The 144,179-nt window shown below is 46.8% G+C and overlaps 1 protein-coding gene across 6 annotated transcripts; it reads right to left on the minus strand.

Annotated features, from left to right (window-relative positions):
* Nucleotides 1–43,742: 43,742 nt before the first annotated feature.
* Nucleotides 43,743–111,304, minus strand: FOXA2 (forkhead box A2). Of its 6 annotated transcripts, XR_009740308.1 has the most exons (6): nucleotides 110,923–111,003; nucleotides 105,058–105,295; nucleotides 74,937–75,091; nucleotides 60,443–60,516; nucleotides 57,840–57,962; nucleotides 43,743–46,256 (listed from the first exon to the last, which is right to left on the minus strand). XR_009740308.1 is itself a non-coding variant. In XM_061436398.1 (2 exons), the coding sequence occupies exons 1-2, from the start codon at nucleotides 111,007–111,009 to the stop codon at nucleotides 108,498–108,500; spliced, it is 1,404 nt and encodes a 467-aa protein (XP_061292382.1). In that variant the 5' UTR covers nucleotides 111,010–111,304; the 3' UTR covers nucleotides 107,811–108,497. The 6 variants fall into 6 exon arrangements, 1 of the variants encoding a protein (XP_061292382.1); XR_009740311.1 differs by lacking the exons at nucleotides 43,743–46,256; nucleotides 57,840–57,962 and adding an exon at nucleotides 49,798–51,638; XR_009740309.1 differs by lacking the exon at nucleotides 43,743–46,256 and having other exon boundaries at nucleotides 49,798–59,905.
* Between the last annotated feature and the right edge of the window lie 32,875 nt (nucleotides 111,305–144,179).

A 144,179-nucleotide genomic window follows, 5' to 3' on the forward strand; every position in this document is an offset into this window, starting at 1 on the left:
TCAAGCCTTTGATTAAGCAGGAGGGGTACCACACTGCTCTTAGCCCTCATGAGTCCACCCAGAAAGATGTTTTAGGGAAACAAGAATAACAGTTACCAATATTACCTCTTACCTTCCTGTAAGCAAAGGTAAAGTCAATATAGCCCACGCTGTGGGAGAGCTTCCTTTTGTAAACATTTGGGCAGTGTGCAGTGGGGCCACATCATGGCACCTGGAGCTGGGTGGCCGGAAGCATTCCAAACTCCTTTACTAACAGAAGAGGATGGAGGATGATATCCTGGCTCCCTACCCACCAGAGAAGGAGTCCCCCATCTCTACCTCTAGCCTGGTGAAATAGCAAAGACTCAACCAGAAAACTCACTTCTTGAGAAAAAATACCCCACATTTACAGCACAATAGATACACATGCCTCAAGATGCTTTACGGAAACATTAAAAGACAGCGTGTGGATGGCACCAGAGAGAAATCCCCAACTCCCTGGCGCTCACCTATCCCTCAAAACTCTGCCTCCTTCTGGCTCAGCCCTAATATCCCCTGCCAAAGACAGACTCTGAGGGCCTTAGATTAGAGAATCCATGTGATGCTTCAACTCCAGGCAGCACAAAAGCAGATACATTGGAAGAAAATGTTAAAACATATACTCTTGGCAGTCTAGTGGCTAGGATTCTGGGCATTGTACCAGGTAAATATATTCATTTTACACATGTTAGGTTACTTGTTCTTCTGGTAGTTTGTGGGATACTTGGCCAAAAACCATTCGAACATCTCCACACAGAAGACCTCCTCCCAGACACAAATATCCATCACTTGCTCATGCATAAATTCAGTGGTTTTTAAATTTGAACTCTGGAAAGAGGCAAATAGCGCTGCTGCTTGGCAAAGTGTAAGGCTAATCTTAACTTGCCTGCCTGATATAATCAGAGCTGACTTTCACTTGACTCTGTGTGCATTCAGGTTTCTCTCCATCTCCGCTCTGCCTGCACAAATAGCATCCATCTGGATGAGCCATGGGTTTGGTGTTGAGGTTGAGAAGGACCACATTTTGCTTTTAGCCAATGTCCTGATTCTAGAGTGTATGTCAGGCTCTGAGCTTCAGCAACTGCACAGCCGAAGGTCAGGTGGTATCTTCCAGACTCACGAACACAAGTCAAATCACATCCAGTCTCCATCTCACACTCTGGGGGAGTCTAAGCCCTCCTGCTATTTCCTCCTCACATTCCTGATGGCTCATGTCCTCAGGGGGACTCTGCCTCCAGTCACCAGTTCTGATTCCTGGTGTCAGGAATCTCATCCAAGTCTCATCCAAATAGGATGATATTTATGTCCCCTTTGTCCGTGTCCACTTTCTAAAACCCGTTGATGCAAAGCACCTGATGATGAATCAGATTTCAGTGAAGGTTTGGGCACCTGCGGGGGAAGGGTCGCCAGAGCACAGTGGTATTTTAGCCCTCCCCCTTCCAATGTCACCGACCTCTCAAGGTCCTGTGTTACATGTGGTGGCCAGCTTTTTGACATCTTGTTTGTTCCTTCTGCTTTTGTCTGTTGGCCTGCAAGTTCATATTCTCCTCATCTATTGTAGAAAGAAATTCAATATTCTCCAGCCTGAACTTACATGCATTATCACAGTTGGCAGAACAGAACCAGTAGAATCTCCGTTTAGTCCAAAGAATTTAACAGACAGTGGTTGTGGGATAAAAGGCAGTTTTTCCTATTATGTGGGGATGTGATGTAGACAATCACAGCACCTGACTAAAAGGCCCTTCCTGCCCAGAAATCTACCCTTTCCTACCTCAGCCCCAAACTGAGTTAGCTAGCACGCAAATTCCGTGTATGCTTAGGCCCTAGCAATGGATGAAACTGACATTTTAAAAGCAATTTGATATTGCTAGTTTAAAAGTGCCTGTGGTCACTCTCTGGCCCCAGGGTTGCAGTTGGTCACTTCTGTGCTGTTACACAAGGGGCCCTTTGGATCTGCAAACACTCCCTGCTGCATGCTCAGGGCCAAAGGAAGCCCAGCGGTGTCCACAGTGACAGAATGCCCATGAGCAGGCCAGGCAGGTTGGCCTCCAGCAGCCCCCTTCTGCCCAATGACACCTGCCTGTCCATGCCCTGTCCCAGCCCCATCCACACATGGGGCTCCCTCACCTGCTCTCTCTCTGTACTTCTCTATTTAAAAATAATTTTATTTATTTTTATTCTTTTTGGCTATGCTGTGTCTTCGTTGCTGTGCAGTCTTTCCCTAGGTTGCAGAGAGTGGGGGCTACTCTCTAGTTGCAACGCACGGGATTCTCATTGCCGTGGCTTCTTTAGTTGCAGAGCATGGGATCTAGGACACATAGGCTTCAGTAGCTGCAGCACGTGGGCTCAGTAGTTGTGGTTCCCGGGCTCTAGAGCACAAACTCAGTAGCTGTGGTGCCTGGGCTTAGCTGATCTGTGGCATGTGGGATCTTCCTGGCCCAGGGATTGAACGCACGTCATCTACTTTGGCAGGTGGACTCTTTGCTTACCAGTGAGCTCCCTTCTGAAGGCTGCCTCCTTCTGTTCCCCCTCAACTCTTCCATCCCCTCTCCACATAGCCTCTTCTGAGATGCATGAAAGGAAATTGTGCCTCTGTGCCCAGTAGATGCTTTCTACGGGCGCCTAGCAAGGATACTCAAAGGGAGGGCATCTCGACACATCAGTGGAAGATGGCAGCCTGTGACCGTGAGATGTCTACAGTGGCTCTCCCCTAAGGGGAGTAGTTTAAATTCTATTCTTGTCTCTTTGTATTCTCTATGAGACCAGTTTTCTACAGGAACACATCCTTTTCTTGGTGAAAAAGAGAGTGAAACAATCCGTTATATTTAATGCGAGATGAACCTGACAGGTCACAGGCAGGCTCTCCATGGTCAGAGCTGGAGGCCTGCTGCCCCATCTTTCAGACTGTGGTTGATTTTTAGAAACTGAATTGGTTGTCAGTGCTGAGCCATCAAGATGTTTTGCACGTGCAGCTGACACGCCTGCTTCTTTAGAAAACTCCTGCAAGGTCTCTCTACACAGCCCAGGGATCTAAACCTCTCGTCACTGTCCGAGGTCATTTAATAAAGGTGGTAGGTGTCAATTCGGTCATATAACTCCTTAGAAGAGGGGAGTGTGTCTCCCCTGCAGCCTGCCCCCGACGGTGGGAAGCAGTTGGTGGCCCTGGCAGGAGGCTGTTTGCAGGAAGAGGTCGCTAGGCCATCGGGAGGTGAACAGATGCTAAAGGAGTTTCACCAGATTGCCTAAAAGAGAAAGCCGCCGCCAGGTGGGTGGGCCCAGCCGCTTCAGTAAGAATCCAAGATCTCAGTACCTATCCAAAGCAAATCAAGCCTCAGGGCTGGGCGGGGGGCTCCAGCCTGCATCCTGGACCTTCCCTTGGGATTAAATGAAATTTAAACCTGCTAACTAAACACCAGCACAAAAACATCAGCAGGAGCCATTCACCTGGCATCAATCATGACTGACAGTCCACTGCAGGGAGGGAGCTCCAAGCGCTGGGGAACAAAGGCCAGGAGAGAATGAAGGGAAAATTGTGAGAGGAAAGAAAATCTTCACCTCACAGGCTCAGGGAAGACCCAAAATGAAGGGAAACAGTTCCCGACAGGAAGGTGAACCCCCAAATTAGGCTGAGGTTTTGTTACAGACCTTGCACAGACCACCTTTGAATCTAATGCCAAGAAAGGCTCGACCCACAGGGCCCTCCTGGCAGCAGGTTCTGGGCTCAATATCCCATTCATTCACTTGTTCCTTCCCGACTTAGTCCATTCATTCATTCCACAGTGCATCCCAAGCGGAGCATACAGTGTGGCCAAGGCCACACCCCTGCTAAGAGAGGAGGCAGAAGATGAGTGGGTGAGTGAGCACATGGATACAGTGTTGAACATGGAGAGATGCTGTAGGAGAAACAGAACCCAGCAAGGGGCCGAAGGCATGTCCAGCTCAGCAGATCTGAGGAGCCTCCCAAACAGCAGGTCCTGCAGCTAAGACCAGGAAGCAGGAGCATTGTCAAATAACCAGGAACAACAGGGACTTGACTGTGTTTGATTTGAAGCAAAACAGCACTCTAGTTCCAGGTAAGGGCTGGCATCCTGACCACTATGTGCCCCCACCCACTGAGTTTCCATGGGGAGAATCCCTGTGCAGGTTGGCCCACTGGCCCCCTACCTGCCCCTCAAATGCACCAGGTGGAGGTCTACCACAGGGCCTTTGCACCTGTCATTCCTGGTTCAGTATCTGCCTTCAGGAAAACTGATCCCAGTCACCGAGTATAGTGCTAACCAACTTTCACCTTTTGGGACTCAACCTAGAGGTTCCATCTTTCCAGAATCTTTCCTTGGTTTCCTGGGTCCTCAGCCCTTCCTTCAAGATGCAGGTTTGGGTCAGGAATCTTAAGTAGTCTCTCTTAACACATAGAAGATGCTCAGTGGGGCTCCTTAAATTAAAATAGGGTCAGGAATCTTAAATAGTCTCTCTTAACACATAGAAGATGCTCAATGGGGCTCCTTAAATTAAAATACTACATCTCTAGATAACCAGTAAATGCAAGAAGTGAAACCCAAGACCAACCCACATGCTCCCAAGGGCTCCTGCAGATACCCTTCTCCAGCCCCCATCTGTCCCAGCCTCACCTCCTGTGGGGGACTGTCCCCTACCTTTGGAGGACGTATTGATTAGTGCCCTCTGAGGGCAGTCCTATTGACAATTTGGCTCTTCTCAGAAAAGCACAGCAAAAACAGTTTTTCGAATTTAGACTAGCCTCCGTTGCTCAATAATAGCTGTTTTTCCTGGAAATATCTTTTGGGGAGGGGTGTTAATTATCAATAGGGATCTTTTCCCAAACACAGGGGTACATAGGCCCGAGCACACACTGACCCGTGAACTCCAACCTTTAAGGCTCGGGCCTTGAGTTTCAGTGTCTGGTCCTTTCCCTTGGGAATATCTGCTGGCAAAATGGCCTCCTCAAGTTCAAAAAGTACCCAAGCAAAGAACATTAAGTCACATCTCCACATTTCAAAGACAAAAGGACTTAAAATAGACCTTTATTGGTCTAAACTTGAAGTTATTTTACCTGCAAATAAGTCAGATTAATTTCTTGGCCTGAACCCAAAGTAAACGGACTTGTGTTCACTGCGTTTTAAGGTAAACGTGTCTCTCACAAATCTGCACAAGTTCAGGGGTAGCAAAGAGCTGATAAGCCATTCAGGGCTGCATTAGTCATTTTCAGAAGGCATCTCTAGCAGGAGGGTCATCTACCAAGCTGTGCAAGCACATCCCCCAGGAACTAAAACCGTACAAATGGAGAGATCTACTTCCTGGAAACAAATCAGAGCGAGGTGAAAATACTCTGCATGAAAAAAAGATTCTGCGATCTTTGGAGAAAGAAAGATGGCGTGATTGGTATATAGTTCAAGACTGCTGGAAAGAGGGCTTTGCTGAATGTTGAAGGAAATTCTGACCTCCAGGTGGGGAAGACAGCTGGAAAAGCCATTTGCCAAATCCTCTCAATGAGCAGTGACTTTATATAGGCTTTGCTTGTTGATGAAGAAGTGAGGCCAAGTCAACAGGAGCCTGAGAGTGACCAAGTTTGCTATCTCCTGTGGCACAAGGCAGGAGACAAAAGAGATCCAGGTTCAATCCCTGGATCAGGAAGATCCCCTGGAGGAGGGCACGGCAACCCACTCCAAGATTCTTGCCTGGAGAATCTGCATGGACAGAGGAACCTGGTGGGCCACAGTCCATGGGGTCACCAAGAGTCAGACACGACTGAAGCAACTTAGCATGCACACACACACGTGACACAAGGAGGCATGAAATGTTCTGAGATGGGATGGATGGCCGCTCATAAATTTCTTTCCCTTGGGCTTCATGATGCTGCTTTGACACGTCTCAAAGGCAGGGTTGGAAATGGACCTCACAGCCCCATTATCACACGTGTCTGCATGCAGTCACCAAGGTAGTCTAAAGATAGGAGTGGGAGGGGATGGGGAGGAGGGGAACAGAGCACAGTCCGCACCTCCGTCGTGTGCAGCCAGGTCCAGGCAGAGGCTGGAGGATGCAGTATATGCAAGTCCCAGGCAGGTGCTCGAGAACAGCTGTCTCCCACACAAAGAGCACACGTGAAGGCCATGGCTCATTGTACAATTATATTTACCTTCATTGTCCTCTGGGCATCACTCACATGCTCCATTACTGCCCAGAGAACATTTCAGTTCATGTAAAAAAAAGGGGGGGGAGGTTGGTTTTTCGTGTTCTCCTCATGGAACAGCGATAAGCTCTTTCAGAATTAAGGAAACCAGCAGTTTCCAGGTAAAGTTCTGAATGGCTCTGCCCCTAAAGTAGTTGCAATTTATAAACTATTGGGGAAATGAAATGAGAGGCTGATGAAATGGACTCTTCCCAACTGATTTCACATCTCAATTCGATCAATAAAGCATTTAACAAAATTTGAGTTTGGCATGGCAAAGGGAGATACTGAGCAAAGCAGCAACAGAGAAGATCTTCATGATACATACCTCCAGACCCCCAGCCTCACACCTTTAGCATAATCAAAATGAAATGGCTCCCACTTTTATTTAATAGGGAAATTTCATGAACATAAAAATATACCAAGTTTCCTGGAAGTCACATTGCAACTTACCTCTGCTGCTGCTGCTACTAAGTTGCTTCAGCCATGTCTGACTCTGTGCGACCCCATAGACGGCAGCCCACCCGGCTCCCCCATCCCTGGGATTCTCCAGGCAAGAACACTGGAGTGAGTTGCCATTTCCTTCTCCAATGCGTGAAAGTGAAAAGTGAAAGTGAAGTCACTCAGTCATGTCCGACTCTCAGCGACCCCATGGACTGCAGCCTACTAGGCTCCCCCATCCATGGGACTTTCCAGGCAAGAGTACTGGAGTGGGGTACCATTGCCTTCTCCGAACTTACCTCTAAGAAACTACATTTTATTGGGCTTTGTCATGACGTCAAAAAAGAATATCCATAAAGATCTGTAAATGCTCTTAAAACACTCCTTCCTTTCCCAACAATGATCTGTATAAGAACAGCTTTTCTTCACATACTGCCACAGAAATAACATAACACAACAGAATGAATGCAGAAACAGAAGTTAGAAACCGTGTGTCTTCATTAAGCCAGATGTTAAGGGGATATGCAAAAATGCAAAAAAAAAAAAAAAAGCCACTCTTATCCTTAAATGTTTCTGTTTAGGAAAATATAGTCATTTTTGGTTAAAAAAATAGGTTTTTGTGTCAACATTTCATGGATTTATCATTATTTTGAGATGATTAATACACATTTTTATAGCTTGTATTTCAAGCTCTAATAAAGCTCTAATATGCTAAATATCACTATCAATAAATGTTGCCCATATAAACAAAAGCGCTTTGGGGTGTTCAGGAATTTTTAAGAATGTAAAGCGGCTCCAAGAGCAAAGTTTGAGAACAGTCGATGTCTAAGTTCTTGTCCAACTTTTTATAATGAGAGTTGGCAATGCTGGTCTACAAAGATCTTTTTGTCAGTTTCAATTACAGAAAAGTCAAGATCTTTAAGGAATCTTTGAGGAGTCCTGGAAGAGTTTCCACACCAGCTTGTTAGTCAAGTTCCAAGTTTAGTCCCTTGACTGAAAGCTCTTCCATGGTCTCAGCCAAGTCTGTCCAGTGGGGCAAAGGCTTAGTCTTACTAACCCTTCTCCCAAGCAGCCCCTTTTCCTTTTAAGGAAGGAATCTCTATGCCTAGGTGACTGCATCAGGGAGGGGCACACACACTTCAGGTCCCAAGGACACACTTCCCATGAGGTCCATCTTTTCATACAGGTTTTCTCTAATACCGCTTCAGATAAGGGCTATTCCAAGAGCAGACACAAAGCAAGTCCCAGCCCCCAGCCCTATTCTGCAGGAACTAGTGACGAAATGAAACTATGGAAGGATTCCCCTCTGAGAAACACTCTCCATCTCTGTGGATTCCTTGAGGTGATGAGCTGGAGCTGGAGGACGTGCTAGCAGGAGGCCCCATGCACCCTATCGTCAGATCCTGCAGAGTCCACCCCATCTGTTTGCTCTTATATACCTGTATATGATACATATATCCCTATATTTGAAAATATGTTCCCAAGAGGGATGTTTAATGAATATTAGTTTCTTTTCAGATCCTGATCATCTTCCACCAAATTTTTCTTTTTCTTCTTATGTCCTGGATAGTCATGTAGACTTGAAGACCCATTGGCTGACATGGTCACAGAGAAAAAAAAACAATGAAAGCTCCTGCCTCTGAGTGAGGGCAGGTGACAGATGAATGGAGCTCCTGGGGATTGTGTGTAAAGGGATACACCTGCCGAAGGTGGTTAACAAGAGATGTATTTCTATACAGGGAACTGCCATAAATCAGAAAGAGATAAAAGCATTTAAAAACAACAAAGCAGGCCATATTTTTTGAGTAATTGAGCCCAGTTTTAGAAAACAAGAAATGTCTGTGTCTGTCCTTGTCTTTCAACCATTACTCTCTGTTTGGTTAAGCTATACAAACATCAGGACTCTGATGTAAAAGACTTTTCTTTTGTGCATTGCACATAAATGTCTTTAATCTTTTGAATTAGGAATTTATTGGTTGGGTCTTCTAGGGTAAATTCAGTGAAGTTCTGAAATGTTTTCCTCCGAAAAGAAAGAGAGGGAGGAGGCAGAGCAGGGTCAGGGAGGCTCATACCTTAACCCTCACCCCCAAGAAAAATGTTTTACTGGCACAAGAGAGTAGGGGAGAGTCCAGCTGGTCTTTAGCCAGCTGAAATCTGGGACCCAGAGGCATGTGCCTTGGGTCAGGCCGGGGTAAAGGGACTGCGGTGCAGGTGACCAGTTGCAAATGAAGGTCTTTCCTTGGGATTTCAACAGCAATAAGCAAACAAGCTCATGAGACAAGGGTTAAGCCTCACGGCTATGCTCTGCCCATTGGCTTTGGTCCTTCTTTCTTCTGACCCTTTCTGCGATGTCTCGGTCAAGGTCACATCACAGTCTGGCAGTTCCCCATGGTTGGCCCATGACTTGGGGTTCAGCCAACTCCCCTCCCTTCCATGGGCTCCTAAGGACAGATAGGAGGAGCCCCATGAGCAGCTGGGAGACAGAGTGAGCAGAGGCTGCTGTTTCTGTGTTCTTTTCTGTCCCCCTCCTGCCCACTCTCTGCCCCATCCCAACATCGGCCTTTCTAGCCCCACAAAAAGATTTCACGTGGAATTAAGGTCTCTAGAAGGCAGTTGGACCCATTACAGGTTTGCTTGGCTGTTTTCACATGAGGGGTAAAGTTATAATGAAATTTAACTGAATTAAATTGAGTGAAATTTTAATACCTGAAAAGGTCTTTATCTTAATACTCAAGACTCTCAGAACTTGCATTTTTTTCCCCCCTGGGAGTTTTCAAAACATAACTCTCTGTGAGATGTCACCTAAAGGACTGCTGGGAACTGGGTGTATGGGTTTGCCAGAGCTGCTGTAACAAACACCACAGACTGGGCAGCTTAAACAATAGAAATAGGAGGTCTCTCATTTTTGGTGGGCAAAACTGAGAAGTCTGAGGTCAAGGTGTGGGCACAATTACTTCTTTCCAAGTCTGTGAATCTGTTTGTCCTCCCTCCCAGCAGCTAGTGGTTTGCTGGCCTACAGGAGTTCCTTGGCTTGTCGACATATCAACCCCATCTCCGCCTTCCTGTTCACATGGCATTTCCCCTCCTGCCGTGATGGATTGGGGGCCCATCTACTCCAATGTGACCTCATCTTAAACTCAATGTACCTGCAATTACCCTATTTCCATCAAAAAATCACATTCTGAGGTTCTGCTGCTGCTGCTAAGTCGCTTCAGTCATGTCTGACTCTGTGCGACCCCATAGACGACAGCCCACGAGGCTACCCCGTCCCTGGGATTCTTCAGGCAAGAACACTCAGGGTGTTGTAAATTCAAAGCATAAATGAGGTGGGAACCCTGTTCAATCCTTCAACCCAAAACATGTAGTGGGGAGTCAGTGTGTGTGTGCTCAAACTCCCTCCCCACACAACTACAGACACAGATTGATCATCTAGTATGTTGTGATGGTGGACAGCGTGTTGGTGGGAAGTGGGGTGACCAGCTATCCTGGTTTGCCAAGACTAAGAGGGTTCCTGGGAGGTGGAACTTTTGGTCCTAAAAACCACAAAAGTCCAGAACAAACAAGGACGAGTTGATCACCCAAGGGAAATTGTAACATAAACACCCACAGAAAAGCATCAGTTCATGCCAAGTTCAAAAATTCTATCAAACTGAGACTTTCGACTGAAGAAAGATTCATAGGTTGTTAGGATTTGGAGTCGTCTTAGGGATCTGTCTGCGGGGCTTGGAGGGGTGGAATGCCTGTCTGTGACCCCACCCCACATACACAGAACACTGCCCAGGCCTGACATTCAGCAGCTTCTTAAGGAAACCAGTGGATGGATATATTCTTTATAGAGAAGTTGAAGAAAGAGTGACAAACAGCTTTTTTCAAACACAAGATTCATAATTTAGAAAAAAATGGATTATATTGAAAGACAGTTAAAGATATAAATATAAATATAGATATAGATATAAAGAGGGATAAAGTGAAAGTGAAGTCTCTCAGTCGTGTCCAACTCTTTGTGACCCCATGGACTGTAGCCTACCAGGCTCCTTCACCCATGGAATTTTCCAGGCAAGAGTACTGGAATGGATTGCCATTTCCTTCTCCAGGGGATCTTCCTGACCCAGGGATTGAACCTGGACCTCCTGCATTGCAGGTAGACATTTTACCATCTGAGCCACCTGGGAAGCCCGATAAAGCTATAAAAAATATTGTGGGGAGCACATACAGATACTGTTGTTGTTTAAGCACTAAGTCATGTCCAATTCTTTGTGACCCCATAGACTGTAGCCCACTAGACTCCTCTGTCCATGGGATTTCTGAGGCAAGCATACTGGAGCGGGTTTCTGTTTCCTTCTTCAGGGGGTCTTCCTGAACCAGGGATCGAACCCTTATCTTCTGTGTCTCTTGGACTGGCAGGCAGATTCTTTACCACTGAGCCACCTGGGAAGCCCTCATATAGACAGAGACTCATTTAAAGTTATTTCAGGTTATATATCAAGTTAGAGAATCATATAGGACTTGAAAGAGTTGTATGAAAAGAAACAGGCTTCCCAGCTGGTGCTAGTGGTAAAGAACCCGCCTGCCAACACAGGAGACCTAAGAGATGAGGGCTTGATTCCTGGAACGGGAAGATCCTGTGGAGAAGAGCGGTAACCCACTCCAGTATTCTTGCCTGGAGAATCCCATGGACAGAGGAGCCTGGTGGGCTACAGTCCATAGGGTTGCAAAGAGTCGGACATGACTAAAGTGACTTAGCATGCATGTACATGCATGTAAAGAAAACCTTTTTTAGTTATATGGAGAGGGACATAAAAATCTATATAGCAACATTTAGAAAATTGTATCAAAAATGTTACAAATTGAATGTAGACAGTTATGGAAAGAGCTGTGTAGGGACCAGCATGCCTCAAAGCTAAAGGGATTCCCAGGGGAAAACTATAGAAGATGGTATAAATGTTGCATCAGAGGAGAAAAGGAAAGAGTGAGTTTATTCCAAGCTTGTTCAGAACACTGGATCTCATATACCCTAGCTTGAACCCTACAGCCAGAAAATCTAGGTTTGAACCATCTGCAGCGACCTCCCTCCCCTGAGGCTCAGACCCCAGACCCCTCCAGTACTGAGGATGGATGAGTGTGGACCCCCCCCGACACTGGCCTTGAACCACTCCCCACCCAAGTGTAATTGTCACCTCCCACTTCCATCCAGGCTGTGCCTTCAGGGGTGACCAGAAGTTTCCCAAAAGCTGAGCCTGTAACTCTAAGTCTTATAGCTTTGAATTATTTGGCAGGTGCTCCCTGGAAGCTGGAGTGCAGGGTGAGGACAGTTCAGTTCAGCTACTCAGTCATGTCTGACTTTTTATGACTCCATGGACTGCAGCAGACCAGGCTTCCCTGTCCATCACCAATTCCCGGAGCTTGCTCTAACTCATGTCCATCAGGTCAGTGATGCCACCCAACATCTCATTCTCTGTCATCCCCTTCTCCTGCCTTCCACATTTCCCAGCAAAAGGGTCTTTTCTAAGGAGTCAGTTCTTCGCATCAGGTGGCCAAAGTATTGGAGTTTCAGCTTCAGCATCAGTCCTTCCAATGAATATTCAGGACTGATTTCCTTTAGGATGGACTGGTTCGATCTCCTTGCTGTCCAATGGACTCTCAAGACTCTTCTCCAACACCACAATTCAAAAGCACCAGTTCTTTGGCACTCAGCTTTCTTTATGGTCCAACTCTCACATCCATACATGACTACTGGAAAAACCGTAGCTTTGACTAGATGGACCTTTGTTGGCTAAGTAATGTGTCTGCTTTTTAATATGCTGTCTAGGTTGGTCATAGCTTTCCTTCCAAGGAGCAAGCATCTTTTAATTTCATGGCTACAGTTACCACCTGCAGTGATTTTGGAAACCAAGAAAATAAAGTCTGTCACTGTTTCCATTGTTTCTCCATCTATTTGTCATGAAGTGACGGGACCGTATACCATGATCTTAGTGTTGGAAAAGGAGACAGAGGAGTAGGTGTCACTAGGCAGTGGCTGCTGGGGGCCACCAGGACCCTGGAGAGGAACCTGGGGTCTGTGCCTCACATCTCCCCTCCCAAAGCCTCACCCCTAGACCCTCTTCACTGTCAGGGGGCAGTCTCAGGGGCTTCCCAGCCAACAGATGAGGGAGAAAAGCCCAGGGTGGAGGTGCGGGGAACAGCAAACTACATAGCCCTGGGGAGACGAGGCCATTCTGGGTGCCCCTCCCCATGCCTGCAGCCCCCAGACTTAAGGATCTGGGGCCACCTTCTCATCCTTCCAGCTCCCCTCACCCCCTCCTCCCCTATACCCAGCATCACCCTCACCCCCACCACCCACAGCCTGAGCCCTCAACTCCTGCCTGTCAGCTGGAGTTCTCCCCATGTGGGGCCCCTCACCTCCTGGCTCCCCTCTTGCCCCAGGCTCCTGGGTGCTGCATGTGGTATCCACCCTTCTCTGAGAAATCCTAGTGCTTCTCAGATACCACCTCCTCCACGAAGCCTTCTGTGATCCCCGTCCTACCCCACGAACACACACACTCCCCCACCATCACCACCACAAACAACTTGTGCACACATGTACCAGGCCACACACCTCACACATCCCACACACACACACCTCATACCACCCTCTATCACACAGACACATGTACCCATTACATACCCTCACATACATATCCCACACATACAGTACACACACCACCCACCACACACACCCCACCAGCCACCTCCTGTTTCTTGTGGTATTTTGCTTAGAGGTCTGTCATTGGGCACCACACGTAACTTTGTAACAGTTACTTCTTTGCCCTCCCAACTTTGCCTTACTCGGGCCTTGAGCAAGTTCTTTGCCACATTAAATTTTCTTCCCCCAAAACAAATCAGGGTCACATGCATGGTGGCCTCAGTGAACACGAGGTAAATTCAACCTGATACAATAACACTGGAGTTAATCTAACAGGTTGGAGAAATGCAGGGTGGTGGGAACCCCAGGCCGCAGGGAAGGCAAGCTGGGCATGAGCTCCACCTGAAGGACAGGGCACCCATGGGCCCACACCCTAACTTCAGGACCGCCACACAGGAAGTCCATGTGGGTCTGTGGACACTAAGGCCCCTCTGATGGCCGCCCCCCTGGATCTGAGGATGCGGGGCCCAGACATCAGACCAGGGCTGGGCCTGGAGTTGAGGGGCTTTGTGCTTCAGCCTGCAAGTTAATAACGGATGATCAGGTGTGTTTATGTGGAAAAACCGTCACATTCTGCAAATGAGCCAGGTACGTGGTGTCTCCCTCATCGGGAATTCCGCACACAGCTAGATGCACTCACAAATTCACAATTCAGAATTAATTGGTTTTTAGGCCATGCATTTAGGTCAGATCAACCAGACACTCCATTTCCTGTGGTGAAAAGAAATTAAGTCAATTCCCACCCCCCACCCCCCAGCAGCCAGACCCCTGGCACTCATCTCGCAGGCCTGGCGAGCCGGCCCTCTGAAAGCAGGGAGGAAGCCAACCTTTAAAGGCATTCTCATTATCTCTCCGGGAGATGTCATTAAGTACTGTAAACATGTCCTGAATGAGTCCATGTCACAAAGACTGCAAAGTGTTTAGAGAATAAAAACCTATAAGCGCCCAAGTGAGATAAAACAAGGAGGGGGAGAAAAGGGGAGAGGAGATACTCAAAAAAAAAAAAAGAAAAGAAAAGTAAAGTAAAGGAAAAGGACTTCTTGACCAACCAGTTGAGGGAAATATGGGGATGAAAAGGTAAATTTGTTCTGAGGAGCTTTTACCTGGGGGTTGAGCCGGAGAAGCAGGGACAGAACCCACCTGGTCTAAGGGCTTCCTGTCCCTGGTCCCAGGCTCCTTGCAGACATCACCAATCTATCACATCGATGTTGCCCACTGAACCCACACCTGGCAGACATTGCTAATCAATCACATCCGTCTTCCATTCAAAATCCACCCTGGCGGACATTGCTACTCAATCACACCTATTTGCCCTCTGAATCCAGACCTGGTGGATATCACTAAATGACCACACCCATCTTTTTTTTTTCTTTTTTCCCCCTCAGCTTTCATGAGCTATATTTGATGGATGACCTAGTATAAGCTTAAGGTGTACAAAGTGTACAATTTGATTCATTTACAAATTGCAAAACAAGTCCTACTATAGGATTAGTTACCACCTCTATCCCATCACACAGTTACCACTTCTTTATCGTGATAAGAACATTTCAGGGGGGACTTCCCTGGCAGTCCAGTGGTTAAGAATCTGCCTTGTAATGCAGGGAAGGTGGGTTTGATCCCTAGAAGGGTAACTAAGATCCCTCATGCTGCAAACCAACTAAGCCCACCTCCCACAACTACTGAGCCCTCATGCTCCCTGGAGCTCTAGCCACAATTAGAGAGTCCAGAGTCCATGTGCCATGAAACAAGATCCCACATAATGCAACGAAGACTGACACAATCAAATAAAATAAATAATTTTTAAAAATTTCAGATCTACTCTCTTAGCAACAGTCAAGTGATCACACCCATCTTGCCCTCTGAATTCCCATCTGGCCTCAGCATTCTTGAAAAGAAAGGATTCTAATCAAACAGTCTGACCTTTCTGATATTTCTGTCTTTGAGGATCTGGGCTGTCTGTCTTTCCAGTCTATGAGTCTGTACTGTAAGGAGGAGCATGATTAACTGAGATGAAATGAGCACATCTCTTTATTTGTTACTTCACTTAGCTTATAGTTTACAATCAAGTTAGGGAAATAAGACACTTGAAGGTCTGCACTGATTTTCATACCTGGGAGGGAATACTATGGGCTCACACAGGCCTGAAGATAGGGTTCAGAGTACATACTGCGTGGAATCAGAGGGTCAGGGTTTCCAGGGAGAAATGACAAAACCAAGTTTCTCCTTTGGACTCTGCCCTCTGTCACCAGAAATGCTTCCCCCACCACTACAGACAGCAGGAAGTCCTGGAAGTTTACCACCACCACCATCCCCCACCAGGCAGGCCTCAGCCACCAGCAGGCTGTGTTAAAGCACAGCCACCTAGCTTGGGTTGGGGAACTTCTGAGGTGCACATTATGTCCCAGGGTCCTGGGAGGGAGGTGGGGGGCTCAGGCTGAAGCCACCTTCTGTGCAGCTTTGAGGTCATAGCCCTGCTTGGCTTCCTCCCTTCTTGCCTCACTTCTTCCCTTCCTCAGCATCCTTGGGGATATGTTCTTAACACTTCATTATTTGACATGAATTCTCATCTTGGGCATATAAAACACAGCAGATGATGAGCTCAACATTCAGAAAACGAAGATCATGATATCTGGTCCCATCACTTCATGGGAAATCGATGGGGAAACTGTGGAAACAATGTCAGACTTTATTTTGGGGGGCTCCAAAATCACTGCAGATGGTGACTGCAGCCATGAACTTAAAAAGATGCTTACTCCTTGGAAGGAAAGCTATGACCAACCTAGATAGTATATTGAAAAGCAGAGACATTACTTTGCCAACAAAGGTCTGTCTAGTCAAGGCTTTGGTTTTTCCAGTGGTCATGTATGGATGTGAGAGTTGGACTGTGAAGAAAGCTGAGTACCGAAGAATTGATGCTTTTGAATTGTGGTGTTGGAGAAGACTCTTGAGAGTCCCTTGGACTGCAAGGAGATCAGCCCTGGGTGTTCTTTGAAAGGAATGATGCTAAAGCTGAAACTCCGGTACTTTGGCCCCCTCATGCGAAGAGTTGACTCACTGGAAAAGACTCTGATGCTGGGAGGGATTAGGGGCAAGAGGAGAAGGGGACGACAGAGGATGAGATGGCTGGATGGCATCACTGACTCGATGGACGTGAGTTTGAGTGAACTCTGGGAGTTGGTGATGGACAGGGAGGCCTTGTGTGCTGCGATTCATGGGGTTGCAAAGAGTCGGACACGAATGAGCGACAGAACTGAACTGATGAGCTCTTAGAGGGCATAGCACAGCCCTCACCTGTTCTCTGTCACCCTCAGGTGGACCACACCGCTCCTACTCAAGTGGGCTTGACCTCTGCTCCCAGGGCATGTCTGGCCAGGTCTATACTGTGCAGAGTCAGGGGCTGAAATGGCTGGAACAGACCTGACAGGCTGCACACGTAACCTCCCTTGGTGAGGATGGACATGGTCTGCCCCACAGGCAAAGAGCCAAGTGGAGACTTCCTATGGGGGGCCCCTAGAACACTGTTGTGGCCACACTGGCTGCCATGAAACCACTAAAGGCTATGCAAAACCTACCCAGGAGGAAGTATGAGAAGAAACCACACAGGGTCACCTATCTCTGGCTGGACGCTGTGCCTATGATGCCCCGGGATCCTATCTAAGCCTTCTCAGGACACTCAAGTCTGATTTGACCTCTGCCTGCCTGGTCTTCTGCTTTTGAAATGTGGTGTTGGAGAAGACGTGAGAGTCCCTTGGACAGCAAGGAGATCAAACCAGTCCATCCTAAAGGAAATCAGTCCTGAATATTCATTGGAAGGCCTGATGCTGAAGCTAAAACTCCAATGCTTTGGCCACCTGATGTGAAGAACTGACTTATTTGAAAAGACCCTGATGCTGGGAAAGATTGAAGGCAGGAAGAGAAGGGGATGACAGAGGATGAGATGGTTGGATGGCATCACCGACTCAATGGACATGAGTTTGAGCAAGCTCCGGGAGTTGGTGACGGACAGGGAGGCCTGGCGTGCTGCAGTCCATGGGGTCACAGAGTCAGACATGACTGAGTGACTGAACTGAATTGAACTGCCTGATCTGGTCATACCACAGTGCTTCTGCCCTTCGGTCACCATCACAGCCAATGGAGCATTGCAAGAAAACCCTGTCTTTTCCATCTTTGCCGGTCATCTGGTGCCCAGTGTGGTATTTTTCTCAGAGTTGAAATCTGGATTCTGAGTTGAAAGGTCCTGTGTATGAAGGAAAGAGGAGCTTGATTAGCTGGTCCCTTCCCACTGGCCAGTCCTCAGATGTTGGACCAGGGCATCTCAGTACTGCAAGATGGCCATGACCATTATCCCATCTCTGCTTTGTAACACTGCAGGTTACGTGCAGTGATAGAGTATTCTAAGGCCAGGGAGGTGAATCTTGTTTTCCACCTGAAACAGAGCTGTCAGATTCTGAGCTGGCATCCTCTACCTGTACTCCGTGGTCTGGAACTCCAAAAACTGATTGCTCTTTTTTTTTTTCTTCCTTTGCAGGAAGTGTGTGTGACTCTGGCCAGATTCTGAAAAGAGTGTGGATTCATTTTCACAGCTGCTGTGACAAATGACCATCCACTAAGTGACTTAAAGGACAAACTTCTTTTTTGATGTGTCTGTAGGTGAATGGTCCAACCAACGTTGGTCACAGGGGGCCAAAGTCAAGAAGTGGACAGAGTTGTCGTCCCTTCTGGAGGCTAGGCAGGGGTGGGGGTGGGATGGGGGCTATTTCCTCAGCAGACTCACTCTCCTCAACTGTTCCACTGTGGCTGGCGGCCTCTTTGTCCATCATCAAAGCCACAGTGGAGGGGTGGGGGTCTTGAGGCCTTCCTCTGTGCCCGTCTTCTTCTTTCACATCCACATCTGAGCACTCCTTGTCTGTCTCCTGCTTCCACTTTTAAGACTCCAGTGATTATATTGGGGGGGGGGTCCCACAATACTATGTTCCATAAAACTATCCAAAAAGCATGTCATGAGATGTCATGGATGTTCACTGGTCAATACTTCATCAATACTCACTCATTACGTGTTAGTGAGCATCTCTGCTCTGCTGGTCAATGTGCTGAGATGGTAAGTACGTGCTAAGTCACTTTAGTCATGTCAGACTGTTTGGGACTCCATGGACTGTAGCCCACCAGGCTCCTCTGTCCATGGGATTCTCCAGGCAGGAATACTGGAGTGGGTTGCCATTTGAGACCCAATCATAAAAAAGAAGTGAGAGTGACAACCATCCTGATTTGCTCAAGACAGGGGTTTCCCAAGACACAGGACTTCCATTGTTGAGGCTGGAACAGTCCCAGGCAAACTGGGATCCTTGGTCACCCCAGGTGTGATCTCTGCCATGAGGACATTATAATCCGAGAGGGCCATGAACAAAGGGCAGCAAAGTTGACTTTGCTGGTTGCTGTACGTACTTTGAGACAAAGAGGAAAGGAACTGAAACAGAGATGGACAAAAAAGTAGTCCCCCTTCTCTTGGGAGACCCCCTTTTGGGTAACACTGACCACACTCAAATTCAGGCTCAGCCCTACACATGCTGCTTTTTTTAATTTATTTTTAATTGAAGGATAATTGCTTTACAATATTGTATTGGTTTCTGCCATACACCAGCATGAATCAGCCATAAGTATACATATGTCCCCTCCCTCTTGAACCTCCCTCCCACCTCCCATCCCTTCCTATCCCTCTAGGTTGTTACAGAGCCCTGGTTTGAGATCCCTGAATCATAGAGCAAATTCCCATTGGCAATCTATTTTACATATGGTAGTGTGTATGTTTCCATGCTACTGTTCACACCTCACAACAGCCACACGAAATGAGGACAGTTATTGCCTGCAGTTTACAGGGGAGGAGACAGAAAAAGAACTCACTGGCTTAACATCACACAACCACTGTTTTAGGTCAAGTTCCCCAGAAACCGGTGTCCACTTCAGCTTTTAAGTGATAAAGAGGAAGGTGGAGCCAACCTTGCAAGTCCCAAAGCAGGGTTACTAAATCTCTCTTCCGTTCTGTCTGCTTTCATATTCTTACAAATTTTCCTAAAACACAAGATTTATCTTTGATTTTTAAGAATTTTTCTTCTGCAAGAATACTCTTTATTCACCGGGACTGGGGTCACACAAATATTTAAGCTCAATGTGTGCTGCCATTAGAATGGACAGACAGGTGCGCATTGAGGCATGTTGGTCATTTGCTCTTTTTTCCTTCTGACACTCACTAATAACAGAGACCTACTTAGTATGTCACTGATAAGATGATGAAGATTCAGTGAAACTCTCTGGATCTCAGCAGTTTTTCTAATGGCTTTTAGGTGTCATAACCCATCATGGAATTTACACATACATGCACACACACGCACACACAGGTCGTAATTACACCAGTGCCTTTGTGTGAATGGGAAACTAGGAGGCAGTGTTGTGTCTTTTCAGAATTATCCCAGGAGTGGTAACTCCTAATTTCAAACATCAAAAGGCCTCCTTATTCACTGCAAATGTGATGTTTTAGTGTGACCTTGGCTCCTTACTATCTCAGAGAACAGATTCTTTATGGGCTCCAGATGGAAAGTGGAAAGTTAATAACCCCTTGTAGACAAAACCCATATGTTTTCCATGCACTACAGGGATGCACTTTGTTCACAGTGTCATTTATGTAAAGTGAAATTAACACATAAATGATGATAGATTGCTGTTTTCAAACTGTATTCTAGATGTAGCAAAAAAAAAAAGTATTTAGTAATGCAGAAAACCTGGGTTCCATCCCTGGATTGGGAAGATCCCTTGGAGAAGAGAATGGTTACCCCCTCCAGTATTCTTGCCCAGAGAATTCCATGGACAAAAGAGGCTGGTAGGCTACAGTCTGTGGAGTCACAAAGAGTCGGACACGACTGAGCAACTAACACTTTTACTTTCATAGACATTTAAAAGTCTGAAAGAAGAAATAGGTCTTCCAAATGATAAATAGGAATCACCAATTTCTCTTGTAATTGTGTGTGTGTGTGCACATGTGGTCTATGTATGTTTGGGGGGAAGCCATTCTCATGCCCCCAAATAAACACAAAGAATCTTTATTCAAAAATTATTTATATATTTGTATTACTTAGATAACGTTTGACTACAAGTAACAGGGATAGAAACAAGAAACATTCATTTCTCTCAGATGTAAAATCTAGATTCTACTCCATAAATTCCTTGGAGCCCTTTGCAGCTTAAGTTTACTGTGTCTAAGCTTCAGCCTTGGTCTTCAGAGCAACACTACATCCATTTTCAGGCAGGAAGAGTCCACACAACAAGGCTTATTGGTCTGACCTTGGTCACATGGCAACACCCAGCCCCAGGGGAAACTGGGAAATGTAGTCTTTTACTTGAGTAGCCAAGCACCTTGCTAAAAACTGGAGTATGTGACTGTGAACAACAGGTGAATGGACGTCAAGGAATAAGAACAACCCTGACAAAAGCATCTAGGATAATGTCTAAAGATGTCAATATGGCTAATTTCAATAAGGATTACTCATGTTTCTTCTTAAGTCAGAGGGAAATTCTTCTAACCCTTGGCTTGCCAATTCCTGGGCAAACTAAAACCTGAGACCAACTCTAATTGTAATGTTTCATGAAGATTTTTTTGGAACATGAAAAATCAGTCTGGCAGCACCAGTTCCCTTTATCAGGACCAGATTCTATAATACATCTTTCTTTAATTAAAAAATTCTTTATCAGAATGTATCCTTACTTTCTCTTCTTCGGCATCCCACATCCAGTGACTTATCCATGTGGGGACATAAAGACCTTGTCTCCTTACTTACTCAAGGTCAGCACTGAAGGGTCATCCACCTTCAGAGTTCCCAGGGGTCAGATGAGGCTTTCTGGAGCCTTCATTTCAGCTCAGGACTATGCTGACCATGCCTTATCCTCTTCCTCCTCCAAGAGCACTTTGCAATAAACCTGCACATAGACCTCTATCTCTGAGGCCACTTCCCAGGGAGAAGAACCAGCCAAGTGGCCATACTGGGTCACTCTCTTGTCACATCCCTTACATTAGTCAACTGTCTCCATATAGTGTCTCCACACACCATGCCAGTCAGTGAGCATCTCTGCTTTCTGCTGAAGGCTGGCTCCACTCAGCTGTCCTCTCTCATGCTAAGGATCCCTCCAGATCCTTCATTATTTGTCAGAATAGACACCTTTTGGAGGATCATAATAATTAGGGACATTATGCCATCACAAAGTATGGAGGAGAGGGGGAATCTGGCTCCCTGAGTTCCCTCTCTGCTCTGCCATATCCATGCAGGGTGAAGCTGGCTGAGTAGATTTCCTCCTCTCTAATTTGAGGACAACAACCTTGCCTTAGAGGGCTATGGATTAAATAAGCTAATATGGTTTCAACAAAAAGCTCTTTTTTAAAATTTTGGTCACTTTGTGCAGCTTGAGGGATCTTAGTTCCCTGACCAGGGACTGAACCTGTGGCCAAGGCAGTGGAAACGCCAAGTCCTAACCATTGGACTGCCAGGGAATTTCCTGACTTTTCAATGCTGTCCTACTCACTTCTTGTATACCCTAGGCCAAGGTAGAATTTACTTGCTGGAATGGCCAAGGGCATGCATCGGCTTTCTTATTGAACCTTGCAAAATCCAAAAGCTCCTCAAAAGGGATATTCATTTTTCTGGTGGTGCCAGCCTTCCCCTGTGTCGATAGTCACTCTACTTCCAGTTTCTGTCTGTGCTCATTTTGTTTTTGACCTTGTGTGGCTGCCATGTGCTGGATCTTCCCCCCACCCACCTGCCCAATCTTTCCCTCTGGTTGTAGAAATTCTTAGCTCAGTAAAACACAGAAATTTCATGTGCTCACTCTCAGAATATGAGACCCAACCATTGATACAAAGTCTGCTCTTCCTGATAACCTGAAAACTGAGTCGAAGCAGTGGTTCTCAAAGTATGGGTCCCTTAACCAGCAGCATCATCAGCCACAAACTTGTCCAAAATGTGAATTCTTGGCCCCAAAACAGAGACTGAATCAGATTCTCTGAGGGCAGAACTAAGCAATCTGTACTATAACCAGCTGTCTAGAGGGGTCCTATAAAGTTTGAGAGTCATGGTTAAGAGGGGCCCCAAAATATATAGACAGGTGAGCTTTCCTGGAGAAACCTACACTAGCCTTCAATCCTTCCCCTCAAATGCATATGAGTGTTGGGTACTTACCTTAACCCAAACAGGTTTCCCAAGGTCTTAACAACCTTTGGGAAAACAAATTCATTCATGAAATTTTTAGAGCAAATGAATACTAGGTCTGGCAAATCTTTTCCTACCTGTCCTCAGCACTCCAGCAGCAAAAAAAAAAAAAAAAAAAGAAAGAAAGAAAAGAAAGAAAGAAAATGGTTGTTAAACTTTCAAGCCACCTGACCTGGAAAAGACTCCAGCTGCTGACGGTGGATCTGACCACACTGCAGGCAATAAACGGCTGGCTAACCTGTCTTTATTTGCTTTCTGCTCAAGATAAACATTTATCACTGGGCGTATTGACTAACACCATATCACTTTCCACCTTACACTTTCACAAAGGGAGCAGGCTCCCCTTGGGAACTCAAACCTTTGTGGGGCTCAAGAGACCCCCAAGTGCTGCTGTGGTTATGAGACACCATGGGATTCAGCGGGGTGTGGGGTCCCCTCTGCTGAGGAGAGGTTATAGTCGCTGTGCTCCAGAGCAGGGTTGATGAGGAGCAGATGCTCTGCCCATGGGAACCGATCAGGGAGCAAGATGGTTGCTACCCAGTGAGATGTGGGGGCCACAGGAGGCCGGCTGAGGTTCTAGGAAGTGGCATTGCCCAAGTGCAGGGCTCTACTCCAAATGCCTGCATTATTCTTGCCCTGGGAAACAAGTTGCAAATAAACCTTCCGTTTATTGAAATTTTGCTTTTTTTTTTTTTTCAATTTTTGCCAATGATGGGAAGTCAGGGCTAGAGAAAAACCAGCCATATTGGCTTCATTTGGAATTTACACAAAGCATATGAAAGATTCATTATTGTCTGTGAAAGTTTTCATCTTTGAAGCTGCCTCTTTTCTGATCTAGACGTCAAGGAAGGGTATAAATGAAAAATAATGGGTAAATAGGTATTTATTCACAACCAGCTCCTTCTCTGATTTTTTGTTTGGTTGGTAACCATTCCTTATAGCTATGAATGTGATTTTTGAGTTTATACAATTGGGGGATTATATTTTTAAACCATGCATCTTGAGAGAAGTAGTTTTTAAATTAAACATAGTTTAAAGGGCTCCATACATAAAGACTAACCCAACCTACTATTTTCCAAACAAACTGTTGTGACATTAAATTTAACGTTTTCCTATTTGCCATCTATTTTCATTCTGGAGAGAACCTTGATTGTCTGTGCTTCAGGGGAACTGATGTGGAATGATGGCTTTGAGGCTACCCCTCTGAGTCCAGGGACAGCCCATGGTGATGCTGAGATCACTGGCTGCAGTTGTTTCTTCATGTTTTTCTGTATATATTTTCTGGCTTAAAAAATTTAAAGTCATCCTTTAAAAAAAAACTGATCAAAAGCAATCTTTTCCAGTCTTTGATTTTGAGATATTATAAATTCATGTACAGTTGTAAGAAATAATACAAAGAGAGTCCATGTATATTTCAGCCAAAGGTAATGCTGAAGGCAAATTTTTGGGGTATCTCCCAAAGAAGAGAGGGCTTTCCTGGTGGCTCAGTGGTAAAAGAATGCAAGAGAGGCAAGTTGCAGCCCTGGGTCAGAAAGATCCCCTGGGAGAAGGAAATGACAACCCACTCCAATAGTCTTGCCTGGAAAATTCCATGGACAGAGGACCCTGGGCTACAGTCCATGGATTCACAAGAATTGGACACAACTTAGTGACTAAACCATTACCAATATCCTGTAAAATTATAAGCTATTGCAACAGGATATTGACATGATGGAGTCAGGATGTAAAACATTTTCATCACCATGAGGATTCCTCAAGTTGTACTTTTTCAAACCTTCATCTTTCCCATCCTAGCCTCTCCACCCCTGGGAACCACAAATCTACTCTTCACCTCTATAATTTTTTCATGTCAAGAATGTTATGTAGGGCTTCCCTGCTGGCATAGTGGTAAAGAATCTGCCTGCCAATGCAGGGGACACAGGTTTGATCCCTGATCCAGGAAGATCCCGTGTGCCACAAGGGAACTAAGCCCATGCACCGCAAGTACCGAGCCGGTGCTCTATAGCCTGGGAGCCGCAACTACTAAAGCCTGCAAGCTCTAGAGCCCGAGATCCACAACAAGAGAAGCCGCTGCAGTGAGAAGGCTGTGCACCACAGCTAAAGAGTAGCCCCTGCTCTCTGCGACTAGAGAAAAGCCCGAGCAGCAGCGAAGACCCGGCACAGCCAAAAATAAGTAAATAAAACTTAAAAAAGAAGAATATTATATAATTGGTATCACACAGTATGCAATCTTTGGAGATTGAATTTTTCCCCTTCAGCATACTTCTCTACAATGTATGCAGAGCATTGCATGTATCCATATTTTCCTCCTTTTTATTGCTGTGTAGTCTGTCATGGTACAAATGTACCTTCTTTTATTTAACACTTCACTTATTGAAGGACATCTGAGTTGGTTTTAGGCTGTTGTAAATGAAACTGCCATAGAAATTTGTGCAGATTTTTGTGAGAGCATGTCTTCATTCCTCTGAGATAGATGTACAGGAATACTATTTCTGAGTCACATGACAATAGCATACTCAGCTTTCAGAGAAACTGCGGAATGGTTTTCCAGAGTGACTGTAGCTTACTATCTTCACACCAGAAATCTAAAAGTGATTCAGGTTCTCTACCCTTGTCATTATTTGGTATCATCACTATTTCACATTGTGGTTTTAATTTGCATTTCTCTAATGACTGCTGATTTCCCTAATCCCTAATTGATTTCCATGTGCTTATTTGCAATCTATGTAACTTCTTCTGTCTTCTGTGAAATGTCTCTTCATGCCCATTTTTAATGGGATTGTTTGTTTTTTTACTGTTGAGAGTTGAGAGTGCTTTACATACTCTATAATACTAGTCCTCTTTGGGCAAGTGGCTTGCAAGTGTTTTCTCCAGGCTATAGTCTTGTATCATCCTTTTAAAGGAAACTTTCACACAGTTTTGAATTCTGGCAAAGTCCTATTTATAAATTTTTTTCTTTTACGGATCATACTTTTGATGTCAAGTCTCAGAAGTCATTGCCTCATGCTAAATCCCTAAGATTTTATCTTATGTTTTCTTCTAAAAGTTTTATGTTTTACATGTACATTTAAGCCCATAATCCATTTTGAGTTAATTTTTCTCTAAGGTTTGAGACTCAGGTCAAGGTTCATATGTTGCCTATGGATGTTCAGTTACTTTAGTATCATTTGTTGAAATGGTTCTCTTTCCTCTATTGGATGACTTTGTAGCTTTGTCCAAACTCTTTGGGGCATATTTCTGTGGGTTCACGTCACATTCTTTATTCTGTTCTATTGATCTTTGTATCTATCCTTCTGCTAATTCCTCAGTGTCTGGATTATTGTAGCTACAAATAAATCTTGACATATGATAAACTGATGTCTCTGTCTTTTTTCAAAGTCATTTAAACTATTTCAACTGCTTTGCCTTTTCATATACATTTTAAAATAATCTTGCTTATAGATATAAAAATCCTTACTGAAATTTTGGTAAGAATTTCATTAAACCTCTAAGTGAATTTGGGGAGAATTAATATTTTCACCATTTTTGGTCTTCTAATTCATGAACACAATATGTATTCTCCATTTATTTATATCTTATTGGCTTTTCAAATCAGTATTATGCAGTTGCCAACATAGGAGTCCTGTATATATTTTGTTAGATTTATGTCTAAGAATTTCTCTATTTTTGGATAATTATGAGTGGTATTATATTTTAATTTTGGTATTCAGATGTTCATTGCTGTTATATAGAAATACAATTAACTTTTCTGCATTTATCTTCATCCTGCAACTTGCTGAATTGACTTGTAAGTTCTAGGAGAATTTCTGTAAATTCCTTGGGATTTTCTATGTACCAATAGATAAATCATGTTGTCTGCGAGACAGTTTTATTTCTTCCTTTCTGATCCATATGCCTTTTGTTTACTTTTCTTGACTTATTGCACATGCTAGAAGTTTCAGCACTAGGTTGAATAAGAGCAGTTAAAGTGAGCATTCTTATCTTATTCTCAATCTTAGGGGAAGGTTTTCAGTTTTAATATTAAGTATAGTGATTGGAGAAGGCAATGGCATCCCACTCCAGTACTTTTGCCTGGAAAATCCCATGGATGGAGGAGCCTGGTAGGCTGCAGTCCACGGGGTCGCTAAGAGTCGGACACGACTGAGTGACTTCCCTTTTGCTTTTCACTTTCATGCATTGGAGAAGGAAATGGCAACCCACTCCAGTGTTCTTGCCTGGAGAGTCCCAGGGACGGGGGAGCCTGGTGGGCTGCCATCTCTGGGGTCATACAGAGTCGGACACGACTGAAGTGACTTAGCAGTATAATGATAGGTATAGATTTCTGTAAATGGTCTTTATCAAGCTGAAGACATGCTATCTATGCCTATTTTTACATGAATGAGTACTAAATTTTGTTAAGAACATTTTCTGTGTATATTTATATGATTATGTGATTTTTCTTCAATGACCTGCTATTCTGGTAAATTACATTGATTTTCAAACCTTGAACCAGCCTTGCATTTCTAGAATAAATCCCATTTGTTTATGGTGTACAATTCTTTCTGTGTTTCACTATATCCTATTTGCTAATATTTTGTTAAGAATTTTTGGTCTATATTCATTAAGGATACTGGCTTGTAGTTTTCTTTCTGAAATGTCTTTGTCTGGTTTTGGTATCATAAAATGAATAAGGGAATATGTTTCTTCTCTTCTGTTTTCCAGATGAGATTAAGTAGAATTGATATTAATTTTTCTTTATATATTTGGTAGCATTCTCCAGTGAAACTATCTTGGACTGGAGACTTTTTTGAATAGGAGAGTTATTAAATTACAAATTCAATTTCCTTCATAGTTATAGGGCTTTTCAAATTATTTTACATTGAATGAATTGTGATAGTTTGTGTTTTTCAAGAAATTTGTTCATTTTGTTTAATCTGTCAAATTCATGTATTGTTTTTAGCATTTCCTTATTGTTCTTTTGTTGCCTGCATGATCTATAGTGATATTGCCTGTTTCATTCCTGATATTAGTGATTTATGTTCTTTTTCCTTTATCAGTATTGCTAGAATTTATCAGTTTTATTAATCTTTTCAAAGAACACACTTTTTTCATTGGTTTTCTCTATTTTCTGCTTTCAATTTCATTGATTTATCTTCATTATGTCTTTCTTTTGTTTGCACTGAATTTATTTTCTCTAAGTCCTTGAGGTAAAAGCTTATTTCATTGATTTGAGACTAACTCTTTTCTAATGCGCATACTAGTGCTATAAATTTCCCTCTCAGAACTGCATTAGCTGTGTACCATGCATATTGATATGTTGTATTTCCTTTTTTATTCAATTCACTCTTTATGACTTGAGAATTCTTCTTTCAATAAATTTCTGTTTGTATGAAAGTGAAAGTGAAGTCGCTCAGTTGTGTCTGACTCTTTAGTGATCCCATAGACTGTAGTCTGCCAGGCTCCTCCGGCCATGGGACTATCCAGGCAAGAACACTGGAGTGGGTTGACATTTCCTTCTCCATAGGATCTTCCCAACCCAGGGGTTGAATCTAGGTCTCTTGCATTGCAGGCAGACTCTTTGCCATCTGAACTACCAGGAAATCCCTCTGTTTGTAGAAGATATCAATTTTTATACAATTTTTGAGATTTGTTTTGTGGCACAGAATGTTGTTAAAATTAGCATATGTCTCATGAAAGCTGAAAATAATGTGTATCCTGCTGTTACTTGGTAGAGGGTTCTCTAAAGGTTGAAGATGTCCCATGGATTGATAGTGCTGTTCAGTCTCTCTTTTCTTCTTGATCAGTCTAGCTGAAGGTTTGTTGATCATTACATAGCACCAACTTTGGATTTTGTTTCTTTCCTCTACTGTTTCTCTATTTCATTTATCTCCACTGTAACAATAATAGCTGTCTTCTTTCTGATTGCTTTTGACCTAGTTTCCTATCCTGTAAGTTACTGATTTGAGATCTTTCTCCTTTTATAATATAGAAAAACACTGACAATTTTCAATTTTTACAAATATTTTAAGGGGAAAAAAAGGGATTATGTACAGATAGATTTCAGCCTTTGACCAGAGATTTCATATCTCCCTTATAGCCTGGTTTCTCTAAATATGCTGGTCAAGAGTTCATTTTAACTGCTGAAGTAAGAAATAAATCATGTCCCTGCTTTTTAAAATGAATTATAAGTTTGAATAAAATTAGAGCAGTGAGAAGGGAAAGTTCCATTTCTGTTGAACACTCTTGAATTTGGCCCTCTGAACGTGGCCTCCCTCAAGGAGGGAAATTTTCCTGAGTGTAGGTGCCATCCCACCCAGTCTAGGATTTCTGTTCTGTTCCACATCGCCCATGTTTCTCTTGTCCTTTTCTTCCCTTACTGGTCCTCCGTCATTTACTTGTTCACAGGAACATTCATTCATTCCTAAGTTCACTCACTTATTCACTGAACCAAACTTACAAAGTGCCTCTGCGAGCAGGTCCTGGGGATTGAGGACACATGAAACAACCTGAATCTTGACCTTGAGAAGCTCACAGTCCATGAGGGTCCCACATGTTCCCTTGTCAGGAACCACCCCAGGAGCAGAAACATCCCACTCTTGACAGTCTACTTATTCCTCAGCCACAGGTTCATACGCTTAAGGTTGCTGGACTACAGGACATAACAATAAGGGTCTTTTATTTATTTTATATATATATATATATATATAATTTATTTTTCTTGCCACACCATGCAGCATGGGGAACTTCTGCAACCAGGGGTTGAATCCTTACCCTCCACAGTGGAAGCATGGAATCTTAGTCACTGAACTAAGAGGGAAGTCCTAAGAGTCATTTATTTAAAAAAAAAAAAAAGAACCAAAGGATGTCTATTGAAGTGAATATAGAATTCTTCAGAACAGTCACTTGGAAAGGCTAAACTCTGTCGGTGTTTACAATGGTTTAGGAATTTGTAGCACACCCATCAGTACCTTGGCTCTCTCCCAGGGGTCACCTGCCAAAGGATCTAAGCATGCAGGAGGCTTCACCCTTCCTCTACCTGAAGGAATTCTCTGGTGCACTTGGGGCAGGCTGGACACGTGGAGGTGCCAACACCGTAGAAGCTGCCACTAGCTGAACAGAGCAGGGCAGGGTGGGTCTACACCCAGCTTCTCCCCCTTGGAAGGAGAAGGGGGAGGCATGTTCTACACAATCTCAGGAACTCTCCAGTTGATCTGAACCCTAAATTTGCAAATATTTGAAAACACAACTGCTTTGTATTTTAGAATATTTATATATTTATCCATGCCTATATTATGAACTAGAAGGATATCCTGGTGAGCCCTCAGGGAATGGGTCACTGAGGTGGCAGGAAGAATAACTTTATCTTTCCGGGGCAACTTGATTGTCTGGATTTCACTCTCAGTTCTGCAACTAGCTGTGTGATCTTGAACAAATTATTTAGTTTCTCTGTAAAGTGGGGATAATGACAGAACATACTGTAGGGTTTATTGGGAGCAAACACATGACAAGTGCTTAAAATAGTGTTTGAGACACAGTAGCGCATTCTAGAGGTGTTGTCATTATTATCATTGTTCCTATGCCTTTTTTTTTGTCATTTTGAAATTTGTGCCATATTTATGTATGAAATTTTTCAAAAAGATATGTAACTTGAAAACTTCAGTAGACATCAAAGTAGTTTTCTGACAAAAATCAATCAGAAATTTTTGTTTGCATTTGATCTGTGCATGCTAGAGGAAACCTTATCTGTATCTTTAACTCCATAAAGAATTTAAAAATGCAATGATCATTAAATAACATAAAGAGAGGAAAAGCCTTTGGGAATAGGCCAATAGCTGGTTTTTCCATTCGGCTCCCATAAGAATCTGCCTCTGTGCCAGTTTTACAAAGTGCTCCTTATAGTCATTTATTTCTGGTTTGACAACTGGAGGGTTTTTGTTTGACTATGATTCCTGGGTCCTGAGTAATTCAGGCAACGGTGATATCAACTGCGTGCAAGCCTTTGCAAGGGAAAACCAATTATTTATCAGCTGAAAAAAAGGTGAATCATTTCCTAAAATTGTTTGCTGACTTTGAAACCCACACTGGGTGCTTGCACCGAGTGGGGACCTGCAACCCTATCGTTCTCTGAAAAAAAAAAAAAATCAAGTTTAGGAACAATGGGGAAGTATACAAAATAAACACCACCCTGCCTCCCAACAAACACCACCAACAAATGGCAGTAGCCTGGTGGGGCCATGCGGGGACTATAGGCTGCTCCCATTCATTCCGTGGAAAGTAGCGCCCCACACCCCACCCCACCCCACCCCACACCCTAGCGCGGCAGCTGTGTTTGAGCTGGCATTCACCAACTCCGAACAGCATTCAAGTAGAAAAACCTCACATGGCTTTTTTTTTCCTCCCCTTAACTGGGAATCCGGCAGAGTGCTATATTGAAATATCAAACACTGGTAATCATTTTAGCGGTACTGTTAGTTTGGATAAAATGTCTTTCCTATGGTAGCTAATTGCTTAAATATCTGCAAACTGATATCCTCTTTGTAGACATTTATGCTGTCCTCTTTTTATAACTTTATTTCATTTTCTGTTCATTTCTGATGTTGACTCAAAGGGCCTTTATCACCTCGTGCTGATAATCTGTGCTTTATGGCCGCTAGTGTGATTGCGAGCAGTTGAAGCCGCGTGCAAAAATACACACATATAAATATTTGAACAGGAAAAAGAAAGTCTGATGTAGGCCAAGGAAGAAATGCATGCATTTCAACAAATAATGCCACTAGAGGGAACTTGACTCTAAACCAGGACCAGGCAAGGTCACCCTGTCCTTGTACCACCTGTCCAGTGGTTATAAGTGCCAGGGTCGATTCCAAAGAGCCGGGTCACTCCAGGTCCCGCAACCCAGGGTGCCCAGCCAGGGGCCACGCTGGCAGCCCTAGGACATCACTGTGGTGCCCTCTCTTGGGTCAGGATCACTCACGTCATTCCCTCTGCACAGAGCAAGTTCACTCTTACAGGGAGTTAAAGACCTGGGAGGTTGGAACGAGTTTCTCGGGCCGTGCATCTGGCGCCAAACCTTACGGGGGTTCAAAGGACGTGTTGCAGTGTGGCTGCCTTGCCCATTTTTGCGAGGGGAACTTCCCTGGTTTTTCATGCCTCTGAGCTGAAAATGAGTGCAAAGTGGCATTCGACTTGGAGAGGAAGAGCACCCAGGAAGCAAACGTGCAAGCAAACAGAGCAGCTCGCTGGGCAGCATAGCTGCCGCTGGCCGCCGTTGTCCCTGACAGCCGGGCGACACGCCACCACCTGTGTTTGCACACCAGCTTTCCCCGATCTGCGAGAAAATGGCCCGGCCGGTCACATGGCGGCCAGATCGGCCGGCACCATGGGAATACAAAAGCGGAGCTTTTAGCAGAGTTAATCATTAATGCGCCTCTCTTTGTCCAGCCCGGAGTGCTGACAGCGCTTTGATAGCCGTGTTTGCCATGGGGGAGGCTGGGTCGCAGTCAGGTACTAAAGAGCCCAGCTCCCCTTGCAGTGCCCGCAGGCTTGAGACCAACCTGCACGCTGCCCTCCACCCCAACCCCCCAGTGCACCCCTTGGGCTGGTTCCTGGACACCCACCTCGAGGCCCATGGGAGCCCCAGGGTTGGGAGAGGCATGATTAGAAAAGACCATGATCCTCCCCACCCCACAAGTCATCTCTCCCCGCAACCAGAAAAACACACACGCATAAAACTAAACTGAGGATGTTTTTCGTTTGCTTTAATGTGGGTCAGGGGTGGCCTATTTTGGTATAACAGCAAGGGGCAAGATAGTCCCAAAACTTAGCTTAGAGACTCACCTGTATAAGTGTATTCTGGTATTTCCGTCACAGCAACTAAAATACAAGTGTCCTTGACAATTTTTTTTAAATGGAAAATCCCATCTTAACAACTGTGAAAGAAAGTAGCTTGTATGCCAAAGGACTGGACTGGAGTTAGGGTAAATGCAAACCAGGTTAAGATCCCCTGGCTACCTGCTTTTTTCTGACTCTGTGAGGCTGCCCCTTCCCAGGTATAGAAATATCCAAACCTCCCCAGATTCCTGCTTTTGCCTTCAGCTTGCCGAGAATGTCCTTTGGATTCATGCAGTCAAGTCACTTTGCCAACCCCCTTGAAAACATGATATAAACCATGAATGTCCCATTGTCCCTTAGGAACAATTGAAAACAAGCAAATCAAAAGTCCATCTTTGAAGTCTGGCTTACAAAGGAGCAGAAATTTTTAAGGTTGGGGCCATTGAAAAGCAGAACTTTTTTCAAGGAATTTGAGCACATGAAAATCTTGCTGATGGCAATTGATCGCACATGAAAACATGCTCAGTGAAGAAATTAACCTCAAAAAGTGGTCCTCCTGTGTGTGTTTGTGTCTCCTTTGGGAAGAGTCAAAATACCTTTAAAGATTTTATCCAATTGATCTTTACAACATCTAGGGCATACTGGAGAATGACAAGTTTTATTGCCATCTTTTTTTTTTTTTTTTAATAGATGAGGAAGTGAAAGTCGACTGGCTTTTGCTTCGTCACCTTGGAACTGTAACTACAGATGAATGATTGGGATGATTCAAATCCCAGAAGGATTAGATTGTGCAACCCATGTCTTAGGATAGACTAAGTCCTTGTTTTTGTTGTTGTTTATTTGTTTGTTTGTTTTGCTTTTGCACTTTGCACTCTGCATTTTCAGCCTGGCTTTACTCAAGGAAATTGTTTAACCCTGCTCAAGCTTCTTGGTCACCTACTATGTACTACAAAGTTCTTGGCTCTGGAGGTAATACAAGTGGAGACAATATGGTTCCAGCTGTGAAGAACCAACTCAGGAGGAGAGTCACACAGCACAAATAAATCCAGCACCAGAGAAAAAGTGGGCAGCACTTAACTGCCGCAGGATGAAACGCCCAAGTCCTGACATAGTGGAGTTTTGCCCCAGATCTGAGAACCCTCTACAGCGTGGAAAAGCAGGTGATTTCAGAACATGTGGATGTTAGAATGTGGAGAGCATCCAATTCAAATAGTGTTATCAGTTTTAACATAATGAGCAGGGACTGTGGTATTATTTAATCAGCCTTCCCTTTTTAAAATGCTCTTTGTCCAGCGAACACAACCAAGCTTCACATCCTACCTTGATCATTTCATCCCAGGCTCATCAGCCACCGTTTTGTGGGTAAAGTTAGAGTTGATGTTATTATAAAAATCCATCTTTTTTCTTCTACTATATACATGTGTGCATTCTAAGTTGCTTCAGTTGTGTCTGACTCTTTGTGACCCCATGGACTGTAACCTGCCAGGCTCCTCTGTCCATTGAATTCTCCAAGCAAAAATATTGGTGTGGGTTGCTGTGCTCTGCTCCAGAGATCTCCCCGACCCAGGGATTGAACCCACGTCTCCTGCATTCCAGGCAGATTCTTTACCGCTGAGGCACAGGAGAAGCCCCTACTATATACAGTTGGTCTAGAATATAAACTTTGGTTTTGCAAGAGGCAAAGCTGTTATCTAGGCATGCATTCATTCAAATATATTTCAATGCATGCAAGGGGCATAAGAGAAAAATATGGTGTTATTTTAGAGGCTTAAGATGTTATCAGAAATTAAATGGTCATTTGGGGAAGATGGTGGAGGTCAAATGATGCCTTGATGTTGATATATTGATATTAACTGACACTGACATTTTCCTGTCATTGCTGAAGTGGATTCAATCCAGAGAGAAAGATGGATCTGTAGTGTGTGTTGTTTTATCTCCTGTGGGGGTGGAGACAGAAATCTTAGTTCACCCTAAATGCGATGCAAGAGTACAGATAGTGTATTTGGAATGTGATTCCAGGAAACGGTGAGAAAAGAAGTGAAAGATAAGGGAGCATGTGTTAGTGGTCAGGCCACCACCGTGAAGCCTGCATCTTAACCAAGAGGGTACGTGGTTATCTGCCCACCAACTCCTGCCTTCCATTGAATCCTGGGGGTACAAACAATCTCTGAGAGGCCAAGGGATGAGAGGCAGGAGTCTACAGCCAGGACAGACTTCGCTGAAGCTGAAGTAGAGAGAAGAGAAGGGAGGCTGACACTTGGAGCTGACTGAGGTCAACGCAGCTTATCAGCAGAACCCTAGGCATGAACACCATTAAACGTGGGGTAGACAGATGCCACTTCTTAGAGCAGCTGCAGTTCTCTATGGTGCCTTTTGTTTGTTATGCAAGCATACTTGAGTAGGGAGAGAGAGTCTCCCAAAGACCCAGATGTCCAGTCTTACAAGTCTTATCACTGAAATTCACTCAGTTGTGTCCAAGCTTTTGTGATCCCGTGGACTGTAGCCTGCCAGGCTCCTCTGTCCATGGCATTCTCTAGACTGGAGAAATAACACTGGAGTGGGCAGCCATTCCTGACCCAGGGATTGAACCCATGTCTCCTGCGACTCCTGCATCATAGGCAGATTCTTTACCATTTAAGCCCCCAGGAAAGCCATGGTCAGCTCTGGGAGGGTCCACTGCCAAGGGTTTGCATGTGTCCATGTGGGTGGTGTGCTTCTCCAGTAGAGTGATTTGCCCAGAATTTGGGGAGCTCTCCTGGCTTGGCTGCGCTGTTTTGGAATGAAGATTCAGGAAGTGGAGTAAACGCATTTATTTATTTGTGTTTGTAGCATGTTTAGAGTCCTGATGCTTCTCTTTGCAAGGTCACTTTTCTATGCTCTGCTCAGTGAATCCAAGCCCCTTGCAGCAACTCAAGCCTGCTCCCTGTTCTGCCCAACAGAGTTGGGGGATTTTGGGGTCATCATGGGGAGAGGTTGGTGCAGCCAGGAGGGCTGAGTGTGTGAGGTAGAGTCTCAGAGCGTGGTCCCTGCACAGGCAGCAGCAGCAGCATCGCCTAAGACTTCTCAGGAATACAGGTTCCCAAAGTCCACCCAAGACCTACTCACTCAGAAACTCTTGCAGGGGCCCAGGCATCTGCGTCTCAGCCCACCCACCAGGAGACCCTGAGAGTAAGAGAAGAACCATAGGTGGGGCTGCTCTGGGGGCTCCACTTTGATGACTTCAGTTCCTCCTCCCACCCCCACTATTCTCAGTTTTATATACTCTTCCCTGTGTATTCCTGTTTTCAGTGATATTCAAAGTTACAATTGTTCAATCACTCAGTCGTATCTGACTCTTTATGATCCCCACGGACTGCAGCACGCCATGTTTCCTCATCCTTCACTATCTCCTGGCGTTTGCTCAAACTCATGTCCATTGAGTCGGTGATACCACCCAACCATCTCACCTTCTATTGTCCCCTTTTCCTCCTGCCTTCAATCTGTCCCAGAATCAGAGTCTTTGCCAATAAGTTGGCTCTTCTCATCAGGTGGCCAAAGGATTGGAGTTTCTGCATCAATATCACATTACTAACAGCTTTGCAGAATGAGAAATTATCCTGGTCCTATACACATTCCCATTAAAAACTGAGTGAATCAAAACCCACGGGAAACATGAAATCCTAGGAAACAGGTGTTTGGGTTGCCCCACATCAGAATCTAACAGCCTGAAGGTGTTTGAAAGGCTGGCAGTCTGTTCCAGGAGAATATTTTCTTCCCTGTGTCCTCTCTGGACTGATCTTGAGCACAAGAGAAGGAAAGTAAAAAAAAAGTCCTTCTGCTCCTGGAGCAGCGTGGAATTAAGCAGATTCAGGTGTGTAATTAGGGCAGTGAGGAGGGAGACGAGGTCAAGACTGCAGCACTGCCCCCCCCTTCTACCCCCAAGATCGCACTCTCTGCAAGTTGGGGGGGAACCTGCATTTTCCTGCCCCCACCCCCAAGTCTGTGTACCTTTGGGATGTACTTATCTTACACTGGGTTTTGGAAAGCCATCCTGAATACACAGTGGCCTCGAAAGGCAAACCGATGTATCTCCCTGTGCTCCAGGTCAGCTGAAGACCCCTTATCTATCCCAAAGCCTGGCCCCTTGCAACCACTGAAAGGAACAATGTCAGTCTGCAGGGAGACCTCTTCTGATGGGATTGTCAGGGATAAATTTGGCTACAAAGACATCGCAGGTTGGGTTCCTTGGGAAGCAGACACTGAGCTGAAAACTAGCAGGATGTTTATTAGGGAGCGAGCGCCACACTTGGGCAAAGAGATCACCTCAAAACCTTAGCTGTCCCCAAGGGTAGGCCTTACAGATAGTTCCTACTGGGTACAAGGAGTGGCCTGCCCCTCCATGCTGAGACACTGAGTGGGAGATGCTTGGGCAGGGACACAAGCTGCAGATAAGGTCTGCCCTGGAAGGACTCCCTGTGATGCCTCCCCTGATCTAGCACAGTGGAGTCTGCCTTGTCTGTGGACTTAAGTATGGACCCCCATAGCAGAGGGACCTGGCAGCGTTCAGATCTCCACTCATGATTTTGGAAAATCATCTGATATTTTATTCTTATTGCCAAAAAAAAAAAAAAAATCAGCTAAGCCTTCCCTGGTGGCTCAGTGATAAAGAATCTAACCTGCCTGCCAATGCAGGAAACACAAGTTCAATCCCTGGTCTAGGAAGATCCCACATGCAGTGGAGCAACTAAGCCAGTGGACTGCAAATATTATGCCCATGCTCTAGAACCCATGCTCTGAAGAGAAGTCACTGCAATGAGAAGCCCATGCACCGCAAATGGAGTAGCCTCTGCTCTCCCCAACTAGAGAAAAGCCCACGTAGAAATGAAGAGTCAGTATAGCAAAAAACAAATTAATAAAATTATTCAAGAAATCGGGTAACAAGTAAGACTTCATTTTCCCTAATTATTAAAAATAAAAGCACAAAGGAAGCATACTTTTGTGCCTTTTTTTTGCAGGACTTCTTAGGGGCACTCATTTTTTCCCTCAATAGTCAAGTGGAGGATAATTTCTTATTCCTGATCTCACTTCATCCCCAGAGCAATGTTTCAAACACAAAACATACATTTTGAATCATTTCATGCCACAACAAGAATTGAAAGTGTAAACTGTGGTGGGGTTTGGTGGGTGTTTATCAACCATTAGGATGCTTATGTTGTTGTTCAGTCGCTAAGTTGTGTCTGGCTGTTTGCAACCCCAAGGACTACAGCATGCCAAGCCCCTCTGTCCCTCACCATCTCCCAGAGTTTGCCCAAGTTCCTGTCCATTGAATCAGTGATCCCATTCAGCCACCTCATCTTCTGTCATCTCCTTCTCCTCCTGCCTTCAATTTTCCCCATAATCAGGGTCTTTTCCAATGAGCTGGCTCTTCACATCAGGTGGCCAAAATATTGGAACTTCATCTTCAGTGTCAGTCCTTCTGATGAATATTCAGCGTTGATTTCCTTTAGGATTGGTTTGATCTCCTTGCTATCCAAGGGACTCTCAAGTCTTCTCCAGAGTCTTCTCTTAGGAACATTAAGATAAACCTAAAACCACTAACCTGTTCATAACAGCAGACTGGGATAGCCTATGTTGTCCACCAGCAAATGAAGCAATAAACATGGTAAATCTAAGCCATGGGATACTATACAGCAATGAGGAAGAAGGGACCGTTGACACATGTAGGAATATGAATGACCCACAGACATTAAACTGCATGAAAGAAATCTGGCTTGAAAGACTACATATTGTGTGATTCCAACTACATAAAGTTCTAAAGCAGAAAAAAACTAAGCTCTGGTCAAAACTTAATAGTGATGGCCTTGGGGAATGAGGCACAACAAGGTAGACTGGGATGAGGCAGGAGAGAACTCTCTGGGTTGCTAGAACTGTTCCATCTTGTCAGGGACTTGGCTCACACAGATGTCTGCATTTAGCCAAATTCAGCGTATGGTAAATGCAAGGTTAGTGCCTCCCACCACAGGTTAAACTTTTATCTTAAAAAACTTCAAAAGAATAGTGAACTCTCGTCACAATAAAATGCGTGCTAATGTGTATAGGGGTGAAATGTATGGATGTGTACAACTTACTTTGAAATGCATCAAGAACAATGGTGGGTAAGGAGGGCATGTAGGAGGAGAAAAGGGAAAGTCAATGGTTGTGGGATCTGGGTGGTGGGCATGTGGGTATTCACAGAAAAGCTCATTCCAACTCTTTGCATTTGAATTTTTTTTTTTTCTTGGCTACATAGGGTGGCACATGGGATCTTAGTTCCCTGACGAGGGATCAAACCCATGCTCCCTGCAGTGGAAGCACGGAGCCTTAACCCTTCTTTGCATTTGAAGACATTCATTATATAATCCTAGGGTGGTGGGGGGGAAGTCATTAAAAATAAGTCTACACCTCTGCTATACAGATGGTGATTGCAGCCATGAAATTAAAAGACGCTTATTCCTTAGAAGGGAAGTTATGACCAACCTAGACAGCATATTAAAAAGCAGAGACATTACTTTGTCAACAAAGGTCTGTCTAGTCAAGGCTATGGTTTTTCCAGTGGTCATGTATGGATGTGAGAGTTGGACTATAAAGAAAGCTGAGGGCTGAAGAATTGATGGTTTTGAACTATGGTGTTGGAGAAGACTCTTGAGAGTCCCTTGGACTGCAAGGAGATCCAACCAGTCCATCCTAAAGGAGACCAGTCCTGGGTGTTTATTGGAAGGACTGATGTTGAAGCTGAAACTCCAATACTTTGGCCACCTGATACGAAGAGTTGACTCATTTGAAAAGACCCTGATGTTGGGAAAGATTGAGGGCAGGAGGAGAAGAGGATGACAGAGGATGAGATGGTTGAATGGCATCACCAACTCAATGGACATGGGTTTGGGTGGACTCCAGGAGTTGGTGATGGACAGAGAGGCCTGGCGTGCTGCGGTTTATGGGGTCGCAAAGAATCGGACATGACTAAGCGACTGAACTCAACTGATTACTGAACCTACCCACCTGCTTGGTCATCACAATCCCCAAGCCATGATGGAAAAACCCTTTGCTTCTGCATGAGACTCTTGAAGGCTTTTACACGAGTGAGGGGAGAATGTCATGAACACTTCAGAAGTATGTGATTACAGTTATTGCTTGGTGCGGACCAGAACCAAATGATGCATCTGTTTAGAAGATGTTGAGTCACTCCCTCCAGCTAGGTCATTGAGAGCCCAGCATGAACAAGGAGGGTCTTCTGTCATCTCTACACTCGGCCAGAGTGTGTTTTTCCATCTCCAGTGATAAGAACACCTCATGGAGCAAACGCATGGGCTATGTTCTGTGTTTTAGATGAAGATAATTCTTACTTATGAACTGAGTATTCATGCTCTCCTAAAACTCACCAGTTGGTGCCCTAATCCCCAAGATGATGGTATTTAGAAGGAGGATTTTCCTGGTGGTTCAGACAGTAAAGAATCTGCCTGCAATGCGGAAGACCTGGGTTTGATCCCTGGCTTGGGAAGATCCTCTGGCGAAGGGAATGGCTACCCACTCCAGTATTCTGGCCTGGATAATTTCATGGAAGGAGGAGCCTGGTGGGCTACAGTTCATGGGGTCACAAGGAGTCAGGCAAACTGAGCGACTTTCACTTGGGGAAATAATTAGGTTTAGATGAGGTCATGAGGATGGGGTCCCCATGATGGGATTAGTGTCTGTGTAAGAAGAGATGAGAAACCTTGCTTTCTCTCTCTCCTTCTCTCTCTGCTTCTCTCCCACATGAGAATACTGAAAGCCAGGAAGATAGCATTCAGACACAGAACCTGCCAACACCTTGATCTTGCACTTTCGAGCCTCCAGAACTGTGAGAAATACCTGTCTGATGTCCAAACTACCAAGTCTCTGGCATTTTGTTATGGCAGCTCAAGCAAAGACATCATTGCTCTGAAACCTATTGCAAGATTCAGGCTTATTCTATAGACTAGGCTTTAGTAAATGGCCTTAAGATGTCTCGTTGTTTTACCCACAAGGCGTTGGTGGAAACACATGTCCCTAAGTGCATTCACTATGGACAAGGGAGGATCCAGGAGAACAGGGGTGGGAGGCACAAAGTTTCTAGGTCTAGTGTCATGAAGGAGATGCTGTTGGTTGTGGAAACCTCCAAACGCTGCAGCATATGAAGCAGAGCTGCTATTGCCTTAGACATAGGTTTACAAAGGTGAGTAGGGTTGGTGGGTTCACAGTGGAGACCTTTGGAAAGCTTGACAGAGAAGGGTGAAAGGGACATGGACAGTAAAAACCGTTAATATTTACTGGGCTCTTACTGGTGCTAAGAACAACTCTACAAGCTTTACAATTAATTCTTAGAGCTCACAAAAATTCTATGAAGTAGGTGATTATCACCTCCACCAGACAGCCCAGGAGATGGGGACTCACAGAGCTGAATAGGGCTCAGAGTCCCGTAGACAGCACACTGGAGGATGGGAGTCTGCCAGGGGCCAGACCTCCTGGGCTCTCTCATGAGTTCACTGTACAGCTCTGACCCTCAACTTCTCCCATGGTCAGTGGGGCTAATGACAGCTGCCCAAGAGGGGGGCTGGGGGACTCCGTGGAATGGAGTGAAAGCATGAACGTGTTTTGGAAAATGAAAATCTCCCCAAACATCAGAAACTGTGATAGTTGTCCTTCCGATCTCTTCTGCAGAAGAGAGGTCCCTCTTTGATCAGTTGAGGGAGCATCCCAGGCACCAAGTGATGGAAGTTTCTCTATATCAAAGGGGACAAGCAGCCGCCAGGCACACGAGTGGAGTTGAAGCCTCAGATCCTTGCTGGCAAGAGTCATGGTTTTGCAGGCAGGTGGCCTTGGCAGTGAAATGCTGGGAGTTTCTAGAGAACACCTGCCTGCCGGGGAGGCCCCGGCCACTCATCTTCCACAGGGGCCCTCAGCGGCCGGAAGGCCCAGGTGATGCTTGGGAGCCTCATTCATCTTCAGCAAGAGGGCCTGGTGCTGCACTGGCTCATTGATGGGCCTCTCGCCCTCTTGATGGTGGCAGCTGCCTTTCCCATGTGGCCTCTGTCCTCACTTGGAACGTGGGTGGTGAGGAGGGACCCCAAGTTTCCAGGCTGCCTGGGGCCACCTGCTCCATCCTTGTTTGCAGACCTACTTGTTCCCCACCCTGCGGGCCCTCTGCATGCTCAGCAGATGTTTTGCTCATGCTGTTTTCACAGGCAAAGCTTTTTTCTTTCCCTTTTTTAGTATCAAGGACCCAGAAACAGCTGTCCAGTTGACCATGTGTTACTATGGACATAAATTATGAACTATGAACACCTTTCCTCTGCAAATAACTGCTTCATTTAGAGCTGTCCTCAGACGCCATCATCCCCTCCTGGGCGCCCCATCTCTGGCCTCTTCACTTGTCAAAAGTTTCCCCAGGAGGATGCCAGAGAAAGTCAAGCTGAAGATGCATCTTTGGACCAAGTTCTGCAGCCTCCTGCAGCTCAACAGGGACTTGGTGAAGCCCCAGCTCACCCAGCTTGGGGTGGCCTCTGCCTTCCCCACCTCACCATGGCCCTGGTGCCTGGAAGAGTCATTCTTGCCATTGAAGAAACCAGAGGGAAATTTGAGGAAACTTGAATCACCTGAATGTAACCTCTCTGTCCTATATAACAGATATATGTCCTATAACCTCTATACCTACAGCTATCTTTTCTAAGCACCCAAATTCTGCCTGTCTCTATGACCTTGGTGTGAAAGTGTTTCCTCTGTGATCAGAGACGTCAGTAAAGCAAGAGGGCCCAGGATACCCAGACAGGGAAAATTTCAGGGAAGGAGGAGTGTAAAGAGGCCAGGGAGGTGTGTGAAGATGATGTTGAGACGCCCAAAGCCATAGTTTTTACGTCAACTTTGAAATGGCCGCCATTTTTGCCTGCACTGTGGACAAGCTCTGGAGTAGTGACCTGGGCCTTGACCCTCTCTTCTTAGGCTCAGTCAGCCCTGGAGGCTGAGCTATAGGCTTGGACTTGACATCTCATTCAGCCCAAGGAAGCTTTCTTTTTCTCACCGGGATACTGTCATTGGCCTATTTGCAAAGTGCATGAAAAGAAAAATATGGATAAAATCGAGTAATACATTCTCAACACCAGAAAACCAGTTTTAAACCCTGCTGGAAAACTGGAGTGACTCTTCTGTTGCTTAGGGAAGCAGCAGACAGAACGTGACAATTTCTGTCACACTTGGACCTGGTGAAATGGACAGAGCCTTGGACTTTGAATAAGGACCTGTGGGTTTGAGTTCCAGCTTTGTCAGTGGACAGTGTCTTGGGAAAGTTGTAGATCTGTCTCTTTAAGTGCCTCCAAAATAAGAGGTATAATTATGACCAAAACCACTAACACCACCTCTGCATCTTGATTAATCTTCCCAAGTTGGGAGGCAGGTGCTTAGGGTTCAGGTGTGAAAACCAAGGGCACAGAGTGGGGCAAGTGGGGATGGGATACTTAGGGGATCTGACATTCCCAGGGGGTCCTCCTGGAGTCACCGCCCCCCCCCCCCAAGGATCTATTTCTATTGATCTGTCTCACAATAGAAACTACTAGCAGTCAACACACGACACTTGCCTTCCAGCTGTCAGTCTGAACCATAGCCCTCCATGAGCTCCACTCACCAAAGGGGGAGACATGTCATGTCAAGACCCATGGTCTTGGCTTTGCTCCACTGCCTCAGACCAGCAAACCCCCATCTCCATACTAACTTGTTGGTGCCCTTCTCCACGCTCTTGACTTCTCCACTGGCTCCTGTCAGCAAAGGCCCTCTTCTCTGCCTGGGCTCGGTTTACCTGATAATTATCTCCAGAATGCCTTCCCCTACATTGTTCTGGGTTAGAGTTGGCCCAAACGGACATGCGCACAAGGTTAGAGCTGCAGAAGCAAAGCAATGGCCGTCACCAAGGGGTTGGATAAAACAGGCATGACAACAGACAGAACTACCTGACGAGGCTCAGCTTGTCTTGGTTCTGTGCCTTTGTCCAGGGCATCTTCCAGATGCTCAAGCCCTGCTGACCAAGAACCAGATTGGATGTCCAGAGCAGAGGTGACACAGAGAAACATCTTCCCCTAGATCTCTTCTGGAACTCCTCCATCACAATCACTCTTCAGTGATAGGTTGTGCTTGTCTTTTCAGATTGACTGGTTAAAGCATCTCTGATTATCCAAGCTCCCTTCCAAATCTTCACTTCTCCAGCTGCTCCCAGAAGCATGAGAAGTCCAATCTTCTCCTTTAACATCCACTGTAGCCTTGCTTCCTGTCCACACAACATCCCCAAGGCTTCCCAGAACCACAAGACAGGACGAGTAAAGAAAATCATGAGATACCCTGAGTGAAAAAGAAAATTTATTCCACTGCAGCATTTTTATAACAGAAAGCTCTGTCATGAGTGATTCATCACTGCATTTTACAAAATACAGGAATCCCCTCACAAGACCAGCAGACACATTTTTCAGCACCTTACTTTCTGAAACCTTTGGGGTGATCCATCAGAACAAAATAGAACTGAGGGCTAAAGCCTAAATCAGGAACATTCCCAGAAGAGAGTAATGATTCCTGACACCTGCGGGGCTCCATAAATATCCAACGATGTGGCAAAATTCTGAAATGAGAATTACCTAAATTCACTCCTAACATAAAGGGCTGGGAAAAGAGAAGGCCGATGGGAAATGAAGAAAGAGAAATTACAAAATCAAATGAGCCAGAGGACACCTCCCTCTAAGACAAGGAGGCGGGTTGTGAGACGAGACAGTGGACCCTCTTGAAGTGTTCCAGAAGTAATGCCCATGGCCTGGTGGCCAGTGCCCAGCCTGTAGTGGCTATAAAGAGAGTGTGTCAGGTGACAGATGGACTCCAGCACTCCTGGGTGACCTTACCTGGGGCACGGGGTGGGGCCTGAGCTGAGGGGCCTTGAGGAGAAAGATCAGCAAACAGGAAGGAATTAAAATGTCTCCTACCAGCCCTGGAGATAAGCCTTTTATAGGGGCAGGCTGAGCAAGATTTTTTTTTTAAAAAAAGTTTGTCCCAGAAGAACAAAGAAGTCATTCTATTCCTTTGTTACATGGTGGATGGGGGTGGGGCTGAGTGAGGAAATCTACTCAGAGCTTTCAGGAAACTAAGGCAGCCTTTGAAATTTCCATTTTGAATTTAACCATTGACATTTTTATCTGCTAGGTGTGATGCAGGGGACACAAAGAAACCCAAAAAGTGGCTGATGGGACCGGGCTGCAAGCTACCCCACATGACACGTGTGAGCGATGCTGAGGCCAGGTGAGGCTCAAACAGGGCTCTGAACCAGGGAAGGGGGCCCTGGCCTGGGGGTGACACCAGAGGAGGCACAGAAATGAAGAGGGATGTCTTGAGGCAACAAGAGTTTGCCTTCCCCTTCGCATTCAGAAGAGTGAAAGGAGATGAGATGGATTTAGAAGACGGGGGTCACTTGGTGAGAGGCTCACAGGTCCAATGAGGATGGCAGGCTTGGTCCTGGGAATGCGAGGCTCTGGACACCGACCATGGGCATCTTTTATGTGATTAGGCCTGCTTTGGGAGGCCAAATTTCTTCAAATGTAATACCATCACTACTTCATCCTTGAGTTTTTAAAGCATTAAATTGAGATACCTGAAAATCTTGAGGCTCCAAGTGTCATTCCTCTTTGGAACTAGCTAGTTGGTAGAGGTCCAGTCCTCACAAATTGATGGAGCTTCTCTCCCTGTGGGGGTCTGGCAGAGCAGAGGGGCTAGGTGCCCCGGCTACAGAGAGAGGTTGCAGAGGTGAGGCAACACAGGAACGTTGGCCTGAGTCAGGGTCCTGAGGGGCCAGGGATGGTCCAGAACTCAGCTTGGATGAAGAGGGAAGAAATCTGAGTAATCGACAGTATAAAAGCCCACTGCCAGGTCTCCGGAAGCCCAGCTCCCTTGGCCGCTCAGGACAAATGCAAATCATCTTTGCCAAGACAGGAGGGCCTACGGGACAAACTGGCCCTTTTTGCTAACTTCTCACAGAATCACAAACGATAGGAAACAAATGTTTGATATCACCTCCCCACACCCCACATAGCCTGTCGTTTTTAATTAAATAGGGAATTCTAGAAACATCCTGGTGCCTGGGGAGCCTCTTCTGATTGGCTGGTCTGATGTCTAGGAGTCCAGTGTCCTCTTCTTACCTTGTTCATATCGGTGTGTTCACGGTCTATACATGTCTTCTGTGTGCATGTCTACGTGTGTGTGCTCACCCAGTAGAGCAGGGGTCACTTGCATGCTACATTCTAGGCAGAACTAAACCACATCCTTTAAACAGGCTGAAAAATTTCTCATAATTTCCAGTGAGGAGGTTGAACTTGCTCACTGCCCAGGCAACACTTAGTGTTGAATACCCTGGCAATTCTTCTGGGGCTTCTGGTGAGGACACTGACTCCCACTTGCTGGCCAAGATTCCGGATCTGTGGGCTCTGAGCCTGCAGGATGCCTGACCCCACAGTGGCTCATGGGTACTGTAGAGGCCTGGCCACTTATCTACAAGCCATTTGAAAGACTGGTATCTCAGTTAGCCACCAGTCAGAATCCAGACCTTGTCTCATTTCTGTTCTGAACACAGTAGAGCTGCAGCTTGGGAATTCTTAAAGCAGGGATTTGCAGATCACAGGTAGGGCTCAAAGTAACCCCTGGAAAATCTCTGAAATGACCCCAGAAGATAATGCTACATCAAGTCTGGCTATGTATACCCTCTCCTGTCCCTCTGCCAGCGCCAGAAAATAGCTCTTCACAAAGCAGCTGGGAAAGGATGGGCTAAAGTCCAGGATCCATTTGTCCAAAGCTCCTTGATGGTTGGTGAAGCAGCTCCTGCCTGGAGAAACAGGTGGGGATCAGAACCAAGGGAGCAGTAGGCCTGCAGGCCAGCAGCCAAGGCCGGGGGAGATCTCAGCCTAGAGGCGCTGGACTCAGGGAGGCTGAGGACACACAGGGTGGTGCGTCACCTGTTGCTGCCCTACCAGCTGCCCAAGCAGAGCACAGTCACCTCTGCGTCACACTCCCCACCTCTCAAAACCAAACTCCGGCCAGGCCATTGGGCTGGATCTCCAGAGTCTGGGTCGCCCGGTGTCCACATGGGTATCTTTGGCCCCACAGAGGTAACAAGCAGGCTAAGTCACTGCAGTCATGTCCAACCCTTTACAACCCCATAGACTGTAGCCCACCAGGCTCCTCTCTCCATGGGGATTCTCCAGGCAAGAATACTGGAGTCAGTTGCCATTTCCTTCTCCAGGGAATCTTCCCGACCAAGGGATTGAATCCAGGTCTCTTGCATCTCCTGCATTGGCAGGCAGATTCTTTACTACTTGCACCACCTGGGAAACCCAATAAGACTTTTGTTTGAACTGACTGCTTCTCACCCCTAAGAAGCTCAGAAATAAGCTGGGTTTTCAAATTCACTTCTGAAATAAAAGTACACGGTGTACTTTTCTGTAGCAGGCTAACCAAAAATATATAATATCGTAACACAAAATAAAATAATTTTTTCAAGTGGTAAAGGCTAACTGAGATACCAACCTTTCAAATGGCTTGTAGATAAGTGGCCAGGCAGTACCCATACAGTACCCATGAGCCATTGTGGGGTCAGGCACCCTGCAGGCTCAGAGCACATAGATGAGGAATCTTGGCCAACAAGTGGGAGTCAGTGTCCTCACCTGCTTGTCACCTACCTAAGGTCACCCAAACACATTTTGACCTGGATAAAAAAAGTAAAAGAAAAGAAAGGAAAGGAAGACAAGAAAGGAGGAAGGAAGGAAAGCAGAAGAAAGAAAAAAAAAAAGAAATGAAGGAAGTTTGGAGGGAAGGAGTAAAGAAGGAGAGAGAGTCGGAGGGAGGGCGGAAAGGAAGGAAGGAGAAAAAGGATTTTCTCTTTGAACAGGAGGGGAGGTTGCCTGGGACTGACAGAGGGAAATAAGAGGAGGAATTAAAATGGCGCAGTGACTAACAAAGCTGCAGGTGTAAATGGCTGTCTGAGATCCTTGTACATGTCTAGTACCTACAGTCTACTGGCAGCTGCCTGCTTCCCACAGCTTGTGAGAGGCAGCAGAGGGTTGGGACCACAGCCCAGACAAAGTCAGTACACCTGGCCTGTGGGCTGCTCTGTGACTGAGGGTCCTTCGGCCTCCCAGCCCTTTACGTGATGGAAGCGGAAAACACCTAAGGATGAAAAGGTGCCTTTAGGTCAGTAATTCAATGCTCCTGAATTTTGTCCAACCATCAGGCAAGAGAAGCAGGACAGAACCTGCTGTCTGTGTTGCAGGTCAAAGATATGGAACATTACTAAAGTTGCACAGGGTGTTGACAATCAAACGAGACAAGCCCCCAGCTCTCCCCTGTCCTGTTCTCTCCATCATGATGACCAGAAGAAGAAGCTCTAAGTGACAAAGAGCTTGTGGCTGATCAACTTAATGTATGTGGAGGCTGGAGAGCTTGGGAAACTTATGTCAAACAAGCAAAGACTCAAGCCATCATCAGAATAACTTCATATCTGAGAGGCAGGGTTTTCTCCACTCTTTTTGGCTTTTCTGTGACCACCCACGTGGGCTCTGGGTTTCACTGGCAACCTGTCTCCTCAGTTTTTGCTCTGCTCCTGTTTACCTGTTTTATCAAGAAGGGGGGCAATGTGTCTGTTTGTGCTTTGCCGGGCATTAATAAAGATAAGAGAGGCCGTAGCTACCAAACAGAGTTTTCAAAAACCCTCCCTGGTTTCCCTGGCTGCCAGGCTGCATGCACAGACATACAGAGCCACTGATGCAGGAACTATTATCACCATCCGATTATTGTCATTGTAATGCCTATTCAACGGCCCCTTTGTAAGTTCCTAGAGGGCAGGGACCGTGTCTTGGGCTGCTTTTCATGAATTCATGCCTTCCTGCTCCCATTCACTGATTCTACAAACGTTTATTGAGTGCAGACCTCACCATGCCTGCCACAGTGCTGGGGACACAGAGAATATATCATATGCTGGGTGTTCTCAGTGGCACAGCCCTGCCCTGGAAGCCAGCCCTCCTTCTGTCCACCCTCTCAGGAAAGAAGCCCCCCATCAGGCATGGGTTGGGCTGTCTACAGCTGCCTTCAGGCCACAAGACCTCTCGATATCTTTATTCCATCTGAACTTCTACAGTGTGACCGTATTTCTTTAACAATAAAAACAAAAAAATATAATGAAGTCTAGTTTTTAAACCTATCATTTTAAAACTAAACTTCTACTTCTCTCATCCTTGACCGCCCACTTGAATCTCCTTGGGGATGTTCAAAGACGGATGCTGGGTCCCACGTACAGCATGTGCGATCTCGTTGGCCAGTGCCCCAGGGATCTTCAGAACTCCTAGATGATTTGAACACGTGGCCAAGTTGAAAAATACCCTTCAAAGAAGGGACAGAGGAAAGAAAGCCTCAGGCTCGCAGGTGGGGGCTGCTTTCTCTCAGATTTGTTTTTTGTGCCACTGCCTGTGTGTTGAGGTGAGGAGAGGATTCTGACTCTCCCCGTCCTGAGCCACTTGCTCCCCGTACCCGAGACGTCCGTGCCTTCCTAGCTGCCCTTGCCTCAGGATACCCTCCTCTGCCTGGGACATGCTACTGTCACCTCTGGGTCAGGTAAGGCTCTGGACTCTGGCCCAACAGGGAGTCGTCCATCTCTTTCAATTCTGGCTTCCATACCCTGGACTCCAGGATCTCACCCTCCTGTTTTCTATGACTCACACTGTCGGATACAAGCTGCTCTCTTTCCTGGTGGCAATGATGTCCTTTAGGAAGGGGTACCTCTTAGAGGCATCAATCCTTACACCAATATGGGGGCTTTGGGAGATGCTAGGAGAGAAGGGCCCCAGAGCCTTCCTGACACACGGTGGAGGAGCTCACCCACACCTGTGTCCTTGAAGTTCATCCCCAAGGAAGTGCAGACCAAGAAGACTCCTGGAATTGCGAATGGGCAGTCCCACTTCCTGCCCACTCAGAGGGTGAGCTTTGTTTAGAAAAAGGAAACTGAGTTTTGGCAAGGATGTGGAGGAACGGGAACTCTGGTACCTGTGTGGCTGGTGGGAAAGTAAAATTGTGTAGTTTCTGTGGGGGTGAGTTCCTCAAAAAATTTCTGTAGAATTGTCCTGTAACTCTGAAATTTCACTGCAAGGTATGTGCCCAAGGAACTGAAAGCAGGGACTTAGACACATGTACACACGTGTCATAGCAACATCATTCACCATGAGCAAAAGGTGGAAATAGCCTGGATATCAGATAAATGGATGCATTTATGATTAAGTTATATATATATATATATACACACACACACACATGTATGTGCATGTATAAATGATTATCTAATGAGTAAATATATATTTATTCAATGAACAATACACATATTAGGAGACAACATGTTAATACAATAGGCATTAAATATTAGATAATGTTACAAAACACATAATGTAATCAAAATTGAAACTGAAGGATGAAATTAAGAATGCAAAGAAGAGGACTTCTCGTAGTTCTGAGAATCCGCCTGCAATGCAGGAGACCCCAGTTCAATTCCTGGATCAGAAAGATTTCCTGGAGAAGGGATAGGCTACCCACTCCAATATTCTTGGGCTTCCCTCGTGACTAGCTGGTAAAGAATCTGCCTGCAATGTGGGAGACCTGGATTCAGTCTCTGGATTGGGAAGGTCCCCTGGAGAAGGGAAAGGCTACCCACTCCAGTACTCTGGCCTGGAGAATACCATGGACTGTATAGTCCGTGGGGTCGCAAAGAGTTGAACACGACTGAGTGAATTCCACTTCACTGGTAGTCCAGTGGTTAAGAATCCACCTTCCATTGCAAGGGGCGTGGGTTTGATCCCTGGTCAGGAAACTAAGATCCTGCATGCCACAAGGCACAGTCTTAAAAAAAAAAAAAAAACACGAAGGAATTCTTACTCAAGCTCCCAGTGGTGACCACCCACCTCTGAAAACTGCCCCCTATTGTTTCCCTTTGCCTTTAAATTCTGAGAGGTCAAGTCTGAAGAGGTTCCTCACCCTCTATCCTGCTCTTCTTCTTGGATCCCATGAAAATTTAGATTTAAGGATAAAGTTCTTTGTGCAGCCATTTTTAAGGTGTCTGTTTTGTTGCTCTGGAAGGACACTGTGGGTATCTAAATTCCTTCCAGTGGGTCTGTCTGCCCTGAAGACAGGATTTGTTTGGGGTGACCCCATGAGGATGACATGAGGCTGGACGGTCACCCAGAGGCTCTGGTGCCTGGGCACCAGTGTGGACACATATATGTGAGAGTCTCCAAACACAGAGTGTTTTCCACTTTATACTTGATGCTCTTGGGAGTCCTTGCACGCATCTAACTTCCTGTTTGCCTCTAATCAAATCCAGTCCCTTGGATAGATAAGAGTCTAAGTGAGACCCAAAGATAACACAGCTGGGTGGTGACGGGGTCAAAGCCTCAGGTCTCTGAGGTTGCCAACATGAAGACATGCCCGAGACAACCATCATTCCAGCAACATCATGATGCCTATAAGACAAAGATGAGGACATGTTACTTCTGAGCAAGGAAGGCAGAGCAGGAGAAATCAATGTGAATTTTGAATTCACATTGAAATTTTGAAATCAGAGAATTTTGATAAAGCACACTTTTTTTTTAACAAAACGAAATCCGTGAATTGATTTTGTTATTGTCTCATATCTCTACCCCAACGTGGGCAGTTGTGCAAGGAAATCGATCTATTGAGTCACGTGACAATGCCTAGATGTGACTATTACAGACCTCAGAAAACATCAAGTTCAAGTGGTTGAACCCAAGTCTTCAATAACATAACCTGCAAACTCCTGAAACTGTGATATTTAAGCAGAAGATCTTTTCCATACATATAAAAAAATATATCTGAGGGGAGGGGGCTTCTAATTTCAAGGACAAGAATGAAAAGAAAATCAGCAGTTAGTGACATTGAAGTGAATATTGGAATTCCCCTAAAAGAAGAAAAATTGGGGGAAAAAAATCAAATAAATGAGTAAAGTAATTATACACATGGAGCCATGCAAAATGATCGATGGACAAATACAAAACCCATATGCCCCTTTCAAATGTCCTCGGGCAGCAACCACAGTACATCACGGAGCGAGGTGTGAAATTCACATGAGAGAGGAAAGAGCCGAGGGTCCCCGTCCAGTGAGCAGCCAGTGGACATGTTGGATGGGGCCAGGGTTCCAACAAAGGCTGCTGCTCTGTGGAACAGGTACAAGACAGATGGCTCGTTAAACATTGCCAGCATACTTGAGTGGTGCCATTCCGCGGTCAGAGCCTGGATAATGGTCACAAGGACATTGTGTAGCAGCAAGTTGGCTAATTTCAACCGGGCTAAAGCTCTTGCTTATCTTTGTTGGTTTTGCAAAGATTAAGGCCCTTTCTCTGCTTTGAATGCACCACAGCTGCCCAGCAAAGCATTCCTGAAGTTTTGTCTGAATTCCCGCTGTTAAGAGGGGGCCCTGCAGAACTTGGCACATGCAAAGACTTGTTTGGTTCGTCCTTGGAGTTGCTTCTCCCCAGAAGATCTGGGCCACTCTTTCCCCTGACTTCTGAGTGAACGATCTGGAGTCATGGGGGTCTTTGCAGGAAAATCTCCCCCGTGGGGCTTCAAAATGCATCTGCTGTGGATTTTTATTTCAGATTAAGACTGATCCATTCACTACTTTTGTGGAAAAGGGTAAACACTGTCGTAAATTCCATCCGGTGAATCATGGGAGGTGGTGGTTCAAATTCAACGTGTTTGCTTTTGAAAGGGGGCCCTTGGCTTCTTATCTTTATGTACAAGAGAAAATCGGACTCAGCCTGGTCCTGCAGCCAATGGACGCACACCTGGCCTGCTCAGCTGCTGTGAGGCCTCCAACCTGAAGCTCCTCTCCCCTGTTTGCAGACAAAGGCAGAGGGCGAGAGGCTGATGCAGAGGGGGCTGGGCCAGGGTCTGTGCTCACAGGCCCAGAGCAGAGCCAGTTGTGGGCATTATCTGGGTACGTTATGAAAAGTGATGCCTTGACTGATTAGGTGTTTCTGGCAGCTCAGATGGCGTCTTCTCTTGTAGATGGCGTGTGGCTATCCTACCTTGCTAAGTGCTATATTTACCTGAGGCAGCTTCCTCTACCCAAACTGATCATTTCCAGCTATATACAATTGAGAATTTGTGCCCAGTAGATAAGCTTTAAAATTAATCTTTTTGACTACATCTATAGAAGCAAAGAAGGAACCAAGAAAGTTGATTTTACCTTCTTCCCTCTCTCTCCCTCTCTCTCTCTCTGTCTTCACACACACACACACACACACACACACACACACACACGTACCCTAGATCCCAGTGTCTCTCTGTAGTGTCAGGTGTTGTCAGGATTAAGCAGTAGCTTCTGGTGAGCAACCAAGTTCTGAGGATGCACTTGAGGAAATGAAAGATATTTCATTCTAAAGAACTTTCCATTTAGAAACTTCAAATGGGAGAAACCAGTGAGAAGTGGGGTGTTACATTTTGTGTTATTGTATGTTTGGAATTCAAGAAAAGAGAAAAGCATCAGCTTGGGAGGTCATCCCAAATTTTTTATAACACTTAAAATAACCTTCTATATCTCTTTAAATGCAAAAAATTAGAATTTTCTTGGGCTCAAAAATCACTGCAGTTGGTGACTGCAGCCATGAAATTAAAGGACACTTGCTCCTTGGAAGGAAAGCTATGACACACCTAAACAGTGTATTAAAAAGCAGAGACATCATTTTGCTGACAAAGGTCTGTATAGTCAAAACTATTGTTTTTTCAATAGTCATGTATAGATGTGAGAGTTGGACCATAAAGAAGGCTGAGCACCAAAGAACTGATGCTTTCCTACTGTGGTGCCAGAGGAGACTCTCGAGAGTCCCTTGAACAGAAAGGAGATTAATCCACTCAATCCTAAAGGAAATCAGTCCTGAATATTCATTGGTAGGACTGATGCTGAAGCTGAAGCTCCAATAATTTGGCCACCTGATGTGAAGAGCCAACCCATTGGAAAAGACCCTGATGCTGGGAAACATTGAACGCAGGAAGGGAAAGGAGTGACAAAGGATAAGATGGTTGGGATGGCATCATTGACTCAATGGAAGTGAATTTGAGCAAGCTTGGGGAGATGGTGAAGGACAGGGGAGCCTAGTGTGCTGCAGTTCATGGGGTCGCAGAGTCGAACACGACTTAGTAACCAAACAACAACAACATGGCGTGGCATGTCCACCCAGGGCTCTTCTCTTGATTTATTCTGTTATTTTCCCACCATCTCCCATCCGCATTCTGGCTCCACAGCACACACTGGTGTTCCCCCTGCACCGTGGGGTGTGGGCAGGTCCTCCAGATAGGAGGGGCTACCTGTGCTATAGTTATCTACTTAGAAAACGGTCCCTTCTTTGATTCTAGGTCAGCCTTCTTTGATTCCTCTAGTCAAGAATCACTAATTTCCCTTATGACATGGTCCATTTACCCTGGTTCAAATATGTATTTATATATAGAATGTCATTCCCACCTTTGTTCACTCACTTTTCAAAGAATCCGATTGCAGTGGAGATCTGGGCTGTTTCATTGATTTCTCTTCTTATCTTTTTTATATTCTTCTTTATTACTACTCTGGTTTTATTCTAATTCTCTTTTTTCCCCTAGTATGTTTCATTTTGCCTTTGGGTCTTTGGTTTTCAATGTGTCTTGCTTATGATAATGTACTCAAAATGACACAAAACACGAAATGCCACTTAAGTATTGGCCATAGAGTTTGACATTTTCATCCTTGTTCATTTATAAAAATTTTGCAATATCTTTTAATTTTGTCCCTTGAATACTATTGCTTATGTGTTATATAATTTGTGAGCCCAAGAGATATTTGACACTTTCTTCTTCTTATTTTGTTATGATCAGAGAGCGTAATCTGTGTATACTGATAATTTGGCAATTGTTCTTTTGTTCTGGGAGAACTTATAAATGAATATTCTGTTTGCAGGTATATGTTTATGTATACCTATTAGATCAGCACTGTCTAATAGAAATGATGCAAGTCATATATGTGTGTGTGTGTGTCTGTGTGTGTGTATATAATTTTGTATATTTTTTAGCAGCCATAGTAGCAAAGTAAAAATACACCTGAGTGTCAGTGACTCAATCATGTCCAGCTCTTTGTGACCTGCATAGACTATAGTCCCCAGGCTCCTCGGTCCACAGGATTTCCCAGACACAGTTACTGAAATGGGATGACATTTCCTTCTCCAGGGGATCTTCCTGACCCAGGGATCAAACCCAAGTCTCGTGTATTATAGGCAGATTCTTTACTGCTGAGCCACCAGGCAAGCCAGAGAATACAAATACCAAATTCCAATGAGAAGTCCAACAGAAGACAGTGGTTTGGAGACTCCAACATATTTGGCTAATATTAGCACACCACTTTTCAAAGTGGTTTCTTTTCCAGATACCCCATGCCCTGAAGACACCTCCACTTGTAAGTGTTATGGGAGTGTGCCCAGCTGGCCTGTCCCCAGCAGCAGTGACCTGGGTGAGGTTGCATTGATCTTGGGCATCAGCTCTCCTTCCTCAATAAAAATCTATTAGACCAGAAGCCAAGGGCTTTGTTTCCTACATCCTCTGACAGGGATGTTTTTCTAGGATTTTGCTTCTTAAAGGCGAGTTCACTTTCTTGGACAAGTGGGTGTCCCAGTGATAGAGCCCAGCTTTCCATGAGTGGACAACAAACTGCATCCTGGGCCTGTGTTACCAGCATTTCTGAATTTGAGTTGGAATTTTAGTGTTAGAAGCAAAGCTACAGAATTGATTATAGAGAGAAAGAGTAAAGGAACTTGGGAAATTCCCATGTCCTTCCTGCTGAGGATCAGCAGGACAGGAGGTTGGGAAGAGGACTGAGTGGAGGTGAGCTCTCCTGCAGGCATCTCCATCCAGCCCCACCTGTCAGCTGCTGCCCCGGAACTGGAAGCTTTCAAAGTATCTTAAGCAACCACATTAAATCCCCAGTCTGTCTTCTGTATCCATATGATCCCTTTTATCTGAGAAGGTGAAAGTGAAGTCAATCAGTCGTGTCCAACTCTTTGTGACCCTGTGGACTGTAGCCCACCAGGCTCCTCCATCCATGGGATTCTCCAGGCAAGAATACTGGAGTGGGTTGCCATTTCCTTCTCCAGGGGAATCTTCCCGACCCAGGGATCGAACCCAGGTCTCCTGCATTGCAGGCAGACGCTTTAACCTCCGAGCCACCAGGGAAGCCCGCTGAGAACTATCTTCTAAAGATTACGAACAGAGCCTCAGAACTATCTTAGATTCTGGGGTGACTGAGGCCATGAAATTAAAAGATGTTTGCTCCTTGGAAGAAAAGCTATAACAAACCTAGGCAGTGTATTAAAAAGCAGAGACATCACTTTGCCAACAAAAGTCCCTCTAGTCAAAGCTAAGGTTTTTCCAGTAGTCATATATGGATGTGAGAGTTGGACTATAAAGAAAGCTGAGTGCCAAAGGGTTGATGCTTTTGAACTGTGGTGCTGGAGGAGACTCTTGAGGTCCCTTGGACAGCAAGGAGATATAACCAGTCAATCCTAGAGGAAATCAGTCCTGAATATTCACTGAAAGGACTGGTGCTGAAGCTGAAACTCCAAAACTTTGGCCACCTCATGCAAAGAGCCAATTCATTGGAAAAGACCCTGATGCTGGGAAAGATTGAAGGCAGGAGGAGAAGGGGACAACAGAGGATGAGATGGTTAGATGGCATCACTGACTCAGTGGACATGAGTTTGAGCAAACTCCAGGAGATAGTAAAGGACAGGGAAGCCTGGCATGCTGCAGTCCATGGGGGTCACAAAGAATCTGATAAGACTTAGCAACTGAGCAAGAAAAACAACAATGTTCAAACTCCATCCTTGTCCAGTTAACAATGGGCTTTTGGATGGTTCATTTGGCCTTTCAAAGTTTCAACTTCTTCCTCTGTGTAGCAGTGATAAGACCCACCTCACAAATTTTTCAGAACTGGAAGATACAGGGACTGAAAAACTGCCATGGACAGCTCTTGATAGCATTAAAGATTTGCTCTAGAATGGCTGCCACCATTATTGCTGCTCTGGATCACTCTTAACCTTCCTGTGAGTCCAGTTGTTAAGTAAAAACTATGGCCCAAAGGCCTGCAGTGTGAAAGGCAGACATCTACCACTGGGGTCCCAGGGCAGGGGCTCAGAGTGACTCATGCCAGAGGCTCCACTGGCTTCTTTCAAGAAAAGCGCTGGACCATCAAGAGACTTCTAGATCCAGGTAACGCTCTCCCAACCCTGTGACCCTAGATGGGTGTGCAGGAAAAAAATGAATTAGACGGGTCCATCCAGCCCCTCCAGCTCAGTACTCTTGTGGTCCTAAACCTAAGATTCTGGCCTTGATTGACTAAGAGAAGAGTAATGGAAGGTTCATGCACCATTATCTTCCTAAAGAATGCTAAGCATGCCACCCCAGAAGAAATCCAGTTTTCTCAAACCCTGAGCAGCCCACTCCAAGACTTCTACCTCCAACATTGCCCTTTTGGCTCGCCTGCTTAGGAGGCTCTGAAGAGGTCAGAGGAAACAGGATGCAGCCTCCCCATCTCAAGAGGACATCTTTTGGGGAATTTCCCTGGTGGTCCAGTGGTTAACAATCTGCCTAGCAATAGAGGGGATGCAGGTTCAATCCCTGGTTGGGGAAACGAAGAATCCTGCTCGCTGGGGAGCAGCTAAGTCCAAGAGCTACAACTACTGAAGCCCGGACACTCTGGAGCCCATGAGCCACAACTCTGGAGCCCGTACACCACAAAGAAGATGTCACATGATGTAACAAAGATCCTGCGTGCCACACCTAAGACCCAACACAGACAAATGAATAAATATTTTTTTTAAAAAAGAGAAGACATCTTTCAACTGAACTAGGGTCAGCTTCATTTTCAACTTGGGGTAACATTCCAGACTGATATAAAGAAAATGGATTAGGCTGGCAATTCCTTGATTCCATTCACAGACACTGAGAGCCTGTGGTGGTAAGTGCTGTGCTGGCCCCTGGCTGAAGCTGAATGCTGTCTAGAAAAACAAAGCAGGTTTTAAAGAATAATAAACGTCATTTAGGATGTGACTAACCGATGCCCACTCCCTATGTGTGTCTTTATGTCTATAATCTTTCTGCCTGTAACTTTCAGGCAGCTTTCCTCTGACCCACCTTCCACCTGGGCCCAAGAAGGCATATGCTGGGAGAACGACGGTGATTCCGGCCAACACGGTGAGTCAGGGACATATGGTGTCCCGAGCTCTCTGTTTACTCTTGTTCCTGGGAGATTAGTCAGCCAGAGGTGCAGAATCAGCCTGAATGCCATCTGCTGTTCTTCAGTGCAGGCTGAAGGGGACAGGTCAGCCCTACATACCTTGATAGCTAGGGGAGGGCCTGGACCATCCAGAATGCAAAAGCTGCAACCTGATGAAAGCAAGGCTTCTGTTCTTCCTACTGGCAGGCTGTCCTTTCTCACCAAACAAGGGAAGAGCTGCATCTGGGGAAGGAAGATGGACCTTGAGCTACTGTGGTTCTGGTTTGTCCCAGGCTCCTTGGTGGACTCTTCACAGCCCCAAGACACCAGGCAGCTGCCCTCACTCCACTTGGACTGGTCTGCAGCCTTGGGAGTTGGTCTAAGAGCTCAAGGTATTCTGCACAGAAAGTTGCTGATTTGTCAGTGGAAAGATTCTAGTCTTTGGCCCCTGCTTCCGCCTGCTTTTAAGGTCAGGTCTTGAGGTCTTGGGTAACTTTTTCAACCTCCCTAAGTCTCCCTTTCTTTGTCTATTGAATGGCGATCTTCACAAGGCTGTTGCCTAGGATGAACTGATCTGAGATAATCTATGTAAAGCACCTGGATTTAGGAGGAGTGCAATAAAAGTGAGTGCCCTTCCCCCTCCCCTGGATTATGTGCCTTTTACCCCCGCTTCATGGAGATTCCTTAGTGAACAGAAAGCTGTTACATCATTTGCTTGTAATCCTCATGATAAAATAAAATTCCCATCAAAATAATGTTAACGGCCCATTGGCATGTCTGGGTCACAGAAATAATGATGTGGTGAAAATAAAATTGAGGCTATTGGCTCAAGGAAAGAGGTTAGCAAGTCACAGTGTGCAGAGAGAGAGATAAAGAGCAACTGGCCTTGGGGGAGCCTGAATCATTCTCCATCAAGAGCAAAATTGCACATACAGCACAGGACTCCTGTGAGCTCTCAAGACACATGCTTTGGACAAAATGCTCCCTAGTCTCCAGCGTTATAAGTTCACTTCTTAGGGGTCTTCTATTTCATCAACACTGACTCCAGTTCCCAGCCCACCAGCCCCAGGAGGAGGCTGATGTGGCTATGGGTTTCACAACCTCCTTTCTATCATTTGGGAGACAAGGTATAAAGTTGCAAGTCACAAAACTCCAAATGATGAAGGCATCTTCATCAGATTTCTGGGCTTCCCAGTGGCTCAGTGGTAAAGAGTCTGCCTGCAATGCAAGAGATGCAGGAGACGAAGTTTGAGTTCCTGGGTCAGGAAGATCCCCTCTAGGAGGAAACGACAACCCATTCCAGTATTCTTGCCTGTAGAATCTCATGGACGGAGGAGCCTGGTGGGCTACAAGGTTGCAAGAGTTGGATAGAACTGAGTACACACCACCAGATTTCTACTAGTGCCATGAGTTTTGTTATAAGAATTGTCCCATTTGCAGCCACCAGCTCCCAGGTGCAATTTTCAGCACAGAAATCCCCTGGAGCCAGTTATAGGGAAACTGTGACAACATCCGGCCAACTTCAGAGAAATTGATTTGGGCTGGGAGGGTGGACTTTGTTCACCCATGGTGTTCCAATGAATATTTTCAGGCTTAAGGAACAGACCGTCCAAAAATAAAATTCATTGATTTTTCCAAAGGGCAAGGACAAGCAGATGGCCTTAGTAAAGGAGGTCTCTGCCATGGCTTTCCTGAACTCACACTGTATTCATGTTGAACAGATGCTCTTCTGGAGGATGAAGAGAAATCAAGACAATCAAATGAGACGAAATTACAGTTGGCTACCATGAAATATGCAGTGGGCATTTTTCTGTAGGGAAACTGAAGAATCCCCACACTCCATGCCCTAAGCACATTCATCTCCAGCTCCAGGGACTGTTGGACCTCTGGTTCTGACTTCTGGTCCCCATACCAGCAAAAGATGTCTAGGACCAGGACAGCTCTGTTCATGCAAAATAAGACGGTCAGCAGAGTCCAGACAGCACAGGCAGGAGGGGAGCCAACTGCACAAGCTTCTCCTTGTTGATATAAAATGGTCCCCATGGCCCGGGTGAAAAATAAAGGCCTTCAGGATCCATGAGAACGTGCTCTGGCTCCAGCGAGGTCACTTCTGAGATTATCTGGTCTCTTCCAAGATGGTCATGCTCTCAATTCTTCCCAGGCTCTCATAAATGGAATAACAACACCTGTGTTGAAATGGGTTCTCAGTGTACATTAAATATGTTTTTAGGGCAAATGTGGAGACAGTTGACTTGCGCTAATGGAGGAATTTAAAAAAGGAAGCTGGAGAAAGGTAGGCTGAAGAGCCAATGAGGATCCCTCCTGCCCCAGACCCCATGGGCACTTTGGCTGGTGGTGAGGCCCAGGTCCCACCTTGGTGTCTTCTTTGAGCATTGAAGGCTGCTTTCCAGGTGGGACATGGACACCAGAGTATGGGCCATTCTGGAGAAGCCACTGTTTCTGGTGATAATCCACATTTGAGCCGTGAACAGGGCCTGCCTTTGCTAGTGTCAGACGGGAGACGTGGAGAGGGTGGTGTTAGTGGTTACTTTTCAGAATCATCCAGAATCTTTCTGAATTCTTCTCCAATGGAGACAACCTAGCTCATGTACACAATTGCTTTTGGGGTCTAACTGTTGTCTAAATTAGCCTTGCTTCCACAGACAAAGATAAATGGTATCTTGAGAAAAGTGTAGGGATTCGATGGATTTGAAATCACTTACCAGCTGGTCTTTACTCCTCACATTGACATTTATGGTGGCTAGACTCCAGTGACACATGCCCCTGCCTTCCATTCCTGAAAAGATCCAAAGTCACAGACAAGCAAAATCGGGGAGCTGAAAGCATTATAGAAAACCTGCCATTGGTTACTACGTTGATAAATTAAGGGGAGACATTTCTGTAGGAGCATGGCTCAGCTGAGAGCTCAGCACTGGTATTGCAATGGCACCTGTCTTGCTGTGTGGCCCTAGGCAGTCTCCTTAAGCTCTCTGATCATGCATTTCCTCATTTGTAAATGGAGAGAAGACACCTGATAACACCTGCCTCAACTATACCTTATGGATGTCCAGGATCCAGTAAGAAAATTGGCCTGAAGGCCTTTTGAAAAATCGGAAAGGCTATAAAATCTTATAACAGTACACTATCATGGTTATTATGTCCAAGGAACACCAGCTGGAAGACGACAGATCGTCCTCTATCTACTGGTTATTGCTGCTCAGCATCTTCAAAGATGTATGTTTGTGTTCAAAGGTCACCCTGACTCAGTCTGTGGGTGTCAATTATAAAATTCTTCCAACTTTTTTGTGCATTTGAAAAATGTTCTAATAAAAATGTTGGGATATGAAAAGGATCACCTTATCTGAACACAGTAGTCTTGCACAGGTCTAGAGGCAATGAGTTTGGAGTCTCCATTTTGAACAAAAAGAAAAAAAAATGGCAGCATTATCAAAATGGGAAATAAAACAAGTCATAAATTGTGGCACAATGAAATGTGTCATAGTCTATGATATTCACCAGTCTTATGTATAGTAGAACATCATTCTCTGAAAAAGAAAAATGTTGAGTCTGCCATGGCACATGACTTTGAGCAAATGCCCTTTACCTGTTAAAACTATGTGTAAAAAGATGGTACAGCAACTCTGTACCTGTAATGATGTTCAGTAAAAGAAGCAGCCAAGAGGCAGATTTTTATATACTTATGGCAATTGTGTTCAATAAAAAAGAAAACAGAATGACTAGAGGTAGAGGTACCCAAAAGATCACAGTGGTTTAGAGTGAGAGGGTTAGGATCACAGGAGGAGTTCTTCTTTTGTGTAAAATTTTCCTTTGATGTAGTTTTACTCCATTTATTATAGAAAAGAAGAAATATGATTTTCATTTAGTGTAATTCTTTGATATTGAAAAAATACGTAAATGGCAATTTGTGTACATAGGTCCTCTGCCTGGCACAGCTGGCAAGAGCAACTTTGCTTTGAAAGAGGACCTCATGGGCTGCCAGCAGCATTGTTCATCTGTGGCTGCCCCGTGACTTTGGACACAATAGTTGCCAGGTTAAGGAGCGCCCGCTGGGAGCCCGACCTGGTTCAAGCCCATTGTTACTTTAAATGCTCCTTGGAGGAGCCCACATCGCCAAGCTTTGAAGTTGTGTTCCCAGAGCCTGCTTATATCGGAAAGGCACAGACTTGGTGTCGGAGGTGGGGAGATGTTCAAGATGATCCCAAAGATCATGATGGTCCCCACATGTGGCCAGGGAGCACTGAAGACCTCCTGCAAAAGGCCAGGATGTTACCAGTTAGAAAGCTGGACACAGTTGGGGCATGTCTTTTAAAAATCTAGCCAGTGATCTGCCCAGCCTTTAGGGAAACAGCTCTCAGGCAACACTAAGCTGCCTCTCACAAAGGAACCCAAATTGTTCCTTGTTCTCAGGCAGCAAGAGGCAAGGTCACTTCTCAGAAGATCACATGGAAAGACCTTGGTTTCCCCACCAGGGCCAGCCAAGGCCAAGAGGCTGCAGGGCACCAGGTCAAGACTGTGGAGTCCTACCTCTGCCCTGCTCCCAGTCTCCAGTGACCTCTATCTCCGGAGTCTCTGCTCCAGCCCCCACTGCCCTGGGGAGAGGTCCTCAGGGCCTTCTTTTGCTTTGGAAAACCTAAGATTCTTCCCAAGGCACTAAGCTCAACAAGTTAGCCGCAGTATTTTCTGAAGACCATCTATGTGTAAAGAGCTAAAATGATAAATATAAATGCACCGTGACCTTCACAGAGGCATCCACTGTGCAGTATTAACCACTAATAGTTCTTCCCTGATGGTCCAGTAAAGATGCAGGGGACACAGGTTTGACCCCTGGTCCTGGAAGATCCCACATATCTCCGGGTGACTAAGCCCGTGCACCACAGCTACTGAAGCCTGAGCACCCTGGAGCCTGTGCTACACAACTAGAGAAGCCACTGAAGCGAGAAGCCCAAGAACCATAACTAGAGAGTAGCCCCTGATCGCTGCAACTACAGAAAGCCTGCATGCAGCAATGAAAATCCCGCCCTGCCCAAAGTAAATAAATAAATAAAATTTTAAAACAGGTATCAAGGAAGATAAGGTTCTATAAGTAATAGAAAAATGCTACAAGTCGAATGCATTCAATTGCTTTAGTCGTGTCCAGCTCTTTGCAACCCCCATGGACTATAGCCCACCAGCCTCCTCTGTCCATGGGATTCTCCAGGCAAGAATACTGGAGTGGGTTGCCATGCCCGTCTCCAGGGGCTCTTCCTGACACAGCTATTGAATCCATGTCTCCTGTGGAAAAAATCACTGATATCTTCCAACCTCACCACTTGCAAAGCTGTTTTCTATGGACTTTCCCTGAATAAGCTCATTTAAGCCCCACCACAGCTCTTTGACATGGATATTATTTTTATATGCATTTTACAGAGAAGGAAACTGAGGCGCAGAGAAACAAAGGCACTCTGGCTCCAGCGCCTGGGGTCCTGATCACCTGCTGTAGCGTGCCCCAGCCATCTCCCACGCAGTGACAGCTGTTGTGAGCTCTTAGCCGGGCACTGGGGTAGGGAGGCAAGAGCACTTGTCCAGGTGTTATGGAAGTTTTCTACTCCAATTTGGGCTTTTTGACACTGTCAGAGAATAAAATTCTTCATTCATTTATTTCAAACTCTCAGAGTGACACTAAATAAAAATATTTGGTGTCCATGATAAAAACAATATAAACAAACTACAAAGAACTTTTCTTAACTGAAGACAGGACCAGAACATGTTCCTATAACCTCAGTGCTTGCCCTACCCCAATCGCAGTAACGGTCGGGTGCTTTTTCTTCACCGTTTCCCCACATGTTTTCCCCACCATAAGGCTGGATGCTTTGTCAATGCTTGATCCCTGGCACACAAAACTTAGAGAATGGGTTAAGGATGTGAGGACAAGCATATAGAAGAATCCAAGCAGAAGGAAGGGAGTTTTATTTTTATTATTAAAGACTTTTTGATGTGGACCATTTTTAAAGTCTTTATTGAATTTGTTCCAATATCACTTTTATGTTTCAATATTCTGGCCCCAGGGCATGTGAGACCTTAGTACCCTGGCCCAAGTTCGAACCTATGCCCCCTACATTGGAAGGCAAAGTCTTAACCAATGGATCGCCAGAGAAGTCCCTGAAGGAAGGGAGATTTTGAGCAAGGTCCCTGGAGCCCCGGGAGATGGACCGCTGAGAGGAGGTAGGGGAGGAAGTGGGAGTGGAAGCGCATCTCGCAGTCATGCTGCAGGACTAGAACTCAGCTGTGGAGGCAGGGGGGCCCAGTGGGGTTGCAGTAGAGCCTGCGGGGTCTGACTTTCTCTTATGAAGGGTCCCCATGGAGGAAGCATAGGAGAGGAAGGGCCAGAGGTGGTGACGAGAAGGCAGCGCTCCCAGGAAGCAGACAGAAGAGTTGGGGGGGGGGGGTGATCTCCTGAGGACGAGGCCTAGGTGATGGTCTGGTTGTGAGGGAGGAGTTCACGTGCCTCCCAGGTTCCTTGTATGATGTCACCCAGCGTACAAAAGGCACATGAAAGAAGGGCATGGAAGGGATCCTCTCTGTGACTCTTCTGGACTTTACTGGACTCACATGCATAGTGAACTACCAAGAGAGGCCAAGGTGCTGCCCAAATATTCTGGCCATTGGACACTTGCCACAGAGCACTTTGAAGGGTCAGTGCTTGCAAAGCCCACTTTGGGGAAGCCCACATTAGGTACCACAGCATCTGCACTGGATACAACAGCGTCCTTGTAACCAAGCTGGGGGTACCAGGTAAGACCATGGGTGCAGAGTCCCTGGCACAGCTGGGAGTCAGTGAGCATTGGTTCTTTCCTCACATCAGATGATAAAAATGGAAGTCATTCTAAAAACCAAAGAAGCTCAAATGCATACAGAAGATCTCAGGAGGCAACCTGGGACCCTACATCCTGCAACCTCTTCTGAGAAATAGCTGGGATGTGGGCTCAAGTACCAGATTTACAATGTCCTGGCTGTGTGATCTGGCAGGGGTTACTTAACCTTTCTGAGAAACGATACAGGGCACAGAGTCAGGTAATCTAGTGTGTAATACCAGTTATACCAGTAATGGGCTACCCCAAACTCAGTGGCTTAGTCAACTCATTCCTTATCAACTTATTTATTGTCTCTCACTTATTATCTCCTACCTATTGGTAGGAAACCAGGCAGGTTTAGCTGGAACCTTGGCTTCAGTCACAGCATTGGCCAGGATGGGGTCTCATGTGAAAGCTTGACTGGAAGAAGATGGCTTCTCAGCTCAGTGTGGTTGTTTGTAGAATCGGGTTTCCTGAGGCTCAGTTCTTTACTGGCTATTGACTCACCCTCGTTCCTTCCCCTGGGGACCTCCCCAACACAACTGGTGGCTTGCTCCATCAGAGCAGCGAAACACAGAGATTGCCAGGGAGATGAAGGTCACAGTCTTTTGTAATCTAATCATGGAAGAGATGCCCCCTCACTGTGTTCATATATTTATCTATTTGTCAGAAGCAAGTTACTCAAGGGGCGGAGATGACATGAAGCCATGGATCCAAGAGGTGGGAGCGCTGAGGATGGTCTTGGAGACTGCATGCCACACAGATGCATTGTCGTATGGGACCCACTTGTTTATACTTGTGTTGTTCCTGTACTGCTGCTGCTACAGTTAAGTCACATCAGTCGTGTCTGACTCTGTGCGACCCCATAGACGGTAGCCCACCAGACTCCCCCGTCCCTGGGATTCTCCAGGCAAGAACACTGGAGTGGGTTGCCATTTCCTTCTCCAATGCATAAAAGTGAAAAGTGAAAGTGAAGTCACTCAGTCGTGTCCGACTCTTAGCGACCCCATGGACTGCATCCCACCAGGGTCCTCCGTCCATGGGATTTTCCAGGCAAGAGTACTGGAGTGGGGTTCTCAGTCTGTTTAAAACTTCCTGTGAAAATTGATCAGTCAGTCATATTAGCTGATCATCACCTTAGAGACAGCCAAAATATCTCAAAGAATGCAGGTGGGAGAAGGAAAAAAGAAACTCAAAATCAGAACAGTGGCTATGGTACTTAGCACCTTGAAATGATCTTAGACCAGGAAGGATCCAGAAAGCCACTGTCCATATTTTTCACTCTCAGATACCAACAGTCTTAGAATTATGCCATTAGCTATCTCTTTTTCAGAAAGCAAAAATAATGATAATTCATTGTTTTTAGGACTTTATATATAGGAACTTATTTAATCCTCAGAACAGGATTAGGTTCTATTATCCCATTTACAGGTGAGAAAATGAGTAATAGAAAAATCACAGGACAGAGCTGATTCCCTTGTCCCTAGTGAGTGGCAAGCAGGATCCTGACCCTTTTTGTGACTCCACTCTTTCATCTCAACCACTTCTTGGTGTAACCTGTTAAGGGTGGGGGTGCATGATCTCTGGTCACTGTTAATAAGGAGAAACCAGAGACCAGGCTCCAGAAAAACTCTAGAGATGTGAGGCAGGGAGAATGGGGTTGGGGGTGGGGACACCAGGAAGATTCACTCCCATGTCAATTTGCCAAGGTCCTTACCCCCATTCTGCATCTCTCTGGATGCCTGTTGGTCAAGGCTAGCTGAGTTCCTGATGAAAGTTCTAAAGGACTGGGGTCCTAGCTACCCTCCTGGGAGCTTAGATGAATTTCTCGGACTTTCTAAACTCTGAGGTAAAGAAGATACTTTAAAACAACAACAACAACAACAACAACAAAAAAAAAGCTCTAAAAATTGCCTTTCCTATGATCAAGAGCCCACAAACAAGCAGGCCTGGGTGAACTTCAGAGGCAAATTTGGGCCCCAACCTATAAAGACCACAATGGCCCTCTTCACAGATGGATGGTCTATGTAAGTGCAAAACAAAGCTTGGAAGTCTGACAGCACGTGTGCATGTTCTGAGCTTGGGCAAGCCAGGGTCATGGCATGCCACCTTCAGGGGATGTTCTGGGGAAAAAAAATGTTACCACGGGGTGTCAGAGTGGTCCCCTCACCTTCTTCTCCCTTACAGAGCAGAGCAGCAGTTTACCTCCAAGGATAAAAGAAAAAAACTCCAACTTTCTCACAATTGGGTCCTGGTGGTGACAGGGATAACCATGGACATTCTAAAGATGCCACAGAGTTAACAGTTGAGTTTAGAAAGAGACAGAACTCACCATATCATGTGACCATGGGAACAGATTGGAAGTGGGGCTGAGAAAGCAGGATTGTCTACCTCCCTTCCTCACCTCCTAAATAACTGAGAAGCCAGTTGAGAAGTCCAGGATTTTGCCATTGTTCTGCTCACCTCTGGGACTAATTAGCACCCCTCCTCCCCCAGGACTAAATTAGCGCCACCAGAAATAAAGACGATGGGGGTAGAGGGTGGAGAACAAAGCACTTCCCAGGGACTAGAGGTTATGCTCTGGGCCTGAGGCTGGGAAAGCGAACCAAGGGGCCATGTGACCTGCAGAACTGGGGTCCAGCTCTGGGAATCCTGCCCTGGGGAGCCTCGATGGGAGGCTCCTCACAGCATCCTCTGAGAAGAGCACTATGAGCCCACACCCGCATGCGCACAAGCACCCTGCCTTCACACCGCGCTGTGGGGGTGGACCTTGTTCCCCTCGAGGACTCCACACACCCAGAGCCAGGTAGGGGAGCCCTCATCCAGAAAAGAGGAACATGATCTGACAGATCAAATCTTTCGTTGCCTCCACAAGTCCCCCAGCTCTAAAAAGCCTGCCTTAATTCTAAATCAACGTCTTATTATATCTGGGCTTGATACCTTTGAGGAGAAAAGAATGCTTTTGAGAAGTCTGGGGACCTGAGAAGCTCTCTCCTCTTTTCCTAACCATGGGAGTCTGGGCTTCCCTCCAAGTTCCCCATTTCCTAGCTATGTGGCCTAATCCAGGTGCTCGCCCTCTCTGGGCTTCAGTAGCATCCCATGAAGGTCAGAAGCATCACAAACAAGGTAGCTTAGCATTGAGTGCTGAGTCGTATAAAGTCCATGATGACGTGCCTCTTGGTTGGCCCCTCACTTCTGAAGCATCTCTACAAAGATTCTGAAAGGCACTCATGTCTCAACTCACACAGTCAGACATGGACAGGCTCAGGCCTCCCAAGGCTGCCCTTTTCGCATCCTTCTTAGCATCCCCTGATGACCGACACTCAGGCTCACTCCAGACTCATGGGAGAACTGCCCACATGGTCCAGCCTCTTGGAGTGCAAGCTACTGGCCAACTCAGCCCATGGAGCAGGGCCTTAGGATTTGACTGGCAACACGAGAGAAGACAGGGTGGATGAGTTTAGAGGGAGAGGAAGTGAGTTCACATTGCACCCTAGGTGGCCGTGGGCTGGGGAGGGCAGGGGTCCTGTGCACAGGTTACATTTACACCTGGAGTTTCAAGGAAGGGTTGTCCTTGGAGATGCTGACTGGGCAGATGTCTGCAAGTAGCTTGAGGAACCTTCAGTGGGGACGTTAGGAGTCACCAGACAGCTCATGTATATAGGCCTTTCCTGCTGCCTGAGGTTGGTCACGTTGCTCAACCACTTGAGCCCCACTCAGTTTGCTCATCTGTTGAGGGAGAGTCAGGGCCCTTGTGACCTTATTCAGGAATGAAATGAGTACAAACAGGCCTAAAGGCTCATAGTAGGCAGGACAAGCACTCCAGAACCTTCTCTGCCACTAGGAAAGGAGAAGGGGGGAGTGGTGCTGAGGGGAGGGGCCAGGAACAGCCCCTGGTGAGGGAAGGGCTGAGGAAGGGTCTTCAGAAAGGAGGGAATCTCTGGAACACAGTGGGGAGCCAAGTGAGGGGCCTCTGAAGCATGACCCTGGACCATTTCACAAGATCCAGGGAGGAATCAAGGAGGGATCCACAGGTGAGACAACCCAGAGGCCACTGGCATCACTGGTAGGTGGGTGGCTGCAGTGGGGAGAGAGAGACCAGAGGGGCCGAGGGAGATGACGGCTCAGCTGGAAAAGAGAGGAAGCAGGCCGTCCTGAGAACAGTTAAAGCAGCTGTGCCAGTGAAACCAGTCAGTTCGTGTGATACAATGCATCCAGGGGAGTCTTGTGCTTGTGGTACAGCTGGGCAAACCGAGGCTCAGAGAGGCTAGGAGACTCACTCAAGATCTGCCCCTCCTCTCTGTCCCCTGCACCATCGCTCAGTTCTGCAGCCCTCACTTCCTGCCTGGATTTGCCACGTCTCCTAACCACTCTCCCTGCCCCATCGGACCTCCTGCGATTTGTCTTCCGGCCAGATGTCCAGGTGCTTTTTCTAAAATTCTGCACTCCTCGCTTAAGCCCCTGCCCTGGTTAACCATTACCTTTGAGATAACATCCACATTCCTCACCACCCAATCCTGGCCCCTTTCTCATCCATCCCCCCTGCCTCTCAAGTCTCCTCCTCCACCCTCTGCCCCAGACTAACTGGATTGCTCGAGTCATCAAGGTAATTACAAAAACAGCGTAGACTCCTGGGCTCTCACTAGGGACTGCACAAGTGTCTCTCTCCTTCCTTGCATCCACCTGAGATGGACAAATTATTCATCCCTCATAAGTGAGGCAGCTGACGTTAAAGAGGCTGAGTCACTTGCCCAGAAACTGGTTTGTCAAACCCAGGTCTCAGTAGCTCTAAGACCCATGCTCTTCACCATCAGGCTCCAGGAAACCGGCTGACTGCACCGTGTGGACCACCTTCCGTGTCCTTCCCCAGCCCCACCCAGGCAGATGCCTTCTGGTCTGAATGCAAGGCTCAGCCCTCTGGAAAGCCAGGTGGAGCTCTGGCTCCCAGGATGGCTCCAGTGGCTCAGAAGACTTCCCTTTATCATACTCCTTTCAAGTGATGATCCCATCTTCTGTAGGATGCATCCTGGGCTTAATATTATCTCTTCAGGAAGAGAGAACTCCCACCATGGGAAATGGACACATCCTCAAGCCTGTCTCACACTACACACACACACACACACACACACACACCAACTCCCATGCAAACAGCTAAGTCATTTTCTGGGAGCCTGTCTGCTTTGGTCCAATTCCTGATGCTACTAGGCTGGGCCTATGGAGGGATTTTTATTCCATTTTGATACCCTTGATACATGGTAGAAGCTCCATGGATGAAACTTGAGGGAGTAAATAACGAAGAACAAGAAAAACAGCTAGTCTTTTTTTTTTTTTTTTTTTTTGAGAACTTACAAAACACCAGGCATCAAGCTAGGCATTTGGCATGGATTATCTTATTTTGATTGCTGACAATAAAAACTATGAGATAGGGAGTTTTCTTATCTACAGTTTTTTGACATGGAAACAAAAAATCAGAGAGGTTAAGCATGTCACTTGAAGTCCCACAGCTACAGTGATAAAGGATTGAGATTTTTAAACCAGTTTGGCTGATGTCAGAGTTTGAGGTCTTAACCTTGGGCTGCCTTTCCAAAGCATAAAAACTTTTTACTGCTCCTAGGAAATGCCATTCAGTCCCCCACCTCCCTCTTTCCTGTCCCCACCCCTAGGTCAAACCCACCAAGATCATGTCATACTGTTTTCTTTTCTCAGTGTTTCTCTTAAAAAAAAAAAAAATCACATACAACTATGACAGTAATTTAAGCATGGGGCTTCCCTGGTGGCTCAACAGTAAAGAATCTGCCTGCAACACAGGAGATGTGGTTCGATCCCCGGGTTGGGAAGACTCCCTGGAGAAGGGCATGGCAATCTAACTCCAATATTCTTGCCTGGAGAGTCCCATGGACAGAGGAGCCTGGAGGGCCACAGTCCATGGGGTAGCAAAAGAGTCGGACACAACTGAGCAACCAAACAATAGCAACACATACATAACTTGTCCAGTTTGAAAAACAGTAAAATTAGTACGTCCTTTGACCTGGATGCCATGATTTCAACCTATTCAATAACTGAGGCACGCTGTTATGTCTTATGCATATGTCTTATGCTTCTTTCAACTGAAGATTCTATTATATGTGAAATGTAACCTTGACGTAATAATAGTGTCTTTGCAGGAAGACAAAAACCTCACATGGTAAATGCACACAACACTAACCCCTCCCTCACGACATGTATAAAAATAAACTCAAAGTGGATGACAGAACTAAACATAAGATTATAACACTTTCAGGAAAAAAGCAAGTCAGAAAGCATTTGGGATCTTGAATTAGACAAGTATTTCTTAAACATGACATCAAAAATACACAGGAAAAAACACATGAAAAAAACTATAAATTGGACTTCACCAAAATTAAAAAGCAAAACTATTCTTAAAAAAACACTGTTCAGAATTCTTGGGTAGTCCAGTGGTTAGGACTCAGCTTTTTCACTGCTATGGCCTGGTTCAATCCCTACTCAGGGAACTAAGATTTCACAAGCTGTGAGGCTCAGCTAAAAAAAAGGCACTGATAGAAAAATGGAAAGACAAGACCCAGACTTGGAGACAAACCCAACGTTTGCAAAACATGTATCAGATAAAGGACTTGTCCAGAATATGTTAAAAAAAAAAAAAAAAAAAAAAACACTTTAAATTCAAGAAAAAGAAAATAATCCAATAAAAAAAAATTTGACCAGACACTTCACCAAAGAAGCTGTATGGACAAATCATCATATGAAGAAATGTTGTTCATCATCATTTGTCATTAGGGAAATGCAAATTTAAACCACCATGAGATACTAATATACCCATATTAGAATTTCTATAGAATACTGACCTTCATGTATTGCTGGTAGGAGTGAAAACTGGTATAACAACTTTGGAAAACAGTTGGGGAGCTCCCTAAAAAGTTAAACATATGCTTACTATATGACCCAGAAATCTTCCTCCTAACTATTTACCAAGGAGAAATGAACACCTATGTCCACACAGAAACCTGGACATGAATGTTTATAATGGCTTTATTCATAATAGTCCTAAACTGAAAACAACACAAATGTCCTTTAAATGAAGACTAGGTAAACATCCTGTGGAGCATCCCTGTCATGGGTACCACTCAGCAGAAGGGACTGATGACTAATACACGTGAGAAAGGGGATTCATTTCAAAGGCATGCACAGCGCAGAAGCCAGGCACAGAAAGGCTACACGATCTAATTCCATCTCTGTGACATTCTGAAAAAGGACAGAGGATTCTGAAAAACTCTAAGGATAGAAAACAGATCCTTTATTGCCAGTGACCGGGAGGGAAGGTTTGACTACAGAGAAGCACAAGGGCACTTTTTGTGGAACGTTCTGTATCTTGATTTTGAGGTTTTTATATGACAGTATGTGTGTGTGTGGTCAGTCACTTAGTCATGTCCGACTCTTTGCAACTCTATGGACTGTAGCCCACCAGGCTCCTCTGTCCATGAGATTTTCCAGGCAGCAATACTGGAGTGGGTTGCCATTTCCTCCTCCAGGGTATCTTCCCGATTCAGGGGTCAAACCTGCATCTCCTGCCTTGGCAGGCAGATTCTTTACCACTGAGCCATCTGGGAAGCCCACATGACAGTATGCATGTGTCAAAACTCTGGGAACAGTACAATAAGAAGGATGCACTTAAGAGTATGTGAATACCTCAATAAAAAAGGAATTCCTGTTCAGAGAAATCAGTGGTGGAGGAAAAACCAGGTGACAATGAGTTGAATATCTGCACTGAGGTAGATTTTCTATCAGGAGCTACTCTACCTGTGAAACAATTAGTTGCCTTTGACACAGACTTTAGGAGGCATCTGAAGTTCAGAAGCAATAGAAGGTAGAGAGTAGCCTCTTAAAACGAAGGAAATACAGTATGTCATCTTGTGATTATTTAATGGAGAAATAAATGGCAACTCACTTCAGTATACTTGCCTGGGAAATCCCATGGACAGAGGAGTCAAGTGGGCTATAGTCCATGGGGTAACAAAAGAGTTGGACACAACTTAGCAACTAAACAATAACAACAACAATGTATAATTTATGTTTAACCTCGTGAAGGCCAGCTTATCCAGACCTTTTCTGACCCTGAGGGTATGTGTTAGCCGCCCACCTCCAGGGTCCCTGAAAGTGCGGCGAGCATCCCTCCTATTTCTCTCCCCAGGGTGAATGTGGAAACAGGACAGTAGCCATGGTGAAAGCAGGGACGTCCATCTATGTGGACAGCTTCCAGCCAGCCTCCTCTTTCAGGCATTTCTCAATTGACGGAGAATAGATGCAGGGTCTGTATTTCCATTTCCCAAAGCTTAGCGCTGGATGGAGGGTCCACCTTGAGATCTGAGACCTCCCCTTCAGCGGACATTGCCTGTGCAGGTGTCCTGGCCCCGTCTCTGTCCCTGCCATAGGCGTGGAGACCCAGCCACGCCTGCTAATCCAGCTGCACAAAAGCACAGTAGCTGCTAGGATACATCTGCCTGGCTTTCTTCCACCAAGAAAACATTCACACCCCAGGCTTCATTCTTAGAAAGTCCACAGACTTTTTTACTGAGAAAATAGATTCCAGGAAATTATACCTTCAAAAGCCTTTTCCTTTAGAAGAATAAGTCATTTGTGATCAAAATCAATACCAGCAATGCGGGAAGGTGGACCACTGTGTTCCTGAAGAGATGCTCTGGGCAGGATTTGATATCACCTGTGGGTACCTGGCAGATGAGCACAACCTGAATCTCATTATGAGGGAACAGGGAAAAATGAAAATAAGGATCTGTATTCTTCAAAACTGTCGATATAATGAAGCATAGAAAAGGTTCTAAAACTATTTCAGAGAAAGGAAATCACAGATGCATAGTATCATGTGCTGGGGATGGAGAATACCAAACAGTACGTTCTTGAGTCAAAATTACTGATTAAATCAGAACACTAATGGTAAATTAGGAAAAAACACTGTCAACGTTAAATTTATGTAGATGGTCAACTGTGCTATGGTTATGCAAAAAATACTCCATTTCATAGAAAATAACACACAGAAATACTTAGGAGTAAATAGGAGACATTTGGTAGGGGAAAGTCATGCTGTGTGCAACTTACTCTCAAATGGTTTGGAAAAAAATAGTTCTTGAAATTATTTGCATTATTATTGCTGCTACCATTGGGATGATTATTATTGTCAAAATTATTAATAAAAAACTTTTAGGGACAGGGTCAGCCAGGCCAAAAAAAATAAAAGTTTTGAAAACGTTAACACAATGACTTGTCCTTAACGCAAGTCATTCTGAATATACGTTAAACGCCATGAGCTTGGTTAATTGCAGAAGGTGGGAGGAGGAAGGATGAGAAATGTGGTTTTTCTGGGCCCTACAAAAACCCCCCGTAGACCAGATCCTTATGAAAATGTCAATTCTAAATATCACTTGACAGATGCTTTTCCCAGGTTTTTTATTGGGACAGGCGTCAGGCGCACTATCTCCTTCAGACAATGTCTTGGACCGTGTGGGGAGGCCCCTGCAGACACCCGCCTGCCAATCATTTCCAGCACCACCATTTCCATTTTCCCCCTAAATCCTCCAAAGAAGGACTGAATATTTACAGCCGTCATGTTAACATTTTCCCTTTTCCACTGTTTGGCTTGGCCGAGACATTTTTGGCTGCATCGATGACTGTGCTGGTCAGTGACCCAGGCAGTCCCACGAGGTCCTTCTTCTTCTCGTGGTCATCGTATTGCTCCTTCTTAGGGTGGGGGCGGGGGTGCATAGATTATAAGGAGGAAAAAGAAATGAACACCAGTCCCTTACTTTCATCATACATTGTGGTCTTGATAACATGTGTTATTAACAGAAGAGGGAGGAGACCTTGGCTTCGAGTTTGGAGGTATAGATAAAAAGCCTTATAGCAATCGCCAACTCTTAGAAGATTAACACACTAAAAGTGCAATTATTACACCCACAAAATCATTAGGGACTGGATGGATCTCCTCCATGTGGTGACTCAAGGACCCAGGCTCCCTGATGCTGATGTCATCAGCATCTCCACATATCCTGCACCAGTGCCCTGCTGGGGAAGAAGGGAGGTGCAAGAGGAGATTTATGAAGAAGTCCAGTGGCTCACATCACTTTAGTCCACTTCACACAATCAATAATCTATCATCGATATCTGCACTCCTCTCCTGAGACACAGGATCTCCTTCCCTCCCCTAGAACCTGGGTGGGCTTTTATAACTAACACGGCAGACATGATGGTAACAAGTGACTGTGCATGACTTCTAAGACTAGATGATAAAGGCAGCACACCTTTAGCTTGCCTCACTCTCTGTGTCTCTTGGGCTCACCTCAGACACCAGCAGCCATGCTGGGAGGAAGTCCCGGCCGCATGGAGATGCCCTGTGTGTGCATTCCAGCTGAACAGTTCCCCAGCCACCAGCTGGGATCAGCTGCTAGACCAGTCAGCAAATGAGCCATCCATTGTCCTTTGCAGAATTTTGACCTGTGAAAAAAAATGAGACATAAAATCTTTTTGTTATTGCTTAAAGCCACTAATTTTGGGCGTTACTTGTCACACAACTGTAGATAACTAACACAATGAGCATGTTGCCAGTCTCTGCCATGATTCTCAAGCCTCTCTGCATGGTTACTCATCAGGACTCCATGACTACCAGCCAAGGGAAAAATTACTGCAACCATGGTAACCTCCACCACCATCACTATTGTGTCCATAGGGCCTTAGTAAGAAGTGTAGATGTCCGACCGGAAAGAGGAAATTGTGGAAAATTTTGCCAAGGCCATTCAGGCAAGACTGAGAGAACTTACTGGTGACACACCCTGCGACTGGCAACCACAGAATGGAGGTGGTATTACCATCCTAGTCCTGAAGGGACAATGTGGGGACTGGTTAGTGGAATCTGATATAACCTCTAAGTATAGAGAACAGATCAGCTGAGAGGGATTGAGACTTTCAGAATGCAACCACCGTCAAATGGAGGCCCAGCAAAGACAGAGAGAGCTAGGGGAACAAACACCCAAATTCTCTCTCCTCTCATGCTCTGATTTTTCATTGATATTTCCTATTGGATGAACTCAACAGAAAAAGAACAAGCAACCTGGCTGAACAGTCAATAGGGTCAGCTTCCCAGGGGATGGAGCAGGATGAGAAGGTTAGGGAGTAGATCTGGAGGGGGGAATGCAAATGTCATGTACATGAACCATCAGCCCCACCGTCTTCCTCCCATCAGCCCCACCATTATCACCCCCAGCATCACTACCATTACCACCATCACCCCCATCATCACCACCACCATCTTCATCATCATCTTTCAGTTCAGTTCAGTTCAGTCACTCAGTCATGTCCGACTCTTTGCGACCCCATGAATCCAGCGCGCCAGGCCTCCCTGTCCATCACCAACTCCCAGAGTTCACTCAGACTCACGTCCATCGAGTCAGTGATGCCATCCAGTCATCTCATCCTCTGTCGTCCCCTTCTCCTCCTGCCCCCAATCCCTCCCAGCATCAGAGTCTTTTCCAATGAGTCAACTCTTCACATGAGGTGGCCAAAGTACTGGAGTTTCAGCTTCAGCATCATTCCCTCCAAAGAAATCCCAGGGCTGATCTCCTTCAGAATGGACTGGTTGGATCTCCTTGCAGTCCAAGGGACTCTCAAGAGTCTTCTCCAACACCACAGTTCAAAAGCATCAATTCTTTGGCGCTCAGCCTTCTTCACAGTCCAACTCTCACATCCATACATGACCACAGGAAAGACCATAGCCTTGACTAGACGGACCTTTGTTGGCAATGTCTCTGCTTTTGAATATGCTATCTAGGTTGGTCATAACTTTCCTTCCAAGGAGTAAGCATCTTTTAATTTTGTGGCTGCAGTCACCATATGCAGTGATTTTGGAGCCCAAAAAAATAAAGTCTGACACTGTTCCCACTGTTTCCCCATCTATTTCCCATGAAGTGATGGGACCAGATGCCATGATCTTCGTTTTCTGAATGTTGAGCTTTAAGCCAACTTTTTCACTCTCCACTTTCACCTTCATCAAGAGGCTTTTGAGTTCCTCTTCATTTTCTGCCATAAGGGTGATGTCATCTGCATATCTGAGGTTATTGATATTTCTCCCGGCAATCTGGATTCCAGCTTGTGTTTCTTCCAGTCCAGTGTTTCTCATGATGTACTCTGCATAGAAGTTAAATAAGCAGGGTGATAATATACAGCCTTGGCATACTCCTTTTCCTATTTGGAACCAGTGTGTTTTTCCATGTCCAATTCTAACTGTTGCTTCCTGACCTGCATACAGATTTCTCAAGAGGCAGGTCAGGTGGTCTGGTATTCCCATCTCTTTCACAATTTTCCACAGTTTATTGTGATCCACACAGTCAAAGGCTTTGGCATAGTCAATAAAGCAGAAATAGATGTTTTTCTGAAACTCTCTTGCTTTTTCCATGATCCAGCGGATGTTGGCAATTTGATCTCTGGTTCCTCTGCCTTTTCTAAAACCAGCTTGAACATCAGGAAGTTCACGGTTCACGTATTGCTGAAGCCTGGCTTGGAGAATTTTCAGCATTACTTTACTAGCGTGTGAGATGAGTGCAATTGTGCGGTAGTTTGAGCCTTCTTTGGCATTAGTACCTCAAATGTGCATACTACTTCCGGATTTACAAAATAATTCCTCATACTTTCTCTTGTTCGTTCCCAGAAGGTCACCCTTGTGGGATCCCCTGCATCTAGCAGAGGGTTTGGTCCATAACTGGTGTTTAGTTCAATACTGCAAATACCAGCATATCCGGTCTACTGAAGGATTGCAGAATCACAGGCACAGAGAGTAACATCCCAAGACAAATATGTCAAGTATCACAAGAAAGACACAAAGTGTTAGGAAGGTTTGATTAAGAAAGACTCATGGGGGTGGTAATGCCCGAGACTGGTCCTCGGTGTGAAGCAGATCTCATCAGGAAGAGAGAGAGCTTCCATGTCCTGACAGCCACATGAAGGAAAGATTTAAAGGTGAGGAAATAGAAATCATGTTCTGGGAAGAGGAAATACTTCCATTTTGCTGGATCATGGAATCTACAGAGGTAAGACCTAAGTTACAAAATTGAAAAAAAGTGAAGTGATCATATTGGGATAAGTCACAAAAGCCAAGAAACACTTACATTGAGTACATCAGGTGCTGGGGAATCAGGGATGGTTTTTGAGCAGAGAAAGAAGCAATCTAACTGCCCTTTGGAGAATTCGGTTTACAGTGGTAGGAGGATAAGTGGAGCGAGTGCATAAATGAGGTGGGGAGATGACCCACGGGGCTGCCCTCACTTCAGAAGCAAGCCTCTTGCTAAGGGAACAAGAGCAGAAACAGAAGAAAGGGTGCGGCCACACACTGACAGGCTGAGACGGAGAGGGTGAACAGTGCTCTTCTACATCAGGCACAAGGGACTCCATAGTTCAACGTCATGCTTTTTAATTGAGTGACTGCTGTGTGCCAGGCACTGCCCTTGACTCTGTGGACACAGCAGGAAGCCAGATACATTAGGCATCTCCCTTCTCCCCTGGATTCAGTAAGAGAAAAATAATGCCCTCAGATCAAGCAGGAAATTCAGGACTAAGAGATGGCATATGTGCTCTCCTTTACCTGGAATAGCCTTCATCTCTTCTCCTTTGCCTAGAAAACTCCTATACATCCTTCAAAACCACCTGGAACTCCCCAACAATTGAAACACTTGTCTCTGATTCTTTCCACTATACTTTTCTCAGTCTTTTGACATCTTCCTTCTCAGATAACTAGGATTTCAAAGGTTTCAGAAAAGCTTTTATAATTACAATAGATTGTGAAAGGTCTCTTGGAAGTTGTGTTAAAACTCTAGTAAGTTTTAATGTGTAAGACATATAAAAAGCGAGTTTGGGATTATCTTTCAGAGCATATTTGCAAAGGGAAAAGGCAGCTTCAGTGAGCTGTGTTGGGGAAGGAGGGGTAATGTGATAACTCACTCATCTTCCTATACCACCTACCCAGTCCTCTCTACAACCCCTCACACTCCATCCCAAGGTCCTTAAGCCAGCAAGAGGCACCATCGGCAGAGTTCTAGTCTAGGTAAACCACAAATGTGCTCTAGTCAGTGGTATTTTTAAAACCAAGAAATACAAGTGCATTTATTGGGGAGGGGGGGAAAGGCAGAGCATTTGAAAGTGGGCATCTCCCAGGAATCTGCCAATGGGCACACAGCTACTTGGGCATCTCTACCCGTACATGACAGGACAGGATGGGCTGGACTTAGGGTTGGGTAGGGGAGGTGGTCACAGGCGTTTACTTTGCAATTGCTATTGGACACTTTCTGTCCTCAACTCTAGGCTGAGGGCTGCAAGGCATAAGGTGAGGGAGACAGCCCCAATTCTAAAATGCTCATGTTCTCATGCAAGAGAGAAAACTCCTGTAAATGAAGTTAACTCGTAGTTGTTACATGCCAACTGCCCGGTACAGCAGGAGAGGTGAGCCCTCACACCTGGCGGACTCAGAGTCGTGTTTCCACCAGGTGCCCAGTGAAGGGTGGGTAAACCATGTTGATGATGCCAGGTGAAGCAGTCTGCGTCTGTGGCTGTAAGTAAGCTGGGTCCTGGCTTGCAACAGGAAGAACCAGCCTCATCCCCCAGGAGAAAGAACCGGGAAGATACAGAACTCAAAGGAAGGATGATGTCAATAAGAAGGTTAGTGTAGAGTCTTCATGCTGGGAAATGAGGCTGAAAGAGTCATTTGAGATCAGATGGAGGCTGGTGGAGAAATAGTTCAGAATTTTGTCCTGTAAGAAGCAGGATGGCTGAGCTCAGGAGTGGGGAGGCTCAGTGATACTTTCTGGATGCCAGTCCACAAAGCAAAAGATGCTGGGGATGCCAGCCCAGAGGTGAGACAGGAGAGCCTGGATGTATGTGTGGTGAGAATGGAGTAGCATATCAACGAGAGATGAGGCTTCATGAAAGAAGAGCAGGCAAGAAATACTGTGCCTCAGGAAACATGGAAACAGTGCACGTGAGGTGATGGTGGAGCCTCCAAGTGAGGCTGTCTGGTAGCTGAAGAGGTGAGACTACAGAGGTCAGGAGGGAGGCAAGCTGGATCCTGAGAGGAGGGTCGTCTATGGGGAGGGGATGGTTGGGATGAAGAGGAGAATGAGCGGATAGTTATGGATGTGGCTTCAAAACCAGAAGACAGTCAGTAGCTGCATCACCATGGGAGCCAGAGGGAGAGAGAGTGTCAAAAAGTGAATGGTGTTCACTGCTGTCACAGACAGCATCCCAAGGGGGACAACCATCAGACTGGTGTTCGGGGGTCACCCCCTGAGGGTACTCTGTTAGTAAACAGAACCGCAGGGAATGAGGAAAAGCATGAGAAGCAGGGCCGTTGCTGCATCACCTACTGAGGACTTGAGCCAGATCAGCAGTCACCCTAAGGAGGGAAGAGGACGAGAATCCAGGAGAGTGTGGGGCCCAAATGGACAGGAAGATGACCAACCTAGAACCAGTCTACCTCTGACATTAAACTTCCAGGAGATTTGGGGCAAATGTCATAATGAATGTGAGCCCCAATTTTTCCATTTTTTATTAATATTTTGGAAATGTTCAAACACCTTAAAAAGAATAGTATATTCCATCACTCTGTTCCTACAATCACTGACCCACAACCAATCCCAATTTACCCTTACTTCATCCACCTTCTTTCCCAATTGGTTCATCTGGAAGTTAGGTCTAGATCTAACTCCTTCTAAATCACTCCCTTCCTTGATTAATTCTTTGAATGCCACTTGAAAAGATAAAGGCTGTTGTTCAGTTGTGTTTGACTCTTTGCGACCCTATGGAAACCATTGCTACATCTAAACAGTTAGCAGTAATTCCTGAACAGCCCAAACATGTTTGAATTTCCCCACTTATCTCATAGCATTGGAGGAGGAAGAAGTGCTTTATCCCAGTGAAAATCCAAACAATGTCCACCCATGGCATTTTGCTAACGTATGTTTTCAGTTTCTTTTAAGTTCACTCTTTTACTTTTTTTCTCTTTTTGATGGTTATTTTTTGCAGAAACAGGTAATATGTCCTCTTTCCTGACACAGGGCTTCACTGACTGCACCCGCATGGTGCCATGTTAGGGGCTTTTCTGACCCCTGCTGTGTCTCCTGCCAGCTAGAAGTTAGACCCAGAGGCTCGATATGGCTCACATTAGACTTGTTTCTCTTGCATCACATTGATGTGGATCCAACGTCCTGTGACCTCTCTCTCCATCCTGCTCTGATTGGTGTGTGGATTAAGGCAGTCCACCCCATCTGTCCATTGTAAACCCCTGGTACTTTTTGCCACATTAGCAGAAAAATACAAGTTCTTTCTTTCCTACAGAACATCTAATTCTATTTTGATCAGCAGAAAAAATTAAAGACTCCAGATACAGTAGATCAGCACATATAAAACATCAATATTTCCTAAGTATAAAAATTGTGTTCATGACAAATTCGATTTTTCCAAAATGAAAGCAATATTTAGAATGTGGCCTGTCACAGACATTGATGCACTAGGTGTGAAATGCTTCATGAAAAGTATGATGTGGTACTTCCCTGGGGGTCTAGTGTTAAGACTATGTGCTTCCAAGCCAGGGGGTGCAGTTTCCATCCCTGGCCAGAAAACTGAGGTCCTGTATTCTGCAGGATGCAACCAAAAAAAACACAAAAAAGTACAATGGTAACGAGGCGGAAAGCATCTGGTGCAAAACGCCCCCCGCCACTATGCACTGACACAAATTCTAGGGACCAACTGCTGGTAACAACATAGGTGGTGCCGGAAGCTGGTTTTCTTCTCCATCAAGATTTTCCTTGTCATACAGGACCTAGACTACGGTGCTGGCAGAGAGAATGGAAAAGTCATGAAAAATGTGACCTTAGGAAAGAAGAGCTAACAGGATTTGGTAAATAATTAAAAAGGGGGAGAGACGAGATACTGCTCATACCTTGATCAGTGAAATCTTAAGTAACAAAAGAATGTAAATTGGAAATTTCACAAGGACATGGAAACTGCTCCCTGGTTTAAGCCAATGGATGTCCCCAGCTGGTGAGACTCTGACTTTGCAGATAACAGATCCTCAGATTGCCCCCAGAAATGTCCCTGGGCTATCAGAATCCACCTTTTCATCCCTGGATTCATCTTAGAAAACTGCTAATACATAACAAGGAGTTCCATCAGCTAGGGGATATTCTAAAGCACTGGGCCATGTGCCAGACAGCATTTTAGGGGAGTTAAGTATTTACCTATTTATCTGAAAAGTACCCAAATGCTTCAGATCCTGAATAATGAATGGTTAAGGAAATATATGGGGGTTGGAAGAGATGCTGACACCCTTGCACATATAAAGAGTTCTGTAGAGTAAGTAAAAACTGTAGGTCCTTCTATGTAATCAATGCTATCAGTGGTTTAGCAATGGCAGAGCCTGCAGGGCAGAAGCTTGAGGACAGACAGTGTGGAGGGCACACCCAGGAGCCCACATTTGGGTCCCCAAAATGAGGAAGAAATAACAGAGAAGAGATGTTGAAATGTAGAAAATAAAAGTGTGAGGGACTGCCCTGGCAGCCCAGTGGCTAAGACTCCGTGCTTCCACTGCAGGGGGTGCGGGATCGATCCCTGGATGGGAAGCTATTAATAAGATCCCACAATCCCACGTGCCTCACAGTGCAGCCAAAAAAGTGAAATGAAATAAAACATCACACTGAGAAACCACTCAGCACTGCATCTGGCCCCAGGACTTATTAGAAGCAACACGTCAAAATAAAGCATGTAGAAGTCAGCAGATTAGTGACAGTACCCCCCCCCCCAAGCCTGTCATTAAACCTATTTATCAGTGGACATTCCCAGACCACAAAACAACCATCAGCCAACCATTTCTCACCCATCAAGGTGCAAAATGACCCTTGATCCAGGGCAAGGGTCTCACCCCTCCCAGCCATCTCCCTAAGATGAGACCTAACCACAGATGCTGGCATCGACAAGGGACGGCCCTTGTGGGCACACGGAAGAAAGTGTCCACCACAACAGCAGTGCAGGCAGGAGGCTGATGCCTGAGAAGAGCCAGCCCCAGATGACCTGGCCCTCTCAGGGGCCAGCCTGCTGTTGAGAGGCCCGAGCTCAGTCCAGAGGGTTCCTGGGCTCTGGCCCAGAAGGAGTCAGTAGTTCCTGTGAACATTCTGCAGAGGTGATGAGGAAAACCTAGACGCCTCTTCTCTGTTTAGGAGGAAGCAGTGGAGGCCTCTGGGCCCAGAGCTGGTGGCTGAAGATCATGGTCACTGTGGGAAAAGCAACTGTGTAGGGTGTGGGGGGGATGGTGATCCTGGGAGACTTGTTGGCCAATGGGACTTGAGCGCTTGCCCCTCCTGGTCCTTGAACCTCACTTGAGACAAATTCTTAAGATAATCATAAAAACCATAGCAACCTGACGCTGGGAGAGATTGAGGGCAGAGGAGAAGGGGGAGATAGAGGATGAGATGGTTGGATGGCATCACCAACTCCATGGACACGAGTTTGAGCAAGCTCCAGGAGACAGTGAAGGCCAGGGAAGCCTGGCGTGCTGTAGTCCATGGGGTCCCAGAGAGTCCGACATGACTGAGTGACTGAACAGCAACAAAAAACAGCCTTGTTGGTGTTGGGATTTGCACGAGGGGTAGGGCAGGAAAAACAGCTTCAGTGTCTTTCCCAGAGCAGGCGAGAGGACAGGAGGGCTGCCTAGTGACTCTCCAGTGCTAACTGCTCCATCCTCTCCTGCCCTGTGTTTCTAGAACAAGAAAGAGACCTGAAACATCAACATCACTCATTTCAAGGAAATTTGTCGTTTAAACATCTGACTGTAAAATCGTTTTTGTTTTATTCTCTGACAGAGAGAGAGAAGCCGAGGCCAAAAGAGAGGAGTTGGCATTTCCAATCTTTTCAGGGCAGCGAGGCTGGATCTGGGAGCAGCTGGAGTCAGTCCTGCATCACGCGGCAGTGCAGAGATCGCTGTTTGGAGAGCACGTGACAGGACACTTCCAAGGCAGGAAGACTCTGGGCTTGTGATGGAAGGGTGAAATGAAGGGAATGGTGAACGGTCTCCTGTGTTGTCCCTTGAACCCAAACCAACTGGAGGGCACGAGCGAGCCTGGGGAGGGGCGTGAGGATCACGCTGTCTGCTGGAAGCAGGAGGCATGTGTATGTGTGTATCTGTGTGTGTGTGTGTGTGTGTGTGTGTGGAGATCCCAAGAAGCGGGCAGAGTGAGGACCAGGAAGATGAGGCAGGGAGAAGGAACGGCCCTGGGCTGGTCATGGCCTCAGGCAGCAGGGGCTCTGTCTGCTGGAACCCTGCTTAGAGCAGAGTGGGGGCCTAAAGGGTTGTGCCCAGAGTAGCAGCAGGAGTCCCTGTCCCTCAGGGCCTGGGAAACAGCCGTGGGTAGAGATGGGGCCACCCTCTGACTTGCCGCTGGCCGGGCTAGGTCAGGTGGGCTTCCCAAGGTCAGAAATGCTATATCAATGGCAGCTGTAGAGTGACCCTTGTGGACGGACCTCCCCGGTCACAGTAGGGGTCAGTGGGGTGGTAAAGAGACTGTGAAACAGGCCCCAGAGAAGCCCCATGCCTCCCAGACCTGACAAAAAGTTCCCCTTTCTCACTAGACATGGAAGCCACTGATGGCCCACGTTGGCCTGTGGCCCTGTCTCCTGCTACCCTGCCCTTGTCCACCAGGAAGGAGAGCCTGGAAGCCGTGTCCAGGGCAGAGCCTCTGCCCAGGAAGCCTGTGGCACCTCCCCGCCTGCCTGCCCCGATGTGAGGAGCCCAAGAGTCTATCCTTCTTAGATACAGAGCGTAGTGCGGACCCAGGGTTTTCAGAATTGACTCACACAGGCACATTTTCAAGTTGTTCTCTCTGACTCTGAGGGGTAAGGGTCATTGCTTCTCCCTTCCCCTCTCAGACAGATTCCTTGGAAGGGAGTTTGAGCCTTCGGTTTCCCTCCAGAAATACTCCCAAAGGAGAGTCCCCACCCGCCCTGCCCCAGATCAGTGCCCAGGGCCCCTGAGCCCCAAAAAGGAAGGGTGTGGGGCGGGGAGAGGGCGTTCCTCTAGGCAGAGGGAGAGGGATTCGGGTCCTGCCCTCACTGTCCACCGCGCATGGGGGACGTAATGGGGCCGCCGAGTTTCCGTTTCTTTGTTTGCGGGCCTGTGACCACGAAGGTGGGAGCCAGGACCCAAAAAGTATAGAAGCCTCCAATTTCCTTCTCAGCTCCCCAGGTGTGGCGAGTGAGACCGTCACCGCCTGGCTCGTCTTTACTGCCTTGGACACTTCTTTTTCAAATAACTGTTGGCCCTTTCTTCGGGATCTGTATGATAACACGTCATTGTACAAAGTTCTTTCCCCAGAAGACACGTCATTGACGTGATCTGGAACGGTCAGATCACAATTCAGAGATTTTAGTGTTCCCCCACCTCTGGCTCCCTTGCGGAGAGTCGAGTCAGGAGACCCTAAAGGACGTGGCCAGATCTTCCCCTGTTTTTCCTTCCCAAAGCAATTACAGAATGAGTTGTTTTATTTTGTTCTGTTTCTCATATACAGGCTTTCCAAGCCTTGGACCTTGGGCTGCTGGCATTTTAATTAACCTGACCGCCTGCCTGACCCCCCCATCCCCACCCCTTTCCCCAGTGATTTCAGGAAGGGAAATAAAACAGCAACACTGCCTCCCCCGAACACAAGGCTGGGGTGATTGTCTTATCTGTTACAAAGGGAACACCAGCCCTCAGGATGGCGCTCCCAGCTCCCTAACTGGCCTACCCCCTCCCAGCACCTCCAGTCAATTTTGAAGTTTCCACTTCAGATAGAAATCTGTTGAGTTGGGGGAGGAATATTTCTTCTTTTAATAAGTAAAATAAAAATTTCCTCTGGATCAGCTTAGAGGCTCTCTTTTCTCATTCCAAGGTCGCTTTTATTCTGAGGTCAATACTACCTGTAAACCTTCATTTCCCAACAAGAATGCAAGACAAATACCTTCAGATTCCCAGAATCTGGCCTTGAAACCAACCTGATGTTTAAATCAGCATGGATATCCCTCTGTTGTGTCAAATCATAGTTTCCCCAGAGATATTGTGTTTCTTGTTTCTTTTCTAGTAAATTTTTATTTTTCACCCCAATATTCACAGCTTAAGCATTTTTATCCAGTTTAAACGATGGGGATTTAAATTGCTATTTTAGTGGAAGAGGCTTGATTAAAACCTGTGTCCTCATCAAATTATTGGACAGTGGTTCTTGGGCTCTGTTTACATTAGTGTCAACCTTAATTTAAATTCTGCATAACTATATTTGCTTCGCTAAATGCATTCACCAGGAACACACCACAAATTACTTTGCATTATGAGCAGACTGTCTTTGTCTATTGCAAAGTGTTTTGAAATTAGCACCATAAGTAACTAGCTGTAAGTGTCACTCGATCTCCTTAATGCCTCATTAATCAAACCCTGTGGCAGCTGGTGTGATGTCCAAGCCCATCTCATAGAAGATCGGTATCACTTGCTTCTTGCTCCTGACCACAGTCTTTTAAACCTGATTCATGACTTGTGCATCCTCCCACCCTCTCTGTGGCATTCTCCACCCTCAGAGGTCCTCCAGCGAGGGCGGCTTTGCAAGGCAGACCAGTTCCCGAGTATTCTTTGCAGAAATCGGCAATAAAAAACCACTTCTCCTCTCGTGGAAACCCATGATCTCAAAAGGAAGAAGGTCATTTCCCTGTGTTGAATCTTTGTGGAACAAAGATTCAACATAATTTTCAGATCACTCTTAACATGCCATTCTGGAAAAAAATTCCCTGGACTAGTTTTTCTTTATAGCAAGAGTTAGAGAAACAAAACATATTCTCCCAGGAGACTGCCGTTTCCACCCTGGCCTCAGTTTTCAGAAAGATGGTATACATTTAGTCTAAGCACTTAACCAGGAGAGAACAATATATTTGTTCCTTTAAACATGGGGTGTGATTTCTGTCCTAAATACAAAATTTTAAAATTTGTACTTGCAAAAGAAATAAAAAACAACTCAGATTTGATATTTTTATTATAGTCCTTAAACAAAAAAGACTGTCATTCACACATACATGTTTATACAAAGTCATACCAAAAACGACATATGTTACAAGATTATTTTTTTTCGTCTATTGCTGGGGCCATCAAACATGCAAATACCTAAAAGAACACATGCCTGTTGTCCATCCCCTTTCCCTGCATTGCACACAGGCTGGAACACACACACACACACATCTACACACAAACCCTTTTCACTAAATTTGATCTCCTTGGTGTTAAAACTACTTCGCAGCTCTACTGGACAAAGGCCTCCCACAGCAAATCCTGAGTAAAGTGGGCAGTCGCTGAGTATGTGGGTGGGCAGGGTCACTCTATCCCGCGTGGCCCTGGCCATGGCCGTGGGGCTGAAGCGAGGGACCCCGGCTAGACACAGGTGCTCTGTTTCCTGCGGGGCCACCTGTGAGGTCGGTCTTTGGGAGCTGCGTCTCGATGGACAGCCTTTGGTTTCATGGCCTTCCCTTCTGACAATCCAGCAGGAAAAATCCACAGCAGGGTTTTTTCCTACCGGTTTTGTCAGTGTGAAACACACACACACACACACAGGATTGAAACTTCATATTTCCTGCAAGTGGCTTTCTGGTCTGGCATTTTGTGCAATTTTAGTAAACTATTAATTTTCTTTGGGGTTACACTTTTTGCCTTTTCACCTTACAAAGCCTTTCAAGCTAAATAAACCTTATTAGAATAGAATGCAGCCTTGTCGCCCAGTTCCCAAACCAGCGTTTGTGGCAAAACCCACTGAGTTTGAACACACTGATGGGGCAGATCTTAACTTTAAAACCAACCTAATGTAAGTCATACTTTATGTTTATTTTTATATTATTATCACGTCTACTTTCTCTTATGGTATTTAAAATAGGCTCTGACTTTAAAAGAGCAAATGGGAAAGAACATTTCAATCATATCTTAGGAGACATTTACTTGGATTAAAGGAGTAATTTACAGAAATTGCAAACATGTTTTATGTCCCATCACCAGCTCATCCTGTTCTCTTTCTGCTTATGGCAACCTCTATTCACTAGGACTCTGAAAAGATTAAGTGTGGAAAGGAGGAGTCCAAAATGATTTTCAGAAGTGACGAAATCATCATTGAACAATTTCAAAATGGCTAATTCAAAACTTCCCCTTCTTTTCAGCAGCTGTAAGAATGTGAGTGTTTAAATCAAAAATTTTACCCCCCTCCCCTTCCCTGTTTTACACACTCACCTCCTCCCCTTTCGTTCCCCCAAAGGCAACATTTTGGCTTGGCAACCAATACAAGTCACTGAACCCTTCCATTGAAATACTCCACAAAGATCCTGCCTGATCACAGCTTGGATTTCAGAAAGAAAGAAAAAACTCAGGAATTCGGACACTGGGCATGTCACAGTCCCCCGCTCCATTCTGCCCTTCCCTCCCTCACTGTCCTCTGTGAAAGAAAAGACAGCCACGCCTCACCCGTTACAGTAAAGACACCCCGAGATTTAGGGGGATGAGTGCAGCCTTACTTAGCTGCAAGGCTGCAGCTGTGCTCTTATCTGGCCAAAGGAGCCAAGAGACAACAAAAGACTGCAAAGAAGGGATGGTGGCTGCATGGGAAAGCCACCAGCCCCGCATTGTGGTGCCCTTCTGCTGAGCAAATAGTTCAAACTGTTCATTCCCATCTCCTATTCTCTCCCTGGTACATTGTTTGTGCCCTTGCATTTCATTCGGCAAGGAAGGTTGCTCTCTGGGCCTATAAGCAAACAGTCCAGAAAAGAGCTAGCCATCCCCTTCTCTTCCCCGGAGAACTAGCATTTTTATTTCGGCTCCAAGCTGTCAAAGACCTGGAGAGTTTATGTCAGTGTCCTGAATTAATTGCTTTAAGCTGGAGCAGGCTCCACGGGCTACCAAATGTCCAAGAGATGTTTATTAATAATGCTTCCTTCAGGATTCTGGCTCCAAGCTGTCCCTTGGTGGTAGCCTTTATCCGGCTGCCACCTTCTCCCCCCTGGCCTCTTGGTGCTGGGGGTGGTGGCGCAGCCAGTGGTAGAGTGGCTTGCCTCTTTTCCTGTCATTGTGACAAAATTTAGAAATGCCTGGAGTGAAAAAATATCCACCTGTGTATCAAGATATGTGTGATGGTTATCTTTGTCCTGGCCCCAGGAAGCTGCCAGAGTTACAGAAACTGCATGAGCGACTTCGAAGTGGCCCAGTACAAGCTCATTTAGCCCATACAATTAACAGAAGCAGTCAGAGAAATTATCTCCCCCTGCCCCCTCTTCTCTTCCTCCCCCAAAAGAAAATTCAGTGATGCTGACAACTTGATGTATTTTGAAGTTTTCCTGGTACCAAATAAAAAAAAAAAAGCCTCTTTAATAGAATGAAATAATAAACCAATTTATATACCGATATAAGACCAGGATCGCGAGTGCCATTGTGTAATTTTCCACTTGACTTTTCATTATCTACCTGAACAAAATCAATCTATATGTATGGGATCAGCATACAATTCCGGAGATAAAAGCTGAAAATAAATGTGCTTTGCATATCCCAGAGATAAAAGACACAGTCCTTCGGACAGCCTTTTCTTCTCCAGCATATGTATTTATAAAATAAATCGTCTGTCAAGGAAAAAAAACTGAGACATAGTGGTGTATCTGCAGTGTGGACTCTTTTGCTGGAAATATTGATCCTGCAAATGAGCGCTGGTTAATAAGTGCCCTGTCAATGATAGCGGGTCTACCCGAGTGCCGGCTGGGTCAGCGCTGCTCCCAGCCAAACTGCCCCACCACCAAAAAAAAAAAAAAAAAGAGAGAGAGAGAGAGGAGAGACTTCCCCTATTAACACGGATTTAAGGCTAAGGACTTCAAGGGCCTTCTGAAGCCTCTCCACAGAGACAAAGCACATTGAAAAAATAACACTGTTAGAAAACCCCCCTGAAGCTTGTGAGGGACCCTCAGTCTTCAAAAAAGAAGTTGAGTTCCATCCTTTTTTTGTGGGGGGGACTTTCTTTACCCTAAAACCTAGAAATGGAGCTAAGGGCAATACAGCCCTGTCCACACTGGCCTCCCTTGGGTCATGGCCAGTCCCTCCCTCTGGGGATGCATCCTCATCAGCACTGCAAGTGTGTGCCGTGCTGGGCAGATGGCAGAGGCATCCAGGCATGTGCCCATCAGGTTCTGGGCTCCTTGGGGCACAAGCACCCCCCTGGGGGAAGTTCACGGGGCTTGTTTCCAGGCTGGCCACTCTTGTCCCTTCTGTGAGGCAGTGGCCAATTGCCCATGCTTTATTGGCCAGCGAGGAAACCCACGAGGCATGGGTCCTGAACCACTTTTTCCCCCAAACAATCACTCTGAGCTCGTGGACTTTATCTGGTCATTGAGAAGTAATGATGCCTTCAGCCAAGGACTTAGACAACTTGCTGCTCATCGTTCTTCATTCATCAGAAGCTTTAGTAACTTTGGGGAGGTTAAGCGTCTATTTGGGCAACTTTAATGTTTTATGTTTTCGTATCTTGGTGCTGACTAGTTCTGGCGGTTGTTGGTCTGGTAGTTTGGCCCAAGTCTGCAAATTGTGATTTTCATGCATCGCTTCCCTTGTGCCGAGAGCTCATATTCACGTCCAGAACCCACCTCACTCCCCAGACCCTCATGGGGAACTGTGGGGTAAGGTCCCCAGGAGCAGGCTGACGGCAGGGTTATGCACTTTTAGGAACTCTCCTGTGAAGGTCGGAGTTCAGCACCAGGAGAAGCTTGTGTGCTTTCAGGCATGTGGGCCTCTTAGGAGCACAAGCATCCTCCCTCCAGCCCATCTTTTTGTCCCAGTACCTGTGAATAAGCAAATCTACAGAAAACAGAAGAATACAGTCAAAGAGGGTTAGGCTGTCATTAGAATCTCGTTTGAAAAGTAAACCGCATCCTGATGGCCTATTTTGAAAAGTCCCTATATTTTCATTACGAAGTTGATGGCTTTTATGTCCAGAGTATTCAGCCTCCATGAACTCAAGACATGTTTTGTCCACTGTTTAATTATTCCATGATCCACACATTTAATCTGCATACTGGAGAAGCTATACTGGTAACATGTGAGCTTCATCCACCAGGTGAAAAGTCCTGTAGGAGTTTTGTAGCCCCCACCCCCAACAACCTCCCAGAAGAAAGAGGACATAAACAGCAGGATGTTTCTACACCAAAAGGCACATTTACCCATCCTGCATAACTGTCTCCCAGCATAAGCAGGGTCCTGACCCAAATCCAAGCTGCAGCCGCTGTTTTTGAAACAAGTATTGGCTAGAGAGAAGAAACTGAGTTTTTCCAAAGGTATTTGTAGTCATCGTGTCAGTGGTATCCTGGTTTGATGTCATTCCCCAAGAAAGAAAAATGGACAATCAGAAGTCCAGTAAATGTATTTGGGTGGACACATTCAGATAAACAGAACCAGATGTCAGCGTCAAATGTCAATGTCAAATGTTTGACGCCAGATGTTAGCATCAAATGTCTCTAGTGCTGACATTAAAAAAAGAAAAAACCCATATATCAAGCAGTTAAAATATGTAAAGGAGATGAAGGATGTAACAATTTAGGCAGAGGGTGAACACATGCCCCTCTTGGTCTTCTTGGGGGTCAGTTAACAGAGGAGGATGAGCCCCCAGCCCCCAGCTGCTGCTCAACCCCTCTGGAACCTAGGAAACTGAAGACATTATATGTGAAAAAGTGCAAGCTGGCCTGATTGTATTTATCTGCCTAGGAATCCTAAATTAAATCACTTTGCCCCTCAATAGTTGTCTCATTCTTTCCTTTCAGTGAGCCAACAGCATCTTGACAAAGAACCAAAGTGATCTCTTGGTTATCTCTTGAACTCCACCCAAACCAACAGACACAAAGGCAAAGGCCCGGTGCAGCCCTTCCCACCAGGCTTGATGGAGAAATAAAGAGCCCATTTCCAGATGAAACACTACAATGGCATCCTGCCCTGTGGATGAGGTACTTACCTTTTCAAGAATGGCCAAATGGGAATATGTTTCAATGTTGTGTTTTGTTTTCTTTCTTCCTTCTTCCTGCCTTCTGTTTTGGAGGGCAGGGGAAAACTGATGATGGGAACTGGATGAAGCATGGCCCTGAATCAGAATCTCTTGCATACCCCTGTAGCACCTTCCATTTGAGTGCAATCAAGATAGAACCCCTCCTCCAGGCTCTATGAATTGTCAACACAGAAATCCATTCAGAAGGCGGTGAGACCCAAAAATGAAGCCAGGAGAGAGGGCTCTGCCATGCTCTAAAGATGCCGCAAACTTTTCCACAGCACTTAAAATGCACTTCAAGTGGTCCCAGAGCAAGAGGGTTGCTTTTTGAAATGAGAAGAAAAATAACTATAAGTTATCCATGGTGACAGTTTGAAAAATGAATGAAATTTTCTAGTGCCTACTGTCATTGTGAAAAAAATTACTGGATTATGACACTACACAATGCTAAAGAGACATGTATAATTTCTTGTGTGTCTCATAGTCTACAGCAAGTTGTTGGAAACATTTTTAAATGTGAAGAACCAGATGAAAAATCTCTATAAATAAATTAACATCTGACCCAGAAAGTGTTGCCTTAATCATAGGAAATATTCAAGAAGATGGATTGACACTCTATATGTGTGCCAACTTTTCTTGACTTGAAATGTTTTCTTTTCTTAAATTTAATTTTATTTTTAATTGGAAGATAATTATAATATTGTGATGGTTTCAAACATATTTCTTAAGTATGTCCTTATTATCTGACAATAAGAACTATGTATCCTTATTCAATTTTTTTCTGCCATGTTGTACACAAAGAAAGCATGATACCAAGGAAAGGAAGGAATCAGGTTTCTTTTAAAGAAATACAAAAACAGTTGCTCTATTATATGATTTGGGCAACAACAGCCTTATAACAAACTCCTTTAAAACAACACTTACCACTCCTGTACAGAGGAGGGCACGACAACCCACTCCAGTGTTCTTGTCTGGAGAATCTCACGGACAGAGGAGCCTGTCAGGCTACAGTCCATGGTGTCTCAAGGAGGCGGACACTACTCAGAGCCTAAGCACACACACCCCTGTACAGATGAAGGGCTGGGCATTCTATCCTGACTTCTGGCTGGCCCCAGCAGCGATTCCATCCAGGTCCAGCTTGTTGACATAACATGAGCTTCATTAGAACCAAGTTAAATGTTCAAATGCACCTCATATTCTTTTCCAGTGATGTTACAAGAGAAAGATGTGGATTTGCAGCCTCAGGCAAAGGATATTTAGTCTCCGTGAAACCAGAGTTCTGTCTATTCAGTGTCATTTTAAAAAGAACTGCCCACTCGATGCAGAAATGACAGTTCCTTGTCTCAGGCATCACTTTAAAAAGTTCCAAAGAAATATCTGTAGCCCAACCTGGGAAAGGATTTTACTTCCCAACCCACTGAGACTTTATCACAGTTAATGCTGGCAGTGGACTTAGATGAATCAGGAAAACCATCAGATCATCTTCATACACTCATCTGTGAATTTTGGAAGCCAGACAACATTGGTAGAAGTTTTCTCTCATTTTCTCTCACTTTTCTTTCCCCTGGGGGCTGGGGAAAGAGTGAAAGACCAGTAGGGAATACACCGGAACTCTTTTTACTTTGAGGAAAGTTGAGCCTCCATTTTCAAGTAATTTGAAAAGTGAGAATTCTGATACTGAAGAATTTCAGCGCTGGCTTTCCTAGAAACTCAAGACTGATTTTCAAATAGCAAATACCAAGGTTCAATTTCTTTACAGTTGCGAGTTTCATTGTGAAAAGAAAGAAAGGGAGCAGGGCAGTAGATGATTATATATTTTGCTCGATATCACACAAAGTAATTTAACATTAATGAAGGACTAGTGGATTTTACAATTTTTAATGTTCCTGTTGTAGCTAAAAAGTCATGTCGTGCCCCAAAACCAGGCCTGAGTTGATAGGCTTTTTTAATACAAATTTTACGTTAGATGAGAGGATTTTGCAGAAGTCTAAGTCATGGTTTGGGGTGAAACTGAACAATATGTTTGAATCCAGTGTCCATCTGAAGCTCATTTCTGTTCACATCTTTCTCCTATTTTGCCAGCATCCTGCAGTTTCCCAGCTCTGGGGTTCGAATACAGATGGCTACATTCTCATACTGGGCACCCAGAGAAGGTCACATGCTTTACATCAATGGCAATTAGTTCCCCTTTTTAAAATGGAAAATGTCATTAAGTTCTTGAATAATTCAAGAGTAGAGGTCACAATACAGTGTCCCTTTTGGGGGTCTTTATGGTGCAAATGGCAAAACAAGGCGATCCTATCAGTAAGAGTAGATCTAAGGTTTACAATGTAGCTCTATTTAGTGTGACAGGAAAATTAAATTACACGAGGCACTCATTCATCGTCACCCGTTAACAGGCTTGGGAAAATTGTGGATCCCCGGGGACAAATCACTGACAACGTGCGAGGCAAATAAAAATATGTCATTTTAATTGGCCGCCGTTTCCTCCGCTTGGTTTTGAAAATGACAAACACAAACTGGTCCCCCACAACTCTCCTTGGATATACGGTCCCGAGTGGCCAGGGCACGACCACACCTTAAGGACGGGTTAAAAATTCTGGGGGACACGGGTCTGTTTTCATAGCCGTAGTTGAGCTGGTCTGGATCCAGGGGTCCCTGGAAAGGAAATACAGGGGAAGGTTTCACATATAAACCGGCGTCCGCGGCTCCCCAGCCCGCGCCTGGGGATCTGTACGGCAGCCACTGCGTTTCTGGAACCGGGGCTACCCCTCAGTCTGCAGGGTGTCAGGAAGAGGCCAGGAGTGGGGACCGAACGACGCCGGGGCCACCAACCTCCCTCCCTCCCCAAGGGAGAGAAAACACGCACGGGCCTCTGGGGGCCTGGCACCGGGCTCCCGGGCTGGAGTCCAATGGATGGGGTCGAACCAGAGGCAGCGCGTCCTCTGAGGTCACCGACCGAGGGGAAAGCTGTTCCCGAGCCGCGCCAGCACATCCCCTCCACAAAACGTTCCCTGCGACCCCCACGATCCCAGTTCGGGCCGGTGGGCGTGGCCGCCGGGGACCAGCTCGCACCCTTAAGCACCCCCGGGGCTCGCAGAGCTCTGGGCCGCTCCACCCGCGCGTCCCGCCGCGCGCCCTGCGGTCTCCCGCCCATCGCTGCGCCCTGCGCACCTGCGGGGCCCCTGCCCTGCTTCCCGCTTCTCCCGTAGCAGAGCGTGGTGAGGGCGGACCCCTCCCCGGGGGCGCCGGGGCGCCTGGGCGCCTGAGGGTGAGGTTGACCCTTCCAGTGCGTGGGGTAAAGGACCTGGTAAAGGCAAGAAGGACCACCCGTCTGCCTGTTGCTTTTTTTTTTTTTTTTTCCAAGAAATAATATCTATCTGGCGCTTCCCTTTTTCGGGCTCCCAGACCAAGACGCTGCGAAGTCCTGTGCTGGCCAAGTGAGCGCCGAGCGGGGCTAGGCGGACCCTCCTGCCCTGCACCTCGCACTTCTGCGCTCATCTCCGCCGCGGGCTCTTGGCCGCGCGGGGAGGCCCGGCTCGGATGCGCGCCCCAGGATGCGAGGACCCTGGAAGGGGGCGGCTGCCTGGCCTTGGCAGAGGGTCCAGGCTGCTAACGGGGAGCAGGAGGCCGTTTCAGAGACTGCGGTTCCCAGAGGAATGAGGACCGCGGGGCCGCTGGGTTTCTGAAGCGGTCCGACGTTAGTAACGCTTAGGTAAAGCAAGACACTTCATTTTAAAGAAAAAGTTCTTGATTTCAGCGTGACTGCTGCTTCGGGCGAATAATGGGTGTCGGAGCCTCCGTATCTTTGTAGTTGAATTAAAAGTCGAAGTAAGGAATACATTTCCTTCTTGGGGTGGGGGGAGCAGAGGGGTCAATTTAGAGGTTTTTCATTTTCTAAACGCTTCAATTTAAGCAAACACTTGGGGGCTCCGGGCGGCTGTAATTCCAAAGACAATTTTCCCTGGTTTTAATTTAATTTGCATTTTTTCAACTTCGATAATATTCAATTTCATGGCTGAATACACAGGTAAACACTGTTAGGTCGTGTTTTTTCGCCCCCCTGCACCAAACACAATGTTGCTTGTCTCAGAATGCCAGGGGAGGTGACACCCGGTCCCAATAATATCTGCGGGTTTTTCCTGAATTATTTTCCGAAATATCTCGGCTTCCTCTGGGCACCAGAAGCGTGACCTATAGCTGAAGAGCTCTGCAGGTGTAGGGAGAGCAACACAAACATGGCCCAAAGGAAGGAGGCAAAGCAAACAGGTTCTTATTCTACATAGAATCTACTCTAATTTTACCTAGAAACATTTAAAAATATTTTATTAGTAGTTTTAACTAATCAAAAAATGATCAATATATTTACTTCCTCCAGAAATACTTTCAGTGTAAATTTTGTCGCTAGAAAGACGAACACTGAGAAATACAAAGAGATAGTCTTTGCAAGAAGTTTAATTAGCAGCTTTGAGCTATTTTATCAAACATAAAATTTAGAGAAAAATATGTCATGAAATTGGTTAATTAGCTTTAGTTATATCAAAGCTGATATTTAACAAAATGCCACTGTTAGTAACCTTGGGGCCAGACGCTCGGAGCTGTGTGCAAACAGCTACACCAAAGGCTAACACAGGTGGACAGTAATCCTCGGACACATCGTCCACCGTGCATCTTGTAAAAGATAGTTGAGCATCATCAAATATACAGCTAGATTGGCACATAGTAAATCTATCACAAGTCCAGTGCATTTTATATTCCTTCATGAAACTGTGGCACAAGAGGTAAGTAGCAAAGAAACGACATACTTAATTGGTCGGTCCAGGGGTATTTATATAACAAAATAGCACTCTCAGGAACAATTCCTCATTTAAGGAATATATATTATATGTGTGTGTGTGTGTGTGTGTGTGTGTATAATTTGGTTAATGGTCATTACTCTGAATCACTATTTCTATTTTAAATCCTAAAATTTTACAGATTTGAATGTCTGTCTTATTTTGTAAGATTTTTTTTTTAACTGAAGAGCTCATGGACTATATTAGTGACTTTAAACAATTATAAGATATTAGAGTTTGGGCATCTTGGAAAGAATAGATTCACTGATTACAGTGGTGAGATGTTCAGAAATTTCTTTGCTTGAGGCTGGCTGATTTTGGCAAACAGTATCGTGCCGATCTCCTTGGCAAAATACTCCTTTTATCGTACGAAAGGGGTTTAAGCAAACGAGAAAGGAATGTCTTTTGAGATAGTATTGACTTTGTAAAAGAAAGTTCCTTAATTTTTTAAAAACATCATCATCATAGAAGGCTTACTGCACCTAAATCCTTCAGGAAAACTGACCTTTATCATTTGACTTTTAATTTTTTTCAACAATTATTGAATTTTAAATGATCATTGTTTAGGATTCATCCTAATCCTCCGTATTGTGGGTGACTGGCAATTATGTCTTTCTGTTTATCTTACACAAATAGATGGTGGAGTTCGATGTCCACAGATGACAGCCATGCAAACCTCCTCCTAGAAAAGAGCTCATGACGGGGAGTCAGCTAAAACACACGGTCCGCTCAGAGGATGGCAAACTACGGGCAATAGGAACCTCTTTTTCTTTCTCTAGTCCTAATGCAGGAGGAAACGGGGATCTTGCTAAGAACCTAAAAGCATTGATCATCAGAGTAAGTTTGCCAATTTCATTTGCTTTTACCCCCAAAGAGTAAGGCAGGCAGGCGATCTAGAAGCAGCTGTCAGGCGTAGTGGACAGCAATTGCCCCCTCACCCCCAAATGTTCAGCTGTGTCTGAGCAGCCAGAGATGGAGGAGGCTTGGCTGTCCTGGGGTGGGAGGGGGAAAGGAGGAAGGCCTAGGGAGGTTCTGAGAAGTAGATCTTGGGGGGGGGGAGGTGGGGGGGGCAGGTGGGGGGAGGCTGGGAGGAGAGGGAGCCCAAGTCTCAGTAGGGAGCTTTCGCTACAGACGTAGGAACATGGGAAGCTGTGTCCTTTGGGGGAGCCGTTAGTTCTCAGAGGAAGGAGTAGCACCCCCTGAAAGACCCAACTGCTTTAGGGAGGATAGCTGAGGGTGCTCCAGTGGTAAAGAAATTGCCTGCCAATGCAGGAGACACAGGAGACTCGGGAGATGCAGGTTCAATCCCTGAGTCAGGAAGACCCCTAGAGAAGGGAGTGGCAACCCACTCCAGTATTCTTGCCTGGAGAATCCCATGGACAGAGGGGCCTGGCGAGCTACAGTCCATGGGGGTCACAAAGAGTCGGACACGACTAAGCAACTGAGCATGCACAGATAAAGACTGTGGTCTCTCTGTCCCTTCATGATTAATAAGAGCAGGAGCCTAACGCGGGGCGGGGTGGGGGTGGTGGACTGTGTGTGTGTGTGTGTGTGTGTGTGTGTGTGTGTGTGTGTATGTGTGAGAAAGAGAGAGAGAGAGAGAGAGAGAGAGAGAGAGATTCTGTTAAATGCAAGGGAGAAATCCTGCAGTAACTTTTAGTTGTTTACTGAGCAAGGGCAAAATCTAAAGAGCGATTTCCAGGATCAATGAAGGGATCGTCTCAGGTTCCAGAGCTGAGCCCCCTAAATGAGTCTGGCATCCTGATAACTGCAGGTTAGCACCTGAGATCAACTCCTTCCCGTGGCTCGATGCTGGCAAGAGATACGGAGGCATCTTGTTCTGAGCTCTGGGAAGGGCAAGGCGAGAAGGGGATTTAATTGTCTGCCTGGGTGAATCGAAATGTCCTTCTAAAGCAAAGAAATCAAGAGAGATTGGCCTTTAATTGGCAAACTCGGCTGGTTGGAGGGGAGTGGTGATTAAAGTGGAGGAGGATAAAATGCAGATCAGACCCCCGCCCCTAGCTCGCCCCCACAGATTCCAAGTTTCCATTCTCCTCCTCCTGTCTAGAAGGCTAGGTGCCTGGGCTGGCCTGCGCCTGGTCTGACCATGGTGACTCTGCCCTTCTCCCCATCTCAGTCTAATGCCTCCATTATCAGTTTGCAGTGGGGAGACTGGTTTAATCCAGAACTCTAATTATTTCCAAGGGCTGGTCATCCCCACATCCAAGACATCATTGGGTGCAGAGCGGGTCTTAGGACTCAGTTGTCCAGAACCTCCCCTGGAATCCCCAATGGGGAGGGGCCCCATCTGCAGGAAGTCCCACCCCACTTAAAACAGTCTGGGAACTTATCTTCCAGTAAGTAGAAAAGAAAAGGAGACCTCCAGGCCAGGAGGGCCTGGGGCAAGCAGGCAGCAGCCATCCTTGGCTTGCACACCCGTTTGCTTGTGTGCAGCTCCACTGGGGTGGCACTCTGCCCCCAGACTGCAGGCTTACTGAGGTGGGGTCCCGGTCTCCTTCTGGGATCGAAGCAGGCCAGTACCCCTTCCACCCACCCCCCCTCCACCCTCTCCTCCAGCATCCCATTCTGGGCCAAACCTAGTGGCAGGTGTTTACCAGATCTGCATTTGTATGCCGTTGGGGGAGGCGGCTGTGGGGGCAGGGCACAGCTGCCTGCACAGCTGCATTGGAGTAAGGGTGTGCAAGGGCCCAGCTGTGGTCAGAGTGTACATTCCAGCTGTGCTGTCACCTGGGCTGTTGGGCCACCAGGTGCAGGTCAGAGGGAGGTCAGAGGCCCCTGATCAAGATCCCTGGTAAGGAGTAGAACTGACAGGTGATGCCTTGTCTGTGGATGGTTTAAGTCTATATGCAAGCCATTGTTTCTGCCCCTGACATTTTCCTCTTCTCTGGCATTTTTCTCTCCTACTCCCACTGGAAGAGTCATCTAGCTGCCAATTCTCTGCCCTTCCTCTCCCTTCCAGCCTTAGCCTGTGGCCCCCAAAGCTTGAATGGGGAGGAGTCATGGTCCAGGCCTGACTGATCCTCTGGTCAGCTTTGGGTCCATGGCGCATGGGAATTCTAACTCCAAGAAAGAAAAGGAGACCCTTTCTAGGACAGCGCTGGGAGGGTCTCTGCCATCCTTCCAAGAAGTGCCCAAGCCTGTTCTCCTTGAGATCTTCTTGTGTCTTTCCAGCCTTCTTCTAACACTGGGGGCTCCTTCCCCAACCCCCTCCTTGCTTACCATCAGTAACTCACTTTGAAAACCTGGGGGTCCTAGTGAAAGCAGACCTCCTATTGCATTAGAATCAGAGAGTTTTGCGCCCAGATCACATGAAACCATGAAAAGTTGAAAGAACACAGAGGTAAAAGGCTTGGATTCAATGCTGAACTGTGAAATTGGAGCTCTTTCTCTAATTTCTCTCTGCCTGGGCCCATCACCCATAAATTCTGACAGCTGCTGGTCTTAAATGAGGTCATGTTCATTGAAGACACCTAGCTTGGTGCATGGTACAGAAGGGGACCCCACTCAGAGATGGTGGATGGAGTATAGTCATGATCAAGAAAGAGGGAGAGGGGCTGGGGCAGGAATGAGAGAAACACTAAGATGGTAGAAGATTTTGCCCCAAAATGCACTCATCTTTTTTGGGTAGACGGTAGATTTTCTCTGCTAGCAAGTTGTTGAAGTTGCAACTTCTTTCTGTGTGTAAACAGCTCAGTTTCACGTAGCTCAGAATTGCAGACTGAATAGAAGATACATAGTGAAATTGGTGTCCTTTATTTTAAATTTCTTAGGCTGGGCTTTAGAAGGTAAGGTGAGCAGAAAGCTCAAGTGGAGGGTCATCTCCTTTCTAGCAAAGTGCACAGGTTGGCATTTTGATCTCTCTGCTAAAGAAGCCTCTGGCTTCTACACACAACTGCCTGTGACCCAGGTCCTGTCCTGGCCAACAATCTACCCTGGTCCTCCCCAGAAAATGTCATTCCTTCGTCATCTGCCCTCCCCAGCCCCTAGCTCCCACTTCACACCTTAGCTCCTCCCAAGTTCTCTCCGTCAAACACTTCCCAAGGTTGTTCTCTATTTTCCAGGAAGGCGCTCTGAACACTCAAGTCTTCAGATTAAGAGTTGCATGCTTTTCTTTATGTGAGCCAACATTTCAAGAAAATCCATTATATAACTACATCTGCTTTGTGAAAACAAATGGGATGATGAATTGAGGCCATATTTCTAATGAAATAAGTTGAAAATCCCATGGACGGAAGAGCCTGGTAGGCTGCAGTCCATGGGGTCGCTAAGAGTCAGACACGACTGAGCGACTTCACTTTCACTTTCCACTTTCATGCATTGGAGAAGGAAATGGCAACCCATTCCAGTGTTCTTGCCTGGAGAATCCCATGGACAGAGAAGCCTGGTAGGCTGCAGTCCATGGGGTCGCACAGAGTCAGACACGACTGAATCGACTTAGCAGCAAGTTGAAATTCACCCACATGCCCCTTATTTTGATTTGCTGGGGTCATGAGCAACCTCGGTCCAAAAATGTTCCTACTTGTTCTTGAAACCTGCGTTTTACCTTTTTTCCCCAAGAAGTGAAACCATGGAAATGCTGTTTTGCCTAGGAAGAAAATCTAGTCCTCAACCATATAAGTGAGCAGAAGTGGAACCACTTAAGCAAGTAGAACTAAAAACCAGCAAACAGTTCTGATTCCAAAGTTTTCATCTACATCATACCCAGTATTTCCCCCTCACGCACCTATCTTTATGATGCACAAGTTTTCCCTCTCAGTTCGTTTGACATATTTAAGTTCAGTCAATATGGCCTTGCTGGCACGGCATCCTGGCATAGCAGGGACTATCAGAGCCTCCAAGCAGCTTAAAGAGTGTTTCAACACAGGCACTTGCCCTAATGAGATGTGAGAACCTCTAGTTTTATATAAATGAATGCAGCTTAATTTGTGTCACTTTTTTTCCAGCACCAAGACTATCAGTTGTGTTATCTGGCAGTGACATTGCCCACCTTTTTTTGAGAAAGAGGTGTGTGTAAAGAGTGAGTCGATGCCTTCTCATGGGAACCTGGCGGGGATGGGGGGACATGTGTAACAGGGACATCTGACCAGTGTTTTGTTAGCAGTGAGCACGGAGCTCTGAGGATCAGCCACTAAGGTAAAAACCTGAGGACACTGCTGTGCAGATGTGCTTGTGACACCATCCTGTGTCCTCAGCACCTTCTGCAGAGGATGAACAAAGACTCTGGAACAAACCCCAAGGGTGCAGGGGCTGGGGGAAGGGAGAATAGGAATCACTTCCAGTCTGGCAATAGGGACCAGGGAGGAATGACAGCTTGTAAAATAAGCCTCCATCAGTCTCCCAGGAGACAGCCGGCCTCAACTTGGGTGTTCCCCGCTTGTTAGCCTCACTCATAATTGGTCTCCCCTCCCATCCCACGTTGTTGGTTTTCTGTGTGTGGCTTTTGGTGTGAGCGTGTTAGGTCATCAACAAATACAATGGCGGGAGGGGGCGAGGGGGGGACACATACGATTGTTTTAAAGAAGAAAGGAGAGAAAGGATGAGAGAGAGAGCAGGAAGGCTGTGAACAGAATGCGGAAGATGCCCTAGGATTTAGGCTTCCAAGGCAGCCCCTGGAGTGCCAGGGGCAGCACGCTCCCTGGGAGTTTTGTGTAAGGGAGGAGCAGCCCACCAGGAGCTGGGGACCCCACTGAACTGGGGACCCCACTGAGCACCACTGGGGGCACCATTGACTCCCAGCAGTTTTTGTTTGCTTGTCTCCGGAGGTGCCTGTAACACACTGCCCATATCCAGTGCATCTCATTGAAAAGGAATTTCTCAAAAAAAAAAAAAAAAAAAAAATCCCAATTCTTGTGCCTGCCCAGAGAAAAGATATGGTCTCAGGAGCAGCCAAGGACCCACGGAGATGGGTGGGTTGGGTGGCCGGACACACAGGCCCATGCCAACTGGCCTTTTCCCCCATCCATGTTAAAATAGTTTCTCCCACCCTCCTCAGGATCTTTCCCTCCAGCCCACATTCTCTTTTCTCCTCTTCTCAGAGGAAACCAAGTCCTGGGAGTAGTGGCCGTAAGAAAGCTGTGGGCTGACCTCAGTAAAGTGGAAAGCCAGCTGGCTTTCCAGTCAAGGGGTGGTGGGCCCCGGGGGGGTAGGGGTTGCTGTGGACTCACTGTATTGTTTTCACTCCAAAAGGGCCTGAGATCCTCAGATATCTGTTTACTACAAAAAGAACATTTGATGGGGAAAGGAAGCAACTGATAAGTAATTAAACGGAGTAGCAAACTTTGGGAGAGTTTTTTCTTGTTTTTGTTTGTGTAATTTCGCTACACCAGCCATTGGGCGGCCTGGGTTGCCATGGTGCTATAGCCTAGGCTGGTGTCCACTGGGTCTCTGGCCGGACAGAGGCTTCTAGAGTCTGAAATCTTGCTCTTCTGTGGGGTTGGTGGCTCTCAGAGGGGTTGGTATGAGGGAGTCTCTTCTATTGGGTGGGATTCAGTGCCTGTAAGTCTGCAGACACTGGCCACAGTTAGGTTAGGTCCATGGCGGGGGTGGTTTGCTTGCTCAGATTTTTCCTCCTCCCTCCTAGCACAAAGGGGACATTCCCACCCCCAGAGGCCCTGCCACGTTCTCTGGAGAGTTCTGGACAACACAGTTCAGAAGATCCCGGCTCCAAGTGGAGAGGATCTGCAGAGCCCCGATCTCAGAAGGGTGTGCTGTCCCAGAGAAAACCAGTTACCCCGAGGTACCTCCAGGTACCTTGTTGAGCAAACACACCCTCTCCTTACTCACCCCTCCCCCCCTCCCCCACCACTGAGCTTTTTCTCTAGCCTCTCCCTGCCCCACGCCTCCCCACATTAAAAGGCCTCCAAAGCACTGACGACGGGCTTCTCTGTATAAAGCCGGGAGAAGGCAGGCGATAAACATCAGGCGTTTAAATTGGCCATTTGGAAGATTACATCTCTTCAGCGAGGGTCTTTCTTTCAAAACACTGAATTAAGGGCCGCGGCTACTCCGCACCGGCTCTCAGAGCCCAGGCACCTTTTTTCTTCGGCCGTGGAGTGGGCCGGGCGCGGTGACCCGGCGCCATCAGAGGCCCGGGGAAAGACGTGGGGCGACAGCGTCTAATGACAAGTAATTGACGGATTCGAGGCCGCGCATTACCAGCGGAACGGGGAGGCATTAATTATTTAAAAACGATTAGCCGCGCGTGTGTCCCGCAGGCGAGCCGTCTCGTTCAGGGAAGATAACCAGCCACGCGAACCGAAGCTGGGCTGGGATCACGGCAGGGCAGGCGCGCACCGCAGCCGGCCTTGGGCGCGGTGGACAAAGGCGCACGCCACCCCGCGGGGACGGGGGAAGGAGGTGGAGGGCGCCCAGGCTCCCTACACAGGGAGGTGTCCACAGAACTGACCCTGCCAATTTTCAAGACCGATTTCTGGCCTTTTGGGTTTGAGATATGTGTGACTGCGGTGGGAAGGGAAGAAACTTTCCAGCTATGGTGGCGGGTAATTTCGGTGGTCCGAGACCTAGCGAGATCTACGTCCTGGCGAAATACCAAACTGATCGAGCCGGCGCGAGCCTCCAACAAGCCAGACACCCAGCCCTAGAAAGCAAACCCCCAGGCAGAATGCAGATTTGGAGTGGGGAGGAGCACCTGGTAGACCCCAGGGGAAAGACACCTTTTCTACCCCGTTCTCCAAAGTCGAGGGTCTTGCTGTGTCAACTGGCAGCCTCGGAGCCGCTAGTTTTCCGAGCGGGCGCTTTCCCGTAGGCGGGACAGATGCCGGGCGCGGTGACCCGGCGCCATCAGAGGCCCGGGGAAGGGACAGGGGGCGACACCGTCTGTCTGATCCCTCCAAACCCGGTGTCCAGGGCCAGCGCGGAGGGGAGGGCAGTGGTCGAGGAACCGCCCCGCGGCCGGGTTCAGCATTTCCCTCCTGGAACCGGCTAGTGGCCCCGAGGCTCCCGGACCTTTCTGCGGCTCTGCGCGCTCACGGCGAGAACCCGGGCTTCCCGAGCCGCTGGGAAAGGCGCTGCCCCTCCTCGGCTCCCGGACGGCGGGGCCCCCATCGCCGCTGGGCCTCCGCGTCCCTGGAACCCACGCTCGGGCCTCGCTCTGCAGCCTCCCAGGACCAGCGCGCCATCTCCCGCCGCCCCCACCCCAGCTTCTGAGGCCCAGGCCGGCTCCCACCCCCGCCTCCCCGACTGTCCCAGGGCGACAGGAGGCCCTCGGATCGAATCCCCGGCCCAGAGAGGCTGCGGGAGCCTGCGGTGGCTTCCCGGCGCTTCGGGCCCCCGCCAAACTTTCCAGCTGTGCGCAGGACCCAGGTTCACTCTGGGTCCCCCAACACCTAGCATCCTCAGAATTCCCCGCGATAAGGCCACCTCCCCAACCCCGGATTCTCTCCGGCTTGGCTTCTCCCTCCTTCCCCGCCCCTCAGGCCTCGGAGCCCCGGGTAGGGCTAGGGTCTGGCTGGGGGCGGGGAGGCGCGCGGACGGCAGTGGGGGGCGCACTCCCTACCTGCGGTGTGGCGGGCGGGCGGGTGGACGGACTGGCGGCGGCAGCAGAGCGTCCAGAGCGCGGAGGGAGGCGGCCGACTGCTCCGAGCCGAGGCATCCCCGCATTTATTTGAGCTCAAACCGAGCGACTGTTGACTTTAGCACACAAAGCAAAGATTTCACTGCCCGCTAGTTTAAAAATGAATATTTTACCAAGATATCGATCAGCGTTATAAAATTCAGTTAAGTACAATGGGATCCTGCAAAAAAAAAAAGAAAGAAAGAAAGAATAATAAAGGAGGGGGGCAATATAATATCTGTGCAAATTTGCTGAAGTGTGACGTGGCCTGGAAAGTTTACCCTCCTGGAATTCGGATCTAGAATATTTTTTTCGGTTGTTTACTGACTGTTTATTCACAGATCACGGTTGCTTAAACCCGCGCGCAGAAAAGGAAGAAAAAGAGAGGGAGAGGGAGGGAAAAAGAGACGCTGCACCCTACTACGCAGAGTTGGGGGACGCGGGCGGAGGGCAGTGTGAGCGCCAGTTAAGCTGGGGGCCTTGGCGGGAGTAGGGGCTGGGGCGAGAGGGTAGGGCCGAAAGACTCAGGATGCGCCGAAAAGCCTCCGGAGCGGCCTGCTCCCCGACATCCTTTTTAAGTATTCCTACAGAACTATATCTTATCGGCCGGGATCAGTGGAGGGGGGCGCGCTAAGTAGTTTAAAACGACCCTCGCACAATGGGCGTGCGATAGGAAACATAGCAGGTTAGGGCAGCGCTTTCAGCCCTCATTGTCCCGCACTCTGCCCCCGGCCCTGCCTCTCGGCTCCTTCGCCGCAGGAGCCTTTTATGTGATAATGAAACACATTTCAGGCTGGGCTCACGACATGTGTGTCCCTGCCAGGGGGAGAGACGGCCCTGATTGCTGGCTGCGGCCTCCGGATCGCCTACCCCTCCACCATCCCCTCTCCTCCCCCTCCCCCTCCCCAATTTCTCTTCCTTGTGTTCTTCGGGACAATGTGGCATGTTAAAAAGGGATTTGGAGGCGGGAGGCGGAGGCGAGTACAAACCCCCCTCAAGCGCCTGGGAAGGCCAGGGTTTGAGGGGCAGAGAGATCCCGCGAGGTGGCAGAGGGCGATCTGACAGGCGGTGTCCAGGCTTCAGGCAACTGCCAGGGACACTTCAAGTTTGGGTGGTCAAGAAGCCCAAAGATCTAGTCCGGACAGGGGAGCTTGGGCTTAGAAACCCAAGGGCTAAAGTTTTGGCCTCTCACTCCAGAAATTTTCACCGTATGCAAGCTAGCTCTGCCCTGGATGATCCCAAGTCTCTGGGGGCCCCTAGAGCCCACTGGCTCCTGCCCTAGCCTGGCCAGCTGGCAGGCCAGCAGGTGCCTCTGGCAAAACCAAAGCAGAGCCCACTCTGCCCACACAACCCCCATTCGGCCTCTGAGGTTTCCGCTCTTATTGGCCCTGATTTTACTCCTGCTAGGCTATTTTTGAAAGGAGGCAGTGTGATTTGTAAGAATTTATTCTGGGTCTTCCTTTATGCTTTGGGGTTTTCCTTTAAGGATCACAGCATACCCACTCATCTCCTTGGCCCTGTAATCCTGGCTTGCTAACCTGGCCTAACAGGTCACTTGGCAAGGTCCCAGGAGTTTGGAGGGTAGGGCGCAAACCTGCAGACCACTGGAATCCAACCTTTGGCAGGGGGCACCTGGCCAGACATGCCGGACACCCTCTTACCTCTGCCTCATTCCCCAATATACCTATTTTAAAGATTTCCATCAGAACTCCAAGATCCCTTTTAAAATCACTTCCAGGAGAAAGTCCTTTGTTTCTCCAGACCAAATGCTCAAATGCATGATTCCAGAAGCCTCACTACCTCTGGGCTGCAGCGAGTTCTACCAAGGTTGTGCAGAACATCTAAGTGAAGGTAGAGGGTGGGATGGGGTGGTGGTGGATCGTAAACAGAAGCCTGTTGTTGTCAAATGCAGGTAGAGTCCCAATTCCAGGAAAAGGTGAAGAGAGAGGCAATGACAAAAAGGAAAAGGGCTGCACCAGGAATTTGCAAGTCCAATCTGGACTCACTGTGAAGGTAGGCCCAGGATTGGGAATACAGCAAACACACACACACACACACACACACACACACACACACGAAATCCAGGATTTTTTTTTTTTCCTCCAAGAGAAACCAGGCCCAGTGTGCAAGAGATGTCAACAACATTTCACCTTCACATGGCCCAGCTGGAAAATATGGATATGGAGTGTGGTTTTTGCCAGGCTTTGGAGATGAACCTGCATCAACCCCATAACCCCCAGAATGGTTCACCTGGGATCTTTGAGTTTCATTTTGTGTAAAGTTAAACTCAAAATTCAAAAAGTCACCTTGAACAATGTTGAGTTCCATTAATGATGTTCTTGCTGGAGTATTTAGGGTGAAGTGTACTGAAGTCTGAAATTTACTCTGAAATGCATCTAGGAACATAAGTAGACTGATGGAGGTGTGGATAGATGGGTCAGACATCCAGTATAACAAGTATACTGAGCTGAGAACTATAGGATCTGAGCAATGGGTGTGTGTCTGTTTACTGTAAAATTCATTCAACTCTAAGTTTGTCTGAAATGTTGACAATAAAATGTTGATAAAGCAGCAACCATCGCCCTCCAAATAAAATGAAACCTGCAACCAGTCAGGGTCTCCCTCCCTCAATTTTAAAACATATCCCAGATATGTTTATTTTTTTAAATCAGGCAAAGGAAAAAAAATCTTGAAGATTCAAAGCAAAAAACTGGCAATAACACTTTAATATAGATTTGTGGAACTCTGGTCCTTGCAGTCAGAACACACATTTATAAGCCATAAATAAAGCACGCAGAAACCATAAATTAGTCAGACTTGAGACCTGGATTTCACCGTATCAAGAATGCGAATGCTTTTTTCTTTTCTTTTCTTGGGCATTTACAACAGTCCCTTACATTATTTTTTTTTTCCTCTTTTTAAAACAATAGTACAACTCTTGTTTTCTGTTAAAACTACATAGTTTTACACTGAGTCACTCACAAAAGTTTGTGTTTTTTTCTTTTTCTTTTTTTTTTAATAAAGTAAGACTTCCCTGCAACGACAGCAATGAAGAGGAACCACAACAACAAAAAGTCAAGAATTGGCAGGTTCTTAGAGAAGCAGGCGTCTACACAGTAGTGGAAACTGAGGCTTTTCTTCTTTTTTAAAAACTGTTTAGCTTTTTCTTTTTCCCTCCTTATATAGGATGGTAGACATCAGTGTGGCCCACGTGAGGGAGGGAAGGACTGCAGAGGGTGAGGGGAGACCTCTGTGGGGGGGCAGGGCAGGGTGTGAAGGGTCCTTCTCCCTTGCACCTTTCCAGCAGCCCTTCCTCAGAGTCTCCACGCCACTTCCTGTCTCTCCCATCTGGGTCCCGGGCTAGCCCGGTCGCCGCTGTCTTCTTACGAGGAGTTCATAATGGGCCGGGAGTACACCCCCTGGTAGTAGGAGGTGTCTGCGGCCAGGGGCGAGGCATCCAGGCCCGCTTTGTTCGTGACCGGGCCCATGGCCAGGCTTCCCGGCATGGGGGACCCGTAGCCGGGATAGTGCATCACCTGTTCGTAGGCCTTGAGGTCCATTTTGTGGGGCTGGTGGTGGTGATGGCTGTGATGGTGCTGCTGCTCTGACGACATGAGGTTGTTGATGGAGAAGGGGTGGTTGAAGGCGTAGTGGTGCTCCGGCTTCAGGTGGGCCTCGGGCGGCAGGCCCGGGTGATGCGGAGGGCCCAGCAGGTGGGCCGCGGCCTGCTGCTGCTGCTGCCCGGGCGAGGGCGCCGGCTCCGGGGGGCTCAGCGCCGAGGCCGGCGTCCCCTTCAGCTCCCCAAGGCCCCCTCGCTTGTGCTCCTGGCACGGGGAGGCGCTTGAGTGGGGTGACTCGGTGCCCGCCGGAGTCTCGGGAGCCGGCCCGGCGGCCGCCTCTCCGAGCGGACCCTGCGAGGCCTGGGCCCCGGCGGAGGCGGCCGCCTTCTTGCCGCCGCCCGCGGCGCCCGCGGCCTCCTTCAAGGCCAGCTGCTTCTCGCACTTGAAGCGCTTTTGGCGGCGCAGGTAGCAGCCGTTCTCGAACATGTTGCCGGAGTCGGGGTGCAGGGTCCAGAAGGAGCCCTTGCCGGGCTTGTCGGGCGAGCGGGGCACCTTGAGGAAGCAGTCGTTGAAGGACAGCGAGTGGCGGATGGAGTTCTGCCAGCGCTGCTGGTTCTGCCGGTAGAAGGGGAAGAGGTCCATAATCCACTGGTAGATCTCGCTCAGCGTCAGCATCTTGTTGGGGCTCTGCTGGATGGCCATGGTGATGAGCGAGATGTATGAGTAGGGCGGCTTGGCGTGCGTGTAGCTGCGCCGGTACGTCTTGGGGTCTCGCGCGCGGCTCAGGCCCGCCTGCCCGTACATGGGGCTCATGGAGTTCATGTTCGCGTAGGGCGCCAGGCCGCCCATGGCCCCGGCCGCCTGCCCCCCTAGCGGGCTCAGGCTCGGGCTCAGGTGCGGCCCCATGCCCCCCACGCCGGCCGCCCCGGCCGAGCCGCTCATGCCGGCCATGGCGCCCGCCCCGGGGGACATGCCGGCCAGGGACGGGCTCATGCCCGCGCCCACGTACGACGACATGTTCATGGAGCCGGCGCTCATGTTGCCCGAGCCGCTGCCCATGGCGGCCGCCGACATGCTCATGTACGTGTTCATGCCGTTCATCCCCAGGCCGGCGTTCATGTTGCTCACCGAGGAGTAGCCCTGAGAACAGAGCCCGAAGGGAGGCACACAGCATTAGCACCGCAGCTGGAGAGCTCCCGGCCGCCTGGCCGGACCCCCGCCCCACACCCCACACCCCACGCCCCACACCCGGCCATCGGGCCAGCCCAGGCCCCCGCCTCCAGGGAGGCCTCCAGGGAGGCCTCCAGGGAGTCCTGCCTTCGCGCGGCCCCGGCCGGGGCCCCGACCCAGCGTCCGTGTCACCCGGAGCGCGCCGCGATCGCCCTCGGAGAGGGGGCGCAGGGGCTGCGGCTCTGCGCTCGTGGTCACCCCTCAGCCCTCCTGCGCCCGGTTCAGATTCTACAGCAGTGGTCTCCAGGAGCGCGCTGAGCCAGGCACCCCCAAATGCATCTCCCCTCTGCAGAATCTCCCCGACTCTCAAGCCAGTACACCGAGCAGGCGCCGCTGCCTCGGAAGCCACCTCCAACCCTGGCCAGCGACCTGTGGGACACGGCGCCGGGCGGTCTCCCGCGGAGACGATCCCAGGGTCCTCTCCGTTCAGCCTTCCTCCCGGACCCCATCCTGGTCCCCGGGGGAACCTAGACGCGGTTCCCGCGCGGAGCCTTTGGCCACCCTGAGACATTGAGTGGCGGGAGGGGAAGGGGACCGCGAACTGAACTGCTCGCGGCTGGGCTCTGCAGCCACAAACTTTCTTCCTCTTTGTCGTCTCGTCCTCGACCCTTTTTTTCTCTACCCCAGCCCCCGACTCCTGCCCACCTTCTCCTCTCCAGCTCCCCACCCCCTCGCCGGCCGACCTCCCACCCCTCCCCAGCCGCGCGCTGCCAAACACAACTCTGTTAGGATAGTGCGTGGCTCGGCCACGGAGAGGATTTGGAGGCGCCGCAAGTCAATATTTGATCACAAAGTTAATATTATCTCAAGGCTAACAGTGTGTCGTATAAAAAAAAAGAGAGACCCATTTGAGTCGAAGGAGGGTGGGAAAGGCGGCTGCCCCGAGAGGCTGGGGTGGTGTTGGGGGTGGTGTTGGGGTGGGGTGGGGGGCCGGGAGCCGGCCAGTGAAGCGGTCCCGAGGTTGGGACCGAGGGCAGACGCCGCCACCCAGCTTTCCCCGGCAAAGCCGAATGCCTACCTCGGGCTCGGTGTAGTAGCTGCTCCAGTCGGACGGCTCGTGCCCTTCCATCTTCACCGCTCCCAGCATACTGGAAGCCGAGTGCATGGCAGTTTAAAATTTAACAGCCACAACAAACGATCGGCAATCACCCCCCCCCCACCCCCACCCTCCTTAAAAAAAAAAAAAGTCGGCCGAGGCACGGTCCCCTCCCTCCCTCTCGCTCTCCCTGTCTCTCGGCCCCGCTCCCTCGGCCGGCCGGAGGCGGTGGTGGGAAGTGGGCGGGAGGTCTGGGTCGTGGGAGGAGGGGGCCGGGGGTAGGAGGAGGCCCGGAGCCGAGCCCCGCCGCCGGAGCGCCAGCCGCCGCCGCGCTCGCGGGCTGCCCGGTGGAGGCCGAGGCTGGCAGTGCCGAGCTGCCCGGAGGCGGCGGGAAGCGCGCGGCGCGGGGGCGGGTGGGGGGGCGGAGAGGAGGAGGAGGAGGAGGAGGAGGAAGGGGTGGAGGAGGGAGGGGGAGGAGGTGTGGACCGCGCAGCGGACAAGTGCCGCAGTGACGTGGGCGGCTGGTGATATAGCGCGGCGCGCCGGCGCGGGCCTCCAATCCCCAGACCCGGGGCAGCCCATTTGAATAATCAGCTCACACCTGGGCGAGAGGGAGCCCCGGCCTGCGCCCCGCACCTGCCCGTCCCCCCCACCCACTCAGCCGCCCCGCACCCCCGCGCGCGGAGCCTCGACGGGAGAGCCAAGAGGGTGGACGCGGGCCTCTGGGGGGTCCAGCCCCCACTTTCGTCTGCGGGGCGTCCCGGCGGGAGGAGGGACCCCTGAGGAGGCCACCCTGTGGAGCGGCCCCGGGCTCTGACCCCTACCACCAACCCTCCCCCCGCCCGCCGAGTCTCATTGTGCCGGGCGCCTGGTACGTCGGTCCGAGGGCGCGTCCGGCCTCCGCTCAGGCTCCGCAGAGCCTTATCAAAGCCACATTTATTTATCCCGGTTTCTGCGCTCGCAGGGTTCATTCCCTGTCAAAACAGCCAGCTGGTGACAGAGCCAGTTTGCAAAGCGCTGTCCTATGTAGCAAAACTGTGTACACACCTTGAACTCCCCGGCCGCTGCTGCTGGGAGGCCACTCCCGTTACAGTTAAGACCCAGAGCGGCTACGGAAGGCCTGCGGTCCCGCCGCCCCGGCTTTTTGCCTCCTCCGAGCCCGGCTTCCAGGGCCCGACCGGGCGGCTGGCGGGGACAAGCCCCGTCCCACTGTCCCGGCGCCGGGTGCAGGGCGCAAGCGGCCCCGCCAGCAGCTGCGACGGTTGGGAGACTATTTGTCTCTGACAGAACAGAGTGTTTCAAGGTTACTTTTCAGCCACAACCGAAGTACCCACAGCGTTTCATAACTAAAACAAACAAGGCCTGAGGTGAGGGGTGAGGCAAGAGGAGAGAGGGGAATTAAGGAATCAATACTGGGGCAAAAAGAGTCCGCCCGAGGGGCTCTGTGGTCTCCGCTTTCCCGAGGAACTGTTTTATGAGAATTTGCAACCCTAGCACCATATTCGTCCTTTCATTTTCGATCCAACTTCCAATTCAAATGATCATCTGTTCTGGGTTAGATACGGAGACCTCAGTGAGCCAGATTTGGGGTGGGGGTGGTAGGGAATACTACTACAGGTGTTTGGAGGTGGACACACTTTCTTGATTCTAAAAACCCAGCTGGGCCGTGAGGATGCAGCCTTGAGCCCTCAACCCCACAGAGAGAGGAAACAGTGGGTATCTGCCCCACCTGTCCAGAGTTGTGGGGAGTGGTGGCCAAAGACAGAAGCGAGGTGGCAGGCACGGAACTGAGCATCTAGAGCGGAAGGCCGGGTAAGGGTCAGGCCAGAGGACAGGGGCGGAGCAGTGGGCTGGGGCAACGCCCACCCCTTTCCTCTACTCCAGGGCGCTAGAGCCTGCAACGCTTTGAGCTAAAGGTGCAGGCACTGCTGATCTGACTAATTCATAAAGAGGGCGTTAATGTATCCGTTGAGCGAGGGCCGGGGAAGGGTTCCCCATAGCCAAAGGTCTTCGTCTGCCCAAAAGCGAGAACCCCCAAGAGGGACAGGGAGGTCCTGGGTACAGCCTGGGAGTGCCCTGGGTGTAGGCACACATAGTGTCGGTGTGTGCGGGGGAGCCGAAGGGACCAGACCCTGGGCATCTCTCACCCGTCCCCCATCGTGGGTGGAAACGACCTGACCACTCACTCTCCAGAGGGCTGGGAGAGACGGTGCGCACTGGCCTGTTTTTCAAAGCGTTCTGTGCAGGCCCAGGGCAGAAACACACAGACACAAACGCGCAAGCACGCGCCCTTCCTCCTCCCTGCGGGGCCCTTCTCACACTCAGTAGTGTGTGTGCTTAGTCACTCAGTCGTCTCAGACTCTTTGCGACCCCATGGACTGTAGCCCGCCAGGCTCCTCTGTCCATGGGATTTCCCAGGCAAGAATACTGAAGTGGGTTGCCATTTCCTTCTCCGGGGGATCTTCCCGAACTAGGGATCGAACCCACGTCTCCTGCATTGCAGGCTAATTCTTTACCGTTTGAGCCAGTAGATCAGACAGTAAAACCGGAGAAACGACAGACAACCTTCCGGGGTGCAGGAGATGGAAAGCTCGAGCGTCCTGGTTAACCTAGTATGTGCGTCTATGTGTGTCCACTCCTCTCTTTTCGCTCTTGGTTCTGGAAACCTCTCCGCCCGCAGAAGAGAGCACGGCCCGGTTGAGGAGGGCGCGCCCCTGGGTGGCCCGGCCCCGGGTCCCCGGCTTCCGCAGTGATAGGGCTCCCCCTGTCGGTCACGCGGCCCCGGGATAGACCACAGCCCTACGGACTCCCGCGGCCCTAAGCCCGCGCGACCCGGACGCTCGCGCCGTCCGACGGCGTCTCCCAGTCTCCCGGAAAAGGCTTCCGGTGGGCAGGGGGGTGCTGGCGCTTCTTCCGGGTCCCCGAAGTTCTGCACAAATCCAGATCGGCCTCCGTCGCCTGTGGCGACGCCGCGGAGCTCGGGCGACGCGGCCGCGAGGACCCTCCCCGGGAAAGGCGAGCGCGGCCGGCTGATGCGGGGAGCGAGGGCTCACGCCGCGGGCCCGCCGCTGGTCTCCACGCCGAGGCCCGAGGGGGCGCTCCCACCCCTGCGACTCTGGCTTCTTCCCTTCCCGGCAGCTCGAGTTTCTAAAGGTTGATTCAGAGCGTCTGGCACGAGAGCCTCTGGCTGGAATGCTGTAAATTGCTCCGGGAGCTTCTCTCCAGGAAAAAAGTTCGCGGGTAACTCGGGCTGAAAACAGATGTTTCTCCAAATCTCCCTCCACCCCCTTATCTGAAGGAGGACTGAAATCTGCACAACTTTCCTTTGCCCTTGTCCCCTGTTACCCAGTCTTGTCCGGCGCTGCCGGGTTTGCGTAAAAGTCGCCTTATAATCGACGACTATGCTAGGGGTTAGCGCGCACTGATTTTATTCCGGGTGCTGTCCCAGCGCATAGACTCAGACTCAAATCTGGGCCTCCTCCGGGCTCCCTGCAATTTCCAGTAACACTCCTTCATCCGCGTGGCTCTTCATCATATGAAACTAGCCAGTGGGGAAGGGATATCAACAAATAGAACTCAACTTCCCAAAGCGATGACCCATAAAATGCCAAAGGGTGGTGGTGGTGGGGCGGGCGCTTCTGGCTGATCAAGATTCAAAAGGAAGCCTTTTGGAGAATACATACTTGGATAGGCTTTGCTTTAGGGAAGCTGTCCCCAAACTTTTGGCACCAAGGACCTGGTTTCATGAAGGACAATTTTTCCAGGGACCAGGGTCGGGGGAGATGGTTTCCAAATTACATTTACTGTGCATTTTATTTCTATTATTATTATTACATCAACTCCTACCTCAGATCACCAGGTATTAGATCTCAGAGGATGAGGACCCTTGCTTTATTTACCGCATTACCAGACAGGTCTGCCGGTGAGGTTAAAACAGAAGAGACAGAGAAAGGTGACTTAGCAAAATCTTGTGAAAATACACGTTTTACCTCCAAATAACCCTTGGTTTGGGGGAAATCAGACACCCACCCCTCCGTTATTCATTCACGGTGGCATTTTCAGGGTGAGTCCCAAGTCTTAATAAAGAAGAGGCATATAGTTGTGTCAAAGGTTGTAATTAACATTTCATTTTCTGTGGGTTGTTATTTCTGAAATTTCGTTTAGAAAAATCAGACTATCAAAATTAGTCTACTTGGCGTTGAACATTCAGATACTTTTTTTGCTGGCTTTCATAGTTCTTTGATGGCCAAAATCCCAGTTGTTTACAGAGAGGGCAATTGAAAAGATAATTAGTGAAGAATATCTTTCAAAGGAGATTTATGTGAAAACGCACACACAGAAGAAAGTGATTTTAAGTGAGAGAAAAGCAAGATATGACACTGTAGGTTTATACACAGTAAGTTTATACACATGCACACAATCTACCTCTCTTGGTCAAGATTCACAGGAAAATATGGGAAATAAGTCCTAATAAATAATGATAAAATAAGATAAATATGTTGCCAGCAACCCTGGTTGTATTTGGTGGTAGGATTGTCTCTTCAATCTATATTTTTCCTGCAGTATAGTTGTATCATTTTATATAATAAACTATTATTTTATGATGACATTATTTTTTATTATTTTAAGTGAAATATATAATAAGAATATTAGATTTGACATCATGGAAACTTTACCAAAATAACTTACACTATATTCACTCAGTTCTCACCTGTGCAAGAAGTCACCGTTCCAAGGGAACAAGGATTTGAGTTCAGAAAACAAACCAGTATTATGTTCTCTGACCTGTGTTGGTGCCCTTCCTGAGTTAAGGGAGGAAGAGAAGCTATTTGCATGCCAACCCCAGGCGATGACTTCCTAGCCTGATACCAGGGAGGGGTGAGGCTCTGTCCACAGGTCCCATTGGATGAATTAGGTACTCACATCTCTTTCTCTGATGCATGTAGAATTTGATGGCTGTTTGGATGGTTGGGTGCAGTTATGCATTGTGCATTTTTGTGAGCTTCCTTGGTGGTCAGGTTGAGCAGTTGTCGACCCCATTGCCATCTTTGTAGGCCTGTGGAGAAGATCAATGATCTGCCCATTCGGTTCCAGGGTCTGATGAATATTTCTAGTATCTTCTTGGCATCCTGTCTACCATTGTTGAGGCTTTAGCACATTTCTGTATGTGGGACTCTTAAGCAGGTAATTAATCTAATTGGAAGAGATAAAAATACAGCAATTACAATTTTGAGTAGCAGTAACAACATGTCAATGTGAATCAGAATAAGTTCCTCTTAAGGGATGCCTAAATTAGATGTATCTGTATTGGTGGCCCTGTGAGCTCTTTCATACATTTAGATGTTATTCTTGGAGGTAATCTGTTATTCCTGCCCAAAAGGCCAGCAATAGAGGATGGGGGTCACGGAGAATCCATCATGAACCTGAAGAATCAGACCTGGACATTCCTTCTTAGGAAAGTGGAGATCAGAAGGAGGTTAGCAAGGCCTGGATTTGGTGGCCTTAGGCCGCTTCTGCCTTCCATATCAGAGTGATATAGGGGCTTTGGATTAACAGAAAAAACATTAGAACCAACTTGCTCTCATATTAAGCAGATGAACTCCTCTCATGATGAAGAGGAGTTTATAGATTTCTGGTCCATTCAGCAACTACTTTAATGAGTAATTCCTATACTACATACGGCGAGACTGCAGCCCTGACCATTGTAGACAAAGCCATGTGCTTATAGAGGTCATTTTCTTCTACTTGCTCCTCTTCTTCTCCTCTTCTGACATGGGTTCCAGCAGAACTTACTCTGCTTATGTTTTCAAGTTTCCTTTCAGCAATGACCCAGGGATTTTTCCCGAGGGCCAGAGCCCCATTCCAAAGGGGAGTCTACCTGTCACCATTCAGAATTAACTGACCTGTTGGCAGGGATGCGTGCAAACCTCGGGTGAAGTACCCTGCCTGTGTCGACTCAGAATTGATGGGGGAACCAAGGGTTGGGTCCTCTGAAGCCAGCCTGATGGCATGATGCCAGCAGAAAGTAGCCAGTCAGGGGCATATGGCAGGCCCCTTCACTGCTGCTACCATTTGTAATCTCTCTCGAGTACCAGCTTTCCATCCTACAGGTACTACAGGGGTTCTGGCTTTGGGAAGAAGGCAGAAGGAGCACCTGCTGTCTTGAGCGGTGCCCTGTGTTTGTGTTCGTGTGTGTATGTGAGAGAGAGAGAGAGAGAGAGAGAACATGCAAGTGTGTAATACACGAGTCTGTATTCACTTCTCATCTACTTTATTTCCAAGAGTCCTTTCCGAGGAAGGATTGCGGAGCTTCCTGAAAAGTGAGAGCTTCGTTTGACAGGGAGGGTTAGCATACTGCAGCTACTGTGACCCACTAGGTCCCCGATAATTAACCAGGGCTGGGACCACCCCTCAAATTTTTATGTGCATAACCTTCCCCTGGGGATCTTGTTAAAATGCAGATTCTGATTCAGCTGGTCAGGGGTGGGGCTTGAGAGTTTGCATTCTAACAGACTTCCAGGTGGTGCGGTGGAGGCTGGTCCTAAGACCACGGCTGGAAGAGCCCCGCTTCCCCAAGTCATCTTGCCAGCGGTCCTGAGCAGGGTGGTGGTTTGGGCCTTGATGAAACGTGAAGTGTTAAGTCCATCGTCACCTTCAGTGGGTTCTCCCCTCCCACTCGCTCCGGCCGCACGGACCATCTCCGAAGCCAGGATGCACCATCCCAGGGTTCGGAACGTGTTCGCAGCTTGGGGCGTGGAGAACGTGCTCTCCCCGGCGCCCCTCCCCGTCCCCACCCGGCATTGTCTGCGGCCTGCACCTCCCGCAGCGCCTCTCCTGGGACCTCCCTGGTCGACTAGGCAGAAGTGGGAACCTACAGCAATGATCAGTTTGTGATTTGGAAGCTGTCATTTTCCGAGCACAGAAAAGTGGTCTAAACAAAGTGTCACCTGCGATCGCGCTGCATCACAAAGATTCCCCCTTTGCTCTTCTCGGAAAGCGAGAGCCCAGAGCACTCTCTGGTCCTGCCTCCCGGCGAATCTGGCGCTGGACTCGCTGACCTTTTCCTAAACATCCCCCGACCTCATCACTGATCCCAGTGTGTATTTTTAAGTAGCAAAATAGATTCAAGGAAAGTGACAAGGAGATTCCTGTTTATCGAGTTTGAAATGGAGTTTTCACGTCCTCCTCTTGGGGAAGACCTGGGTCTCCTGTGGAAGCGACCGGGACTGGGAATTTTCTTCCACAGACGCTGACCCGATGCTGAACTAGCACCGCCTGGCCGATGCTCCAGAAAAAGAACAAGAGCAGGAGTAATGCAGTCTGAACCCGCAGACATGCCAGAATTAACCGCCCCCCCCGCGCCCCGCCCCGCCAGGAAATACACGGTTTCCCTTGCTCCCACCCAAATATTTTCCAACATGTATAATAGGAAACGTTTAGAAACTAAAGTGTGAGTCTCTAAGGTGAGAAGAATGTAAAAACTCAAGCTGTTCCTTTAATGCTTATTCTATTTGCAGTGTGCACCCATAATTAGCACTCAGATCATCTTCCCCTTGTGGGAATTTAAATAAGTCATTCCTTCTGAAAAGGACTCCTTCTTTCCAGGTAAGAACTGCTAAAAAGGAGTAAATGTATTTCTTTACTTCTATGGGCAGATTCTTCTTGTTTCTACTATACTTATAAAAGCACATGGAAAGATCAATGTAAACCTAATAAGAATTTTAGACCAAGTTCTTAATATGTTTGATTTTAAAGCAGTAAAGGGCTGGGGGTGCAAAAGCTGCGGAGGACATTGTATTCAGCTGCTTTGAGATCCCTGGATGCAGCTGGATATAAAGCAAACTTATTGCAGTTTCTTTCACCCTTGCTGGCTACATCACCCCATAAGTTGCCTCTGTCATACTAAAGGGATAGAGATTCGAGATGCTGTTTTCGCGAGTATTGTTTCATATCATATAACAAATGATCAATGCTGTTTAATATTCTCCAGAAAACTCTACATGAATAGATCTGTACCTCCCCAAATCCTGAGAGTTTAGCTCTCCCCTTTAAGAGGAAACCTGGCAAGGTCATCCCTCTAAGTCTTCAAAATAAAGTGCTAAGTGGATGCTAACGATGAGGACCATCTGGTCCTGGTGGGAGTTCTGTGTTGCTCTCACCTCTCCAGGCTTTGTGGTCACATAGAAATTGGAAGAAGCCTTTTTTTCTTCTTCCCTGTTTCTTTTTATTATTTTCTCCTTTTTATGCTTAATTTAGAACTACAGGTAAAATTTTTTTCTTTATGTTTATTCCTCAGGTTTACTGGCCCCCAAGTGACCAGGATCTTCATGGTGGGAGGGGTAATATTTGCATCAGTTCCCCAGACTCCAGGGTTCCTTAAACTCCAAGGTTCCGTCTGGAAGGTGGGAGTTCCCTTTGTCCTTGGGGAACTGGAGTGAGATGTTGAGGGCTTGCCTCAGACCACCCAGCCCTTCTGTCCCAACCTGGGACATTTGATCCAAACCTTGAATTGTTTCCGTATCTCCATATTTTCTGAGGGAGAAGTCATCAGAAGCACGGGAAAGAGAAAACACTCACGGGTAGAATTTTCAGTTATTGGTACTCAGTGTGTGTGTGTGTGTGATTGGTCTACAATATGTCCAAGATTGTAACTCTCAAAGAATAAGGCTAAATAAACCATTTATTGTTGTTGTTTAGTCCCTAAGACATGTCCAACTCTTTTGCAACCCCATGGACTGTAACCTGCCAGGCTCCTCTGTCCACTGGATTCTCCAGGCAAGAATACTGAAGTGGGTTGCCATTTCCTTCTCCAAAAATCTTCCTGACCCAGGGATCAAACCTGCTTATCCTGCATTGCAGGCAGATTCTTACCCATCTTAATTGTGGAACATTAAGAAACTGTTAAAAGAATGATATAAATCTCTAAAATTATATAAAAAGTATATCTACTTTATGATGAAAGGTTAAATACTCATTCGACTGGGGTAATTTTATTTAATTTTTGTAAAGATAATTCTGACTCTATGCACAGAAAAGGTTTGAAAGTTGCACACAAGGCTGTTAACAATTACACCCCCAGAAGTTAGGACTTGGAAGGCTTGTGAGAAGACTTGCCATTTTTACTTTATATTTTCCTCTATTTTAAAACAATTATTTCTTCTCTTTTTGCCATTAAATAATGTTAAGTAAACAAACATTGAAAAGTGCAGTCTTTGCCACTGGGTAGATGACAGGCTGCACAGGGTATTTCTTGCTCCTATGATCAAACATATATTTTTCTGCCTCTTGGTTTGGAGAAAATGAGTGAGTCTGCTGAAGACATTTTTGCAAGAAAAGGATCAAACTGGGAACACCCATGGCCCAGGAGTGTTAGGTAAGAAAAATAAGCTGATAAGACTGAAGAAATCTGTTCTAACTTAAAAAATAAAAAGCGAATGTCCCAGGGCAGATCTTAAAGAACTGGGCAGTGCTTAAACTGCTGTGGGTCTTAATCGCTGATGGTTCTCAGGAAAGGAAAGGATTGAAATGGAGTTCTCTGCGGTTCAGCTTAATTAATATTTATGGCTTCAGAAGAAAATTAAATAAGGCAAATGGTGTAATTTTAAACAGTCTGGTGCTGGTAGCAGGACTCACAATAAATTCAGAAGCAGGATGAGAGTGCTGAGGAATGGTTCCTGAGTTCAAGCTTCTTCCCCTCCCCCGCCTCCCAGGCAACCTTTCTTTTTTTTTTTTTGGTACTGCAGCATACTTCAGTACTGACATCTCTGAACACTACTGCCTGGTTCACTTCTGTTTTCTGTATGTTTTTGTCTTTGTGACTGATTATCTGCAGGAAGATTTTCTTTCATGGGGCATGCTGATGGGAAGGATTATGTCCTAGGATGTTAGCTCTGGCACCATCTCTAATGGCCCCACTGAGTGTTTCTGGGGCATGTACCTGCCACTTACTGATTCTTTCCATGGTTTGATGAGTTGAGCTTTTCTATCTTGGGGGTGGAGAGCTGATGAGATAGCACAGTTTCCCTATCATGGGGAATCCTGACCTTAGATCTGCTTCTGCACACTAACAAACATTTATTGGATGGATGGATGGAAGGATAGTTGGATGAATGGATGGAAGGAGGGGTGGATGGAAGAACAGAAGACAGTTGTTATGCAACTCTAATGGAAAAACTCATAGTTTACCCATGAGGACTGGCATTGGAGGGATAAAATCAGATTAGGACAAGTTGTGGGCAAATGCTTTTCAAACTTCAATCGATGGCTCATCAGTGTGTTGGGGCAGTAATCTACTTCACTGAAATGATCATTAAAGGAAGGGAGTAGAATAGAATCTCTCTGTGCGTCGCACATAGAAAAGGCATGTGTAGTCCTGAAAAACTTATTTTTGTTATAAACGTGTGTGTATCTGTAGCAGGATGGAAAATTCATTCTCTACTGGGTTAAGTGTTAGTCGTGTCCAATGCTTTGCTACCCTATGGGGTGTAGCCTGCCAGGCTCCCCTGTCCTTGGAATTCCCCAGGCAAGAACACTGGCGTGGGTTGCCATTCCCTTCTCCAGAGGATCTTGACCCAAAAATCAAACCTGGGTCTCCCTCACTGCAGACTGACTCTTTACCTTCTGAGCCACCACTTCAAAAAACCTGAAAGACCAGGTCCACTGGGAGCTCAGGGCTTCTTAGCAAAAGAGCTTCAGATTTCCCATCTGGAGTAGAGATAACAGCAAAAGCCACAGAATGGGTGAGGATGAAATGAATTGAGGATTTGATGGGTACCTGGTATTTTGAGAACATCTGATCACTCTTACTCCCCACTCCCCCACCACCCCCCTCTCCCAGCATTGCGCACCAGGGGGAGTTCCAACCCTGCCCAGAGAGACGTGTCATGCCGCATCTTACAGTTTGTCCCCTCAAATCTAACCAAATCAGCCTTCTTAAAAGATAGTTAAACCTGCTCAAAATGATGCCACATATTTGATAAGATCATTTTCATTTCTCTGGATGAGGTCAGAGCTGTGCTGAGCCCTGGGTCAAGGACCACTCCAGAATGATCAAAAGTGTTCTACCCACTTGCAACTCTTAGCAAGAGCTAGACCTTGGTTTCAATTCCATGGCTTTCTCTTCCTTGGAAGGTTAAATTCAGCGCTGACAGTAAGTTCAGCAATAAGTCCTGTCCCTATTTCCAATGCTTTCTAAACCCTCTACCATTTGCTAAACCATTCATCTTCCTCCCCCCAAACCCATCCTCTTCCTGAAGTCATTTCATCCAGAAAACCCCTGCATCCCAATGTTTTTGTAACTCCCCTCTTCACCCTTCCCAGCTTACCACTTCTCTTTCTGATTCCCATTCTATTCTCCTAACATTCTTCACATTCCCCTTCTTCCCCATCCACCAAGCCATCTTCCACCCAGTCATGTTCTCCTGGTGACCCAAAGCTGGCAGAAGCCCCATTCATCTTTCTAGAAGGTCCCTCAGCTGCCACAGCCAACCTGCTGCCTTTTTCCTGCTGGCTGCTTCAGATCAACCTTGGCACCTATGCTGGGGAGGAATGTTTGCTAACTTTCAACTATTAGATTGAAAAAAAAAAAACAACAATTTCCACTTTGACTTATTTCAGGTAACTTCAATGTTTTCACTCTCTTGAGAGGACCAACATAGCCACCTGTTTTGTAAGAAAATGAAAACTTTGCTCTTAGTGATGGAAAACTCTACCCTTTTCCATGGGACCTGGTGACTTTGCAAACTTTGCTCTTACAATGAGTACTGCAGTGAATCTTCCGTGAATTTGTATGCACGTGCCCATATTCCTCTAGTGCCTGGAGGTTCTGGAGAGATCCACGCATTACCCTGTAGAGGTCATTTCTGCAGATGAAAGGGGGTGCGCTGGGGTGAGGGCATAATAAAGGAGACTTTGTCTTTATCTGTCATGTTTTAATTTCTTTGCAAAGAGGATGCGTCCACCTGTTATTTTTGTATTTAAGTTATGCTGAAATGATTCCAAGAGCATCAACAAATTCCAACACTAGCAGTTCTCATCAAGAGGTTAGTCAAGCACCTCCTTGCTCTGCGCCTCTTTCCTCTGGGTTGCAGCCAGTGGTCACGGTGATGGGACTGATCCTCCCTTGCATGGGTCCTCAAGGATTAGAAATTCTGTTCTGAAGCTTCCTTCTTTTCAGTTCCTGCCACACTTGTGACAGGATGTATAAACCAACCTTGGCCTTAACTCTCATTTAAAGACACTTTTGTCCATATTCTTGGAGCAGGCCGGCCAATGTGCATCTGATAAACGTATGCAAATCCCCAGCCATGCCCCTTGGGTTCAGGGCTCACAGGGCATCATGGATATCTTCAAGGAGTTTCCAGGGTCGGGAGTGGACCAGAAATCAGCACAATACGGTGTGTTAGTTCATCCCAGGGGGCAGCAATCAGATCTTCCTGAGATGGGAGGAAGTCCTACCTGGAGGAAGGAGATGAGTTCCCCAGGATGAAAGGGACCCAGAGCTCCCCTAGTGGAGGAAAGCGGCAGCGCAAGGGAGTGCCCCAGACCCAGCTGGGGAAGCCACAGCCTGGAAGAGAACGTGAGCTGCAGGAGGACAGAGGATGGGTGTCACCTAGGGTTTGGCGTGGCTGTTCCCCTGACAGTGTGGAGGGAAGTGAGGCTGGACCCAGGACCACCTTTCATCTGGCTCTGGTCCAGCAGGCTGACTGCTGGGAGTGACAACAACAATGGGGTTCCTGGGCTGCAGAGGTCATGGCCCTTCCTGGGATGGCCCATATTCCATCCTGATGAAGGAGATCTCAGGCCCACTCCAGACATCTCTATGGGCTGCACTAGCTCCGAGGTACCCCATCAGGTTCTGCAAGGCTGCTTTGGGGCCACATGGAAGCTTAGCTTGCCCATTTGCCCACAGCTATCTCCACCCCCACCCTCCTGCTCTGCTAGATGTTGAGCCCATCGGTCCCCCATGAACTTGGCACAGGCTAAACCTCACCGAGAAGCTGTCTTGGGGAGTCCAGATGAACAACCACTTTGGAGCTGCAGCATCAATCCGGGTGGAGAGACTCCCCAGTGATGGAGACATCCTAGTTCTACCTCTGGCCTCTGAGAGTGTCTCCAGAAAACTCCAAGCTGACACAGACAGGAAAGTATTGCGTGACATAAAAATACAGAACCAGGGGTCAAAATTCTCTTAGTTCCCGTTTCCCCATGAAGTACAAGCCAAGGAATTAATGGCAAACTGGCACTTGACTCAGCAAACACTGGGAAAGCACTGGGGATCTGAAAGCAGGAAGGGAAGGCAGCTGATAAGGGGCTGGTGGTGAAGTCAGTTCCTACTGTGGGCATCTGGAGCTTCACCTACAGAGAAGAAACTGCACTGTGGACGTATCCCTGGGAGTAGGAGGGCTTGGGGGGTGTCTGTTCCCCAATCCTGCACTGCTGATTGACAGCTACTGTTGGGGGTCTTAAACCTCCAGACACTTCCAGTCCTGAGCAGGGAGGGTAAAACCCTTTTGCTAGAAAGCTGCCTATGGAATCCGGCAAATGCAAGGAGGCTTTTTTTGGGGGGCGGGGGGAATATTCAGGGCCCTGCCAACATCTCTGTATGTTCCAGGGTCTCCGTTTCTTAATAGCTCAGCCCACCTGAGCCTCAGACCCTGAATCATCAAACAAGGATAATGCTTATGAGGGCTTCTCAGGGGTGAGAACTTTAAATGTGATTTTGCTTTAGTTCTCAAATAATATGGTTAAGGATGAATGACATGGTGGGGAGATGGCCATGTCATAGTATTAATCTTTGTCATCACACACCCTGGCCCAGCACTGCCCTTCCTAAGTGTGGAGAGGCCACGAGTCCCCTCCAAGATCTCCAGGATGGAATCCACCTTCCAAATATGAATTTTCAGAGTCACGTGCAGTTGGTCCCCTGCATTCACTGAAAGTTATGCTCTGCCAGCTCCCTCTAGCACTGTCAAAGGGGCCACTCAGAAGAGTGTTGCAGAATCCAGGCACCATGTTCTTTCCATACTTTTTAGGGCTAACATCTGAGGACAGTGAGGTCAGTGTCCACCTGGGGGCTGAACAGGGTTGAAGGTCCTCCTGTCTCCATGGCAGTGCTTACTGCACCACAAGGAAAGCAGATAGAAATGCCCAGTTTGAAGAGAAACCTTCTAAAAGTGTGTATTTTCAACACTCAGGTGAAAGAGTCAGCTGAAGTATTGAGTAAAGGTGAACTTTGTTCCTTATTAAATAGAAGGTAAACTGTTGCCTTGCTCCCAGTTTCCTGGTGAGATGATTCACTTGCAGTGAATGGGGACTCACGATAACATTATATTATCATGGAAAATCCTCTCCGTGAAGGCCGGATCTCTAACTGCTCCTTAAGCCCCAGAGGCCAGAGAGTACAATACACTGGGCTCAAACAGAGCAGAGATCACAGAGGAAAGCTCTTATAAATCGACCCTAAACACTTTTGTGCAAAAAAATCCAAGACTGTTGTAATTCCCACCATGTGTGAGAAGGGATATCCCAATTTCAGGGCTCTTTCTACAAAGTACTGATGGAATTTCTCCCATCCTTGTAAGAACTCTCACTCCCTGAGTCCCAGATTACTTTTAACAGAAAGCCTTTGATTAGATCCCCATGAGGTTAATGAGACCTTAAATCAGTCACAAACCCTTCAAAATTTATCTGGAAATTGCACCCGCTCTTTATTTTTATCACTGTTCCAATGGTCCTTCCTATAATTGAGTTTTACGTTCTAGACATTAACCATTGTAATTTTTAAATCTGGATAACATCTGAAGGACAAGTTCCCATTTCCTAATCTTGTTTTAGGCAGTCCTGAATAATCAGCTTTCAATTCAAGATTAAAAAAAAAAATTCACACATGCACATAAACTTGAGATGTTTCAGACTTTATGATCTGAACATAAAAAAGAAAGGGTTGAGCCTTTGATTCATATTCTATTCAATCACGGTTACACCAGTGCTGGAGGGATTTGCATGTTTAAAAGAGTGCGCAGAAAAGCAGCCCACGTAATGAATTCTGCGGGGTCTTGGCGGAGGAATTGGTATTCATCCCTGGCGCTCGTGTCTGCTGCAGGGTCTGTGTGCTCTGCGTGCGCTGATTGGGCGCCAGTGCCCAGCAGCGACCAATCATATGGCGTCGGAGGGAGGACTCCATCTCAGCTGGACTTGGACTTGGGAGGAGAGATGAGTTGAGTGGCTCCAGGGTCCGCAAATTGATTTGCAGGGTGTGTGTGCGGCAAGAGTCGAGGAGTGGGTGGTGGGGTTGATTGCTTTCCCCAGACAATCTCTTGATAGGAAGCACCTCTTTCTTGGGGGTTTGAAGAGCCAGAGGCACCCTTTCTCCAGTTTCTGTGGGCAGTTGCATCAGTTCAGTTCAGTTCAGTCGCTCAGTCGTGTCCGACTCTTTGCTACCCCATGAATTGCAGCACGCCAGACCTCCCTGTCCATCACCAACTCCCGGGGTTCACTCAAACTCACGTCCATCGAGTTGGTGATGTCATCCAGCCATCTCATCCTCTGTTGTCCCCTTCTCCTCCTGCCCCCAATCCCTCCCAGCATCAGAGTCTTTTCCAATGAGTCAACTCTTCGCATGAGGTGGCCAAAGTATTAGAGTTTCAGCTTTAGCATCAGTCCTTCCAAAGAACACCCAGGACTGATCTCCTTTAGAATGGACTGGTTGGATCTCCTTGCAGTCCAAGGGGCTCTCAAAAGTCTTCATGGGTCACCTGTTTTTTCTGGTGGGAGAATGTGCTGGAAAATGGTCTGAGAATGAGCTAAATAGTCTTTAGCTCTCAGATTGGTCAGAACTTCGACATTCAAGTGTTCCACAGGCTGTGCTAAAACTGCCGCGGATCCTCAGGACCTGGAAATAGCTAGCTATGGTTGAGGTTATTTAAAATTTTACAAGAAAAGGTGAAGGCACACCACTAGGGCACATTGAAACCACTGTTTCTGAAAGGGTTGTGTGAGAAGGAGCCGGAATGGGGGCCGGGGAAAAAAACCTCAGTTTTCCTTTAGCTCAGGCTTACTCATCACCTTTTCTCTCCACTGTGTCAACACGGGGGCAGGCCCTCCTGTCAGTCAGCAACTTTGATGTCTGGGAACCCCTCCTCTCTGTCCTCATCACCCACTGACTCTGTCAGGGGCTGCTGCTTCCCTGGAGCTTATCATCCAGTTGAACAGGTGGTCTAGCCCAAAAGTTTTCATGGCATGAGATAAATGGATGATCGTACTTACAGCATGACTTTTAGAATCAAGACTTTGACTTGAGTCTGATTCTGTCACTTCCGAGCTGGGTAACCTTGATGAGAATCCAGAGCCTTTTAAGTCACAATTTCTTCATCTTTCAAGGAAGGTAATGATTGTTTCTTCCTCTCAGGATGGTGGGGACCATGCCTGTCAGGCACCCAATGGTGGCTCCCAGAGAGGGGTTATTCATGGCCTCTGAAAATACAGTACAGTTTATCCCCATCATGGCTACAGCTTGCTATGGGAAGAGCCAAATGGATTTTCACTGAATTTGGAAATGGCCTTACTTCCAACACTATGAATCTCCTTTGGGGGGCTCTGGGAGGAGATGTTATCCAGGGCGGCTAAGGCCCTGTCTTTCATCCCCCACCCTGCCCACCTGTTCATCCAGGTGAGGGAAAGGGGGGCATATTTCTTTTGAGGACACTTAATGCTTCCTCCGGTCAGATTGAAGTTCTGACCACTTGTTATGACAGCTTGCTCCTTCTCCTCATCGTTATAGGAGAAAATCCTGGTGCTTGAGACTAACACCTTGGAGAGCATCCTATTCTCCCACAGAAAGAGATGTAGAAGACAGAACTGTTCTGACCCAAGGCAAGCATTTCTAGCTTTTTATCATAGTTATTTCTAAAAGCAGAGAAATAAACATTTTACTGGTACTGTCCTCCCCAAATGCATGGGAAAGATGGTGGGCAGAGACTCAAATGACCCAGCTTTGCCCAGAGTTTTGTCTCGGAAGCTGGGTTACCCTGAGTAAGCTGGTTAAGCCTGGGAGCTTAACCTTTAAACCGAGCAAGGACATGCACACAAGCAGAGACTATGAAGGTGACCAAAGATCATGGTGGTTGGTCGGGGGGCGCTCAGTCCTATGACCTGGTGTCCAGGGACACAGAGCTGAAAGGGTCTGAGAACTCCTCTTATGAACCAGTTACTTGTCTGGGGGGACATGGAGTGGGTTTGGCTCCTCCTAAGAGCTTACTTTTTTTTTTTTTTTTTTACAAGTGTTCACAACTACTCATGATGACTAGGATAAACCCTCGACGTTGCAAATATTGAACCAATGCCTTCTTTGGTCCCTTGCCAATCACGCTGTCTTTTTTTCCATCCACTATGAAAGTGAACCCATGAGAGAAGAAGTGAACCCATGGAGTGTTTTCTAGACTCTCGCTAGTTAAACTTGACTGTGCACCTGAGTCATGGGGTTTTGGGGAGTGCTGTTTTCTATTCAAAGGGAGATTCTCCCTCTGAAGGTCCCTGGGGGCTTGAAGATCTCCATTTCTGACAGGCTCCCAGGCAAGGACAATCCGCCACCCCAGAACCCATATGAGAATGAAATAGTCATTAACCTGCTCAGAGGTGCAAAGTTCTCTTTCCTGAGTCTGTAGCAAGGAAATAATTTTGAAAGCTAATTTTGGGAGAAAGAGAAAAAGATGTTTGAAGCTTTAGAATCTTCCTTCATATGTCAGGAGTGAGGATGGTCAGATTCAGACCCTAAAGCTCTACATGAGTCTGGGGAATTAGGGAAGGGTATGGGAATAGTTGAGAGGGGTTTGCCTGAGACTCAGGACATCGGGGCTCAGGTTCTCTTTTTCAACCTAGGAGGGAAGCAAGGGAGGAAGTGAGTTTGGGGTGGAGGGTCTGGATCTGGTGTTTTGAGTCTTCCTCACCTGCCTCTGTTGGGGGAGGGGAGCCAGGCACTCCTGTAGGCTAGTGGGGGGAGAGTGCCCAGAGTCACCGACGAACCAATCCATCAGGCCCTGTGGGCTGCCAGGTAACGGCAGAGTGATGGGGAACTGAAGCTAGTGTTGAAGATGAGTGTGGCCAGGACTCAGACTCTGCAGCCCCACAGGTGAGAGTCAGGCGTGTGTGGACCCCAGTCCTGATCCAGGTGCCTGCTGTGCAACCCCCGCCCTGGCACAGCTCCCCCTAAGAACCACGTGAAGCCAGCCCTGGGCAGTGGCACCAAAGAAGTGGAGTAGCCTTCACCTGGGGTCAGTCAGACCGAGAAGAGGTCCTGCCTGGGACCAGGGGCTTCCCCACCACCTGAGGATGTGAGAGCACTTCCTGAAACTGGACACATCTTGAGGAGGACAGCGGTCTACAGCTCTGGTGGGAAGGTGCTTTTCCAACGGATAGGATAATGAGCTGAAAGAGGCTGCTTAACTGGAGGAGGAGACTGTGTGATGTTTAATTAGTAACCTTGCTCAGCACCCTGCAACACCCCCTCTCACCCCGGTCTTTAGAAGGAATGCAGGTGGGAAGGACTTCAAAATTGAGTCCAAGCACGGGAAATAAAGAAACCCTTTTCTCTTGGCATGTGGGAATAGCTGTGTGTCATTTCCTGTTACAGTGTCAGGAGCAATAAACTAAATCTCACTCCCCCAACACAAAACCATTTCATTCCTCAAACTTGTATCCATTGAGTTGGTGATGCTATCCAACCATCTCATCTTCTGTCTTCCCGCTTTTCCTCCTGCTCTCAATCTTGCCCACCATGGGCTCCCATGGGCTTACCCAGGCCAACAGTTCAGAACCTGAGTGGGAACACAGCAGGGGACATAGGGCTCTCCTTACTTAGTCTACTTATTTTTAAAAAAAGTATTTATTTGTGTGGCTGTGCCAGGTCTTAGTTGTGGCACCCGAGATCTTCCGTCTTCACTGTAGCATGCTGGATTTTTAGTTCCCTGACCAGGGATCGAACCCGAGTCCACTCCATTGGGAGTGTGGAGTCTTAGCCACTGGACAGCCAGGCGAGTCCCCACTTAATCTGTTTCTACTTTGATGTTTATGCCATCAAAACTCACTGGAACACTCAGGATTATTTTTCAGCTGTAGGTTAGAGAATCTAAACCCACAGGTTATGCTGATTGTTGGGAATACTGTGTTTAAAGTACACATATTTGAAAACCTTTGTATACTCTATTTTTCCCAGTAATCCTTCGTAACACCCCAGTCTTTAGTGCCATATAGTGAATTCACCGTGAGCTGCTCAAAGTTACCTACTTGGCCAGATTTGACTCCTGTTTAAGTGCTGCCTGATCCAAGTTTACACGAGTGACTCCTGCTGAGCAGTTGCATACAAAGCAGCGGCTGTCATTGGGCAGCTTTGCAAGCCCCACTGTTTTCACTGGTCTGGGTGTGTGTTTTAAGAGGAACATGGCCAAAAATCTGCAGTTGGCTCTGCTGTCGTTACATGAGGACGCCAGCACCCTGTGAGGGCCGCACAGGGAACAGATGCTGAAAAGGTCTAGGTGTAGGTGGCAGAGTGGGAGGAGTCTCTAAAGTTTCCCTCCAGAGCCCATGGTTCATGGATACAGGGCATCACATCCCTGACTTGGTCTGGGATGCTGGGAGTGATGTGGAAAATTCAGCAGGCACCGTGCGTCTGGGCTGGATGGGGAAGGGAGGGGGGAGGGGAGGTGGACAAAGAGGGAAAATGCAGCCAGAAGGAGACAGAGTTTAAGATCTCCCATGACTCCCAACCCCTGGTATTCACAGCCCCTGGGGGTCCGCTCCTCTGGTGCATAGCCCAGACTTGCTTCTAGCCAAAAGACTATGGCAAAGGGGAAGGGACTTTGTAGATGGGATTAAGGTCCCCAGTCAGCTGACCTGGCCTTAATTAAAAGGAGAGGATCCCAGCTGAGCCTGACTTTATCAGGGGAGCTCTCAGTACTGGGGACAGAGGCTGTCCCTTGCTGGTTTGGGGAAGTAAGCTGCCAAAGTGAGCCTACCGATGAAGAGGACCATGTGCCAAGGGCTTGTGGTTCCTGGTACAGGTTTGGACTAAGCTGGGGGGTGGGGGGGATGTTGGACCAGAGTGGGTGGGGTGAGTGGGAGACTTCAGGGAGGCCTCTTTCTGAAGTGGCTGTCACCTTCCCGGCCACCCCAGAAGTCAACTGGGCAGGCTGGGGCCTGCCTGGGTTTGGGAAGACCAGCGGTATATTAGAAGACCTGACCCACCTGAGGTGGCTCCTCAGGTCTGTTTTTTCTAGGCAAGTGGGCCCCACCACATCCATTTCCTGGTCAATTCTTGGTAGCTCTATAGCATATATATCCATACCCTTTCCAGTGGTCATACATTTGGGGATGTTCGTACCTGCCTTAGGCTCTGTTGAGGGTCTTGAGGCTCAGGCCTGGGCTAATTAATTCCACTTTATGCCTGGACACAGGTATCAGTTCAGGGGTGAGCTCTGAATCCATGGGACCCTCGGGAGACACGTGCTGGGAGCAACTGGAAAAAGAGCTGCTTTGCTCTTCTGAGACGCGATCCCCGCCTTCCCTCCAGGATGCGAGGGAAGAATGATCATCGTGAGAGTCTCCAGGAGCTGTTGGCAGCCCTGCATGAAGCTGCCCACTCAGCGTAAGATAAGGAAAGCAGGATGAACCCAGGGTCTTGCTGTTCTTGTTGTACCCATGAACCACACAAACCGGAAGCTTGTCTCTCTCTGGACCTCAAGGGATGTGATCTCTGCAGTCCATTCTGGTATGAGCCAGAGGGCTTCTGCTTGGGGATGGCTTTTTCCAGTCAAGGTTTAGTTAGGTCTCCTAAACTTCTAGCAAAGTAGAACCTTATTGGCAGAAAAAATGGCCCTTTGCTGTGTTTGTACCATTCAAAGACCTCACTGCCCAGTGGACCTCGCCAATGCTGGTAAATTTCCCTCAAACTATTGTTAAATAAAAACCATTATTTCCAATTTGCAAAATATCTCTAAAAGCCTTGGAGGCTTACACCAAAGTAGCATTTTTCTCTTAAATATATCTACACCAGGATTCCAAAAATTATCAAGATTACTATTAAAAAGAAAAATTCCTGAAACTTTGGGGACTGGGTTTTGCATTTGCAAAATGATTTGCAACCAGACCTGTCAGGTAGCACTTCATGGAAATCAAGAAGTTAGGTTTTGAATATCTAGGTAATTTTCTTCTCAACATCCAAATCCATAGTAAAATCAACTTTCTAGCTGTCTAGACTCAGTGGGGCTAGATAATCAGGTTAGCGCTCCATCAGGTGCTGAGTAATTGTGATAAAAGTAGGCAGAGCTGGGGGCTTCCCTGGTGGCTCGGTGGTAAAGAACCCACTTGCCACTGCAGGAGACACAGGTTTGATCCCTGATCCAGGAAGATCCCACATGCTGAGGAGAAACTAAGGCCACGTGCCATAACTATCGAGCCTGTGCTTGAGAGCCAGGAGCCTCAGCTGCGGAGCCCATGAGCCACAACGTCTGAAGCCCTTGTGCTTTAGAACCTGTGCTCCACAACAAGAGAAGCCATTGCAATGGGAATCCTGTACACCACAACTGGGGAGTAGCCCCTGCTCTCCAAAACTAGAGAAAAGCCTGCATGGCCATGAAGACCCAGCACAGCCAAAAATACATACATACATAAAATTATTTTTTTTAAAAAAGTAGATGTAGCTGGGAAGCAGTCCTATTGAATTAACTTAATTCTTTAAATCCATCATTTTTTTTTTTTTGCCCCAGAAACTCCTCAATTCGGTTGTTCTGTCCTGCGGCCACCTTCTGTAGTTGGCAAACCTGGCCCCTCCACCCTAAATAACTCTGAACCTGTGGCATTGGATCTGGGCTGGTTTGAAATGGCAGTATTTTCCCACTCATTTCTTCATTCAGGATTTCTTTCCTTCAAAGGATGCTTGTGTTTTCCATGTCTGCATCCCTGCTTGTATGAATCTAAAATGAATCTGAACTAAAAGTACTTGTTGAGTGGTTATGCTCCCAACTGTAATTTGGAGTCAGGGTATGAATATTTTATACTCAAAGAGTCACTGAAAATTTGTAGGAGGCTTTTTTTTTTTTTAAGTAAATGAATACACTCATTTTTGTTGGCACAGGTAGACGATAGCTGGGGGAAAACAAAAATACAGGACAAGTCCTCAGTCATCAGTCTTTCAGAAATGAATCTGGATCTGTGTTTGGGGATGATCAGGAGTAAGTGTGGTGAGGACACAGTGTCCTTGGGAGGATAGAAATCCCAGGATGAAGGGGAGCTGAGTAGGAAACAAACACAAAAGCCACCCACATGCTCCGATCTCAGCTTGAACCCACCCAGATTCCCAAGGTGCCTTTCCAGAAGGTTGTCTTCATGCCCTGGCAGAAACTAGGTGTCGGGCAGGGGAGCCAGTATTCAGATGTCTGTGGCTTCCTTTCACTGCAAAAATAGATTTACAAAATAATCCAGTCTTTGGTCAGGTCTCTTCCAAGACGGGGAGACCTGACAGCCCCTGTGTGTTGGGTGTTTCAGCTGCCCTGAGCCCACATTTCTGTGAGCTCATGGGTTGCTTCAAAGCTGTTGAACGCAGTTGAAACAGAATATTAATACATGTGAACTGAGTCTATGCGGTTTATTCTCTTAATAACGTCTCCAGGTTTACAGGGAGGGTCCTGTTAAGTGATTTTCTTTAGCTTTAAAGAACTAGAAAGTAGAGAGAAAGTGTTTGGGCTCTTTTAACCTTCAAACATGACCACACTGAGGACAGAGATTGCCCAAGAAATGCCAGTCTCTTTCCTGAGACTTCTGAAGGGCCGTCGTCACAAGTCCTTTCTTACGCTCATCAAGGTCTCAAAATGCGTTTTCATTGTGCCTGATGCATAGTGTTTCTCTGATCACAATTCCGGTCTTACTAAGCAAAGTATGGGGCAATTTAGAGGGGAAGAGGGACCTTTTTAAACCTTAATGGGGCAATTGCCAAGATCATGACTCCTTGTGGGTGTTGGACACACTGCCCTTTAGTAAATCTTAAATGGCCACACTTCTCTCTTCTTTCCCTCCATCCCTAAGGGTTTCATTCCTAATGTCTGACCTTTATTCTGGACTCAGGATTCTGGATTCTTTAAGTAGATTCAACCCGGGAAGAGTTTGTAAAGATTCAGATCTCTGCAGTGTAAAAAGCCCAGATAAAATTTTTATTTATTAAATTGGACAAAGTTTTACACTTGTTAGTGTGCAGCACTGGCCAAAGTGTAGCTAAAAATGCTAATTCTTAGGTTGGCTGTGAGAGTAAAATGGCTGCAACCTCTAAGGATGGATTGGTGGCACTATCTACCCTACGATTTGTCTTTTAGTTGTTTATCCTCCAGCACTAAAAGTGAGCAGAGGTTTATAGATTGCATTTGTGTTGATAGCAAAACAACTTCTATGCTAATCAACAGGGGCTCCAACGCATATAGACACACAAAGGAATATTATGCAACTGTGTAAAAGAAAAAGCTGATTGAACTGTGGTATCATTAAGACCATTTCTAAGACATGGTGCTTGAAAAAAAGCAAGGGGCAGAACATTATAGTTTAACCCCATTTGTGTTAAAAAGAAGATGTATGTGTGTATTATACATCTGCAGAAAATTTCTGAAGGGACAGGCATCAATTGTAATGATTGATATTCTCTTTGTTATGGAACTGGGGACCTGAGAGGAGAAAAGGGAGAATTTACCTTTTGTGTTATATACTTTGGTGTTACTTTAAAAAATTCTGATGGAGACATTCCTGGTGGTCCAGTGGTAAGGAATCAACCTTCCAATGCAGGGGATGCAGATTTGACCCCTGATTGGGGAACTAAGATCCCACATGCTGTGGGGCAAAGAAGCCCATGTGCCTCAGCTAGAGAGAAGCCTGAGTGCCACAATTAAGACCTGAAACAGCCAATAAATAAATATCTAAAAATCATAATGTCTATATTGTTTTATTGTGATTAGCTTGTTAATTTTAAAAATAAGCACATAAGTCCAGCTGTGGTTGTGAATCTACATCACCTGCGTCAATCCAGACTGCCTTCTGTTTAACACCGATCCTCCCACTCTTAACCCAGTTCCTTTGCCAGCCTCTTTGTGGCCACATCCATGCTCAGCTCTTCATGGTCTGAATACAGGAGTGCAGTAAACCCTTCAGAAAATGCCAAGGGGCTGGTTGTGCCCCTGATGTCTTTATTCCCAAGTGATGATCTGATTTTTCTCAACCCAGGTCCTAATAACCTCCACGAATGCCATGGTATTTGTTTTCATAATAAATTTTCACAAAGACAGGAGCCCAACATGACACACACTTATTATCTCACCATATCTGTGGTCAGCAATCCAGCACAACTCAGCTGACCCTGTGCCTTGGCTGAGTTCCCTCAAGGCTGAGTTCAGGATGTTGGCTGTGTCTGTGATCTTATCTGAACACTCAGCCGAGGAAGGCTCTCCTTCTAAGCTCCGAGGTTGTTGGCAGGAGTCAATTCTTTGCGACTTATTGGGCTGGGGGGAGACGGCCTCGGTTTCTGGCTGGTGGTTGGCTAGAGGCTGTCTTGGATCCCTTGCTTCACTCAAGCCAGTGAGGGAGACTTGATGGACCTGCCGTTCTTGTTAGGAAATCATGGCTGTGATGAATCATTGCTCATCTGTTGGCCAGAAGCCAGTCACAGGTTCTGCTCACAGTCGGGGGAAGGGATTGGTTGGGCAAGGGTGCAGATACTAGGAGGTGGGGCCCTTGGGGACCACTGTAGAATAGTCCCTTCCCATCATGAGCTGGTATGAGTGATGTTCAGACAGCCAGATACAACTCCATCAGAAGCATCTTAATGCCTCAGATGATTTTTCCTTATGGGCTCCTTACCTTTCCAGTGATTCACAACTTCCCAGGGTCTTTCTAGACCACTTTCCATGTCTCCTGTGTTCATTCCTATATGTCCTTTATGCCTGGCTTTAGCCAGTGATGTCAGCCTGTATTGAAAGATTAATTCCCCTCTTTCTTCATTTGTGTCCACCCCTGTAGTCCTGAGCATTGGAGGAAAGTGACTTGGGATCAACGAGGGCTCGGATATGTAGCAACTAAGTGATTCTGGTTCCTCTGGGCTCCGGTTCTCAGCCACCTAGTCATGGTGCGAGAACCCCTGCTGCACCCCTGCTCTATCACTCACTCCATGTCACTTTCTTGTTGATTTTCTTCATGAACAATCACTGCTTGATGCTCTCTGGTTGGTTATCTGTTTCCTTGTCTAGGATCCGCTTCCCTTCTACTTAGTGAGAAGCAGGGAATCTTGTTTTGTCTTGTTCATGCAGTATCTCCGGAATCTAGCACATGCTAAACATTTAACAGGTATATGTAGAATTAATAATTGATTTGCTGCTGCTGCTGCTAAGTCGCTTCAGTCATGTCTGACTCTGTGCGACCCCATAGACGACAGCCCACCAGGCTACCCCATCCCTGGGATTCTCCAGGTAAGAACACTGGAGTGGGTTGCCATTCTCTTCTCCAATGCATGAAGTCCAATGCATGAAAGTGAAAAGTGAAAGTGAAGTCGCTCAGTCATGTCCGACTCTTAGCGACCCCATGGACTGCAGCCTACCAGGCCACTCCATCCATGGGATGCTGCTGCTGGGCTAAGTCGCTTCAGTTGTGTCCGACTCTGTGCGACCCCATAGACGGCGGCCCACCAGGCTCCCCCGTCCCTGGGATTCTCCAGGCAAGAACACTGGAGTGGGTTGCCATGTCCTTCTCCAATGCATGAAAGGGAAAAGTGAAAGTGAAGTCACTCAGTTGTGTCCGACTCTTCGAGACCCCATGGTCTGCAGCCTACCAGGCTCCTCCATCCATGGGATTTTCCAGGCAAGAGTACTGGAGTGGGATGCCATTGCCTTCTCCAATCCATGGGATAGTCAGTGCCTAATCAATGTGCTCTGTGAATCTTTTATGTGGAAATAAGCACTATTGCTGCCCTGGCCTTGGCAGTCATTTCTCACAGTGATTTCAGGGGTGCCTGATGACTACGAACCTAAACCTTCCAATCCTAGTGTTACTGACTTTGGCCTTGGTGATACCTAAGCATTTCCCACTCTTCACTATCTCCCCACATTGCAACCTGCTCCAGTGACCCACAGCATCTAGAAGATGTTTCAGTCTCCGTGTTGGCCATTGGCTTCCCCCAAACAGGCTATAACTACAAAATAGTGCAACATTTGGAGCCTAACAACTGTTCCGCTTTACCTGAATATTTGTTGGCATAGATGACCTAATTATAGATGGGGATTGATAGCAGTAATAATAATACAAATTATTACAATCAAATATTACTCAACCATGAAAAGAATGAAATGATGCCACTTGCAGCAATATGGATGGACCTAGAGATTATTATACTAAGTGACGTAAGTCAGAAAAAGAAAGACCAATGTTGTAAATTAAAGCATATATATGGAATCTAGACACAGTACTGATGATCCTATGTGCAGGGCAGTAGAGGAGACACAGACACAGAGAACAGACTTTGGGACACAGAGGGGGAGTGTGGGATGACTCCAGAGAATAGCCCTGAAACATATACATTACCATATATAAAATAGACAGCCAGTGGGAGTTTGATGTATGATGAAGGGCACCCCAAAGCTGGCGCTCTGTGACAACCTGGAGGCAAAGGGAGGTGGGAAGCGGGTTTGGGAGGGAGGGGACACATGTATGCCTATGGTTGATTCATGTTGAAGTATGACAGAGGCCATCACAATATTGTGAAGTAATTATCCTCCAGTTAAATAGATATTTTTGTTTAAAAAGAGAAAGACAAATATCATAGGATATCACTTATATGTGGAATCTAAAATACAGTACAAATCAAAATTATCTATGAAACAAAAACAGACTCACAGATATAGAGAATAGATTTGTAGTTGACAAAGGAATGAGGGGAAGGGGGCGGTAGGAAAGAGCATTTGGGATTAGCAGAGGCAAACTACTGTATATAGATTGGGTTAAACAAGGTCTTACTCTATAGCACAGGGAACTGTATTCAATATCTTGAGATAAACCATAATGGAAGAGAACATAAAAAAAAAGAATATATCTGTGTAACTAAATCACTTTGCTATGCAGAAGAAATTAACATGACGTTGAATATCAACTATACATTGATAAAATTTTTAAAAAATAAAGTTATTATTATTTTGAAAGTGCTTGATGTGTCAGGCTGTCAGCTGTGCACTCTATCTGTAGTACTGTCTCCTTCAACACCCACAGCAGTCTCATCAAGAACGGGAGATGGGGGGCTTCCCTGGTCGTCCAGTGCTTAAGACTCTGTGCATCAAGTGCTCCCACTGCAGGAGCGCACGTTCAATCCCTGGGTGGGCACTGATATCCCACATGCCACGTGACACATGCTGAGTCACTTTAGTTGCGTCTGACTCTTTGTGATCCTATGGACTGTAACCCGCCAGGCTCCTCTAATCATGGGATTCTCCAGATAAGAATACTGGAGTGGGCAGCCATTCCCTTCTCCAGGGGATCTTCCTGACCCAGGCATTGAACCTGCAACTCTAACTGTGACAAGGCCAAAAACAAAACAAAGTAAAGGGAGATGAGATTCCTACTCGCTGGGCCATTCACACTTCTAGAAACAACTACCTGATCCAGTGGAAATGTAGTCTCTAAGCCATCTTATTAGGCAAATGTCAATGAAAATAATTTTAATGGCATTCTTGCATTAGGAAGAAGCCTTAATGGAAACACAATTTTGCCATAATTAGATTGAAATAGTTCAGCACTGTATACATAATCTGAACTGATCTTACTTAAGCTCAGCTAGTACATTGACAAGTCACTACTGTAAGCTTTTAAGAAATGGATTTCTAATATTTGATTTTTCAAAATGTTTATTCAAAATTTAATTTTACCATTAAAATTTGCACTATATGAGTCATTAAGGCTACACCTTTCTCATTACTGTAACAGGAAGACACATTCAAACAAAGGCATTTCAGAGCTCAGGGCTGACTAATGAAAGTCCACACCTAGAGGCTTTCTTTGAGCTGGTCAGGGCTTTCTGTTCTTGGTGAAGGGCACCTTCTTTCCCATGGATAGGAATGGTCATTTTACATCCATTTTAAAGGCTTGCTTTTCTATTATATCTTTTTCTTGGCCTCCTCTCCAGAGTCTATCTCTGAAAAATAGGCTTAGAAGCCCTTCTAATGAAGGGGAGAATGTCCCTGCTCAATGCCATTCCCAGGGAGACTTGACCTAAAGTACATGGGGACAGGCACAGTGAGTAAACAGCTGGGAAATTTTTTCCACTGGACTGGGACATTTCCTATATTTTGTAGATGGGTAATTAGACTCGGGCTCAGATGACTTAATTGCGGCATTTTCAAGGGCTTTGCAGGGTCTTAGAGGCAGTGAGCCATGCGCCAGGACTCTGGAATGAGATGAGACACTCAGGTTAGTCCTTCTGGATCACATAACAAAGGCTTCTCAGCTTTTTTGCACCTCCAATTTCCTTGTCTCTGAATCAAAAGTAAACTGAGATGGTATCTTCGTGTGTCTTTGGAGGCTTAGTATTGGATTATGGATACTCATATACAATACAATTCCTTGGCACAAAATAAGCAATGAAGTCGTGGTCCTTCTTGTCCTGTCCTCATGATCTGCCACCAGTTTCCAACATAGACCAGTGCCCCTTCTCATGACTCAAATAAAGGTGAGGTTCTGGTGGTGCGGAAAGGAGCAACCCCAATTATCTCCTCAATACGCCAGCGAAAGAGAGATGAAGAATCATCTTGGGAGAAAGCCTCACCCAAAGAAGGAAAGAGAATTCCCTGAAATGAGTCCTTCATATCATACTTCTTTTCATTTGTGTATAAGAGAACTCTTGCTTTCCGATCCATTCACCCCGTGTCCTATTTCCCTTTTAAAAAGACTTTTATTGGAATATAGTTGATTTACAATGCTGTGGTTTTTCCTGCTGTACAGCAAAGTGGACCAGTTATACATATACGTAGATCTTTTAGGTTCTTTTCGCATGTAGGTCATTATGGAGTACTGAGTAGAGCTCCCTGTGAAGGTCCTTTTTGGCTATTTTATGTATACAAATGACCTTCTTTCTCAAGTTTTGTTTTTATTAAATGTCCCTCCATTCATGCTGATGCTTATCCTCTCGGCTTTCCCTTCCCACTTCCCCACACTCTCCACATCTTCTGCATAAGTAAGACCTGTCAGCCCAACCTCCAAGCCCCTGTCTCCACTTCCACTGTTGCCCTCACCACCCAAATCACCATGATTTCCTTGTTGTGTTAATTCTTAGGACCCTTTTAGGTCCTGCTCAGTGGGTTTTCTCATTCTGTGCTTGCCCCCAACCCACAGCAAACAGGGCAACACTTTAAATGTGTCAATCTGATCATCTGCCTTCCACCGCGAAGCCAATAACTCCCCATTGACCTTAGAGTAAAATTCTCTGCAGAAACGTAGACAGACCGCAGGCCTCAGTTCCTAAATTGTAACTCTAAGGGGAGGACAGTCCGGATTTAAATAAAAGTGGGAAAGACTTCAAGAACAATTTAGTCATGTGCCGTCAGAGGAAGTACAATGTCTGGACAGAACTGCTCACCTGAAGCACGAACAGGATCATTGTTGAGTCATGTCTGACTCTTTTCAACCCCAGATGGTGAATAGTGGCAAAATAACAAGGCAGTGAACTTGAACAGAGAAGAAAAAATAAGGAGATGCAGCACACTCTGTCTGTTAGAGCAGATCTAGCTGCAACTCTCATGAGATTTGGCTAGGGATGCCTTAGATAAGTAGGGAATTCCCCCGTCACATCCCAGGCTGAGAGGTAGGTGGCTGCTTGGCTTGGTTTAGGGCTCATTGACTTCAGGGCTCCAGGTCCACAGCTCTGCAGTTCTTGCAGCCTCTCCCTCGTAACAGCGAAACAACGACAGGAGCTCAAGCTTCATGACCACCCAGTACAGTCAGAGGCAGGGGACAGAGGGCAATGCAGGACAGGCTATTTTCCTCACTGACCATCCTCCTATTACAGAGAATCACTCCTTCCCAGAATTTCCCCAGCCGGTCCAGACTTTACCTTGAGTCTCTTTAGCCAAGACTGTCATAAAACCACTCCGGCCTTCTTGTCTGGCACATCATGTCTGAGATTAAGAATCTCTGCTCAAGACATGAATGAGGTTGAGGTTTTGTAACAGAGCCAAGAAAAAGGAGGGTATTGCCCAAACGGGTGGGCAGTCACCATGTCTGCACAGCATGCCAGAAAGGGAGAAGGAGAATCCAGTTTGGAAGAAGGCAGAATCCCCAAAGAACAAAATTCCTTACAAGAGAACGAATGCTTCGTTATGTCCTAATATAACATGTTATGTCCATAACAGTCCTTCCTATTATGGAAGGACTCATTAAGAACATGAATCAGGACAAAGAGAAACAGGCAGTAACTCAATGCAGTGCGGAAGCCCGAAAGGGCTCCTAAGCTAGATAAAGGGTATTAGTGAGGAAAAAAAAAAAATGATGAGATTGGAAGCTTAACTAATAATACTGTGTTAGTATTACTTTCCTGATTATGATCATTGTACTGTGATTATGTAAGACATTAACATTTGGGTAAGCAGGGTCTGTGGAAATTCCTTATACTATTTCTGTAACTTTTTAGTGAGTCTAAAATTATTTCAAAATGAAAATTGAAAAATAAAAAAATTGTTCAGAACCAAGAAAATGAAAAGAGTAATATGAGATGGTGGAATGTTTCCTTGCTTTAGCTAAGAACATAAATTGATAAAATACTATTTGTAGCTTAATAAACAAAATAGGAATGACAAAGAATGGGATGGATAGGGCTAAAAATTTTATGAGTGATAATAGAAAAAAAGTTCTCTATAATCACAATGAACCATAATTAGAAAATTATTGCAAATATTTTAGATATAGAGAGCAAAAACTCACATATAGAAACGTTGCTAATTTCCTCCTCTTTCAAAGCAGGAGTCAGATATTGTACATAAATATTGATCATAAAAATAATATCCATAACAAAGGCTTTTTTTTCTTTTTTTAAAATTTTATTTATCTTTACAATATTTTATTGGTTTTGCAGTATATCAAAATGAATCTGCCACAGGTATACATGTGTTCCCCATCCTGAACCCTCCTCCCTCCTCCCTCCCCATACCATCCCTCTAGGTCGTCCCAGTGCACCAGCCCCAAGCATCCAGTAAGGCTTTTATATTCATTTTAACTTTAGAAAAATTGTTTAGAAATGATCTGCTCTATCAGATCATATTATATGAAGTTGAGCATTTCTTCATATTTTACTTCATTCTCTTTTTCTTTGATTAAATAAATAATTAAAATAAATGATCAAAATACTTTAATCCAATTAAAATGTCATAAATACTATGAGGCAATTTTTCTAAAGGCCTCTGTTTCTCTCTGTCTGGCTATCTATCTTTTTTCTGTCTACCTATCTATTTGTCTATCTGCCTATTTGTCTGTCTATCGATCTTGCTGTCAATCTTTCTGTCTGTGTATATGCAAAGATGGATGCTTTGAGTAGTGTTTACTGACTTCTTGGAACCCTGCTTGTTTGAGTTTGGTGGATTTCTATTACCTTTTTGTGCCACTCTGAATTTTTAAAATTCACAGTTTTTGAAGTGAGTGTGTGTTTTGTTTAAAAACATTTAAAAGACTAGATGATTTAAAAAAAAAAACAAGTTACATGGTTGGAGATGTGATAAATAATATTTCTGTGTGTTGCATGTTCCAACAAGAATAAAGCTTTAGAATTTGAAGCAGTGATTGTTCCCACTGCCTACCGCCTGGAATGCCTTCTTATTGCCTTTCTTATTGTTCTGCCTCATTCTTTTCTCTGTTTAGCTTCTCTTCTTTTTAGACCCAATTCAAACAAGGATCTCTCTCTCTCTCTCTGTGTCTCTCTCTCAACGGCTGTGACATTTCATGTTATTAACTATCTTATATGATTGTAGTGGAACCTGTGTTGATGACCCATCTTCCCATTTTCACACTGTTAGGGCCAGGGCCACGTTCTTTGTAATTCCCATGCTCGTCACCATGCTTTGGGCATATTCTAAGCTTCATAATTGATCATCCTGCATTTGATAGGTGATTAGAAAGCTGGGAATGTCACCAAGGAGAACAGAAGATGCAAAATGAGTTTGAACTGAAACACCAGTAAGTATAAACATTTGGAGTTTATGGGAATATGGTGACAAAATTTCCTCATGTGCTTTCACCTGGAGGATGGATGAGACAAAAGAAAGTCCACAGACACACACCCTCAGGACTGAAAGGGTGTGCACAGTCTCAGGCACAGCAGGTGGGCATCCAAGGTTGGTGTATTTCCTCCAGGTCTTGTGGAAAAGCCTTGCTTGGAGGCACAGTGTGTTGGTCCATCAACAACACAGGAATCCATGCTCTGCAAGTGAGACTTCACATTGTCTCTGTTTTTAGCAAGTGGTCCTTAGGAGCAGAAACTGCAGCTGGGCAAACCAGAGCTTAAACCTCAGTTTCCTCGCTTCCTATTGAGCTGTCGTTTCCGTGTACTATGGGGCCAGCCCTCTTGGGACTCACCTTGTAGGCCTATTGTGAGGACAAAAACAAGACGGCAGCTGAAAGGCAATTACTCCAAGTCTGCACTAAGTAACGGCAGGTTACGGAAGACTGTAGCCCAGTAGTTACTGTTGTTGGCTAGCTCTTCATTGTTGCACTATACTTCTTGCGTTTGCGCATGCTCAGTTGTGTCCGACTCTTGGCGACCCCATCAACTGTAGTCCACCAGGCTCCTCTGTCCATGGGATTTTCCAGGCAAGAATACTGGAGTGGGCTGCGATTTCCTCTTCCAGTGAACTTTCTGACCCAGGGACCGAACTCAAGTCTCCTGAGGCTCCTGCATTGGCAGGCAAGTTCTTTACCACTAGTGCCACCTGGGAAGCCCTTCTGTTCCTTTTGCTTTAGGTTAAATTCACGAATCCTCCTGTGCCTCTGTTTCCCCAGGAATGAACTTGGGAATGACCTGGTCTTGTAGATATCAGGTGCCAAGAGAGCACAAACATTTCGTACCAGGAAGCTGCAGTCGGCTCCAGGCTGATGCTGGCGGGACGGCTGACCCTCTTTCCTACAGTCTTAGCTCCTTATCTCTACAACGAGCACCAAGGAGTTGGCCTTTCTTCCAGGGCTGCTTCTTGGTG

Source organism: Bos javanicus, chromosome 13, assembly GCF_032452875.1.
Source record: "Bos javanicus breed banteng chromosome 13, ARS-OSU_banteng_1.0, whole genome shotgun sequence".
NCBI classification, from domain to species: Eukaryota; Metazoa; Chordata; class Mammalia; order Artiodactyla; family Bovidae; genus Bos; species Bos javanicus.

Excerpts from the sequence above, each read along its gene's own strand:
- FOXA2 (XM_061436398.1), bottom strand. The coding sequence starts at position 111,009 with ATGCACTCGGCTTCCAGTATGCTGGGAGCGGTGAAGATGGAAGGGCAC. Across the intron at positions 109,815-110,922 it reads GCTACTACACCGAGCCCGAG|GGCTACTCCTCGGTGAGCAA; the intron begins GTAGGCATTCGG and ends CTCTGTTCTCAG.